This window comes from Chenopodium album, chromosome 13 (genome assembly GCF_948465745.1).
Source record: "Chenopodium album chromosome 13, dcCheAlbu1.1, whole genome shotgun sequence".
In the NCBI taxonomy this organism is placed as follows: Eukaryota; Viridiplantae; Streptophyta; class Magnoliopsida; order Caryophyllales; family Amaranthaceae; genus Chenopodium; species Chenopodium album.
Window position 1 is genome coordinate 50986538 of NC_137846.1, and position 121624 is coordinate 51108161.

A 121624-nucleotide genomic window follows, 5' to 3' on the forward strand; every position below is an offset into this window, starting at 1 on the left:
AAACACTCAAACTCAAAATAAACAAGTATGGATGTCAAATAAACAAGTATGAATGTCGAATTTGGTCTTACCTTTCATTTTTATTTGTCATCTTGAACACTTTTGGACTCAAAATTTTGAATTTCTTGAAATTTTGCTTGAGGTTTGAGGAATTTAAATGGGTTTGAAGTTTTGTTTGGAGAGAGAAAGTGAAATTTTGGTTAAAAAAAATTAAAATAATTTGTAATTAATGTATGGTAAAAAAAAATAATTATTTTACTATTTATCTATTTCATTATACAAAATTTCTTTCAAAAAAAATGTATACATATACAAAATTGTTGCACAAAAATCTGATGTACATTATAATTGAACACTATGTTCTTTTATATGCCCATGTAAATTAGTATATACCTGCATGTTCATTCCGCCTTTTTGTATTTTGGAGCGGATGCACCATGCGGATCGTGCATCCGCCTCCACGAACCAAGCTTTGATGTTTAGTTGACATCATCCTTTGTTAGAGTGATAAAAAGAGCAGGATTGTATATTTGTATAAATGACGCCTCATACTTGTCCTTGTAACCAGTAGCCTCATTTCAGGAGTCTGTAGGAAATGGTAACTTCAACATCCTCCTTCATTATGCTAATTCTTTGGCTCTTAATCAATCCACCATTGAATCCACTTGATATTGGTCGACACCTTAATCTTGATTTGATACAAAAACAAACAAAAAAAAACGAAAGCTTGCCCACTGATGAAGTCACATAACAATTGCATCAATGAGACGAAATTCACCAAAACAATGTGATTCAGAATCTTCTACATCATATTTGGAGCAGATAAAAACGTGGAGTTTGATTTGACCATGATTAATGAAAGAATGAAGTTCAAGTTCAAGAAAATGAAATGTTGAATCTTTCTTCCAAATAAGAAGGAATAGATGACCTTCTATATGAAGAAATTGTACTTTGGACTCAATCAGAGGAGCATACTCTGCACCAATCAAACCCATACTAGCACATGACTTTCTCGAAATTTTCTTAAGAGTCAAGTCAAAAATGCATATACAACCTTTATCCCACCATACAAAACTCTCATCAACTACAAATGCATTTGGTTTCGAACAAATTTGTTTTTCACCTCTATTGAAGAACTCCAACTTTTTTCTTTGAAATCATAGGCAAACATAAAAGTTGAAGACTTATAAGGCACATAAATAAGCTTATTTTTTCCTATGTGTGCTGCACATAAACTAAACTCTATCAAGTTCACACCCGGTGGACAAGGCATAGACTCCCATTCTTGCCAATTCTCCACCGATGCATCCTCAAGAACGTCGCCTAATGGCAAGGAAGAGTAGGGATATGTCATATACATAGGCGAGACAGAACCAACGAAAATTAAACTATTGCCAACAACAAAAGGAAATGGTTTGCATCTTTCTATAGTCAAGTCGGGACAACGTTCCCAATTACTATCTCTTATTCGAGTATTAATCTGCCACACAAGTTTACTCCCACGGGTAGGGGAACCACACAAGTAAATATAGGGTGAAACCGCAGCACATGTCAAACATTGATTAAATAGCATTATAGGATCACCTGGTTTCAATCGTCATCTTTTGTTTCTTATAGTTATCATCACCAGAGGAATTTAACAAAGTGCGATACCAAATGAAATTCTCCTTAACAGGATTATAAACACGTAAAAATATCGCCTTAGATGAAGGAATATTACTAGAAGACGACGCCATATTTGTTATGGAACCTATACGAAGTAGCGCACTGATGCCCTGCCACAACAAAAGTTACTGTATGTTAAGAACCTAATAGAAAAGAAGTTAAATTCTAGATTAACCCGTCATACTGTCAACAATCATCACGAGTAATTAAAAATTGGATTAGAAGATTCTAAAGAGGAGCAGTAGAAACCATAGCATCACTGAAATTTGGCCCCAAAATAAAAAAATTCAAAAAATTGTAAAAATAACTACTAGAGCAATATGGAAAAAAATAAAATTATAAAAATCACCAAGTATCAAGCAATTTGGGGGGAAAAATGCAAAAAGGAAATAATGAGAGAGGAGTCACAAATACACACCAGTCGGCACTTTTGAATGGCAGTAAGTGTCTACCGCAGGATGGAAACAAGAGGAGTCAGTACAAAGACTGAGAGTGGCAGCAGTGGCCAGAATATATTTCTGGGGGTTGAGTAGGGGTATCGGAATATATTTTCGGGGGTTAATTAGGGGTACCGGACTACCGGGGGTTATGAAAGGTGCCAAAATATATTTCCGGGGTTGTACCGAATGAATTAGGGGGTCAATAAAGGGTACCAAGGTGGATCCGCCTAAAATTTTCAGATCTTCCTAGATGGATCCGAAAATTTTAAGTGGATCCTAAATTTTTTAGGAGGATGTATTTTTTTTTTCTTTTTTTTTTTTGTTTTCTAAATTGATTAATTAATCAAACTTATTAGGAAAAAATTGTTAAAAATAATACAAACTTTTAGAGATCCGCTAAAAACAAGTCAAACTTTTGATTGTTTCTAAATAATACAAACTTTGGGAGGTTTCCGCTTTAAACAAGATATTTAACCTGTAACCTTAATGACCGGTTATTTTTTTTTATTTTTTTTAAAAAATTCATTTAATAGTTTAATTAACTATTAATTACAACTTTAATTATGTTTAACAATTAAAGTAATTTCTTTTTTCAATTAAAAAAACCACCCCCTACCCAACTCCCCCACCAGCCACCGCTGCTAGGCCAGCCACCCCCTTCCCCTTCCTCGGCGCCTTGGCAGTAGCCCGCTTGTCTTTCCTCTGGCGTCGGCCGCTTCCGAACACATCGTCTCCTGCCTAGACGCTGACCCCCTCCTCCTCGTCACGCGTACACATTTCCTAGTTCCCCTGAACCAACAATCCGACCCTCTCCCCGAAATCTTCCTCCTTCCCCACGAAACCCCTTAAAAATATCCCCCCACCATTGAAAAACTCTCATCAGACCTTCCCCACCATCTCTAGGGTTCCGATTACAGTTTTCGAAGGTGTGGGAGATGGGTTTTAGGGGGTTCGGAGGAATGGTAGTTTCGTGGAGAGTTGTTGGTTAGGGGGAAGAGGGAAGGGGGGTGACCCACGACAGAGGAGAAAGGGTCAGCGCCAGTGCCGGGGGAGGGTGGATCTAGGCGTGACCGGTGCCGGAGGGCAGGGGAAGGTTGGCAGCGTGGCTGGGTTAGGCGTGAATGGGTTTTTTAAAAAAAATATTATTATTAATAATAATATTTTAAAAATAAAAAACATAAAATAAATAAATTAAAAATCAGATTTAAAGTGCTAAATCAATAAAATTTTGACATGTGTCTCGTATAACCTTCTAATCAAGTCACTAACCAGTTACAACTTGTTTTAGGCGGAAACCTCTCAAAGTATGTATTATTTAGAAATAATCAAAAGTTTAACTTGTTTTTAGCGGACCGCTGAAAGTTTGTATTATTTTTGACAAATTTTACAACTTATTATTGTAGTCTTTGTATTTTATTATGATTATTATTAATTTTGTAATTAATTGAGTAATTAGTATTTTTATTGTTGTTGTATCAATGTTTTGGCTTTTTTTTTTTTTATTATGACTATTATTAATTTTGTGATTAATTGAGTAATTAGTATTAATATTTTTATTGTTGTTGTAATCAATGTTTTGGCTTTTCTTTTTCCTAATTTTACTTAATTTTTTTTTTAAGTTTAGAAAGATGAAATGAGAATGAAGTTACGAGAGAGTTGTGATTTCAGGAATGAGAAATGAGTGTCCTGAGTATTTATTTACGGGGGGTGAATACGGAAGTTTGTATTAAAATGCGAGCGATGCCTTGTAAAATGGGAGCGTTGTTTAGTAACCCCAAATTATTTCAGGAGGTAAAGGGTGTTGGATTTTTTTTGGCTTAACTTATAGTATTATTGTTGCTATTATAATTATTATTATCAAGATGAGACCGAAGAGTTGGATTAATGGGGATATGAAGTGCAGATGAAAAATGGCAGCGTCAACAAATACTGCCATTTTGAACGTTCTTTCTTTGATACAGATCATACTGTGCATAAAAAAATAGAGAAAATGGGCTTAATAAATTAAAAAACGAAATTAGTGTGGGATACTGAGGATTATAAAAAGGGTAATATTGGCCCTGTTTGGGAGAAAGCTGAAAGCTGAAAGCTGAAAGCTGAAAGCTGAAGCTGATTGAGTTAGCTGATTTTGACTAGCTGATTTTATTAACTGATTTGACTAACTTATTGTATTAACTGATTATATAAAAGTGTTTGGTAAATAGCTGATAGCTTAAAGGTGTTAGAGTATATGAAATGACCAATAAGCTAATTGTAGGGTAGGTAGTTTAGATAGGATTTTAAATTAAATGAGGTTATAAGTGTCATTTCACAATAATTAATGAATAAGCTAATTGAAAAAGCTCCTAAAATGAGCTTTTTCAAAAAGAGCTTATTTAGTGGAATAAGCTCTTTCAATAAGCTTACTACCAAACACTTGTATTAGCTTGTTTGACTAGTCAATCAGCTAAAGTTAGTCAAATAAGCTAATATACCCCCAATAAGCTTTTTTCCAAACATGGCCATTGTCTTTTAAACATTTAAGTAAATTCTGCTTTTAGCTTATTTTGTACTGCATTTAGAACTTCTGTATTTTTTATTATAATCCCAAGGATTCTTTTACTTTTACCAACAAAAAAACAAAAAACTGTTTTTTTTTTTTACAAGACAAAAAACTGTTTTTTACCACCAAAACTTTTAAAAGTTTTATTTTACCATCAAAAAAATTTCTAAAAATTGTGTTTTGCCACCCACCGTCAAGAAATCATTAAATCTAACGGTTTAAAATCAAATTCATCGATTTTCGTGCGCAAAACATGTCCTTCACAAGTTAGGGGAGCATCTTGACCCTTTGGATCCAATTTCGGGTTAGAATTGACCAAAAAAATGATCAGAAATACCTCATTTTGCGTGTTTCACGCAAATCGAGGTATTTTTAAGCACGCAGTAAGAAGCTTTTTTCGTCCTTTTTTGTCCATTCTGACCTTAAATTGGTCCCAAAGAATCAAAATGTCCCCCAAATCCCCTAAAGACCATGTGTTTGACACAAAAATTGAAGAATTTAAAAAATTCCGTTAGGTTTTTGACGACAGGTGGTAAAAAACAATTTTGTATTTTTTTTTTGTGGTAAAATAAAACTTTTTAAAGTTTTGGGGTTAAAAAAAGTTTTGGGGTTAAAAAACAATTTTTGATTTTTTTTTTTGGTGGTAAAAGTAAAAAAAATCCTAATCCCAATTACCCGATTGATTAGTTTTAGGGCATTTTCACATTTACTTAATTTCAGTTCAGTTCAGCTCCAATCAGTTCAGTTCAGTTCAGCTCCAATTAGTTCAATTCAGTTCAGTTTAGCTCCAATCAGTTCAGTTCAGTTCAATTCCTAATTTCCCTCTTTAATAAAATATTCATTTCAGCTCAGTTCAGTTCAGTTCAGTTCAATTCAGTTCAGCTCCAATCAATTTAGTTTATTTTGGTTTAGTTCAGTTCAATTCAGCTCAATTCAGTAAATTTGAACATGTCCTTAGTCTATGAAGAAGATAATTAGGAAAATCCATATAATTGTGAAAACAACATAACTTTAATTTAATGTTAACAATTAAGTACCAAAGGTATAATTCCAGAGAATAATAGATCCAGGCTTGCCAAGCTCTCCGTGATGCAAATCACAACCATGAATTTTCGAGGGTGTTATGTTGGAGACATGGTGTAGCTTGCTACTAAATAGTTCATGAAATATATCACCGTGACAATTTACATTTACTTCAACTTCTATTTTACCTTTTAATTAAGCCCATTTTCAAACGCTCACTAACTTTAGACTATAGAGTATGGTATGTATATGTTTTTTTTTCTTTAAAGTTTTTTTTATTAATTTTATACAGGAAGAAAAAGGATTTCAATAAAAAAAAAATAGCCAAAACGACGCTTACAAACAATTCTTAGGAAATCTTAAATTCCAACACAAGAACAAATCACCTTAGAACTAGTTACATCGCATATTCGATCAACGATCGTCTTAATAAAAAACTTCATCCATCTGAAGCAATACAGTCTGTGAGTTAACACTAATTCCGCTTGAGATCCACGGATGAATAGTTATTTGGGTGAAAAAACTCATATGGCCTTCTAGATAGTTCCGAAAATTATGAAACCCTAAATCTTCAATCTTTGGTAGACAAACAAACAAAGAAATTAAACCTAATTGGATAAACACCATCATAAAGATAGGATCCATTTATTAAAAGCAATTAAATTGGGGCTTACCACCGATAAAAACACCGGTGGAAGCCCCTACAAAAATTTACAATTGAGACCAGAAGAAAAAAGATGAAAGAGAGAGAAAGAGGAGAAGAGTGAAGAAAAACCTTCAAAAAGCAGAAAAAATCTAGCAATGGAGGCTAGAATAACCTTCTCAAGGGGAAAACCCTAGAAGGAACCAAAAAACCCTCCCAAGGAGAAAACCTACAGGGAACCAATAATTTTGATGAAGTATATGATACCATGTACGTAAATTGATTCCCGTCAAGAAAAAAAAAGTACGTAAATTGATTGTGTAATAAGTTGCCAATTTGTGTAGGGATGTCAGTGGGGCAGGTCAAGTAGGGTACCCGCCCCATCCCCGTTGGTGGGTGGTAGGGCGGGCATGGGGATAAAAATCATACCCGCCATAGGTACAGTGATGGGGCGGGGTGGGTTTTACATTGTACCTGCCCCATCCCCGCCTGGCTCCATCTGGCCCACTTCGTACCCGCCTCATCCAGTCATCCCCACCTCTCACCCACATCTATATATATATTTTTAAAAACAAAAATATATACTTTTATACTATTTTATACTTCCCTGTTTCTTTTTAGTTGACACATTTCTTTAGTCACGTTTTCCAATGCACAACTTCAACCATTCATATCTTTAGTTATCGATAAGCAAAAATTATGAAAATTTGATATTTTGAAAAAAAATATCATGAAGAATTTAACAAGATCCCACATTACTATATTACTTATAAAGTACAAAATACGGTCAAAGAGGAGTGTTTGAATAGTGCTAAAATCAAAACGTGTCAACTAAAAAAAACGGAGGTAATTTATATATATATATATATATATATATATATATATATATATATATATATATATATATATATATATATATATATATATATATATATATATATATATATATATATATATATAAAAATGAGAAGTTTCTTAAAGTAAGAAGGATATGAAGGATTTAATGTGCATAATTTTTCCACTAAACGTGCATATTTTTTAAATAAAATGTGCAAAAAAATTTTTACCGAAATTCAATATGCATATTTTTTTGTGCATAATGTGCATAAATTTTCGTTTTCCCAGAAACTTGAAAAAAAGTAACAGGTCAAAAGTAAATTATGCACATTTAGGGCCTGTTCACATTTACTTAATTTCAGTTCAGCTCCTAATTTCCCTCTCTCATGAAATATTCATTTCAACTCAGTTCAGTTTAGTTCAGTTCAGCTCCAATCAGTCCAGTCCAGTTCAGTTCAGCTCTAATCAGTACAGTTCAATTCAATTCAGTTCACTTCAGCTCAATTTAGTAAATGTGAACAGGCCCTTATTCATTTGAGTTTCATATGTAGGTTGGGCATGCATATGTTTTTTTTTATCTTTTTAATACTACGTATAATACTTTTATTGTGTAGGCTTTCTTCTATCTTCCCCCTCCAATTCTGTATTTGGGTTTATAATGTTTTTATTGTTCTATTTGACTAGATTTTCTAGTAGATGTTTTTGGATTTCGGACTTTTTTTTTTTTTTTGTGGAATTCGAACTGTTTTTAATTTATTACTTGCTATTTTTTTTTTTTTGTTCTATATTACTAGATTATTTTTTTTGTTCTATAATGTTTTTGGGTTTGGAATGTTAGTTTAATGTGGGTTTTTATTAATTTTGGTGTCCAAATTTGATGCAGGTTTTACACTCCACACAGAGAAAGGATTTAAGATGTTGATTTTGGAGTATAGATTTTGGTGTTTTAATTCGATGTTGCAGTTTTTTTTTTTTTTTTTTTTTTTTGAAATTGTAAAATAATAATTTACTTGATGAATATATATATGTGATTATTGTATACTTGTATTATGTTTTTAATATCATTTGCTGCTAATTTTTAAGTGAAAAAAGACAAAAAAAAATGATTTTCTTAAGCATTTTTGGCACTGGTTAACCGGTGCCAAAAGTAATGAATTATATTTTTTTTGTAAAAATGGGTGCCTATTATTAGCACTGGTTAGCCGGTGCCAATAATAAGTATTCCCACCGATTTTGAACCGGTGCTAATGTTTTAGTTTTTTGGCATCCCTCAAATGAACACAGGTTCAAAACCGGTGCTATAGGGCCATAGGGGGGTTTTGAACCGGTGCCCTTTTATATTTTTCTACTAGTGTCTGTTAGGGAATTTCTTCTTCAACAATATAGAAAGTTGAGAAAAGAAAATTAATCTTCAACTAGTGAATAATTAGCCGATTAGTTTTTATTTTATATTTTTCAATTCCCAACTTTTATGCATCTGAATAATTTGTTCTTCCTTTGATGCAGGGCCGGCCTGGAGGGGTAGGCCTTGAGTGCGACTGCCTAGGGCCCACGCTAAAAATGGGAAAAAAAAACAGTTTGCATAGTTGTAGAATTTTACTCTGTAGTTTTTACTCGTTAGAAAAAAGCTAATTTTTAAAAAGATAATTACTGTATTTATTTAGTGTAGGGAATATTTCAAGCCATCCCACACTTGAGCCTCACTGTGATCATACACTTAAGTATGGTGGCGTCCAAAGGGAAGGAAGCTAGAGCAAAAGAGTCGCCAACAAGTTTTAGGAACTTGTAAACCGTTCACAAGGTGAAGGTTACACCCCTTAACGATCCATGAGATCGTCAACTCCAATAGGTCTGGAACCAAGACTGGAAGTTCGGGGATGAAGGTACAAATCCAAGCTAAAAGAGATTGAACCTGCCCTAATAATAGGCCTCTACTTCATTTTGCTCGTATTCATGTGCGCTTTCTGACTAACATGCAATCATTAGATTAACCCTAAACCTGTTTATCTATGTTGGTTGAATATAATGCACAAATAAAACTGTTATTGGCGATCACTTGAATTATAATCATATTAGCCCTAAACAAGATTATTAATTATCTTATTAAGCGTGATTACAAGTACAAATTCCCTTTAATCCTGCAAGAGAGGGCGTGATCAAGCAACAACAAATAACAATATATATCAAGCAACATAATAACAATCATCATAATAATAATAAAAACAATAATTATAACAATAATAATCATGTTAAAGCATAATATTATTAGTAAGATCCTAGGCATGATACTAACAAGATTAATAACAAATCCTAGCATGTCACTAAACATAAAAATCAAAGCTTTAGCCCTAGCATGATACTAACATAATATTGATATGATATTAGAAAGCATAGAAAGCACCCTAAACATGATTCTAGAAAGCAATAATAACATCCTAACATGATACTAGGAATTAATAAACAATAAACATGCTTTCTACAAGAATAGAGCAATAAGACTACATACTTTGATGCCTCGTGCCTCTTTCTAATAACAAAATACACGCGTTAGTAACTTCAAGGAAAATATAAAATCAAACAATCAAATTAAATAATTGAAATAGAGATTTAGGACCAAACCCTCATAAATATCAAACCTTTCACGTTTAGGGCGAAGGCAACTTCGAACTTGGCTAGGTGTGTCTAGATCTTGTGAATGCGGAATTTTGTTTGAGAAAAGGTTTAGAAAAAGAGAGATTATTGTAGATGAGAATTGATGATTGTAAATTGTAGATGATTGAAAATGGAGGTCTAAGGACCCTATTTATAATGAAAACAGTCCGGATATGATAAAAAAAGGAATTGGAGTTTGAAACGGAATAAAACACGATGATGTCGCCGCAAGAGCCCCTGTCGCCGCGCGACAGAGTCTGTCGCCGAGCGATAGGTGTGTCGCTGTGCGACAGCCTATAGTGCGGCGCTGCAGACAGTTTTTCCACACGTTTCCCTATTTCTAATAAAATTCAGCACACGAGGGATAAAACTGTAATTTTATTTAAAACGCTTCTTTTATTCTAAATAAAACTCATAAAACTCTTTCATCAATGCTAATCACATTAGGATTCAAAAGAACCTTCTAGAAAATTATAAAAGACTATAATCAATCCTAATTGCATTAGGAATCATAAATCATAATGGGCCCTCCTCTAGATCATTGGGCCGCATATAAAAGTCAAATCGGGCCCAGTTTAGTATTTTGGCCATAACTTCCTCATTATTCATCGGAATTGGACTTATAATATGTCGTTGGAAATCTCTTTTTGAGCCCAATCCAACTACACTATTATTGGACCATTACCATGGACCAAACTAAACTGGATTGGCTATTTTCATAAAATAGGTTTTCGAAAACAGAGAGAAAGAAGAGAAATAAAAACTAACCGCAACACTAGACTTTCCAAACTTTTACTTCATTCGATTATGATTCAAAGTGAAAGGTATTCATCACTGAGTTTGGTTTTTGGGAGACACTTTTGGGTGTCTACATTTAGCAATTAACATTAAATTACTTAGATGTCAATTAGGTGGAGATTATTTCTTAGATGTCAATTAGGTGGAGATAACAATGCAATATAACCTCTTCACTTCTTCTTCTAATCTTCCGGATTCTATGAGTATCTGCTCCAAAATATTAATATTTTCAATTACACCGTTTCAAATTTATTCAATTACCGAAACATTATGCAAAGTTATTACTCTATTATTGTGTATGGAGACTTACTATTCAAATAATATAAGTTGTTTCACTGTCTTATATTTAAAGCTATTGCGTATAAAAAAAAATATTGTTTACGTAATTAAGGGACCCTTTTCTTACATTATGCCTAGGGCCCATAAATTTCCAGGAATGGGGCTGCTTTGATGTAGTGTAATTCCTCTTCTTGGGATCGGTTGGCTTCCGTTTGGGGGGCATATACAAATACGAGAGTGACTTTTTCCCTTATTCAATTCATGGATAAGATACCTAAATACAAAAACACAAACCCACCCTTTGAGATTAAAATAATTTTTGAGTAATTCAACTCTTTGGTTCGAGTGCATGAATTACGAGAGCAATTGCGTTAAACTTAGGGGTCATGCATGCGCCACTTAAGATACTTGTACCGATGATACGTACTCCCTCGGTGTTTTTTTTAAGTGTTACAGTTTGACCGCTAAATAGTTTTAGGCAATTTAATTGACTTAAATAAAATAAGAGGTAAGTGGAGTAGTTGGAGTATTAAAAAATTGTAAAAGAAAAATAGTGGGGTTAATAGTTAATTGAAAAGTAATGAATGTGAGAGGAGATATATAATAATAATAATAATAATAATAATAATAATAATAATAATAATAATAATAATAATAATAATAATAATAATAATAATAATAATAATAATAATAATAATAATAATAATAATAATAATAATAATAATAAAAGTAGTAGTGGGTTTGGGTGGGACCATGAGAGGAGAGAGATATAATATTTTAATATAGTTTTTTGCCAAAAAAGGGAGTGTAACACTTATTAAAACACGGCCAAATTTGGTAAGTGTAACACTTAAAAAAACACGGAGGAAGTAGTGTATTTCCTTGGCAGGACGGTAAGTTTAAAAGGTTTGAGATCCACAATTGAGGAAAGTTTTAATCATTTATTTATTATTGATTTCAACAGTTATTTCTATATTTTACCAATAAAATTTGCATGAAAAGTAAACATAAAATTAATATACTACGTCCGATTTTTTTTAGTTGCAACTTTGGGGCATTATTTATGAGATATAAAATATTTCAAAGTTGCAACTAAAAAAAATCAGAGGTAGTATATCATATAACTAATCTATTAACTATTACTAAAACAGAAATCTGCTGACATCATCCTCTCTCTCAAATGTATATGTGTCACTTTCTCATGAAAAATTTTCCCGCCAAATGCACTTATGATGTCATATATATATTTTATTTATTTATTTTTATTTATTTTGAGGAATTGATTATTTATTTTATTTTTAATCATTTTCATTTCAATCTTTTGACTGTGTCAATAAATAAATAAATAAATTTTATTTTTGGTTGGAATGAATAAATTGATATCTAGAAATTGGTTTTATTTTTATATTTTCTTACTCATGTAATTTATGATGATAGCTGCATATCTTTTATGATTTAATTTATAAGTATATACGAGAAAATAAATAATAGAAATAAGTTATTTATTTCAATAATTTTTGTAATTCGTGCATAGCACGGGTCTAATCTTGTATATAAAGCTAAACTTTTAACCAGGTAACGAGGCAGTGACACTTGGCGTTACAACTTTTGCCAAGTGTCGCGCCATGTTGGATAGATTTAATTAGACTTCATAAGATATTAAAAAAAAAAAAAAAAAAGAATTAGTTTAGAATTCTATTTGGATATAATTTTAGGATAAAATTGTTAGTTTAGAGTTTTATTTTCGATAAAATACCAATATTTCAAATGTACAAATTGAATTATAATTTTATTCAAAAAAAATTATTAAATTATAATTATAAAAAATTATCATAAAAATTTATTTTTTTATATCATAATATTTTTTTGAGCGAACGAAGTAGTTTAAAGTGTAAAACATGCATTTATAATATATACTAATCGGTTAAAATAATATACTTCACAATCCAATAGGTAAAAATATTACTTTGTAGACCTGTCAATTAGGGTCGGGTCATGAGTCATCTCGGATTGGGTCACTTTAGGTTATGAGTCAAGAAATGTTCAACCCTTGTCTTAAGTTTTGGGTTCGGGTCAACCCAACGGGTTTTGAACATTTAGTTTATTTAATTTATTTTTGCTAGTTTTTTTTTTTAATATATTAAATTAAATCGAACATTTCCACCAACATTATTATTAGTCATTACATGCCTACTAGATAGAAAATCGTCACAAAAACACATCAATTTCTAACTAACTTTGTATCAATTATATATTTTAAAATTTGACATATAGATTAATAATTTATCTTAAAATTCAATAAACAACCCGAGGCATTGCACGGGCACAAAACTAGTTTTTTTTTATAAGAAACAATAAAAAAGTTGAATAAGGGTGAAAATGCCAATTATATAAAAACTAGGTTAAATCCCGTGCAATGCACGGTTGTTAAATATTTTTGATAATTTTATTATAAAATTTTTAATATAATGACTTGAGTATTTAAAAATATAGAGTATATAAAAAATAAAACCATGCAAGAGAAAATATTTAAAATATTTTATATAAAACAAATTATGTCGTAATTTAGATGTAATTTATTTTTTCCTTAATCAACAATGATGTTTTGAGAAAGTACTTTTGGCGGGAAATTTTTTAATAATATATTGACAAGTGTGTCTATAGATTCGCTTTTAGTAGTATGTAATTTATTTTTTCCTTAATCAACAATGATGTTTTGAGAAAGTACTTTTGGCGGGAAATTTTTTAATAATATATTGACAAGTGTGTCTATAGATTCGCTTTTAGTAGTATGTAATTGATTGCAATTACTATTTCTTCCCGCTTTAGACTTAAGTTTAACTCCCTTATTTACCAAACTACCCTCATCATTGACTTCTAAATCAGCTCCTACCAACAAATTGTACCGATTATTCCTCCATATTGGTTTCTTGTACCTCAAATTTGCTAGCACCTCCACCCTAAGAACCACCGGTGACGACGCCACAGTATCATTTTCCAATTGTACCCCTCCAAAATCAATACTCCCCGTACGGTGAGTACTCCTATAATTACGCAAGTAGAAGGGGCTAAATTTAGCATCTCCAATTTCCATAGGAAAGCTATGGAGGTTGCGTTTGTAAAAGAACGTGACATTAAGGGCATCGTAGTAAATTCCTACGACGCTCGATCTTCTATTTTTCACCTTAAGATCGTAATGGATAGTGTTGTTGTTTTGAAGGGTAGAATTGGTGGTTTTTTCTCGGAGGGCGAAAACCGTAAATTCTTCTATAGAGCATATGGGTGTTTTAGGCCTAATAGCAAGCCAGATGGTTAAAGCTATTATGCCAAGGACGATGAAGCAGCCAATACTTTCTTTAACCCTTGCCATTAATTAGTTTTCAGGTAATTTTTTTTTACCAAGCAAGATTAATTCAACTAATCTTAGCTTGTTTTGATGACAAATAATGTTGACTTGAAAAAAGAAATTTTTCTATGAAAGTTGTTATGTATTTCTAGCGTTTTGTTTTTCTAAATTTATAGTAGACAATTGATACCATCTTCAATTAAATTTATATATATATAATAAAATAAAAAAATTAAAAAAAAAATCTAAATAAATTAAAAACAGCAATATAGGCGTTACCAACTGTATGTGTGAAAATGATTAGATCATTAGATAGTAACATAGAATATAAAAGAAAAAGACTGTTGACGAAACTTCTTGAGTTAGAGAAAGTCTTTTTTTTTTTTTTTTTCAAGAGGCCAAAGAAGAAACTAAAATGATAATGTAAATTGATAATGTAAATGATAATGTACATTGATAATTTAAGAGCCCAATTCAAAGAAGAAACTAAAATGATAATGTGTAAATTGATTATTATTAATTACATTGATTGACATGTCATTTAATCATGCATTTTTAAATTATAATTTTATCAATAAATACTCCATGAGAAGTGTTAGGATTGTATTAAGGAGTTTTATTGGTATATAATTTTATCAATAAGTACTCCGTAGTATATTCACAAAGTATTTAGTTAACTGAACAATAATAGAAGTACGACCAAGTAAACTTGGTGGCTAGTGTTGATGTTGTTTAAACCAATTTTGTCTAAATATAAATCATCGTTACACGCTTACACGTGGTATCGATCAAAGCCCTACAACCATGTACTGGGCATCTTATGTACTACCTCCGTTAACTTTTATTTGCAACTTTGGGGTATTATTTGTGAGATATAAAATATTCCAAAGTTGCAAATAAAAGTTAACGGAGGTAGTATTAGTTTTAAAATGCGCCTAGCGATGAGGGAATTTTTTAGGATTGATTGAAATTTTATTTTGGGTTATAGATTTGGAATCACAAGGTATCAAAAGTAACTAGTTTTTGGACCCGGACGATGTCTCGGATTATTATATGAAACTAACTGATCATTAATATATATATATATATATATATATATATATATATATATATATATATATATATATATATATATATATATATATATATATATATATCTTTTTTATATTTATAACATATTTGATAATTAGTTTAGATGACTAAATAGTTAATTTTGTTGTAAGTGGTTTGGGGTTCAAATCCTCTTATCTTCATATCTTTCTATATTTAGTGATGATAGATGTGGCATGTTGAGATATTGGGTATGTGACGTGGCATCATGAATTGTTAGTGAAGTGACATGTCGTAATTTGGAAGAGCCTACGTGACGCATGGACGTTTTTATAAACGCCTTTTAATATATCAGTATAGATTAGTTAATTTTGTTCATTTAAATTCGACAATTAATTTTAGAACACTTAATTGTCATGACTCATGTGCATGACAACTAAGTTATGTATCTAACAATTAACAACAACTAACATGAGCGACTTCTACTATAACAACAATGTCAACAAACAACTTGCATACATGTCAAATATTATACAGTATTCTTTTTGAAACATTAAATTTCTTTTAACAAATACTTCATACATAAAAACAAATCAAATTTCTTTAAAAAAAAAATTAAAAATAAAAAAATAAAAAAATAAATAAAAATCTAACAAAGGCTCCTTTCATTGAAGCCATGATCATATCATTGAATAAAATGCCGGGCTGGGCCAAAGGTAAAAAAAAAATCGATTTGCTTGGTCAAGCCAAGGTTTGGGTCGGAAATGCATGTTCAAAACCCGTAAAATTGGATCGAACCTGACAATTGGCAAAAATAAAACTAAATGCTTAGATATACATGTCCAAGGTCCATTAGAAAATTTAAAAACTTCGAGGCTAGCCTAACATGATTAGCTCTAGGTACATCCTTCGCACACATCGCTTGTAGCTAATTAGCCTGAATGACTTCTTGATTCATTTGAATAATTTGAAAATTTGAAACTTTTGTGATCCCGCATAATTCTTTACTAATAACGAATCAATTTTAGAACAGAAGATAAATTTATTGATAAACCCTAATAGAAGCTACAATAATTCTGATCCCTATAGGAAACGAACACTTACACCAACTATAGTGTAGATCGAGAGACTAGTGTACATCTACACCGCTCATGTATGTATGTTTATTGAAATAAACAACTAATTTAAAGAAATTCAAAAAGAATGGACCGATCTATAGCTAAAATAGTCTAATTTCTAAAGTAATTATTTAATTATTTAATTATTTCCGACTTAATGGCAAATTAATACCCTAGAGGAGAAGGGGGTAGAGGGAGAAAGCTAAGAGAAAACAACTAGGGTATCAATTAATTATTATCTCTTTTTGAAACATCAATATAATTTATGCATTTTTCACTTTTATGTTTGTCCATTCATAATGTTAACCATTTTCTATAATTAAATTTTCAATAGATAAAAATAATTTTTAAAAAATGATACATTGAATACATAAAAATTGAGGCGAATGTCACAAATATAATAAAATCTCTAGTAAATAAGTTGGTGAGTATAAATCATTAAAAATAATTAAAATAGAATATGTAATTAATGTAAAAATCAACTATTGAATTTATAACACGATAGAAAAAGTAAATTTCAACGACTATTCAAGTGAATATATATTGTGCTTTTACTATAACATTTTTTTTTTTTTTTTCACTCAACTAAGATAAATTCAAAAGATTGTCTTCAAATTTGGTTCTGTAAACATACAAAGTACTTTGTACAATTTAGTATGAAAAATAAACAAACAATAACATTTTTATTTTATTTTTTTTATAACAAACAAAAAAAAAAATGAATAAGGGGAGAAATTGCCAATAAAAAAACATTACAATGGAGTATTATTACAAAGAAAGAATGAATACCAAAATACCCATCAACTCTAGACGAACTTTACCATTCCTTTTAGCGTTTGACTTGAGTTTAACATCCTTATTGATCAAACTACCTTGATCGTTGACTTTAAAGTCAGCACCTACCTTCATACGGTGTCGTTTCCCCTTCCACAACGGTTTCCTATACCTCACGGCCGTTGACAACTCCACCCGAAAAATTACCGGAGTCGCGGTATCATTTTCCAATTTTACCCCTCTAGCATCGAAACTCCCGGCACGGTGTGTACTTCTATACCGACGTATGTAGAACGGGCTAAAAGTAGCATCACCAATTTTAATAGGGAAGCTATTAACGTCTTGTTTGTAATAAAACGTTACATTGAGGGCATCGTAGTAAATTCCCAAATTGTCGTTAGGATGACGATTATTTTTTATCCTTAGATCATAATGAACCGTGTAATTATTGAGGGAGTTTGTAGTTTCTTGGCGGGAAAAAACGGAAAATTGATCAACGTAGAAACTCGGGTAACGATGCTTAACAAGAAGCCAGATTAATACACCGGCTATGGCTAGTACGATTATACAGCCGATGCCGCCACAAACCCGTGATCCAGCCTTACCCATGGCCGTTGCTTGTCTTGCTAGATAATAGTTGCCAAGATTAATAAATCTTGTTTAGAAGAAATATAACGCAATGGTTATTTGCAAGGAAATTTATGTGGAAATGAACGTAATGAATGTATTTAGTCAAGGTGCTTTGTTATCCAAGATTTATACTAGAGTGTAGGTGATGTCATCCTCTTTACAACTTATCAAGGACAAATTAAAACAAATTATAATAGAAAACAAAATAATTAGTAGGTGTTACCAACTGTCTTAAACATTGATTAGGATATAAAAAAGACTTTTTAAGACCAAACTAAAAAAGCTATGTTTGAAACCTAGCTGAAGAAAGAAATATTTTCTTAAAAATAAATTCAGTAAATAAGAAGAAACTAAAAGATTAGGGTCAAGTGGTCAAAGGAGTTTCCACTTGCAGTTTTGAGATTAATTATGGCTAAATTTAATTCCATTAGAGGATCATGAAGATGGAGGGATGGTTAGTCCCTCCACATCCTCCCTAGGAGTGGCGTGGGTTTCATTTCTCATCCCACCTCTTGTGATAGGAGATGCCCCCCCCCCCCCCCATGTCTTACAATTCTTAGGCCCTGTTCTTTTGAGCTTCTGGGCAGAGCAGAGCAGATTAAATTTCAGCAGAGCAGAGCAGATTTCAACATTATTATTAATACTATTATTAATGTTATTATTATTAATGTTGTTGTTGTTGTTGTTATTATTATTATTATTATTATTACTATTATTATTATTAATACTATTATTAATGTTATTATTATTAATGTTGTTATTATTATTATTATTACTATTATTATTAATACTATTATTAATGTTATTATTATTAATGTTGTTGTTATTATTATTACTATTACTATTACTAAGTGCATATACCATTGATTTAGGTGAGTGAAAACATAAATATATGTATACCATATTTAACATATGTTAATAGTAGAAAGATAAAAGACAAAGGTTTACTTATATTTAATTCACAAAAATTTTAAATAAAATGATTTAATGAGTAATAATGATTTTACTTATAAATTTGTCTTAATCATATATTTTATACCCTAAATATAATAATGATATACAAAGTACTACTTGAAAACAACCTCTTTTTTTTTTAATTCTTAAATTGTATGGAAAGATTTGAAAAATAATTCAACTCAATGAACTAACAATCAATACCCACATACATATAATGTTTCTACACATTGTGATTCTAATATCAAATGTTTAAAAAATAAATTGTTATTAATTGTTATTATTATTATTTACTTTTTTGAAAGAATTGTTATAATTATTAGAAATTATTAATTATTAATATTTTTTATTATTAATTCTTAATAGTTTGAATTATTTAATATTAATAATGATAACTATTATTATTAATTATTATTATGATTAATAAATATTAATTATCATTAATATTAATAATTATTAAAATTATTTTATTTATAATTATTATAATTATTCAAAATAATAAATTATTATCATCAATACAATATTAATTATTATTATTATTGTTATTATTAATTATTATTTGAAAATAGAGTAGAGCAGAGTAGATTTGATTTGAGCAGAGCAGATCAGCTCTAAAGAACGTAGCCTTACCTGGTAAAAAAAATAAAAATAATAATTCCATTTTTATAGATTGTGCAGCCAAGAGCACATATTACTATTTAAGATTGTAACACACATGTGAGTCAGAATTAATTGTTTGATTTCACATTGCCAAAAAAAAAAATGTTTATTACTACGACAGCTATTTTAAAAAATATCCCAAATGTGAATTGAGATTAATTATTCTCATCGGAGTTAAAAAAAAAAAAAAGAATTTGATTAACTTAACTCTAATGGGATACAAGTCATACAACTATACAAGTATACAACACACAATCATTTATGGGCTTATGGCTTCACATGTTATCAAGTGTTTATAAGCTGGGTTATCTCGCAAAATTTTAGCTGGTCTCGCGACCAGCCATAACTGGCTGTCTGACTAGTCCCGCACTATAAAAATGAACATTTGCTAGAAACAAAATGAACATTTACTAAAAATGATCATTTACTAAAAAAATGAACATTTATATTAGTAATTGAACATTGCAATATATAAAAATAAATATTTATAATATAAGAATAAAATAAAGAGACTATAAAACTAAAAAAAAAAAAAAAAATTGTACATACATCTAATGTTATATACCTGAACATTTCAGTTATAAATAAAAATTCCCAACAAAAATTAAAGAAAAATGGTCAAACCCCATAAACCAAACAAACCCAGGCTAGAAACCAAAAAAATTGCTTCAATTTCAACAAGAGAAAAGAGGTAAAATCAATAATACCTTCTTCCTAATTCGAACATGGCACGCAGTGCGGTCTTCACGGCGAGTAGGAGCCTTAACTTGAATGATTGGGAGAGTTTTTTAGCAGAATTTGGCGAAATTAAGCGGCTAAAAGAGTTATTGTGAGGAAGAAGAAGAAGCTAAAGTGGAATTGAAGAATGAGAGTGATGATGAGGCAGAGCGACTGAGTGAGGCAACCAAAATAAAAGAAAATTGAACATATCATTTTGTTGCTTATTCATCGACATTTTTGTAGGCTTCAAGTGAAATACCTTGATTTGTTCAATTCATTTAAATGAATATCTTGCAATTTCCTGAACTACATGATTTAATATCAAATAAATAAATCAACAATATGTTTTTTAATAATGAACAAAATGCTAATGTCTAACATTATTAATACTAATGTTAATTGACCATCCTTTACAATACACACGAACATTTTATACAATTGAATAACAAAAAAATTTGAGTTAATTAAAAAAGAAAATGAACATCATACGACATTAAAATGAATATTTATTTTATAAGAATGAATATCATACTACATGAAAATGAACATTTAATTATTGAGATACAAAATCATTGTAAAATATTTTAGTTAGAAAATGTTCATTTTATTATGGTAAATGTTCAATTTTCACTGAGGGACCAGCCAACTCTGGCTGGTGTCGAGACCAACTTATAAAAACTGGGTTATCTTGCAAGAGGATCAAGTCCAATAAGGACATAAATACGTAGCATTGTATTCTTACTTCAAATTTTTTTTGTGCAACTAGTTAGTTCAAAATGATCATGGTCAAATAATGGGCGTACACGGTACATCATGGAATTATTTTAAATCAATAATTGCTATGAGTATTATCTTATGCCAAATCTAACCAGCTTGATAAAAGGTCTTTTTTTTTAAGTTAATATTGGCTAATTCATCTCAATTTTATTTTAAACTTTTTCATTATTAAAGTATGAGTAATAATATTTATCAAAAGGTGATAAGCTATTAGCCATGTAGCCCAGCTTCCAAAATATGGATATAATAAGGAGAATTTGGATTAGCAACCCGTTCATATATCATTTTAAATACAACTAACTAATTATTTATTATAGAAAAATAATCATTAAACAACTAATTTCATAGGACAATATAATTTAACTCTAATCAATGATTGTGCAGTTGTGTTCAACCAAACAAATAATGCAAAAAATCGACTAAAACAACTACGAATTATCTGAATAAGTAAAAATTTAAATTACCCAAAATACAGTACTACTAGAGCTAAAATAAAAAATGCAAATTATCCAAGTATTACAAAGAATGAATGAAAATCAAAATACTCAAAAGGCCCACCACTTGTAAACAGCCCTTGTTATTCTTTTCACCTTTAGAGCTAATAAGTTTAATTCCCTTATTGTCCTTTCCCTTAACTAGATTGCCTTGCTCATTGACTTCCAAGTCAACTCCCATTACCAAATGGTGTCTTTTGGTCTTCCAAAACATGCTCTTGTACCTCAACGCGGTCGCTAGCTCCACCCTAAACACCACGGGCACAGTATCATTTTCCCATCGTACCCCTCTAGGATCAATATCCCCAACACGGTGGGTAGCCTTTCCATGACCTTGGTAGAAAGGGGCAAAAGTGGCATTTCCAATTAAAACGCCGTTAAATTTGGGTTTGTAATAAAAGGCAAGGTCTAGGGCATCGTAATAAATTCCCTTATTGACATTTGAACCCTTGTTTTTGAGCTTCAAGTCGTAGTGAATAGTGTTGTTGTTACGAGTGGTATTATTGGTAACTCCCTCGAGGGCAAAAACGTCAAATCGCTCAATGGATAAAGTGGGGCTTGAGGTTTTAAATTGGATAAGCCAGATTAATACAGCGGTTAAGGCTAATGATATGCAGCTGCAACAGCAACTTTTGCCTTGTTTTTCTGCATTATTGGTTGAAGACATTGGTTTTTAGGCTATGGTTTATGAGAGAGAATGAGGAAAGGAATGGGTTCAATTTTGTTTGGATAATAATTGTATAAAATTGTCATGTGACTTGCTTTAATAAAATCAAAAATCGATAGAAAATGGGGTGAGTGATACCAACCATCGCATCTAGTGCACAATTGCACATGGCCATAATTGTACGAATTAGCATATTTCTATTGACTATTACACATGATTAGGACCCGCCACAATGACCCAAGTTTGAACGACCAAACGCTAAGGTAAACTAACAGTCAGGGCCTGTTCTCATACGTTGAATTTCAGTTCAATTCAGTTCAGTTCAGTGTAGTTTACTTAAATTCAGTTCAGTTCAGTTTATTTTCAGTTCAGTTCAGTTCAGTTTATGTCTAATAATATTGCTAATGATATAAAGCCAAATTTCATTCTTTTAAGCTCTTATTACAACGACGACGACAACAACAACAACAGTAATAATAATAATAATAATAATAATAATAATAATAAATTAATCTTTAACAATAATAATTTCGTTCCAGCTTTTACTTTTTTTTTCTTTTTCTTTCTCTTTTATTTTTTTTATTTTTTTATAATTGTGTTAATTTTTTACAAAGTGTTTTGTGTTTTTTTGTTATAATAATATTTTATTTTTTAATTAAATAGTATATGTTTTTAAAATGTTTTGGGGTTTCATGTTTTTAATATATTTTTCATAAATATTACAATTATATAGTATATTTTTCTTAAATATTTTAATATGTATATTTGTATATACACATATGTATAATAATAAATAATCAAAGATCACTAATCCGTAGTTAAAAATCACTAATTAATAAGTTCAGTTCAGTTCAGTTTATTTTCAGTTCAGTTCAGTTTATTTTCAGTTCAGTTCAACTGAGTTCAGCGTATGAGAACAGGCCCTTAGTTGTACTTTCTCATTACTTGACATGTTTCATTTATCATACTCCCTCTCTTTTTAAATACTTGCTCCATTTTTCCATGTGCGGAGTTTTAGGAGAAATTGGAAAAAATAATAAAATACGGAGGTAGTGGGGCAGGTAGAAGGATAAAAAATTATAAAAAGGAAAAGTAGTGGAGAGAATTGGAGGAGAGAGAATGTCAGATTAATAAAACATGATTCTTGGTAGGTGCACTTGGTGAGAGAAATGAATTAAATATTATAAAATTTCCAAATAAGGAATAAAGCAAGTATTTAAAAACGGCCGAAAAAGAAAATTAAAGCAAGTATTTAAAACGGAGGGAGTATTTGATAGTGCATAACTTTAATCAGGACCAAGTAAGAAGAACGGAGAAAATATATTATGTAAATGACATAATCAATGCTATTATTCTAGAATAATTTTACTGGGAGATGATAGGTATAGTAAATGTAGTCACACAAAATCTTTTAATGTGAAAACAAAGGTACCCTTCAAAGAACAAAATTGTCACTTTATTTTTTTTTTTTTTTTTTTTTTTTGGTATTTATAGAGCCACAAAATGGAGGTGAGAATTAATCCCAAAATCTTCTAAAATCGAGAGAAAAGCTTTAACCATTTGATTCATCCCTCACTCTCATTATCACTTTAGTTCTTTTATTTTTGGTGAAAACGAGGGGCACCCCCCTAAAACAAGAGCAAAACCTAAAGCAAACTAGAAAACAAAAATAGAAGAAAGCAACACACAAACAACAAAATAAAAACTACAGCTACTGGACTACGAAACTAAGGACTAGGTTCCATCATCTGGCACCATCCTCGGCTTGGTTACACCCCCCAAGTCCTCCAATAATCACTTTAGTTCTTGAATCTTGATATCCTTGGCTTTAATTGATTTGCATCTAGATTCTAGACAAGAGTTTTTATGTTGTACTTCGTATTACTTGGCTTATGAAAAAGACGCATGTTACAATCTTGCCTTTATCGTCCGTTTTATTGTCAAGTTAATAAGCCCAGTGATTTACCATATTGCCTCTCAAGTTGTGGGTTTTATATGGTGCAGGTGGTAAGTTGGGCTTGTCTTTAAATTCAATGGATATAAAACATCTGACCCACTTCATAGTTCTGATATGAAATTTTCACATTGTAATATATATTTCTTTTGAAAACAAAAAATAAAATAAAAAAAAAAAAAACATCTGACCTTAGTCAAAGGTTAGAGAGTTGATACAATAAAAAGATTCCTTTTAAATTTCATTGGGTATTAGGAGTGACATTTTAAATTCAAGAGTGAATTATGATATGATTATTGCTTGATTACTTTGACTTGGAGTAATCTAAGGGAGACAAAACCCTAATTAAATAATCAGACTATAATCAGTAATGAGAGTTTGATTAGTTTTTCTATCCAGACTCAAATCAGCTTGGAGAGTTTGAAGAGAAAGGGTAGGGGTGTAAATGAACCAAGTCAATCAATAAACTACTCGGGTACGAGCTCGGTTGAAGCTTGTTCATGTTCGTTTAATTAGTAAATGAGCCGAGTTTGAACAAATTTTGAAGCTAGTTTAATAAATGAGCTTGGACACGAACATAGATATGCTCGTTCGGATATGTTCATGAACAACTCGTTTATTTATTTTCACGAACTACATACTATTTATTTATGTTTATGAATTATTGATTTATTCACATTTGTTAATTTAATTCTTAATTTTATACGGTGTGATTAAGATTTAATTATTATGCTACTTTTTATATTTTCAAATGTCAAAAGTACGAAGCTCATTTATTATAAAAGCTCGTTTATTATTAAAAGCTCGTTTATTATTAAGCTCGTTCATGAATCACTCATTTATCAACTCGTTTAATAAACGAACTATTCGTGAACATACATTACTAAATGAGCCGAGTTTGAACAGATTTTTGAGCTTGCTTGAAAGTTCGGAATCGTGCTCGGACTCGCCTAAGTTAAATGAACTGAACATAAACAAGGTAGTACTTGACTCGACTCATTTACACCCCTAAGAAAGGGCAAAGAGCATTGTATGAGTAAGAAAAAATGGAAAAAAAGGGATGTTATTAGGATGTATGTACTTTATTTTTTTATTTACTTTCACATACATTAGCTAAAAAATCTACACAATTCAAGAAGCTCAATTTCTTTAAACAACCTCATCAAATTATTCCATAAAATTTGTTGAAGACATACATATAAGTATAATACACAATTAAATTAATCATCTCACAAGGACATTATAATGATTAATTTTCTTATACTACAGTATTTAAAATAAAAAACACACAATACACTATCTACTATCATCACACTATGAAATAAAAAAATGATTGTATTGTGGAAATCAACTAATTTAAGTAAGATAGTCTATCGATGACCGGAATCAGATCCCGTCCTCTAGTAGCTACTTATAGCCAAACAAAATGAGAAAATTTAGGGAGGGAAAATCTATCATATGAATATATATGATTGATAAATCCAAAATTCCAAATTACCAAGAATAAATAATAAAAATCAAAATGCCCAAAATACCCACCAGCTCATAACGACCCTTATTCTTTTCAGCCTTTGACCTAAGGACAATTCCTTTATTGCCCTTCCCCTTGATCAAACTACCTTCACTGTTGACTTTCAAGTCAGCTTCTACCACCACTTGATGACGGTGTGTCTTCCAAATTGTGTTCTTGAACCTCACCGCGGTCTTTAACTCCACCATAAATACCACCGGTGTAGTATCATTTTCCCATTTTACCCCTCCTACATCAAACTTCCCATAACGATGAGTACTCTTTAGACGACCTTGGTAGAAGGGCAGGAAAGTGTCATTTCTAATAGAATAATTCTTAGACTTGTAATAAAACGTGACATCAACGGTATCATAGAAAATTCCCTTGTTATGATTTTTATTATTAAGCTTTAGGTCGTAGGAGATAGTAGTAGTGTTGTAGTGGCTAGTGTTGTTGTGACGGGTGACATTATTGGTATTTTTTGTATGGGTAAAAACGTCAAATTCCTCGATGGAACAAACGGGTTTTGAGGTCCTAATTATGAGAAACCAAAATAAGATAGCGCTTAAGGCTACGGTGGTAATTACACCACAACAACCACCTTTACTAAAATTTTTTTGGGCTGCCATTGGTTTTTGGCTAGGCTATCTATCTAGTTTGTGAAGGGGGAGAGGTTTTTTACTCTCTAGGTTTGCTTGAACTATTTTTGGTAAGATGAAATATAATAAGCATAAAAATGTCATATACTTTGCTTTTTTTGTTACATAAAATATTTATTCTTTCGTACAAAGAGGGTGATACCAATCTTGCTAATGTTATAAGAATTCTTAGAAATAAAGAAAGACAAAAGGAAGAAAGTGTAGTTAGTGAATTTTTTAGAAGTCTACGCTTCCAACAACACCAACATGTTACATGTGTACGGAGTTATTTTATTAGAATTTTTTTTATCAAATCCTTAAATTTATATTAGAACATACATCTACTTTAATACGTAAATAAAATAGGAGTATAGATAAAACACTCTAATAATTATACATACATTTTGAACATCCAACTATTATTATGATCTGAGAGTATAATTTTGGAGTTTTTGACGAATAAGTATATGTGATTATTAATTTCATAAAATAAAATGTACTTCATATATCTTACTTACTCCATATAAAATTGTAAATATCATATAGTGAGACACATTTGTTTATTTCTACAAGTTGCACATTTAAATCCCGGACAATGCCCCGAGTATTTTCCATGATAAAAATCTTTATTAAATGGAATGATTAATTGTGTTCGAGCCATACATACATACATACATACATACATACATACATACATACATACATACATACATACATACATACATACATACATACATACATATATATATATATATATATATATATATATATATATATATATACTAGGGTATCCTACGCGCGCGATGCGCGCGGAGGGGCTAGCTCTTGCGGAGAACTTGTATTGGCGTGTATTTACACCTTTGATTAGGGTGGTAGACCTAGTAATTTTAAAACTGACTATTTGATTTATGTGCATATGTGGTGAATTTGTAGAATTATAAGAAAGCCACCAAAATCTTTTAAGAAAATTATTTTTTAAATCCTCAAAAGTTTAATAGTGTTATATCAAAATTATTATTATTATATAATATTTGATTGTTTTCCATCCCTTCATATTTTAAGTGGCCATTGTTAGTTTAGAACTCTTAATTGTTGTGCATGTTTCAATAGTACTTAGTATATTTCTATCGTGTTTTTCTTCAAATGGATTTTTTTGTGAGCTTTGGTCATGTGGAGTAATAATATGTAAACAAGTTCTTTAATGTTCTACGACGACCATCTAATATCTATATCAATACTAAAGCAATAGCCAATTAGTTATATTTTTCATCTTAAATTCTCTTCATAATTAATACCATTTTTTTCTACCACCGATTTCCCTTGATTTTAGGATATTTAGTTCTTTATACCTCTTGATAACATACGACTACTCAAATATCACCAAACTATTTAATATATGAATCCCATTCAAATTCTATGATGGATGTTGTTTATATGTAGACTTAAAAAGCTAATAAACCACATAGTGAGGGATAACTCAAGTGGTTAGAGCTCCCCTCCCGGTCCAAGAGATCTTTGGATCGATTCTCATCATTCGCCCTTGTGGCTCTCTAAACACCAAAACAAAGCTAATAAACCTTAACAATAGTTGCAATTAAAAAACGACAAGATTTTTTTTTTTTTTTTTTTTTGGGGGGGGGGGTGGGGATGATAAGTTAGTAGGATTTTAATCCAAATCAAAGTACGCAAGAGTTAAGAGACTTTGCGGAAATAAGAAGAGCAACTATGAAAAAGTAAAAATAAACAGTCACTTGGTAATAAACCGTTTCATTGTACATACAAATTTTTTCTTTTTAAATAATAATAATAATAATAATATCATATAAGTGTAAAGCATTAGAATTTTTTTATTTTAAAAAAAAATCATTACAAATTATTTGTTAACAAAAACAAAATTAATTGATGATATGTTTAATGATAAAAAAAAACATTAAATATATTAATGATAGTAAACATATTAATGAGGGTATTAAAGTAAATACACATTTTGTACATAACTTTGTACATAGTTTTGAGGGTAAGATTGGTAGTACACTATTCCTAAGAGAATGTTTCTACTTTTTATAAGGTAGGGATATATATACATACATACATATACATATATATATATATATATATATACATATATATATATATATATATATATATATATATATATATATATATATATATATATATATATATATATATATATATATATATATATATATATATATATATATATATATATATATATATATATAAAAGTGGTGTAAATGAGGTTAGTAGGAGTGAGAGAAAAAGATAATAAATAGTAGTTGATCCATACCAAATAATAAAGCGTTGCAATTATTTTGAAATGATTGTAAAAGAAAAGTGTGGCAATTGTTACGAAAGAGAGAAAACCAAGTAATCCACGAGATTAAGCAAAGTGTTGATTGCTGAATGAGATATATGGCATTAGATAGATTCATACATTATTGCAAACTTTCAATATATGAAAATTTCATAATTAATTAATTTTATTAATTACAGAATAAATGATAATTAATAATTTGTAAATGTAAATTATAAAATATGATCTGATATGAATTAATCTGGTTCGATCTATTAATGAATAAAATCACTAAATATTTACTTACAAATAAGCTAAAGACACACCAATAGATAGAGCGGGGTAGAGAGATTCCTTTGTACACCCGAGTAAAAAATTACACCCCGTCACATAAATCCCTTTTTTCTTTTCTTTTCTTTTTTTTTTTTTTAAGAAGTCACATACACCTCTTTAGTTCACCAAAAATAAAATAAAAACAAACTAAACAAGCCCATGAATTGAATGCATCCCGTAAAATTCCTTCCAACTCTAGATCTTAGTTCAGTACTATAACCATATTTCTTCTTAATGAAATTACCTTGATCATTGACTTTGAAGTTAGTTCCCACCTCATATCGCTTCCATTTAGACTTGGTAAAATAAGTTGTATCGTGTCTTGTCCTTGTTACTAACTCGACCCGAAATATTACTGGCGATGCAGTAATATTTTCCCATCTTACCCCTTTAGCCTCAAAGTTACCTTTGAGTGCATCACTGCGTTTCGTCCCTAGATAAAAGCCTTTAAAAGTGACATTTCCAATGAGTTGTTTGTCGATACTATTAGGTTTATAATAGAAAGTAAGGTTGAAAGTATCGTAGTAATAAGCTACGGTCGATATGCTGTTACTAAGCCTTATCTGGAATTGGACGGTATTATTACGAGAGGTAGAATTGGTAGACTTTTCCTTGAGGGCGAAAACGGTAAATTTTTGTAAGGTAATCGTAGGCATCATATAACTAGTTGTTCTTACTGGTGGATGTGATTTTGGGACAAAAGCGTTTGTGGCTGTGGGTTGTAGCAGAAGGCAGACTACGACGATGACGACAGCGGCCATTAAGCCTAACGAGGATACATAGCAGCCGTAACAACCACCTTCTTTAACCTTTGACATTGGTTATTTTGCTAGCTAGCTTAGGCTTGTTTAATTTTATTTTAGGAAAGAAATAAAATGTTGGTATATGCTTGCATATTATTTTTGGTATTTATGCTATGAAAATTTTATTTAATAATAATTCACGATGCATGTTCATTTGCTTTTTGATCTGGAATTTATTATTTAATCGTGAAAATAGTTAGGTGGTCAAACAACCGCACAAATATGATATGATTATATTAATATGATGAATATGATTAGGAAAGAGCAATTTACATTGGAGTTTATGTGAAAACAAATAAGTTAAGCGAGTTGCAAGCCGCCAAGCCTTATTATATAATTATAAGCAGCTAATATTACAGCAACTTAAATTTTAGCCATCATATCCTAGATACATGAATTTGAATAAGAATAAAGTCAAATGTTGGAAGTTTTCATATACCACGTTTTTATATGAATTTATAATGATTTGATAACTTGTCAAGTTTTAGTCCTTTTAGATAGATAACTATTAACTCTCTTCTTAATATTTGCAACAAAAAGTATTATTATGAGGCATAAATATTTCTTTGTTGCAAATAATAAGAACTAGATGAAATCCGTCCGATGAGCGGTTTGTTTGAATTTTTTAAAATAATTTTTTTATATATATATTTATGTGCTAAAATTTGTTATATATTTTGATTAAATTCCTGATATCAAAAGGTAATGTTCAGTTCATTTTTTTTTTATTTAATTTTTAGATTGACAACATTTTGATCTTAATTATACATTAATCCTTATGATTAAAAAGTATTGAATGAGATGTCATTAAATTTGATTCGTGTTATATATTGCATACTCTCAATAAGAGGTGATCATTGGACAGGTCGGGACTGGGCCGAGCCAAGGTAAAAAAAAAAAAAAAAAATCATCCATTCATCAGGTCAAGCCAAACCTCAGGCTGAAAAGTTTGTGCCCAAACCCAGCCAAAATCACTAGGTGAAAAATGAAGATTGGCACCGACCTAAGGCCACCGGTTTTTAAAAACTGGTGGGAAAAATATGGGGAAAATGGGCGGGATTTTTAGGGTGGGGTATTCCCACCGGTTCAAACCGAACCGACGGGGAAAACATTATTCCCACTGGTTTTGAACCGGTGGTGAAGTTAAAAAAAAAAAAAACACGCCTCTCCTCTCTCCTCTCCATCCCTTTATAAACCCTTACCCTAATCTTCTCTCTCCTGCTCTCAGCTCCTTCTCTCTCCTTCGTTCTCCTTCGTTTTCTACTTCATCTTCTTCGATTTTCTTCGTCTTCTTCATCTTCTTCTTCGATTTCCCCAAAATTGAGGCTCAAATCTCGTCGGAAATGCAAGCGATTTTGTTTATTTAATCTCGTCGATCTCCTTCTTTCCCCTCAAATTCCACCGACATCAACATCAATAACAATTTTTGGGTTTAATTATTCGAGGTTAGGGTTAAATTTCTGGGTTTAATTCGATTTTAATCGATTTTGTTGGATTTAATTTTAGTTTTAATTAATCGATTTTGGATTTTAATCGATTTTTCTGGGTTTATTTAATCAATTTTAGGATTTTAATTCGATTTTTCTGGGCTTTTTAATCGAATTTAATCGATTTTGGGTTTTTTATTTAATCGAATTTAATCGATTTTAGGATTTTAATTCGATTTTTCTGGGTTTATGCATGCGATTTTTGGGTTTATTTAATCGAATTTAATCCATTTTAGGATATTAATTCGATTTTTCTTGGTTTATGCGTGCGGTTTTTGGGTTTATTTAATCGAATTTAATCCATTTTAGGATTTTAATTCGATTTTTCTGGGTTTATGCATGCGGTTTTTGGGTCTTTTTTTTATTTTGAGTTTTCTGGTTTTTTTTTCGGGGATTTTGGGTTTATTTTCAATTTTTTTTATTATTTTGAGTTTTTTGGCTTTTTTATTTTTATTTTCAGTTCGTGAGCTCTATTAATTTTTGTGTTTTAATTGAATGCAGGTATCAGTTCGTGGCTTTTTTTTGGTTTTTATGTTGTAATTTTGAGTTCATGAATTTTTTTGGTTTTTATGTTGTAATTTTTTTTTTTTTTGTTATTGTACAATAACAATTAAATGATAATCACATTTCTGAGTATATTATATTAAGGTTGATTATGATATGTTTTTTATTTTGAGTTTTATTAGTATTCGATTATATTTTAAGTGAAAAAAAAATAATAATAATTCATGTATATTGCCACCGGTTAACCGGTGGCATTTTGATTTAATACCCAAAAAAAAATGCGGGAAGGTTTAATTGCCACCGGTTTTGAACCGGTGGCTTTTCCATGGAGAATTGCCAACCCCCAAATGCCCAGCGGTTCAAAACCGGTGGCATAAAGGGGTTTTGAACCGATGGGCATTTTCCTTTTCTACTAGTGAATGTCCGGGCCTAACCAAAAAATAACAATTAAATTTGCTTGCATCGTAGTAAATTAGTACTAGTAAACAGCTACGTTTGATAACCTGTTACTTAGTCTTAGTCCGAAGTGGATAGTGTTATGACAAGAGGAATCGGTAGACTCCTTAAGGGCAAAAACGGTAAATTCTTCCATGGTAGTCGAAGGTAACACAAAATAAGGCGTTTTACTCATGGCCTTTTTTATTTTGAGGACAACCAAAGCGCTTGTGGCTGTGGTTTGTAGGCAGACTACGACAACAGTGGCGATTATGCCTAACGAGGATACATAGCACCCGCAAGCACCACCTTGTTTAAACTTTGTCAATGGGTTTTAGCTAGGCTTGTTTAATTTATGCTATGAAAGAAATTAAATGTATGCATATACTTGCATTGTATATTATTTTTGGTATTTATGCTACGTAAATTCATGTAATACGCGATGCATGTGCATAACTATCTTGCTTTTCGATCTAGAATTTATTATTCTTTCGTGAAGATATTTTAGGTGATCAGACAACCACACAAATATTAAGGAGTATTAAATTTTATTTATATGATTATAATTAATACAGTATGATCAATATGAGTAGGAAAGAACAATTAACATTGGAGTTTATGTGAACAAACTTAAACAAAAAAAACAAGTTGAGTGAGTTGCAAGTCTTATTTTATTATTCCGTATTTATAAGCTACAATCACAGCAACTTAATTAAATCGTAGCCATCATATCCTTGCTAGCTACATGGATTTGAATAAGAATGAACTCCGAATTAAGTCAAATGTAGGACGATGTCATATAAAGGATTGCCAAGGCCGTTTACGAGATTTCGAAGGCCCAACGGCGAAGTAATTACTTTTTCCGTTTTTAATACTTATAAATTATATCACATTTTTTCACGATATTTAAGAAAAATTAGACTTTATATAATTTTTTAATATACTTAAATGGAGATAAGCTGGGAGATTGTTAGGAGACTTAAATTAGGAGTATATGCTTATATTAGGGCCATGAGCCTTTTTTCTTTTTTTTTTTTTTTGGAGAGACAAAGGACCATGAGCTTTATATAAGAATAATAGTACAGTTTTTAGCCCCTAAAAAAATACACTAGTATTTTGACATTTTCATTTTAAGGAATTGTTATTTTTTTTTTTTTTTTTGGTGTTTAGAGAGCCACAAGGACGGGGGTGAAAATCGAATCCAGGATCTCCTGGAACCGAGAAGAAAGCTCTAACCACTTGAGCTATACCTCACTCTCATTTTAAGGAATTGTTACAAGTATTAAAAACAGTTTTATTGTTGGGAGAAATTCTTTTTATTACTTTGAATTAATAAATTATGTAAAATAATCTAAAATGAAAATCAGACTATACACAATTTGAAATTAATACTACTATACCCTTGTTTCTTATTATTTACAATAAAAGGGTATTAATTCTGAGATATATAATATTCATTTATTGCAAAAAATTAATAATATAAAAAACAAATGAGATAGTATATAAAATTAATAATGCTAGATGTGAAATGTTAGGGCGAAGTTTGCGACCAATTCCCTTGAATGTGATTATGAGACTCGTCAACTTTACTGTTTGTTTCATTATGTATAATTATCAAATGATAATGGGCAAACTAAGTAAGTGAATAATATCAAAATTCAAATGACGAATAATTGTAGAAAAGTACCGAATATATATATAGGACGCAAATGTATTGCTTTAAAGAAAGAATACAAAGCAATAATAGAACTAAGTTAATTTACCAAAAATAAAAGACAAACAAAACAAACATGCCAATCAATTGAACACTTCCCATATAATTCCTTCCAACACTAGACGTAAGTTCAATTCCCCACTTAAAGATCGCCCACTTCTTAATCATCAAATCACCTTGATCATTGACTTTGAGGTCAGCTCCTACTTCATAACGCTCACGTTTGGACTTTCTAAAAAACATTTTATCGTACCTTAACATTGTTGCTAACTCCACCCTAAATATTACTGGCGACGCCGTAATACTTTCCCATTTTACCCCTCTTACCTCAAAATCACCCCTACGCCAATCATTTCCATCCGACAGTTGGTAAAAGCTTTTTAAAGTAGCATTTCCAATAGGAATCAAGCTACTAATGTTATCATTAGGCTTATAATAGAAAGTAAGGTTTAAAGCATCGTAGTAAACGCCTTTCTTTCTTTCTCTGTTGTTAAACCATAATTCGAAATGGATAGTGTTGTGACGAGATGAATTGGTAGTAGTGTTTTCCTTAATGGCAAAAACGGTAAATTCTTCCATGTAAGTTGAAGGTACCATAAAAGCGTTTGTGGTCGTGGGTTGTAGGAGAACAAGGCAGACTACGACGATAGTGGCGATTAAGCCTAACGAGGATACATTGCGCCCGTAACAACCACCTTCTAGTTTAACGTTTGATGCCATTGAATTGGTTTGTTTAAACTAGACTTGTTTATTTTGTTCTAGGAAAGAAACACAAATAAAATTTTGTATTTGCTTAGCTTGTATATTATTTTGGTATACCTTTAATGGGGAATGGAAATAACTTTCTTGCTTTTCGATCTAGCATTTATATTAATTCTTGAAGAACACGTAGGTGATCAAACAACTACATGAATATGATATGATTATATTGATATGACGATTATGAGTAGGAAAGAGCAACTTGTGAATAATATTACTATATCTATAATTATAAATTGTTATTATTAAAAGCTACTTAATATTGGAGTTTATGTGAAACCAAATTAAAACAAGATGGTTGTACGAGTAGAATTCCTTATTATAAGCTATGATAATAGCAACTTGAATCGTAGCCATCATATGATTCATATCCAAGCTACATGGAATAGAATAAAGATATAAGTCAAATGTTGAAAGTCTCCTCATATACCATCATGATTATGCTACAAAAAAATATCGTATGCTAGTTTATGGCGCCGCCTTGTTTGGTAATTGGTTGTTAGTTGTTTCTCTTGGCTAGGTTGGCCAGTTGTTTATATGTATTGACTTTTTAAGTTGGTTCTTTAACTATTAACTATTAATAAATATGTTTTGTGAATATGGTTGGTTAGGGATTACTCAGTTAGGGACTCATCAATTAAACGATCAACCAAGGGTTACTCGATCACTCAAAGGCTACTCTGTCGGTTATGAGTTACTCGATCACTCAAGGGTTACTCGGTCGGTCATGAGTTACTCGATTAGGGATTACTCGGTCGGACAGGGATTACTCAATCAGGTGTTACATAGTCAGTGTATTGGTGTGTATATCAGCTGGCCACATGGCATGGTTCATGCTGATAAAAGTTAATAATAATCTTGACCAAAAAAAAAAAAAAGTTAATAATAATTTTATTTTATTGTTGTTGTTATATTCAATTATAAATTTTTAATTATTAGTCATTAACTAATTGTCCATTCCCATTAAAAAAAAAATAAAAAAAAAAACCTAATTGTCCATTCCACACATATCACATTTTACATTCTGATTTTTGTTCTACTACGCAAATGTAAAGCCGGCCTCTTCTGAAATCTGCCAATGCTTATAGCTCCTCTAGTACGGGATGGTGCCGATACCGGTATGTGTTGGATCGGACAAAACTAGGCCAAGTCATCACTTTCCTATCAATTCTCTTATCGGTCTTCTATTTGTAACGGCCTATAACTTCGGCCACCTGGAGAGCTGCTTTTGACCACGTGGACACCATCGTCCACGTGACATACTTGCCACCTAAACTAATATACGTGGCACCGGCTTGATTATCTTTTTATAAATACCCTAGTATAATTCATCTTTGAGGTACGATCCTTTCTCTCTCTAAAGCCGCTCTCTCTCACACGTTTCCTTTCTTACTCATATCATCTAGTTGTTAACTTTAGTAATGGAGCGGTTATTATTCCCAGATAATCTTCCGAGTTAACTAATCCATGTTGACTTTGCAGGTATTCGATTGGACGGTAAACCTTTACTGACCCCATATATAAGCTACCGAAGCTCATCACCCGGAACACATCTTATGCTTATGAAATAGTTTGATCTATTTTAATGATGATCAATATGACATAAATCCACATAATGTAACCGCTTCCAGTGTGGAACCGGAGATCTCAATAAACACTTCACTTTTTTTTTCTTTTTCTTAAACATTCTCCATATGCATTTTATGTAGGGTTAAAGTTCGCAAGTCGCAAGATACTCCATACTCAGTGTCCTTTAGTACATTAACACTTCATCCATTTCTTTATAGTTGGAGCACTTCTCTAAAATGAAAATGTCATAATAATTGCAATACGCTATAAAATAAAAGTTTTAAGATGAAAAATGTACTACTCTCTCCGTTCCTTATTTACATGCCTATTTCTAACATATACTACTCACATAATGAAGAGAAATAGGCATGTAAATAAGAGACAAAAGGAATATTATTTTTATTTAAAGCACATGACCCACTCGATTATGCTCTTGATAACAATTAATTTTAACACCATTTTAAGTGTATTATATCATGTGAGATTCATTTTTCTTAAATATCGTGATAAAGAGTGTGTTACGACTAAAAAAAAAACGGAAGAAGTATGTAGATTGAGTAAATTAAATGTGGAATACAGTTCTCTCCGAATAATTTAAACCGTTGATATAGTTTACTTTGTTTTAAGTTTTTAAAAAAATTTGAATAAAATAAATTTAAATTTTATCACGTTCTTAGTTTTCTACAAAAAAAAAAAAAAAAAATAAAAAAAAAAAAAAATCCCTTTACTTCTTTCAATCTTTCTTGTTTGTTTCCTTTGTTTTGAAATGGATAAATATTGAAAAAAATTCAAGCTACTCTATTGGAATGTCTGATCTATTGCAATAGCTTATTGCAAAAAATTCAAGCAACTCGATCTATTTGAATGTTTGATCTAATAGCATTGTGGCGATTTCGTTATCCCATTGCAAGATTCGCAGCACATACTCCGAAAACGTGAAATTAATTTATAAACTTGAAAAAATGAACTTGATAATTGCCAATCTAATTAGCTGTAATTATTTGATCGAAATCAATTTACGAACTTTTGACTATTTAACCTGAAATAAAGCCATAAAAAGCTAAAGACATAATGGAGTAAACTAAAGGGTGGATTCAAGAAAAAAATACAGTGATCGAAGACAACAATAATGGTTGGATAGCAAATTATCAGTATACATGGATCACGAATAAAAATTGAAGAGATCGAAGTAAAGGGGGAAAATACAGAGTAAATAAAGAAGAAACAAAAACTGAAGAAATTGAACTTGGTTTTTTTTTTTTTTTTTGTTCTTTTTTTGGTCAATTTTTTTTAAAAAATAAAAATAAAAACATAGCATATCAACGGTTTACATTAGTCAATAAAAATAAATAGTTACGATTTAATTTAATACAATGACCATAATTTTATTGTGGCTATTTGAAAACTGTCTTTATATAAAGTAAATCATACTGAACGAATTTACTTCTTTTTCACAAATCACACCCTCATACATATCAAAAGAATCAACAAATTAATTAATGACCTACGTAAAATATACTTTTAAGTGAGCATCAGTAACTATTGATCTACAATGAATGAAAGAAAAACAAGCTGATAAGTAACATGAACATCAACTGAGAACAATTCATATAATTCCTTCCAACTCCGGATGTAAGAGGAATTCCTCTATTGTGCTTCCTCTTAATCAAATTACACTGCCCGTCTACGTTCAAATCGGCTCCCACCACGTAACGTTGCCATTTGGACTTAAAAATTAGACTAAACTTGTACCTTTATCAAAGTTACAAGCTCCACCCTAAACACCACCGGTGGCGCCGTGGTAACATTATTACCAAAGTTACTAGCTCCATCCTCAATAGTCCCAACACGGCATGTAGAGCGCCCCTTGTTACGTAGGTAGAAGGGTTTAAACTTTAAATGTTGCATTTTCAATAGGTAAAATAGTACTCCCTCCATTTCAATATGATAGTCCCATATGGAATCAATCACATAAAATAAAAAAAGAAGAATATTTGGAATTAATATTAAAGTCAAAAACAATTCATAAATAGTTTTGCCTTATTTAATTTTTTTTGATTTTTTTAGGAAACCGTCAACCATAATTGCATAATTCAAGGGAATAATTTCTTTATTTAGAGTCATGTCATCAATTCACAATCAATTAATTTAACCAATTCGAATTTAATATGTATAAAATAAGAAATAAAAACTAAGTTAAAAGTGGAATACATTCAATATGGATAGATCTTTTTAAAACACCTAAAGTATATGGGACTAACAAATTGAAATGGAGGGAATAGCGTTATTAGGTTTGTAATAAAAGGTAAAGTTGAGGGTATTATAGTCAATTGGATAGGGTTCAAAATTTAAAAACTTTATTTCAAAGTTGACGGTGTTTGAGGAATTTGTAACTTCCTTGAGGGTAGTAACGGTGAATTTTTCAATGGTTATTTCGGGTTGAGCGGTTGAGGGCTGGAGGAGAAGGCAGAGGAGGACGGTGGCGAATGAGACTATGCCGCCATAACAACCACCGTGTGTAGGCTTTTCCATTGGTTATTAATATTATTAAGGCTAAAATATGATGATGAAATGGTTGATTGTTGAGCCCATGAGCAAACCCACATGTGAGTGATGTGTTGTTCCACATTAATTAAGTGTATAAGTGAGAGTTTGTATTGACATGTATGTGTATCTCACATTTAAGAAAAAAGATAACTGTGTCTACTTTATAAGGCTAAGGGGCTACTCCCCTCATAGCCATATGATTTTAAGGTGGAACCTCATTGGTCGTATAAAGTGAAAAGTTGTGACGAGTGTGGCCTAGACCCGCTTATCATGGTATTAGAGCCAAGGTTGGGTTGTGTTGTGATCTGGGTAGAATTATGGATAACTCATATGTGAGGAGGAGTGATGAGCCCATGAGCAAACCCACATGTGAGTGATGTATTGTCCCACATTAGTTGAGTGTATAAGTGAGAGTTTGTATTGAGATGTGTATCCTACATTTAAGAAAAAAAGATAATTGTGTCCACTTTATAAGGTTAAGGGGCTACTCCCCTCATAGCCATATGGTTTTGAGGTGAAATCTCATTTGTCGTATAAAGTGGACAGTTGTGACGAGTGTGACCCAGGTCCGTTTATCATTGATGATTATTTTTGTATTTGTGCTGAGTGATAGCAGCTGTGTATTTGAACTTGTTACATTAAACAATGTCAAGTAGCTAGAGCTAATAATCTAGTCAAACTTGGAAATTTGGAATACCAGTGAAATTAAACAAGACTATGTCAAATTGTCAAGTGTTAATCACTTAATCAGTAATTAAAGTTAGGATGGGACACTTAAAACACTTTATAATACTACAATTAGTCATCCAACATGGAACGTATATATAAAACTATAAATAAGGAAAAGTATTTGATTACTACCTTTCACACCGCTAATCAACTTTTTAATGGCAAGTTTTATTTAGGCAACACTAACCTTGAATAAATTTGTAATTTGTGTAATTTAAATATGTTGTTCATTTGGTTAAATATAAATAATGATAGCGGCATTAGGATAAGAATCTAAGACACTAAGTCATGCGGGCAGGGTATGTTACGGCTATCGGCTACTATCACGAAAAAAGCATGACACAATAAAAAAATTTATACATAACTACATACAGGCATGTATAACACGGTGGCACATAAGTTTGGACTATGTGTAGCTGCCCTTATAAAAATTTCATCATGACACAATGCATAGTTTGTGGATTGGGTTATGGGCTGAAATCAACGACCAGCGCCAAATCACGCTGAGTGAACATAAATAATAAGGGATTACTCAGCACAACCTACAATCATCTTTGATAAAAATTGCTAATCCCATGTAATTTCATTTCCTAAGAAGTTGTAGAGGTTAATTACTCATAGTGATAGTATAGTTGATTATGAATGTATGAGAAGATACAATTTTTATAGAAGTTCTAATTCCTTCTACTTATATATGGCAACCTAGTTTAAATGAACAATTTCTTTCAATTTATGAAAAGTAGAATTTTATAAGACATAAAGTTTTATATATGGCTGGCTACACCATAAGGCCGGGTCGTGTGGTCGGGGCCGGGTTACCCGGGCAGGACGGGCAGGGATTACTAGATCGATCAAGGTTTACTCGGTCAGACGGGTTACTCGATCAAGGGTTACTTGGTCGATTAGGGGTTACTCGATCAATTGGTCAGGGGTACTTAGTCGGTTATTAGGTTTACCGATAGGTGTTTAGTGTGTGTCAGTCGGCCATACCTTGGCCAACAACACAAATTCATAAGAACGAGGTTCAAATTCCGACTTATCAATTCACTAATTATTGCAATCTATATTTATAGGTTAATCTTTACAAATTTTGATTGTATTTTTCTTTTAATGCATGTGAAATATTTTATTATGTGTATGTGATCATGTTAGATAGGAGTATGTTTTGATAACTTGTTTTTTTAAGACATCATCATATTTTCATTGTAAATCTTGGAGAATTAAGTACATAATAGTGCTTCAATATAATAATTAAAGAATGAATGAAGTAGCCCTTTTATTTGCCCACCAAATTAAAAAACTCCTCATCCTTCCATTTGCTAGATAGAAATAAACTTTTAATATCTATGTGTATCGATTTCAATCACATACACAAACTTGCACTTAGGGTGTATTGCAGCCTAATGTTTACAGAAGTTAACTTAAGCTAAACTTATTTTTTAAAGTGATGGATCTTATTAAGGTTTACAACAGCTCAACAAGAGACCATATAAATCAAAATACAATATTTATTGTATCACCAACTTAACTTATCTTTTAATGTGATGGATTTTATTCAGGTTTATAGAAAGAGACCATCTGAAATACAATTTTTTAATCCCGTCACCACCTTTTACACTAGGTATTGCAAATTGCATACCTCAAAATAAATACTACGTACACTTATCAAAAGACAGTACAGCTTATTGCATGCATGTATGTATTGGAAAATATAGAAGAATTATGAACAATAATAATACTCTCTTTAGAAAGTTTTGTGAACAGTATATTATTCTCACCAGTTTATGTTTTGAACAAGATTATTGTACTTTCTTCATTAAATTAGTATTGTTAATTACATGTCCTTCTGGCACACATTGACACATACACCTTAACGGGGTCATTAATTAGAGGATGCAAACAAACAATTAATCTCCACCTATCTTGGAACAAACTCTCTAAAGAAATAAACCAAACTCTCAGTCATTTTATTTATTCAATTTGATCACTTGAACAATATTATGTAAAGATTTACATCATTTAAATAATAAATTAACAAACAACAAATAAAAAAATTGACAAACAATAATCATCTCTACCAAGATTGAAAGAGAAACAAAATACACAACAAAATGCCCATGAACTGAAAACGGCCAATAACATTCATTCCAGCTCTAGAGGTAAGCTGAATTCCCTTATTGACCAAATTACCCTCATCATCAACTTTCAAGTCAGCTCCAACCACATTACTAAGCCGTTGGTACAATCTATTTTTTCTAAACTTGTACCTCATCGTTGTTGCTAGCTCCGCCCTTAGTGTCACTGGGGCGGTAGCATTTTCCCAATTTACCCCTCTTGTCTCTATGTTACCAACAAAGTGGTTATCCCTTAAACGACGTTGGTAGAAAGGGATAAAAGTGGTATTTCCAATGATGAAATTTGTTAGGTTATTAGGTTTGTAATAAAATATGAGCTTAAGGGCATCGTAGTAAATTCCATTGGAACCCGAGTTTTTGAGCTTAAGGTCATAGTGGATAGTGTGGTTGTTATGAGAAGAATTGGTTGCATCCTTAAGGGCATAAATGGTAAAGTCTTCGATCGAGCTCACAGGTAAAGCGGTTGAGGGTTGGAGGAGAAGGCAGAGTAAGACCGCGACACTGATGCCTAATGAGTATATACCGTGACAACAACCACCGTGATTAGCCTTTGACATTGAATTGTTTGGATGGTTTAAGAAGGAAAGAAAATGATTAATTTCTAGTTTAGATGAGAATTTATATTGTAGTATACTTTATTGTTCTTTGCTAAGAAAAGTGAAATGTTATGATGAGTGAATATATGTCTTAGTTTTCGTAAATTTATAGTTTCGTAAAGACATCAATATATTAGGTATTCCCTGTCCAAAAAAAATTATATATATATATATATATATATATATATATATATATATATATATATATATATATATATATATATATATATATATATATATATATATATATATATTAGGTATTCAGGTGATATGATACCATGGATTTGAGTAGGAAAGTGCAAATTGTGAATTTGTCAAATTGAAAAGGTCCATGCAATGTAAACAAATTAAATAAATAAATCATTGAGCTCCTACAAAAATAGATTTTACGGAGTAGTTACTATAAATTCATTATTTTATGCAAGGATTATACATAAACTACATATATAAATATTTGAGTGTTGCACATATTAGTTGTCATTTGTCAAATAAACGTGGAGATCGAAATGCGAGCATTCGTCAAACAAATTGATTAAATATGATGTGGAAGTATCTAGGATAGAAAGTTGAGATCGACTGCTTTGCACCCCATCATGAACTAGTCAATTGTGATGGGGCTTATTTTAATTTGTTAGTCCCGCTAATTTTTCAAAATGTTTCTGTTTAACCTGACACATATATGTATGTTAAAGTATGTTAAGGCAGGATTTTGACATATTATAGCTTTAATATTAATGAAAATTAAATAATAAAAAGTTGAAAATTGAAAATTATACATAGACGATTCCAATAAATAGTCACATTACTATAAAATATTTATGTATAAAGCGTATAAAAAAAAAAAAGATAAATGGAAGCTCTTTTAAAAAAATAAAAATTTATTGTTGATGCTTAAATTCAAACAAGGAACTAACAACTAATTAACACCATATTTGTTGGAGACTAGAGTGTCGCAAAGGTATGCCCTTAATACTCCGTATTACCAACTCATAATAGAGGTCACGCACCAATCACCAAACAGCCTATAATTATGAAGATTAATTACAAACACAATAGGAGAATTAAGTCACATAATAACTACTCAACTCAAAAGCAAAAAAAACAAACTAGAATGTACAATAGATAGAAATTACATTCATTACAATCGAAGTGAATTACATATTTACAACAACGATTCTTCAAAGAAATTGTAGAATTGAATTTGCTAAAGTAAACTAGACTAATTAATGTAGACTTTTAAGTCTAAAATCTTCTAAGGGCTGCTATGAAATGGTTATGTGTTTGGGCCTTCTTTGCAATTTTTTGGGCCACCTTTGGCAAACTTTGTAAGATTTTGGGCCCAACCTTTTAGTCCAACGGTGTTACAGTGCATTCTCTGGTGTGTGAAGTACAGTCTAAATAAACTTCAAATCTTGCAAATCTTTTACAATCAACTTTTTTACAGGAATAGACAAGGGATGAAGGGATCCTCATTCTGCAAGAATGTAATTAGGATAATTCAAGCTTTTGTAATATTTTTCTAACAAAGTACATCAAGTCTAACTTGATTAATACTTGTATGTAATACCCTGCTCAAATCTAAGAGTTATACGTTATATAGAGGTGATCAACAACAGCCCGGCCCGCTAGCCTGCCCGGATCTGACTTGAAAATAGGGCGGCTTTGGGAAAACTTAAAAATGCATTTTAAGTTAAAAAAACCCAAATTCAGCCCGAAAAAAGCCTAAAAAGCCTATTTTGGCCCAACAAGCCCACTTTTTTGCGGGTTTAGACATGAGATATCATATTAAGGCCTAACCCGGCCCGATTTTTTGATCACTTCTAACGTCATATCATTTCGTGAAACACCAAAAATGTACTCCATAACAAATAATACTTGTAAAAACCAAGTTACTAAAGTACACCAATACACCATTGAGCTAGGAAAAATAAAACTACAATAAAACAAAAAAAATAATCGATGAATACCATCTACTAAATTCTTAGCTAATTAATAATCTACCACAAAAGAATAAAAGTCAAAATTCCCAAAATACCCAACAAATGAAAGTTGCAACACTTACTATTCCTAGCTCCTGACCTAAACTTAACCCCTTTCTTCTTCCTCTTTATCAAAATCCCTTGTTCATCAACGCGCAAATCAGCAAACAACCCGAAACGACGCCGGCGTTTAGTCTTCCAAAACACGATCTTAAACCGAACCGTTGTATTAAGCTCCACCCTAAAAAAAGACGTTGTCGCGGTAGCATTTTCCCATTTTACCCCTCTAGCATCAATGGTACGAATACGATGAGTATGCTTCCCATGCCCTTGGTAAAAAGGGGTAATAGTGTCATTTCCAAGAAGGGTCTTATTAGCTAAGCTAAGATTAAGGGCATCAAAGTAATAAAATGTAAGATTAAGGGCATCATAGTAAACACCCTTATCTTTATTCTCCTTGTTATTGAGCTTAAAATCATAACGGATTGTGTGGTTGTTTTTGTAGTAAATGGAATTATTAGCAGTTTTGTTGAGGGCAAAAACGTCAAATTTTTCAATGGAGTAGACTGGGTTTGAAGGCTTAAGATTTAGCCATAGAAACAGAGCTGTTAATCCAAGGGTGAATATGAAACTGCAACAACATCGGCAACAGCTGCCTTCGTCGGCCGCCATTAAAGAGTGGTTTTGAGGGGGTTTTGAGTGGTTTTCTGGTGAGTAAAAGATGAGATATAGAAAGAAAAGTGGTATTGGAAGGGCTGAAAAGGGGAGAGTGAAGTTGTGAACAGAGTGTTAGTATATAATTGAGATTGGTGAGTTCGTGTAAATTACAATGAGTCAACGAAGAATGAGACTTTGAATGTAAAATATTAACGCGGTTTAATTTGGTAATTTTTTAGTTTGATGGAGCCTATGTTTGTGTGTGGATCATATAAATTATTATGCCTTTTTGGATATTAAAGTTGACTAGTATGTCCTACACTCCCTAGTTGTGGTATCAATGTTTGTATGTAAAAATGTACATTCCTTATCAATGATGATGAAAGGTATAGTCTTTTCGCTTATTAAGATTGTTTCATTTAAAAATACGAGTACTAAGTTAAAAGAGACAATTTTAAAATAAAGCAATCTTATTAAGATATTGTAATGGCATATTATCAACTAATGTACACAGTATGAAAATTGAAGATTGTTGGGGATTTTGTGTTTACAAGGGTCACAAAGAAATTGCAAATGAAATTAATGGAAAAAATCTTTGAGGCATGAACGGAATCACTTTCCCAAAATTATAATTTTGGCCCTATATTACAACCGGGTATCGCAAAAATTTACTCAGGAGATACAACGAAAAACAATTGCAATCACAAGTAGGATGATTAAAATACAATGTAAATAAGATTTTTTTGATTTGTGATAATGAACAATAACTTGCAAAAGGTTTCAAGAGAATGAGAATAAACTGATTTCTTGAAGTTTCTTTCATCAATATGAACTATCATATTCATATCAAGAGCAATAAGCCAAGCAAAACTGGAAAATAACCGTCAAAATTGCCCCCGTGCCTGTCAGGCGAGAGAAACCAAGTAACCCAGAAAAATTTGGGTGCTCTCGCGTCCTGTCGGGCGGTGAAACGCTTAATTTTTCTTCGCTCTCGCGCCCTACCGGGCAAAGACCCGCCCTACCAGTCGCACCACCAGGTAGACTATAGGGTGAAGGAACACTTCTCTAAACCGAGATACAAATTGCTCTTTTACTTGTTTAATTGACTTGCAACACCCTTAGCCTAAGCAATTTAATCAAACACAAAAATATTTGTCACCAATACTCAATAATTCAACAAAGATTTCAAAGATTATTATTTCCGATTCTGAAAGTAGAGTTAGAGGGTTTTAATGTTGCCAAGTTAATAAGTAAAAGTCCCCTTATTAGCTTTTCTTTCTTTCACGTGCATGACTTATAATTACTTCATCAAAAACTGGGACTCTCACTTCAAAGTATTTAAAACTGAATCCAACCTTACAACGTCAAAGTGAACTCCCAACCAACTATACCAAGCTTTACTTGAGATTTATCCCCCTATATAAAAAGCACAAAATCAAAAAAAAATGGAGATAATTTTTTATGCTATGAAAAAATAGTATAAAAATACATTATCAATAAGTACTTTTATAAAATAAGTGGAGGTAATTTTCTACGTAAAAATGAAATAAAATTCAATATAAAATAGGTAATTTCTTCATACTTTCTATTTTGGGTTAATCATTAATCATATCAACAGGAAAGAATGAAAAGAACTAGCATTCTATGAATTAGCCGATTTCGTGTAGGTTTCTAAGAACATAACCAGAAACAAGACTAAGATGATAGAACCTAGAAACCACTTAGCCGTGTGGGCCTGTGGTTGTTTTGAGATTTGGGTTACGCATCCTATGGTAGCCCTCACAACTCTTATTTGAGTATATTAGCAAACTCGGAATTTACACATGATTGTTCTATATTTATTAGTAGACGTGATGATTGCTAGTTCAAGCCAAGCAAACTGGCCTCTGGGATCGGGGAACCATAGCCTATCTAACCAGGAGTAATTTACCCAACCCACAACAGCAGATATCTGTGAGCATCAGTACACAACAGCAGGACTTACAAATGTCTGCAAATTATTCCTACATATCACCTAAGTTTTCGCCTAAGTTTCTGCAAATTATTCATTACATTAAATCCAATAAACCAGCCAAATCTTGGATATCTAAGTCTTGAAAAGATCAAGCAGGCTCAGTCTCACACTATTAACAGAACAGATATAAAAAAAGACGGCTTCCCCAAATACTCTCAACAATGAACCCATGCATGACACAGAGCAACAACGCGAAGACATAAAAACCCTCAGAACAGTCCAATAATAATACACTGTCAGATAACTTTTTTCAAAATTCAAATAAATTTGCTTTTGATAACCTCAAAGATCACTTAATGTTTACCATCTTATATGGATATAATGGCCTGAAACTTTCAACCAGCCAGAACAATTATAAATCAATTTCAAGGTGATCTACAACATAATTCTAATTACCACAAATTTGATAAGGAAAACAAAAAGAATCAAATTGAATTAATTCTTAAGAAATTGACATAGGTTAGGATAGGATAGTTCACTTGTAAAATAAAAGAATCAACCATAAATAATGCCTACCAAGAGCATAAGAGATAACTACATATACTTCCAAGTATTTAAGCGTAATCATCACTTCATTTTAAACATGGGCAACCATTACCATTATGTCAAGGTCTACATCTAGGGCAAATCAGCCACACATCAACCATTCATCCTTGACACCAAAGCTGACAATTCCAAATTCTCTGTGAAAAACCTTGTAGATTGAAAATAAAGGTCATGATATAGTGCCTAACCATATTGTCCAGGCTTCAGAACATGAACTTATCTGAGCAAAAACTCAAGAGAAAATAACCAATAGTGTGTATCAACAAACTAATTCATCCAAAATATGACATGCAGACTGCTAAAAAAAAATTTTAAAAAAATTTGAAAAAAAAAAAAGGCAAAGTGCATTGACAACAGATGAAAATTCTGCGAAAACCATACATATATGATATATTGGAGAAAGTTATCAAGAATTAACTCGAGGAACAAAGACAACATCCCCAGTAGTTCTGGATCCAGTTGAAACATGCACATTCAATGATAAAACTCTGCTTCAACAGATAAAATCATATAGTACAGGGAAGTTCTCCAATGATGGGGTTCCCATGGAGGTGCAGCAAAGGTTGATCAATGACCAAAAACTCTCTATCCCAGGCACTAAATACACTCCCAGATCAAGAAATGTTACTGTCAAACAGTGAAACAGCTAATATATCATGCAAGAAAATTACCAACACACATCAATGAACACCAAGCAAGCTATAGTGTGTAAAAAAACTCAGATTTATGACATGATACACAGTTACCAAAGAGAAGCATACAACAGCAACAATAACACACTCAACAAAACATCTAGTTCTTGTTCACAAATCCAACACAGGATGATCTAACATTACCAAACAGTATTACCTGCATTCTTGAAATAATTACGCAGGTCCAGTTAGTTTTCACTCCATGGTTGAATAGTCGAGCCTCACACAATTCTGAATATTTATTAAACATAAAGTAACAACCAAAAAAAACAAACCATACTGAACCCCTGAATAACAGCAATTCATATCCAGCAAAAAAATATCATTGACATACATGCAAAGACAACAATGCACAGGCAATCATCAACCCACGCTTACATCTAGGATCCTTGCTGTCAAGCACAGTACTTAGACTAGACAGTCAAAAGAGCTCATCAATTAGATGTTCATTACCACCAACCTAAGGATGAGGAACAAATCTAAGAAGTCCAAAGAAGCAATAGAATAAATGGACCCTTCCAGACTTCCAGTTAAAGAAAGCTCAACCTGTTAAACGTACAGGCTGATACCAGACAACCCACAGACGGTAAGAAACTCAACTAAATACCACACAAACAAACTGCTTTCAGTAGCCTTAAAACTCCAAGATGGAAGTATTGTTTCTTTTTGCTGACAAAGGGAGTAAATCAGACCTCAAAATTTATCAACAATAGTAAAAAATACAATAAAATAAAAACTTTTTATTCATTGGAACTTAATATGCCGACGGATCAGAAAGGGTTTTGTCAAACAGATCAAATTACATGAAGAAATATCAAAACATAATGAACACTGGTCAAACTTGCTTCTAAGTGATTGCAAAGCATACCATATAGACTACACCCAATGAGTACAAGGAAAACCCTAAGCATGGAACAGAGTAACAAAAATGAAATGAGTTGTAAAAAATTTCCTACAATTAATCACATGATCTAGATAACAGAGAGAAAAATAGTATCAAACAGAAGAAAAAAAGCCACAGTTAATGTCTTTGTTTCAAGGCCGTGGCCAAGAGAATTCCTCTTAAGAACCCCAAAAAAAACAGCTAAAAAAAAACCACTTTCCAAATCTGAGCAAGTGAACAGGGCCAATAACATTATCAGACTGAGTATATTATGCAACTGATCACAAAATCAACAAAGATTAGCAGACAGCATACCCGTCAACAAACATCCAAAGCACACAAGCTTCAACTGCACACCCAAAAGACAAACAGGAGGACGGGAATCAAACAACTTCATCTGATTTAATTCAGGATCAACTGTAATAAATTAAAATCCTTTCTATTGCCACACTAATCAACAGCAAAATCAATTATTCAGCTAGGCATATTAGTCTTCCAGGGTTAAAGCCTTAATTCTCTATGACCACTCGGCCTCACTAATTATGCCAACAATTTCGTTGTATATTGAATAACTCCTTCCATTCAAAAGCCTATTCATCATCTCTTTAAAAACAATGGAGATAACAGCCTAGGCCCTCAAAGCTTAAAAGTCCAGTAGTCTATCCATTTATCTCAAACTCAACAACAAAGTTCACTCTGGGAAACATGGCCAATTTAGCAGTCTTCAGCAGAAATCCATAATCACCACCAAAACTAAGTTTCTGCCAGTACTTCTTCCACTATTAATTAAAATAAGTGCTCGGAATTCACATCAATCATCAAGAAGCCGAACCTAAAACAACTAATAACCTATACAAATTCAAATCTAGCATATGAGGGAAATAAATAAACCACAGTCCCTACCAAACAGCCAAAGGCCCAAAAGTGTAGGAGCTTATGCTCCTTAAATGTCTGGTAATGCAAGATAACACCATCTCAATTTCAACAACACTGCCAATGAAAATTAAACCAGTCCCCAGGAGTTCATGCTTCAAAGTACCAAGCAAGCCAAAACACACACACACACACACAATAAAACCATCTCCAGGATTGACACACAAGATTAACAGTCATGCCCACATCAACACTACCAACTAACATTAGTAAAACTAGAAAAATTCATCTTCGCTGCATGGAGACTACCAATTTGCAATTACACACAGACAACAAGAACAAGAGAAAGAAAAATCAACTATAGATATCAAATGAAAAATAGTTTTTTCCCAAATGCTAAAATTATCATATCACAACACCACATTGATATAACCTAGAGAAGCTCAAAAAATAAATCATTCAGAAAATGATAATCGAACTTAATATATGCACATAACACTTCATACCATCCATAAATAGTTGCCATCGATAGTATCTCCAAAGGCAGGCAATAACTACTTTTACACAATCAGCAATACCACATCCACTTTCACATCTCAAAACATTATAAAAAGTCCAACAGGCCCGCAAGATGTACCATACTAAAATGCATAATACTCAAGAAGGAACATGCAAGCAACCTTTGCAGATCAAAGATTAAACTACTAAGCTTAAAATAGCCTTATATAAGAACGACAGTCTACACTCTACAGTCTTCTACTAGTTCCAAAGAATGCGAATTTATTGAACTTAGGACCAATGACATTAGGGCACAGACTTAATCACTTTCCAGTTTGATTAATTTTCATAGCTCCCAAGTCCCAACCTTCAGCAGTATATGCCTAAGGGAATAAGAACAGGGTAACAGAAACAACAAAATGTTATCTTCAACGTATGATTCACAATTGAAACTTTTAGGGTGTTCCAAGTGCTGGCAATTTCACAAAACCCTAAACTAAATCATCACTAGTCAAACACAAATTTCACTCAAGTGATACATAACACAAAACTCCTACAAAACTCAATCATCTTTGCCTACATGGCTACATCCCCAAGTTCAATTAATGGTGATGAATAACTGGAAGCAGCAGCCCAAAGTACCAGTGTACCACACACAGTAGGCAACAATTCTATTCAACCTCAAACATTACTATTGTCACCAACTAACATCAATTCTGCAACAACAAAAAGAAATCACGATGCTGCCCAGATTCATATGAGAAATTACGCTGGTGAAATAGCTTATCAAAAATCCCAATTTCCATATCCAGTGACAAATAACTTGAATAATAAGAAGGTAAACACAAACAGATATTCACAGAACATAATACCTGAGTGAAACAAATTTCCCATCAAACCCCAACCTCATACATCTAATAACCCAATCAAATTCAAATCTAGCAAATGGGGGAAAAATAAAACCACAATCCCTGCCAAAAATTCAGGAGCTGATGCCTCTTAAATGCCTGGTACTGCAAAATAACATTGACACGCTTACGAAATCGACAGTCATGACCACACCATCAATGCCTACTAACATCAGCACAACTAGGAACATTCATCTTAATAGCTGCTAACTCATGGAGACTAGAAATTAGCAAATGAAACGGACAACAAGAAAATGTGTTAAAATCATAAACAAACACATCAACTATAGTCTATAGATATCGAATGAAAGATCACTTAATCATCCAGCAAATGATAAGCCGAAAACACTCCATACTATTCATGAATAGTTGCCCATGGATAGCTTCTACATAGGCAGGCAATAACTAACTTCACACTTATACCATGCTCAAATGCATAATACACAACGAAGACATGCAATCAAAGATTAGAAAACATGCATATCCCGATTACCAGATATGCATTTGTTAGGTCCATGAATATTTGAATATATTCCAAACAAAAATTAAATCGCTTAGTAATCAATTAAACATGGCACAAAGCATTTGCAGCAATAAAGAAACCAGAGCATAACAATTAAAAATAGCAACAAGAGAATGTAGACACAGACAGAAGATATTTTATTCACAGCAGAATAAGAACTTCATTGAGTTCATAAACACTAAGCAGAAACACAATACCAGAGAACTTAATTCATAACAACTAAAATAGAAATTGTTCCAACAAGTACTTAATGCATTCACAAATCATAGAATAGAAACCAAATCGACGACACAAACTTCATGCCAACGACCAGAGAGACACCACCATGAGCTTAGAAACCACCACGGAGACGGAGGACAAGGTGAAGGGTAGACTCCTTCTGAATGTTGTAATCAGCAAGGGTACGCCCATCCTCGAGCTGCTTCCCAGCAAAGATCAACCTCTGCTGGTCTGGGGGGATCCCCTCCTTGTCCTGGATCTTAGCCTTCACATTATCAATTGTGTCCGAGCTCTCAACCTCCAAAGTGATGGTCTTGCCAGTCAAGGTCTTCACAAAAATCTGCATTCCTCCCCTCAATCGGAGCACCAAGTGAAGGGTTGACTCCTTTTGAATATTGTAATCCGCAAGAGTCCTTCCATCTTCCAGCTGCTTGCCGGCAAAAATCAACCTCTGCTGGTCTGGGGGGATGCCTTCCTTGTCCTGAATCTTCGCTTTGACGTTATCGATGGTGTCCGAGCTCTCAACCTCCAGGGTAATGGTCTTTCCGGTCAAGGTCTTGACAAAAATCTGCATTCCTCCCCTCAAACGGAGCACCAGATGGAGAGTGGACTCCTTCTGGATGTTGTAGTCAGCCAAAGTACGGCCATCCTCGAGCTGCTTACCAGCGAAAATCAACCTCTGCTGGTCTGGGGGGATACCTTCCTTGTCCTGGATCTTGGTCTTAACATTGTCAATGGTGTCGGAGCTCTCAACCTCCAAAGTGATGGTCTTCCCGGTAAGAGTCTTGACGAAAATCTGCATACCACCACGAAGACGGAGGACCAAGTGAAGGGTTGACTCCTTCTGGATGTTGTAGTCGGCGAGAGTGCGGCCATCTTCGAGCTGCTTTCCGGCGAAGATCAACCTCTGCTGGTCTGGGGGAATACCCTCCTTGTCTTGAATCTTAGCCTTGACATTGTCAATGGTATCGGAGCTCTCGACTTCAAGGGTGATGGTCTTCCCTGTGAGAGTCTTGACAAAGATTTGCATTCCTCCCCTAAGACGGAGCACAAGATGGAGAGTGGACTCCTTCTGGATGTTGTAGTCGGCGAGGGTTCGGCCATCCTCGAGCTGCTTTCCGGCGAAGATCAGCCTTTGCTGGTCTGGGGGAATTCCTTCCTTGTCTTGAATTTTGGCCTTGACGTTGTCAATGGTGTCGGAGCTTTCAACTTCGAGGGTGATTGTCTTTCCTGTTAGGGTTTTGACAAAGATCTGCATTCCTCCCCTGAGACGGAGCACAAGGTGGAGAGTTGACTCTTTTTGAATGTTGTAGTCAGCTAGGGTTCGGCCGTCCTCTAGCTGTTTTCCGGCGAAGATCAGCCTTTGCTGGTCTGGGGGAATTCCTTCCTTGTCTTGGATCTTAGTCTTGACATTGTCAATGGTGTCAGAACCCTCGACCTCGAGAGTGATGGTCTTTCCAGTAAGGGTCTTAACGAAGATTTGCATCTATATAATCAAAAATTAATTAAGAAAGATCAGTAATTATTCAACCAAATTAATTACAACTAATTACGACCAGATCTCAATCCCTAATTGCAGAGTTATTGATGATTACAACCAGATCTTAATACCTAATTGCAGAAATTTACAGACAATTTCAGATCTAATCGAGCACAAATCAAACCTAATCATGAAAAGCGATCTTAAATTGCAGAATTTTATCATCAAAACTCAGATCTAATCAGACTAAAGGAAAACCGAACCGCAAATTGGAAACTTAAAATTCAACAGAAATTTTCAAAATTAGGCGAAATCTAAAAACCTAATTTGTAAAAAAATTTAAGACGATTAATAACAATAGCAAAATCAATCCACAAATATTTCAAACTTAAACCACAAATTTGGATTCGATTAAAGAAATTGATCGAGAAAGAATTATCTCCGATTAATAAATAGATTGATGTATTTTTATAACAAAAACTCAAATTGATTGCAAAATTCCACAAAATCAGATCTAAAAGAAGAACGAAAGAGAGAAAAAACAATAAAAGGGAAATTACCTTGAAAAAGGTTGAGAATCGAAGAGAGATATTGAATTGATGATTGAATGAGGAAGAAATAATAGGATAAAAGATTATGAGAAGAGGAAGGCTTATTTAAAGAATTAGGAGACCGACTTAATCAAGAAAATACACCTCAACTTTCCCAATGATAGGATGCCACGTGTTAGGGTAATGACGTGTCTTGACCTAGCCCTCACGGCTGCACTACTTTTTCTTTTCTTTAAAAGGCGGTTCAACAATTAACGGAGATTCTCACGTTTCCTACCACTTGACTAATTGGGTTTTAATCCTGTACATGCCGACTTATGGTAATTAGACTGAGGTCTTGGTGGGCCCTTGTTTAACAATAACACGCTTTAGATTATATGGCCTTCGCTTTTTTAATACTCCGTTTCAATTTGTTAGTCTCATATATTATTTTGGACAAAACGTCTATTCATATTGAATGTATTCCACTTTTAACTTATTTTTTATTTTATACATATTAAATTCTGATTGGTTAAATCAATTGATTGTGAGTTAATGACATGACTCTAAATAAAGAAATTACTCCCTCGATTTATGCAATTATGACTAATGATTTCCTAAAAAAATCAAAAAAAAAATTAAATAAGGCAAAAACTATTTACAAATTATTTTTTTATTTTAATGCTAGATTTCAAATATTCTCCTTTTCTTCTTTTATTGATTGATTTCATATGAGACTATCATATTGAAACGGAGGAAGTACTCCGTAAGTGTTTTATTTTAATTTTCTACTTCGTACATTTTATATTTACCATACAATATTCTCATATTCCTTCTATTTTCTGTAATAATCATAAAATTTGAAAAACGAGTACATTATTTAAGAACGGAGATATAAATAAAGGAAAATGATATACATAGGTCTTAGAGGTATATATTAGCATTAAAAAAAAAACTCTTGAAAATTGTTTAAATTTAGAAAACCAGGACGAAAACACACTAATTACACTGATTTACGCGTGTTTTTGTCACGAATTTCTAATTTTATACCATTTTCAAGCCTGTTTTTAATGCTTATATATTGCCCTAAGGGCTATGTATAGCATTACCCATAAAAAAATGGTTCTCAATATCAAATTTTTATATATTCGCATTTCAAATGTAGCAAGTATGGAGTAGCATTTATGACCCATGTTTCATAATATTGACTTGGTTAAAAAATAAAAAATTAAAAATAAATAAAATAAAAAATTTTACGTAATAGTCAATGTATTGGTTTGACTTTGACCTTAAGTATAAATAATTACATGATCCAATTCTAATTTCTATTAGTACTTGTAATATTTTACGGAATTACCTTTCTTTTTATTATAAAGTACTCCATATCTATCTATTAACTATTACTAACAGAAGTTGCTGACATCACCATTGCCCACGTGTTGCTTTTTCAATAAAAAAATTTCCGCCTAAAAGCAATAATGATGTCATCTTTCTTTTTTATTTTATTTATTTTTTTGGAAAGCTATCATATCTTGGAACTTATCGTAGGAAATTGAAACAATTTTAAATAGCACACTAATAAATGATCTCCTTAATTGAACTATGAATTAGACAAAGTTGAACAAATACTATATCATAATATAATACCGATTTATTTTTAAAATGTACAAATTAAAAATAGGCTTTATATAAACCGTGCATCGCACGGCTTCTAACCTTGAGTATAAGGGCCTGTTCACATTTACTTAATTTCAGTTCAGTTCAGTTCAGCTCCAATCAGTTCAGTTCAGTTCAGTTCAGTTCCAATCAGTTCAGTTCAGTTCAGCTCTTAATTTCCCTCTCACATAAAATATTCATTTCAGCTCAATTCAGTTCAGTTCAGTCTCCAATCAGTTCAGTTCAGTTCAGTTCAGCTTCAATCAGTTCAGTTCAGTTCAGTTTAGCTCAGTTCAGTAAATATGAACAGGCCCTAAGTAGTAAAACCACTTAAAATGTACTTTGTACAAATATACAGGTGATATATTAAATAATTAAAGATATTAATAATCAAGTTATACCTCGATAAATGTGACAATCAAGGTGATGACAATATTAAGGTCTAACGTATCTATCAATCAAGCCCTACAAAAGAATCTCAGTTCCAAGATATTTCGATCAAACAGAGATCATGAGGTTGGAGGATCTGACGGTGATTAAAGAGTTGCTTGTTTAGTTGAATTGGTATTGGTAGTATATGATTATTGGTCATATTATAGGTTGCCGTTAGTTGGGCCGTCTGATCAAACAGTAGGTGTGACGATAGTTTGCAAGTTGAGAGATGGCCTGTGGGACCCAGTAATAATAATGCCGTTGCCGTGACTTTCGAGGATTAAAAAAATAAAAATAAAATAGATAATTATTAGCCATCCATTAAAAAAAATTGTGGGATTAGATATAGATTTTCTAAGCTTATATGCTTATCCATATCTCTACATTTCCTTATTTTTCTATAATGAAAAGGAAAGGTCCAAAATAGGAAAAGAATAAAGCTTTGATGAAGAAAGGAGTATTGTTTGGTAACTTCCCAAACCTTCCACGAATTAACATTATATTGTTGGGTCCATTAATTAAGTTGTTTGCCTTCTACTCCTCTTATTATTCGGAAAAAAATCAATAAAAATAGTTGTAAATCGAGTTGGGTTGTGCCTTATATAAAAAAATACACGCACTTTGAGGTTAGCTAAGCTCAATCCAAGAGCTAATTGTTATCCTGAAATTTTTGAAAGGCTGATTCGGATTAGTCTAAGATCGCATGCCATCATGACAGGCTTGCATGTCTAAATCAAGTTTCATTAAGTTTAGTGTACTTTAGAGGAGTTATTAAATCAAAAATTTAAGAATTTGTTTGACATCGCTGTGTTTTTTTGTTTTTTATTTTCAAACTAATATGATATATGTCATATATAAAATAAAAAATAAACAAATTTATTAAAATTATGATAATTTTGAAAACTGACAAGAAAAAAGTGAAAGCACATTTTTCTTGTTTTTTGTTTTTGATTTTTTATTTTAAAAAGAACAGAAAATTAAAAATAAAAAGCAATGTCAAACAAGCCCTAATACCTAAGTTGTTGATTGAGAAGACCTAGAGATATGTTTTATACTCTATTAAATTTTCAAGAATTTAAGTGCATCTTGTTTTCGTACAAATGTATCTAAGCATTTGGTACAAATTTCAAGAATTAAATGTATCTAAGCATTCGGTACAAATTTGATACGCTTATTGACAACCTTCAATGAACACTTTTATGAGCTACCGTAAACAATGTTATCCTTTCAATTTGAGAAGAGAGCTGTTTACAGCCTTACAGGAAAGGAAAATCCTCTTATTGGGCTAGGTCGATTTGTACTGTGATTGGCCATATTGTACGTTACTTGAAAGTCTGAACATGATTTATTTTGATTTTATTATGGAGTGGCCCCAAAATTTTATGACCCAATTTGTATTTGGACACTTCATGTAAGTGGGATTATTTCAGTTTAATGGCCTAATATTAAAACTTGACCCAATTTTTCAAAAAAAAAAAAAAAAAAAAACTTGACCCAAAACATACTATGTGGTTACACAATGTTGATTAGTCTGAAAGGTAATTTTGGTTTAACATGGTTTAGTAGGATGGCATGGGATCTCTAATCTAGAATTCGTGCGGTTGATGAGTTCATGACGTTTGTTCAATATGATTGGATCCACTCATCTAGCCCTTCACGCACTTCTTAAGTTCTTAGAGCTTTTGACAATAACAATTTGGACTTTGGAGGAGACTAGTTTTGGAGATGTTGACCCTTATAGCAATTTTTATTTTCACAATAGATTGATTCATTGATAAAAAATTCTTTCTTGCAAATACATAAAAATTAAATAAAATAAAATTCATATTTATGCAAAAGTTAGGATTATAGTTGCATATTGACTATTTTTCTTACTCTTTTAGCGATTTTAAAAAACTTGTTCGAAACTTAGACAAAATAGAGTACAAGGGTTTAGAGATAAAAACATTTTTATTTTATTTTAGCAATGCAAGTACAACTTCGTGGATACTACAATGAGGTTATATCAAATATGTAGCGTAAAATACATCTCTTTATGATTTTATGTCCTCTTGTCCGGACAATTTTTCAGCATCCACCTTTGTACTCTTCTCATTTTTGACTCCATTTGTTGCATTTGCTTCTGCGTTCTCTGAATTCAATAATCCTGAAATTCTAGCAGCAATACATTGCTTCGCTTCAGGAGAAACACCATGTTTGCCGATGATGGATTCTAATACAGCCTCCGACAAGTTTTTGTTCTCTATCACGGCACTTCCGGCAGTTGGAATGCTATCATGCTTGGAAAACCCTATCTGTTTAACACATGAAATTCAAAGCACGCACCAATTTGAGTTACATATTCATAGAGTAAAACATCGACAATCTTAATATGTACTTGCTTGAACTAAAATTAATTTTATCGAACATAAGATTTGATACTAACCGTAAGAGATCCATGAGGTGATTGTGTAAACAAAATAGAGTGTCCCGGGGGAAATTTCTCATCCTTAAAGGTCTCAAGGAACTTTTCGACGGCCTTGGCTTCTTCATCGGTATAGATACCGATGGCCTTCCAAAACGCAACGCAGTTTTCAGTCACCTTTTCTGAATATTGTTGTCCCGTTAATGGCAAAATCATGGTAACCTGAGTAAATTTCTCAAATGGACCTACAATTTGTTTGCAAGCATCAAGTTAATTAAATTCTACACTATTATTATTAAAGTGTAATAAAATCGCTAACATGTACCAAGGCGAAATGTTTACAAGCGTCAAGTTTACACTTTTAAGGCGTAAGTTTATCACTAACATCAAGGCTAATTGTTTGCAAGCATCTATCTATCTATACTTAGTATTTAAAACCTCAAACCATGGTACATACATGTCTCCATCGTAAATTCTCTTTTTCAATTCAATGTGCCAAGTGTTCATTATTTCAATCCAATGTGTCACATGTTTACTATTCCAATCTAATGTGCCTTGTGTGCACTATTCTCTTTTTAATTCAACATCAAACAAAGGGAAAGTAATTAATTAATTAACAATTAAAAAATTATAATTAAAAATTTATAAAGCTACGTACGTAGTAATTGTATATTATTACACAAAATAAATAATGAATTAATGATCGTTTACAGACTTTTGCATAGTTCATCTTCTATCTCATTGAGGTGATTCTTCTGCTCCCTTTACAACAATTAATTCCTAAATGAATGTTCAATTCAACCTTTAATTTGCAATAATCATTCATTTTTCCTTCAAATTTAATGCCTCAGTCTTTTCCCTTCTTTAGTACGTAGCCTACTAGCTTCCAATTCAATACTCCTCTAAAAATTAAACTTTGTAATCAATATCTTCAGTTACATTTTTCATCCACAATTACTTATTGGGATTTCCTCCCTCATCTTTCTATGAGATTTTGACTCTATAAAATAGAGACCCATCATCATATTCATATGCATGTTTTGATTGGATGAGTTACTTTGATCTTTTTAGTTTGTTTATTTATGTAACGATATTGATAATGATTTTTCTTATCTATCTATGTATATATTGCTTCTTTTTACTTAATTTGAATTCAATCAAGTTTAATTTTGATTTTTCGTAGTGTTATCTTGGTGACTTGGTTGATCAGGTTGTTGAGACTGTTTATACAATTTTGCATGTTTAATATGGATTATTTATTTTTAGATGTTTTACTCGCCTTTATATGTTATTTGGGGCTTTGGGTAGAGTACTCAGTTAGTAAAGCACGATTTTTACTATTGTTTATGAAGTAGATCCCAATTGGAATGGCTCACTTTAGATTTGCAATTGTAATGTAGATTGTTGGAAGTTCTTGATATAAAACAAGAGTGTTGGGAAAAATAAGAGAGAAAGAGAGAGAGAAATAAATGGAAGGGGAAAAGTCCCACATTGATTGGGGAGGAAGGTTTTTCCTTGTTTTTATAATGTATTGCTTTAGCACTACTTAGTTGAGTGAGTTGGAGGTGTGTGTTACTCCACACACACGCGCGCGCGCGCGCGCGCCGGGCCGGGCCGGCTCGGGCTCGGGCCTCGGGCCTCGGGGAATGCGCGGGCGTGGGTCCTTGTTATCTTTTTGGAGAAATTTTATTTCTCTTTTCTTTGTCAAACAGAATATAGGGTTTATTCTTTTCTGACTGTTGTGAGAATTAATCAGCCATTAATTCCTTGATTGTAGCTGACTGATTAATTCCTTGTTTCTTGCCTCAGTTGTTGACTGACCAGATTAATCTGGTCGTTTTCTTGGCCAGATTCTTCCCACCTTTCATGCTTTCCGTTTTTTCTCTTCACACTATAAATATTCGGTGGTTTTCTTAGCCAAAACACACAACACACTCAGTCTTCTCTTTTCTCTAAACTTATCTAAATACATGTTCTTTCTGTTCTGTTTTCTGGGCGAGTATTCTGAGTTCCAGTCGGGTTTGTGAGTGCACATAAACTCCGGCGCCGTGCTTATCCTGGAGGGCGACCGCAATTGTCTACTGCACCGGGAGGTAGCGCGGAATCGTCTTTTAGGTCAGTGGTTCTCCACGACGCGGCTATTGTCAGTTTGGTTCACGCATCAACAGATAAGTTATTTCTGGTTTATTGCTTATTAGTATAACATAGATAATGTAATTTGAGAGGTTTCAAGTTTGGCCCATTAGAATGGACGGCGAATTTGACATAGTTGATCTAAAATTCTAAACTATGAAGTATGCATGAAGAAATGGACAAAGAGACGTTTAGCAGAGAATAAACTAGCCACAAAAAAAAAAAAAAAAAAAAAAAAAAAAAAAAAAAAAAAAAAAATCAATTTCAGCAATCTTATACAAATTTACTCCAGCAGTGTCTTTAACATTAGCTATTTGTTTTATTAGTTTCAATGTTACATTTGCATACTTCATTGTTATAAAATATTTTAGACTTAGATGCCCTCAAAATGATTTTATAACAATCATGTGTTAACATATAGATGTTGCTCACAACCTCAGACTAATTCTCATCTAACAACATCATTTTCAAATGTTGCGTAACCTTGATATCTTAAAGTATGCAAATCTTTATTAATTTTACATATAATAAGCCCGTGCATTGAACGGACCAAAGAACTTGTTTAATATAATTAACTACTCCCTTTGTTATTTTTCTGCCCCATACGCAAAATGTGCTTTATTAAGGATTAAACCAAAGTTTGCAAGTGGATTCGGGGTATTCTTGTCTTTTATAATTTTATGAATGTGTGCGAGTTTGATGGTGGGAACATATTACCAAAATAAGAAAATAAAACAATATTTAAGAAACATCTAAATTTGAAACACGAGGCAAACAAATAAAGACAAAAAAAGTACACTTCTAATGTAAAACGAATAAGAACAAATAAAACCAAGACAACTAAAACATAGAATTTTTAAAAAGTCTAATTCAAATAATATAATCAAGAAAGACATGGAGTGGAGTACAAAATTTTAAAAGCAAATTATTAAATTCCTATAAAACATAATCAATTTTGTTACTCATTGTGAAATATAAAAAGTCAAATCACTAAAAGTGCACCCACTAATTTAAAATAGGATGATTATATTGATTGAAGAGACAAGAAATTAAATCTTTAATTTTTCAATGACTAAAGGTGCAATTTGTTATGGCCTAATTATTGGGTGCATAATTCAAGTTTAAGTGAACTTGGAATAAACTGTGGTTGTCGTGAGCTACAATTCATTGAACTTACCAGTCAAGTAGTCAACCTTAAACAAGGTTGAAGATTCGTAGGACTTGCCTCTTCCGCCAACAACCAATAACAATATACAAACCACCTACTAGTCAATCAATCCTCAAACACGGTAGATAGATCGATAGCACATTTGACATTTTTGATAACCTTAACTTCGTCGCGAGTGAACATTAATTTTATAATTTTGTATCCGAGTGTGAGATTACTATAAATACTACCTCCGTTATATATTTTTTGCAACTTTGGAATATTTTATATCTCATAAATAATACCCCAAAGTTACAAAAAATATGAAATGGAGGTAGTACGTGTTTATTAAAATAAGGACATATTGAACATTAATTTTTAATTACAAAAGGTTTTAAGATGATTAAATTAATATATTTAACAAATTTAATGAATATGTTTGTCTATGGATGATTATTTATACTCCGTAGCATAATTGTGTAGCAAAATTTTCACATAAAATTCAGTAAATAGAGTGAAATATAATTTACCTGTAACAATATCACGGAAAAATTCAACAGATTCGACCAACTCAGTGGAGGTTTTACCCTTCCACTTACTAGCCAAAGCTGAAATTGCAGTCTCCTCCAAGTATACTCCAATTGCTGTGAACTTCACAAAATTCCCTTGTATTTCTAATCCTCTAACCCCTGCACAAGTATATATTAAGTTATTAACCGTGTAAACATCACAGGTTTGTTTAAAAAAAATTACGAGTAATATAATTCCGCACTAGGAAGTAGTTACATGTTGATTCAAACATATTTGTTAGTAACAAAAATAGTTAGTAGTTAAATTTATATACGTAGTAGCTTAGTTATAATGAAATTAAATGTGTCAATTTTTTAGAAATTGAGAGTGTATAAAATATGGACAAAAATGTAATTTTAGCTGTAAATACAAATTCTTTCTTTTAAAAACGATGGTATAAGGAGCTTTTTCTAAATCAGCGGATTGGGCCAAATCACCTCTTTCAAAATTCAAACTACTAAGTGTTAGTTACCAAACACCTCATATTGGTGGGTTGAGTGGTCAAACCTCTAATTTGTCATCAATCCGCTAAACTCTGTCCAACTCGATTGATACCAAACACTATGGTCGATTTTGGGTTGATCAATTATATTTCCGAGTTAAAACTCTTAAAAGTGATGCAATAGGCTTTCTTGACCACACTTCACAATTAACTTATTGGTTTTATTATTGGATCAATAAGTTAGCTTGATATATTTGGTAAAGTGCATTAAGAAGCTTATAGTGCATCCTGTAAGCAACATTTCTCTAGCTTTTAATAAGCTTAAAATCAAATTAAACTCAAAGTATATGCTAGCCATTTTATATAGGGAAATTCCCTGTTTCTCATGGTGAGAAACAAAATTTGTTTCTCATGAGGGCATTTTCGTGAATAAATCAACAACTTTTTCAATATTGTGGGCTCCACAGTTGAATAAAATTGAAAAAGTTGTTGATTTATTCACAAAAATGCCCCCATGAGAAACGAATTCGTTTCTCACGGTGAGAAAGTGGGGCTTCCTCTTTTATATATTAAGCTACATAAATAATTTGACAAAAAGGCAGGATTACAACAAAGTCAAAACTCAAAATCAATATTGATTATATCTCTAACAAAAACTAAATATCGATATTACAGGTGTAGGATAACTAACCTGCACCACCGAGGAAAAACGACTTGTCGGAGCCCGGAGCCTTCACTGTCGGCGGGAAGACGTAATCCTCCACTTTGACTTCGGTGACAGCAGTTGATGTAGCCATTTTTGACAGACCAATGAGATTATTGATATTATCAAGGGTGAGATGAGAGAGATTTGAGATATTTCTAACTTCCTAAGTAGAGCAATATGGAGTAGAACCGCATTTATAGCTAGGAGGCCAAGGAGGGTGGTGCTGGGAAGAAAGTCACAGTCAATGCTATTACGTATTTACTGTCTTTATTATTTCGTCCATATACGACTAGCACTCCATTTTGGAATCTTAAAAAAATAAATTAATTTTTTGTACATGTGTATAAAATAAAGTAAGCAATAAAACATTTCAGTTATAATTATATCTAATCTAATTCTATTTGAGTAATTACTACTCCTTATAAATTAATTTGATGTTCCTTTCATTTCAAATTCTAGATCGTCAACACGAAGGATTTTATACGTTAGTTTAAGTAGATTTTAATGATACACCATCTTTGTATATATGATTAAGAGTCGAGTTTAAATTAATGGTTTGATTCTAATTTTTAGAACTTTTATTGCTATGATCATAAAAATAAAAGTGAAGCAATAAAAGTGTTTAAAAACAAGATTTCCGATTATTTCCTCCTACTTCCTCCGTCCCCAAAATTTCGATCCTTTTGGGTTGATTTTGCGGTTATTAAGAAAGTTAAATAAAAAGAAATAAAAACATATTGAAAAGATAAATTTACATGGGGTTTGTAAAAAAGTAGAGAGATAAAGTATTAAAAATACATGAAAAAATAAAATTTTATATGGGAAAACTAATTTTGCACAAATATTATTGTAAATTGGTGGATATTTTAATGTCAATGGATCGATCATTTTGGGACTAAAATTAGGCCAAAAGGGTCAAAATTTGGAGAAGACTACTATATCTTTGTATAAAATGAGCTTTTCGTGGCCAACAATGTTTTTTTAATAGTTACTGCAATTGTGGTAAAGTTAGCTTTATCATATGCGAAATTTAATGAATTCGTGAATTGATGCTTGGTTTCTTATGCTCCACTCGTTACACAACAACCACTAACCCCATCCACCAAGAAAATCAATAAAATAGGCAAAATAGAACAAATGGCAAAATGCACAACATCCCACAATCATCCGTAATACTACCTCCGTTTTTTTAGTTGACACGTTTTGACTTTACCACTATTTATATACTTCTTTTTTACTGTATTTTGTGTTTTATACGTAATGAAAAATATAGTCATATGAGGTCTTGTTAGATTTGTCATGACATATAATTTTAAAATATCAACTTTTCATAATTTTTACTTATTGGTAGTTAAGGACATAAATGGTTGAAGTTGTGCATTGACAAACGTGACTTAAAAAACGTGTCAACTAAATGAAAGCGGAAGATGTATTACATAATACAATCATATTACATAATACAATTACAAAGGCACAAAATTAAGATTAACTCTTATAGACACGTAAATGTAAATGGTAAATCACAATGTTAACTTGTTTTCATTTTTCAGCTATGCAAAAATTACTACATGAATATGTCACTCTTTACTATATACAGAGTACAATAAACGTACGAAATAATGTGGTATTGGGTACGCTTTATAGTTGGATTTTGATATAGTATTGAGGGTAATTTTAACAAGCGAAACTTATCAACCAAAATACATCTCTTAATCAATCAACATAGATATTTTGTAATTGAAATGAATTCATGGTGCCATTAGTATTTGAATTTCAATAGGTATCTCTAAGTTAGTTGGTGGTAACATGCATTTTGCGTTAAAGCAGTACATAACGCCTATAGCACTCCAAGGCTCTAATTTCAGTTGCGTAAGACACTACTATTATTATGTACAATGTTGTTGCAATAGATATTTAAGGTGGACGAGTGGTTAGCTAGCGGCATATATTATAGTCTTATAGATACATATTGTGTATACACTCATTCACATCAACGTGACATTGTGAGTCCAGCAACGACATATACATTACATACTTCGTATAATCTCCTGAGTACTAAAAGTGTGGGATCATGCATCTTCCAACAATCTTTTGAATCCTTTCAGAGCATGCTATGCTGTAGAGGTGTGGCACTGTAGCCTGTAAGAGTGTGATTGCAAAGGCAATACTGTGATAGGGGCAGCAATTTTTTTGTGAAATTAGCAATACCAATGTCCCCTTGATTTGCTCATTAGAACAAGAGGTGGTCAGGTGGACAAATTTTTAGGCCAATTTAGAGCATGTTCGGCAAAAGTTGTTGTTGTGGTATTATAAAAGAGAATTAGCACCCAAGTTGTCATATAGTTATTGTTAAGTATAAGCGTGTAAAAGTGATAGGTAAGTAGCTGTATTTAAGAGTCTGTTCTCTCTTATTTTCAGTTCAATTCAGCTCAGCTCCAATAAGTTCAATTCAGTTCATTTGTTAATTTCCTTCTCTCATAAAATATTCAATTCAGTTCAGCTCCAATAAGTTAAGTTCAGTTCAGTTAATCAGAACAGGCTCTAAGTAAGTAAAAAATTTGATATGTTTATTTATTTGCGATTACTTTGTAATAAACTACTCAATATTATTATTTAATTGGTTAAAATACAATAGCTACATCTAAAATTTACATTGTGATGCATTTTCTTTTGTAAAAGGATGAAATTTGTACATTACTAGCAATATTCCTAACTAAAAAAATTATGAAGTAATATACTCCAAACTTGACTAAACTGCAAAGAATTTCAGACTTTCAGTGCCCTGCAATGAGCGCAAGCAGAGATCTGGTGCAAACTTCAACTTCAAAAAAAAAAAAAAAAAAAATTCACAACAAAGGCGTAGTACGTAAAATAGTCTTTGAGCATTTGACCTTCTTGTACTCGTGTGTATATCTGATCACTGTAATACGATTATACGAGTAGTCCGTAAACTTTCTTTACCATTTTAACTGATGAGAAGTCTGCTAAGCTGCACTCATTAACAAGTGGACACAAGTAAAATGGACAGCGTCAGGCCTTTAGAACCTTGATAGTTGCTCACAGGATTAACTTGTCGCGGCTTAGCTGTGGATCAGAGAGCCTAACTTATGTTGAAAATGTAGTTTAGTATAGCCAATATGTCTGTGCTCGAGTTTTATGCTTGTCAAATCTTGTTATAATTATACTGCTTGCTGCAATATTGTATCTTCCAGGATTCTAGAAGTTGTGGGAGAGAACCTGAGTTCCATTTTCGTCGCCAATAAAACTAAATCATTTGTGTTTAGCAGATGATATGATCTAATGTTGCAAAGGTGAGTTCAGGTCTGTTAGTCTCATATGAGTGAATTTAAATTGCTTCCTGACAACGCTGGTCCAACCTCAAAAAACTTCCTTTCATTGTTGATAATTTTTGGGAGATTGAAAATTCTCCAGAAACCAAGTTTGCACTCTTCTCATTTTCGACTCCAATCATTGCAGTTGCTTCTGATTTTTCTGGATTCAATAATCCTGAAACTCTAGCAGCAATACTTTGATTTGCTTCAGGAGAAACACCATGTTTACCGATGATGGATTCCAATACAGCCTCTGCCAAGTTTTTGTTCTCTATCACAGCACTTCCAATTGTTGGAATGCTATCATGCTTGGAAAATCCTATCTGCATAACACAAGAAATACAAGATACACACCAATTTGAGTTATAACTTCTTAGACTAAAAATCGATAGTGATATTGATATTTGATTTGCATGAACTTAAATTACTTTTATCGAACATATGATATGTTACTAACCGTTAGTGATCCTAGAGGTGACTGAGTAAACAAAATAGAATGCCCTGGTGGAAACTTCTTGTCCTTAAAGATGTCAAGGAATTTTTCAACTGCCTTTGCTTCTTCATCGGTGTAGATTCCGATGGCCTTCCAGAATGCAATGCAATTTTCTGTCAATTTATCTGAATATTGTTGTCCCGTTAATGGGATGATCATGGTAACCTGAGTAAATTTTTCAAATGGACCTACAAATTGTTTGCAAGCGTCAAGTTAACAACCACAATTGACTATTAAGACGTAATTGAACCGAATTTGAATTCATAAAGTAATTTTAAAGAGTCAAAATTCAAAATACTCTATTGAGTCAGGAAATTTAATTTAAATCTTTTCAATTAAAAGGCAAGAAGATAGTAAAAAATCATGTAATTTTATACTCGAATGTAATATGAACATTAGCATATAAATTACCTGTAATAATATCACGGGAAAATTCAACAGATGCCACCAACTCAGTAGAGGCTTTACCCTTCCACTTACTAGCCAACGCAGAAACTGCACTCTCCTCCAAATACACTCCAATTGCCGTAAACTTTACAAAATCCCCTTGTATCTCTAAACCTCTCACCCCTGCACGAGAACATATTAAGCACATAAACATCACTAAATTGTTCCGAACATAATCAATCGTAAATGTAAAGAAAGAACCTGATATAATCGTCATATCTAAGTTAAATTAAGGAATTTTCCATTGTATATGTTTAAGTATATAGTGTTAATAATCATAGCCTTGTGTTGTTAACAACGAACATAGTAGTGTTTTAAAAGTTTTTTATTCATTCAACAAAATTGTTGAAGAAAGAATCATCCTATATAGAAATCAAACCAAACCAGAGAAATGATGGAAGATGATCAAAAAGTGTGACAACGGTCATTGATTAACCAATTGATTGATCATAAAGTACAAATATATCATAAACTCATAACTAACGTAGGATAACTAACCTGCGCCAGCAAGAAAAAATGACTTATCAGAGCCGGGAGCTTTCACCGTCGCCGGGAACACATAATCCTCCACCTTCACTTCGCTCACAGCCGTTGATGTACCCATTCTTAACAAACCAATAAGACTATTGATATTGATTAATAATGAGATTTTTTTTTCAGATTAGCAGAGAATTGAGATATGTCAGAAAGTCACAATCAAATTTATTTATTTATTTTTTTTTTTGTGAAAAAAGACAATCAATGATATTAATACGTGTTAAATTGTGAAATCTTTGTCGTTGAGTATTTATTCAGTTACGAACTTCAGATGATACTAGTCCTAAACCCAATAAGATTAGGAAATACTAGTATTTACATAAATACAGAAGGCTTTTTATTTTTATTATTTTTACTGAAATACAGAATTTCTTTTTTGACAGGAAAATATTTTTATGTTAGGCGGCCAAATTTTGTGAAAGGTTAAACTGGACTGCTACTCTGTCGCTTCAACAACGATTTTAGATTAGGCAAATCATCTAATTTTTGTGTCTGAAGGTTCAGAAATTTTGATAGAAACAATTAATCGAATTTATTTATAAATCAGAAACCCAATTCAAAACAATAAATTCAGAGCAAAATATTGCAATTTGAGGAATTAGTCAGGGTTCAAAATATTTTTATGATCAACAAAACTACAAAAGATCAAATGTAGCTGAAAAATTCAGAATAGAGGAGGTCAAATCCTAAGAAAGATAATGAAAAATGCAGTGATGCAGGCCCAGAGGATGGAAAATTACTTGGTCATCCGCTAGACTGTCATTAAAAATTTGTACTCCATAGTTTTTTAAAAAAAATCTTAAGCATTAAAAACATCAATGAAATGCATACGATAATGTGAAGAACACCCAAAGGATATATAACTCTCACGTGAAAAAGTTTTCATCATACCTGAACTTTTAGCCTTAAGTCAGTGTTTTCTTGCTTCCTTTATAATACCTGTACTATAAAGTCTGCAACAGTTCCCTTAAGATGTACCAATACTTCTTCAAGAGATTGCAGTCTACAATTCCCTTGAGTATAGTATAGGGGTTGTTTGGCAATCGGCGGTTGACGGTTGGCGGTTGGCTGTTGGTTGTTGGCTTGGCTTGTTTGACTAGGTAGGAGTATTAGCTATATGGGTTGGCTTTTTAAGTTATTGTTTAAGCGGGCTGTTTACAAAAGTGTTTGGTAAAATTATTAATGGTTGTTAGCTGTTTATTAGTGATAAAGTGGGCCAACAAGCCAATAGAAAAAACTACTCTTATTATCTTTTGGCTTTTGGCAGAAAAACTAGCTTAAAAGCCAACAAAAAAAACTAACTACCAAACATATTTTTTGGCTGTTTGACCAAACTAAAAAGCCAAAAGCTAGGCAAAAAGCCAATTGCCAAACACCCCCAAAATCTCTATACAACTGATGAGCAGATAAGTTACAGATGTTGTAGAGAAACCCCGAGTAGCATGAGAAGGGGTCATTGAAAATCTCTCTAGTTATACTGCTATAGTGCTAATGTGCTATATACCATCATATAATCCCTAATTCCCTTTGTAAATAGAGATAAAGGCATTTGCCAATAAGGCTTCATACAGTTAAGCTGAAAATTCCTTGTGTAAATCAATCTGAACTCACTTATCCTTGGGTAAACATACTTTTGATCTTGTTGATAATCTTGATATTAATGATAAATTAACATATTAGCCTTAATCTGACATTGTCTGAACTATTCGCAAGTTTCCATAACTTAAAAGGCTTTAGAAAATTCTGCATACCTGTAAGGGCTATACCTCTAGTTGCACAGCAATTAGAAAGGAATTCACCAAAGACAAATGGATGAAACCAACCGGATTGGAGGTTTGGAGAAATCAGACTATCTAATCCATGTTATGATAAAGATTCAGCTTACTCACTTCCAATGTTGTAACAAGCAAGAGTAACCTTATCAATCTAAGAAAAAGTGCAGTGTTCTATGGGATACAAAAGTACAGTCTTAAAAAACCAGAAGCTCATCAACAAATTTAATCCATCTTGGCCCATTTTTTATGAAAGCAAATTGGTTTGAGAAAGTGGGATGACTTGAAAAGGACTGACAGGAAAAGAAGGTTGTTCTTGTCTTCTTGATATGGAAGACGAAATCAAGCAAAAAGAATAGAACTTCCTAAATCAAACTGACTCATTCTTCATTGAAGCAAATAGGCCCGTGGAGGGTACCTAGTGAAAGGGTTATCAGTTTATCACCAATTCACCATCAAATTATGAGCGCTGCTATGTGCTATCTAGCATGTTCAAATATTAAAAGAAAAAAAAATTCAAGGTATCGATACGTCAGCAACATTCATCCCAAAGCAGAGACACCTTGCAGCACCAAAGTTCTAAACCCCAACAATACGCAGCAGGAATATAAGTTTGAGTTTTCAGATATTGACAATTAGCAGACAATTCATACAGCATTCATCACTTTAGAACAAAAGCATGATCTTAAATGCAAAAAATCTAACTTAAGCCTTAAAATGCTACATTGGACAAAACACCAAGCTGAATCAACATTGGCATGGACAACGTTCATCCTAGAACATAACCTCAAGTCCACAAGAAATGTTGAACAACCCAAGAGATAAAAGTTTTTAACACGATCAGTGAAGCAGATGGTTAATAAGACATACTGTATCGGCATCTTCTTCACCATCAATAATCAAGTATGCAAGCTGATCATTCGCTATCCTCTGGCCAGGACCTCCAATCCTTCATAATGGTATAATCATAATTGCATCTGGCCAGGAAACAAGATGTGTAAGAAAGTTTTAAAATCATGTAAATGAAAATAGATCACCCGACACAGAATTATCTTACTACAAAGTCACGAACCCAAACATTTCAACTCAACTTTTATGTACTTGCTCAAATTACCAGACAGCTTCATAGTCTAAAGACTTGATGCTCTCAAAATCTACGGACGTCAAAAGTTCAGATACACCACGATCCTTGTATCTTTTAACAGAGCAATGCTTTACCATGAATTTCATTGCCCTAAGTCCTGACATTAACAAAAAGCAGCACCTAAAAGAGCCATAGAGGTAAGCAATATACAAACAATACAGTATGTATTTGTTTACTAAAAGCCCCTAACGAAATACGAATAGTTATGTCTCACTTACAAGGTGCAAGTGGGTGCTAGTCAAGTATACTCAAAATTTATACAAACCTTGTCCATAATGGCACAAGAAGTGCCAAGAGCCCAAGAGTACTCTTCATATTCATACTCCTGCAGCTGCCCTTCAAGAGTCCTCTACATATTCTACTTCAATGCAACAAAAGTAAATTAACATTTCACTCGTACTATACCAGTGACATTCTTGCCTAGCAGCTGAAACAAATTTGAAACTATATTCATCAAAGAAATGCTGCTCAAAAATGGCTTCTGTATTATAGATTATCATTTAGACAGGCAAACTGCTAAAAACCCATCAGATGAACATGATATCTTCACCAATTCAAGCTGCACTCAAAAAGGAGATTTGAGTTCCAAACACACATTTCTCTCAGACATGTTTAAGTTGAATTCAGATCAAACATCACCAACACATTCAGCTTGAGATACTCATATTTGTAAGATTTGGATTGCACAAACTTGCAAATTAGAGACAGAAGGATATGAAATTTAGATTATTGTCATTGATACCAACAACATTACAAAGAACAGTGAATCTAATCAAATTATCCTGATTTAATTCACAGATGAAACCCTCAACTACAACCCTCCCATCATCCCATTTTTTCAAATAAAAAAAAAAAAGAAAGAAAACCTAATTAAAAACATCTACTGAAATTACATACAGAGATTCCAGAAAACACAAACTAGAGATGGGAAAGCCCAAACCCACTAAAAATTCTAAGCCTTCTTGGGGGACTTGGTAGCCTTGGGAGATTTCGGCTCCTTTGGAGACTTCTCTGCAGTCTTCTTTGGCAACAATACTGGGTTTATGTTTGGAAGAACTCCTCCATGTGCAATGGTGACTCCGGCAAGAAGCTTTCCAAGCTCATCATCGTTCCTCACAGCAAGTAGAACATGCCTTGGGATGATTCTGTTCTTCTTGTTGTCTCTTGCAGCGTTTCCGGCCAATTCCAACACCTTTACAATTTGAAAAACAAGATATATTTAGCTTTCAAATTTAATTATTCAATTATCCATTCTATATTTTCTAATATTGAACAAAATTGCTATTTATGAAATAACTGAATTGGGGATTTTGTCTGAATTGGCGTAATTGACATGAATAGAGCTCAAATTGTAGCTGAATTTCATAACATGAGATTAATCGAACTAAATCGCAAGGCTAATCAGAGAAAATAATGATATGGATCTAAAATCATGAAACCCTAACACATGCAATCAAATCTCAAAAATGAAAGCAACCATAAAAAACATGTTGATTCCAAAATCAGGTTACACTCATATGAAATTTCAACAAACAAAATCCCAAATTCACAATGTTTATACCACAAAACAAACCCTAACATTAAGCATTCCAGATATCATCGCGCCTAAATCAACAAACCAACTCCCAAATTCAGCCAGCCAAATACAAAATTAACAAACCAAAACCCCCAAATCACAACCTCCAGAATCAACCCCAACCTCATTTCACACCAAATTACAAAAGTCAAATCAAAATGAAATTGGATCCATGATCAAGAAATAAAATGCAAAACCAACAAACAGAACCCCCAAATTATATGATACAATTCAACCCAAATCCTAACATTTCCCATCCCAAATCTCATCACCAAAATCCAACCCCCATCAAAATCAAACAAAACCCAGATAAACAAAATCATCAACCAAAAAAAACCTCCAAATCATCACAACCCCATCACACCAAACCTCCAAAATCCCAAAACAAAAGGTCAAATGAAATGAAATGGTCAAAAGAGAGAGAATTGTATCATACCTCAGCAGCAAGGTACTCAAGAACAGCAGCCAAGTAAACAGGGGCACCGGTACCAACACGTTGAGCATACCTTCCTTTCTTCAAATACCTTCCAATTCTACCAACTGGAAATTGTAACCCAGCTCTAACTGATCTTGTAACTGGCTTCTTCTTCGGCCCACCTCCTTTCCTTCCTCCTGCTCCCTTCTTCGCTTTTCCTCCTGTATCCATTTTCTCTCTCTTACTTTCTCTCTCCTAATTTATGAAGATGAACAAGAAGATTGAAATGAAATGTGTAAGATTTTCGAGAGTGATGGGGTGATTATTTGTGAGATTGTTGTTTTTATAGTGGGCTTTACTTTTTTCAGAGATTTTTAACCGTTAGATTTGGTTGAAATCGACGGATTTGGATGGGTTTATGACAGTTTTGGTAGTGATCCGTGTGCTTTTATTTGGACCAATGAGATGCGAGCTTAGCCGAACCTTTTTTTTATTTTATTTTTTTGGGGGAGAGAATATGTTTTTCTGGGCCTTTTGTGCTGGTCCCTGTAACTCACAAGTCTACGAGCATTTTTATGATTCGTGAATCCCATTATAAAAAAAAAAAAAAAAAACTATTTTTCATTTTTGAAAAATGTTTTACATTTCTTAGAGCTCTTGAAAATTGTTTAAATTTAGAAAATCATGACAAAAATACACTAATTACACTAATCTACGCGCGTTTTTGTCATGAATTTTCAATTTTACACAACTTTCAAGTGCATTTTTAATGCTTATACACAGCCCTTATTACCCTTCATTTTTTATACTCCTATGAAAATCTAGTTTTCGTTAAAAAAAAAATGGATTTTTCACCACATACCCCCGAGATTTTTGTTTATTTATCATATACCCATGAACTTTTTAAAATTCATCATAAACCCTCAAGTTTTTACAAAAATACACCATATACCCTTAATGACTAATGATTGTTAACTTTGTCAATCATTAGGGTTAATTATGACCCAAAACCACCCTAAATATATTCTTTTACCTCTGAAATTACCCACATTTCTTTTTTTCCACCCCAAACCACCCCAAATTTCTTTTTCTCATTCTCAAAATCAATCATACAGATTTGATTATGGAGATTTGGAGTGATTTCAAGTATTGGACAAATAAGATGAGTGGTTTTAAAGATGGAGGGAGAGGTGTTGGGTGGTTTCGATATATAATTAATCAAATTTCACTCATCTTGTTGTCATTAGGGGTATATGGTAAATTTTAGTAACAACTCAGGGGTATATAGTGAATTTGAAATTTTTCATGATGATGAATAAACAAAAAACTCAGGGGTATATGATGAAAAATCCATAAAAAAGACATGTACAAAGTATTTTATTTACGTGATTAACTACCCTTATCAAAACTTATCCGAGTTTATTTTTTCTAAATTTATTTACTGTATCTTATTTAGAGATTAACCCTTATTATAAATTAAGTTTTCCTAAAGAAAGGTGAACAACAAAGGACATAAGGTGAGTTTAATCATCACCTTGGATCTTTTTAATTTGCTTGTAGATTGCTTATAATAATAACTTTCAATTCTTGTTGGCTGCATCAAATTGCATTTATTGGGAAATTCTCATATGTACGTGAGAGGAATATTAGCCCACATCAAAAAGATTGGTAAAATGGTAACAAAAGTATAGGTTTGCGAGTTACTACCAATGTATAAAAAAGCTCAAGGCGAGCTGAAGCAATAAGGGTTATGCAGCGCCTAGGTGCGCCTCTTTGAAGTAAGGCGCACTATATAAACAGTTGAAAAAAATTGGCAGAATTTTTCTTCAGGTGCGCCTCGTTAAAATCGCCTCTCCCATGCCAAAAAAGGTGCTTACCCCCTATCGCCTTGCGCCTCAGAGGTGCGCTTTTTTCAAACACTGGTTACTACTCCAATAATTGTTACTTTTATTTTTGCGATTGAACATTACTTGGCTTGCATTCAAATTGTTTATCATCTTGTGTTGGAGTTATGACAAGTGTAATGCAAATCGAAATAAGTTATTACCGAGCTACCTAGAGAGCTATTGTTCTCTTGGTGACGACACACGAGAACAAGGTCAAGCTATAGCTCGCAGACGAGCGAGCGATAGCTCGGTTGCACACAAAGTTGCGGCAAGGTCGAGTTATAGCTCTTAGGCGAGTGAGCTATAGTTTCAGGTGCATGTGTGTCTGCGTCAGGGTCGATCTATCATGCGAGCGATAGCTCGGCTGCTCGTGTGCGCGTGAAGTATCAGAAAAAATATATATTTCTTTTATTTCCTTTTCTTGTTTACTAATATATATATCCTCTTAACCCCAAATTGAGACATACAATTTTGTTAACTCTGAAACCCTAAACACATAATAAACACAAACCTACCCTTTGAGATCTGAACAATTCTTAAATAATTCCACTCTTCGGGTTAAGGTACATGAATTACGGGGAGAGTTGTGTTAACACTGGGGGCGCGGGCGTCATCTGGAAATCTGTACCGGTGGTGGCAAATTTCACTTCTAATGCGGTAGATTCTGTTCTGCGACACAACTGTATTATTGAGATCTTCAATCAAGTATTTTCCCTCTCATCTTCTTTATTTTGTTATTGGAATCGACAAGTATTTTACCAACATCTTGTAGTGGACTTTAATATAAACCTTAACAATTGGTAACTAAGTCGAGCTACTAATGGATTGACGGAATTATATATACCCAAGACCCAATGTCACAATGGATTGCATGTGATTGGCGGTATCTAACTCATACTCTGCTTTTTTACTCAGGATGCTCGGGAAGGAAAAAAGTTACTGACATCAATCTTAGATAGATGGTGAGTGATATTCATTGAACTAGTAAGACATTTACATGGTGTGGTTTTTACAAGGTTCAAAGGGGACAAATTTACATGGTGTATATCCTTGTTACCACACCCATTTTTCTTCTACTAATTATTTTGCCCTTGTTTAATCCCCTAATTATACTTCTAACTTTCTCGATTTTTAAATTGTTTTTGCTGTGCATTCACCAACCCTAACAAGTGATGTTAGAGCGAGCCAAAATTAATTAGAGTGTTTACACATTAAATATGTTTTCCCTTATTAAGTCTAAGATTTAAATCAAGAACATGTTTAGCATTAGATAAAGTCCTGATCTTACCATCAATGTCTTGATTCGCACTAAGTCGGTGCCATGAATTTTGCGACTAGACCCATTGCTCGTAGAAACATATATGTTCTTTACTAGTAGATTGTCAATAAAGTGATCCTTTTGCGAACAAATATGGTAGACACAACCGGAATCAAGTACCCCGTCAAAAGTCTTACTTCTTCATAGAGAAGTAACCAAAAGAACATCATCAAAAAATGAGAAGAATGCAATTCCTTAGCATTCTTCTCATTTTCTTCTCTTTTGAGCTTTTTCATTAACTTTCGGCAATTAAAAACATTGTGCCCATGCCTCAAATCCTTGGATTTATGCCCATTAGATATGGCCTGATTATTGGTATTAATTTTTTCGTGTAATCTCCCTCTTACATATAACCTCATTTATTTTCATCATAATATACTTCAAGGTCAAATTTTTCTTTAAAACGTGAATTTGATTTAGCAGCCTTAAAAGGAAGAGAATCATTGCTACCATATAACATGATATCCTTGAAGGGCTTTTATGAAGGCGAAAGAGACAATTAATAACACAATACAACCTTATCCTCATCTTCAATCTTAACATCTAGATTTTCTGGACAGTTATAATAGAATTAAATTCTTTGAGATGAGATTGAATAGAAGTACATGTCTTCGCCCATCCAAGTTGTGTAAAGCCTTTCATTGAGACGAAGTTTGTTGGCAAGACTTTTAGTCATGTAGAGAGACTCCTACTTTAACCATAAACCGGCTACCGTCTCTTCGTGAATGATCTCGCGTAAAACCTCCTTCACTAAACATAGTTGGATCGTGGACAATGCCTTTTTATCCAACTATTGACATTGTTTGTTCATCATAGCGTATATGGGTTTTTTAACTTGCCATAAAGTACCCATTTTTATTCGTGCTGTGTGAGAAAGACCTTCTTTTGGACTCTCCAAATGTTGTTGAAACTAATCTTGCATCAAACTTATCAATCTTGAACTTCGTAAGCGAAGACATCTTTAATGTGCAAACACTCAAATCAAGCTTGACTCTAATACCACTTGTTAGGGTTGGCAAGTGCGTAGCGGAAACATATTTAAGGTGTAGAGATTGAGTAGTAGTATATACTATATAAAAAGATAAATGATAAATAGAAATAGAAATAGACGCACAATATTTAACATGGGAAAAATTCTCAACTAAGACAAAAAAAACCCACAAATGACGAGCATCGAAATAATCCACTATATGAAATAAGAGAATATAAGAACCTTGAAAGGGTAAGTAGGATAAGAAAACTCTCACTATATGAACTCATGAGGGAGTAGTACAAAATTAGAAATAGTAGATTTGCAAATAGAAGGTGAATAGTACAAAGAGGTGTAATAGTACAAAGAGGTGTAATAGGTAGGAAGCTAAGGCAAGTAAGTGGCTTCTCTTGTGCGTATCACCAATGAAGTGCCCTAATTGCTTAAGCCCAATTAATTAGGTTTTAAGGACTCAAAAATTTCTCGAAAATTTTAGTTCGTTGAGAAATTGATGGAGAATTGTGGAAGAATCTAGAATTGGTGAATGTTGACATTAGAACGAGTTTCATGGGGATCATTCGAATAGAGGATTCAAATCCATATATGTGTAACAATATTACATTAAAATCTGCGAAAAATGACAACGAAATAAATTTTTTGAAAAAAGAATATACTGTGTAAAATATTTTGCACAAACTAAATGAGAAAAATGTACTTACACATTACATTTGTATATACCAATAATAATTTTTATATAATATTTACATAAGAGTTTTTAACCGGACCGGAATAAAGGCCGAAACTAAGGCACGGTTTTGTTCACCTTATTTTCACTTATTTTAGGAAAAATAAGTTCAGATAAGATAAGATAAATTCAGGATAAATAAGTTTAGATAAGTTGTGATAAGGGTTAATTAGAATTATCTAAGTTAAATTTATAACTAAAATAAGTTTTAATAAGTTCAGATAACTAAAAATCAGATGAATCGCACCATAATTATGTTAATTTCGTTCAATTTTAAAACGCTCATACGGATTACGGAATCCTTAAAATGCATTTTCATTTTGGCGCTCAGAGAAAATATAATTGGCGCTTCTCTCTCTTCTCAACTCTCCTGTTTTTCCACCAGGACTCCATTTCTGCTCTTTCTCACCGCCATCGCCGGCTACTCGTTTCGGCAGATTATCGTCATCTAATGTAGCTCATAAACATCTTCTGGTATGCCGTATGCATTCAATTTATCCTCAAATTATGCATTTTTTTTTGATAATTCGCGGTTTTTTGTTCAAATAATAGTTTTATTATTATTTTTTTTGAAATTTGATTTTGCATAAGTCTGAAAATTTTGCTAGAGTATCATCATTTGGTGTGATTTCTTATGACTGTTCTTTGATTAGGGCTATTAATCCTGACCTTGAAGTTCAGATTAAAGTGCTAGGGTTTTTAAGTTTTAGAATCTGGACTATGATTTTCTGCTCATATGTTCCAATTAGGTTCGAATAAGGTCGGATTTAGTAAATTTGGGTGAAGACTAAAGAGAACACACCCTTAGTCATGTAATTAACGAATTTGTCAATTTGAAGGTTTTAATCAAAGATTTACAATTACAGGCATGATTTCAATATCTTAAGGGGATTGGGGAGTTGCCGGGTTTTAACGATGTAACTGATAACATCCTTTGCTGGCTTGCTATAACTGGCGCAAGTAAAAAAAAATTAATTGTTGCTAGAATTAGAAATGGATAAGCTAAATCGTTTCTAAAATTAGAAATGAATAAGCTATATTGGTTGCTTATACTAATCGGACAATAGTATTAGAAGTAGATTAAGATATATCTGGCGAATACTTTTATCTCAGAAATTAGTTGTGTTACCTAGTTAGTGTTTGATTCTTCAAATCTGAAAACGAACGCTGGACTAGTTGTGTTTCATTGATGTTTTGTTGAAGGAGAGCTATTAGGCGTACACTGTATTATTTTTGCTTATGCCAAGTTGTTGACCCTATTCTAATTCACCTTTTTGAAGCTAATATCGCTTTCTTCATGGTGGGAAACTTTATATTGTCTCAAAATGTTTGGAGTAGCAAGGTCTAAGGTGGATACTGGTGCTGCGGTGATAGTCACTATAGTTTGATTGATGGCATGCTTTCTAAACCTGTGTTGGCCAGCATAATTTCCTTTGAGCTTGAGAATGTTTTTTGTAAGCATTTTCAATTTGTATGAATGCTGTATTTCTAATGATCTCTATACTATCACACAAGCTTCTTGTTAAGTTAATGTTTGTCGGTATGCCTCTTGGTAGATTCATTGCAAATTCTCTCTTATTGCCTCTTGGTATGTCTCTTATTGTGATGTGTGGTATTAGAGTTCAAAATATATAATTGAGGTTCGAGTAGTTTTCTTGATCATTACTACTTCTGTTCTTTAATGTTCTTTATGGTCACTAGTTGCGCACTAAACAATGCAAGAAAAGAAAGGATGAAAAAGTGGGGAAACAAGTGGCTAAAGCATGAAATATGGCCAGTTGATGACTAGTGACTAAGCAAGCGAGTACAGTAGAAGTGTAATTTGTGAAGACAAAAATGAATGGACTTTGGATAATCGGAAAGGGAATTGAGGTATAAGAATCTAAATTAATACTTAAATTTTTTTTTTCAAGATGATTATTCGCATACCTCAATTATTCGCATACCTCAATTCCATTTTCGATTTTCCAAAGTCCATTCATTTTTGCCCAGAATGTACTACTACCATCTATCATGTAGGTGACTACAAACACTATGTAAATACAACAAAGGACCACTCTGTTCAATTTCATTTGGAATTCTGGGTCTGGATTTTTTTTTTCCTGAGACAACTGAAAGGCTTTTATCTGGGTTACACTGACATTATGTTGTTCCCAACTTGAATGCTAACAGAATCTTGCTGAACCTGACTCTTTAGGAAACGACTATGCCTGGAATTTTGTTCAAGAACGTGAGGCGGAGGTGAGAGGCTGCTGATGCACAGACGACCTGCTTTCAAACTAGTAGGGCTACTGACAATTCTGCAACTGAGGCAGCAATGTTCACTGCCGCTGCCAACTATCCCATGCAACCTTTGTCCCTTGTTTTCAGTCCCCTATTTATTATCTGAATGAGATGGATAAGCTTATGGCATCCACTAAAAGATGGACCGACAATTGCATGGGTTGGGTTCCCCCCTACTCACAGATCTATATCTCTGTTCTGTTGTACTTGCAGACCATGCGTGCAATGGAGGCTGCTGGTGTTTGCTCTATAAATTCTGAGTTTCATAGTCTGCTATTGTTTTACCCTATTGAGAGTTTATGGATCCCAGGGCCCTTGGTTCCATTCTTTAAGAATTTGGCTTGTTTTAATCCTACCGTAACTGGTAGATTTGGGAATGTTACCCCTGCTTTACCCTCAACTCCTGGATGGAGTAGAGAGAAAGGGTTTGGTATGAGTCGGACTTTTGCGTCCCACCTTCCTCACATCAGTGTTTTCATCTCTAGGCTTAACTCCATTTGTGAAGTTGCCTCCCAAGCCAATATTGATCAGGCCCAGTTTTCAAGAGATGTTAATGGCCCTATAAACCCAGGGCAGTTATTCCAAGCAAACTGCGACAACAATAAATATGAGCGGCGCATCTTGTCAACCCCTGGTGCTTCTCTAGCTTATGCAGGAGACCTGAGGTTGTGGCAAGAAGCTGCAGATATGCTTGGCTCTATAAACATACCCCCGAACCTTGATCTGACTCAGCAGGATAATGAGGTCCCAAGTTCTTGGACTTCTTTTCTGCGATTTGATCACCGTTCAAACTGGTTTAATACATTAGCAATTATGATGGGCAAGTATTGTCAATTCTGGCATGGTTCTTGCCCGCTTAGTGACTGTTCACCTAAAGGTTCAGCTGCTGGAGCTGTCCGCTTGAATGCTGTTAGAGGGTCAAGCATTTTTAAATGTGCAGAATGGAGTCCCACTCAAGGAGAGTACAATATTCATGAGCATGGGGACACTAACCTGTTTGGACACTATATTTTACGGCGTAATGCTACCCTGAATTTTGATGGTGCTAAAACAATTGACGTCCTTGACCGTCACGCCCAAGCTGCCCAGACTTTCCACTACAACATGCTCTATAAAGAGAGAGATGCTAAGAAACTAAGAAAAGGACCTTTTTGGACTATCCACCCTGACACTCACACTCTATGCAATATGTCAGTGTATCAGGCCATTCCAGTCACCTTGGTTCGTGAGAGTCGCGACTACCCATGCTAGCCACCTAGACAGTGTACATATTATTGAACATGATAAGAACAGGAACAGGTCTGGTGTTTGACATTTGGTGTACATGATTTGTGAATTTGTGTACCAAGTAAACGAGCTCTCTTTATATTAGCAAGTGCATACTATCTTGTTTAGCTGTGTTGCTTGTCTAATCATCTTTATATCTTTACTGCTCTCATATTTTTGTAATACCTGGATTACCTCAAATAGTTGGCTGCTTCTGTTATTAGTCTTATTACCTTTGAAATTGAAATTGTAAAAAGTGTGAGGATGCCTCTAAGCCTCTTTAAAAGGTTTATAAAGGTTCCAAGGGGGCGCAATGAATTACCTAAAAAAAGAAGGTATGCTAAAACTGCTTATAGTGTTTATACTTACTGGACAATTGTTAGTTTATCGTCTTTTTTTTTTGGGAAAATATTGTTGGTTTATCATTGTAGCATGCTGCATGTCTGTCTTTTACTCGTTATGATCAAGTAAAGTAACAATGGCAGCATTTTAGGCCCTGCTTCTAAAGCGGTATGTGAGCTGGGTTATTAGTGTAGTGAGACTTTTATGTTGAAGAGGAACTGAGGAAGGCTTGAAGAAGACTTGTTAACTTGTCACTTGAGCTAAGTGTAAGATGTAAATTGCAGAATTTTTTTTGTAAGTGTTTTTGGCTTCTTTTGACTCGTAGCTGCGTTGCTTTAATAATATGATTCTCCAGCCTTTTAGTGTGTGTTTGTATTCGCTGTTTCTTTGCCATGTTCAGTTTCTGCAACTCCTGGGTCCAATCACTTTGTAGGCTGCTCATTGGTGTCAATGAAATGTTGAATACAAACTGAATCCTTCTACTCGTATTAGTATTTAACTTGAAGATGGACTGACGGAGTAATTCCAAAGTTTCGACCTGCTTTCTTCTTGCATGAAACAGAAACATAAGGTTTAATCTTAACAAAATCTGAGTTGACGCACGAGTAAAAATGATAGTTATTGGTTCTATCTGTTCTCAAGCAAGCATAACAGCCTCAAAGACAGCTTCTATATTTCCATATTGCATCCCCCTCCCCCTCTAATGTTGAACAATCCTGTTTCTGGAAATTTATGGGCCCTAGGCATAATGTAAGAAAAGGGCCACTTAATTACGTAACAAATTTTTTTATACGCAATAGCTTTAAATAAAAGACAATGAAAATAAGTAAATAACTTATATTATTTGAATAGTAAGTCTCCATACACAATACTAGAGTAATAACTTTGCATAATGTTTCGGTAATTGAATAAATATGAAACGGTGTAATTGAAAAGATTAATATTTAGGAACAGATACTCATAGAATCCGGAAGATTAGAAGAAGAAGTGAAGACGTTATATTGCATTGTTATCTCCACCTAATTGACATCTAAGTAATTTAATGTTAATTGCTATTTAAATGTAGTAATTATCTTTTTAAAAAGTAGTTTTTTTTTAACGAGTAAAAACTACAGAGTAAAATTCTACAACTATGTAAACTGGTTTTTTTTTGGGCCCCTTTCTGGTGTGGGCCCTAGGCGCTTGCACTCGAGGCCTACTTCTCCGGGCCGGCCCTGATGTTGAAACTTGAAAGTGTAGGGTATGGTTATCTAAGACTAAAGCTGTGTTTGTTATTACATTTGGTTATCAAGTTGTCTGTTGCAGCTCTTTGTGTCTTTGATATCACTTGCAGCACTCTCATCTTGCGCTGAAGGCTGAACTTTCTTTGAACTTTAGTTTGATCTACTCACATTCGTTGCATCGCAAGTACATACATTTCATAACTGGAGGTCATTTTATTAGTCTCCGCAGGCTTCCTTGTATATACGACAAGGACAAAGCTCTAGTCCCAAAATGATTTGGGCTTCGTTGTATCTGCAGCTTATTTCTTGTTATTGTTAGTCTCACGACTCTCACCATTCTAGTATAACACCTCTGTATTCTATGCTATCTGCAGAATTTTCTTGAAGCAGCATGGCAATGAATATTTCAAGGCCAAGAACTTCAAAGAAGCTATGAATTGCTACAAAGTAATTGAGAAGCATTGCCTCAAACGTCCTAGCCTATGCAGATAGGGCTATGGCATATCTGTAGGTCAATGGATACCGAGGTCTCGAAAGTAGATGGTGATTGGTGAGTACTTCAAAGTATATGGTCACTGAGCAGTAGCCCGAAAGGAATTCAAAAATGTTCTAGCTTATGTTGAGTATGTGGAGTTCACCTTGAAGATGAAGCAGAGACTATGATTGAACCGAAGTCGGGACTATGGCGGAACCATAGTCTGATGGACTAATAGATTTATAACTAAGAGATGTTGCAAATGTATGGATGGTCAAGTGAGGACTTTGATTGGAAAGGTGACGAGATGACTATTGTCCACAACATTCCTCTCCTTGTATTGCTTTGAATCATAGGGTCAATTAGACAGATACTATTGCTATTAAACGAATTGTCATAAAATCTGTGTTTTAACTTTTAATACAACTTAACTTTTACCATTAGGTGATCAATAATGATATATTTACAATTAAACTTTGAATTTGAATATACAGATTATTAGTGAAAAAACAAGTGACAAGAAGAATTTTTGAAGTGAAAGTGTTAAGACATCGTAGAATTATAATATTATTTCCTCTGTTTCATATTGTTCTTTTTATTTTGATCAATGTTGTCTATTGTGTCAAAAAAAAAAAAAAGATCAATGTTGTCTCACAAAAAGATTCAAAATAGGAAAAACTATATAAAATTGAGGAGTATTATACTTGACTGTTCAATGCTAGAAGGTATTACACTATAAATAACTCGTAGAATGTTAAAGATAAAAAAGGAAAAATTGAGTTTATAAATCCTAACTTTAGGCGATTTACTATGAAAAATCCCAACTATGTATTATCCCTTAAAAATCCTAACTTTGATACCCATTTTCTTTTAAAGATCCCAACAGGTCACCAAACCTGTTACTTTAGGTTACAATCCACGTGTCAACACGGGATTGGTCAAAAAACAATTCAAAAAAGAAAACTAAAAAAAAAATTAATTCAAAAAAACAAAAAAAACTAAAAAAACCAAAAAAATTAAAACAGCAGCCCCCACCCCATCCTGGAAAACACCCTACCCGCACCCCACCCCCGATAACCCCTCCCCGTCGTCGGAATCCGACGACCAACCCTCCTCCACCCTCGAAACCCACCCCTTTCCCTCCTCCCACCCTCGCGAAACCCTCCCACTATAAACCGGAAAACACCCCTCCCCTAACCCCCACCTTAAAAAACGCCCCCTTCCCCTTCCCCAACCGTGGGTCGATTTCAGGGGTGGGGGAAGGGAGGGGGCGATTTCGAGGGTGGGGGTTTTGGGAGGGGGTTTTACGGTTTAGGGTGGGAGGGTTTCGCGAGGGTGGGGGGAGGGAAAGGGGTGGGTTTCGAGGGTGAGGGAGGGTTTTTCGCTGGATTCCGGCGACAGGGAGGGGTGGGCGCCGTTTTTCGGCGGCGGGGGAGGGGTTTTCAGGGATGGGGGGCGATTTCCCGGCGGGGTGGGGTGGGGGTGAGGTGTTTTCCGGGATGGGGGTGGGGGCTGGGTTGTTTTTTTTTTAATTTTTTTTTAATTTTTGAATAAATTAGATTTTTAAAAAAAAAACAATTAATTTTATTTTTTGGACCACTAAAATTCTGACAAGTGGAAATTTCTTTTTAAGAAAAAATGAGTTAACCTTCTCTTTAGGTAACCGGTCATCTGGGATCTTTAAAAGAAGATGGGTATCAAAGTTGGGATTTTTGAGGGATAATGCATAGTTGGGATTTTTCATAGTACACCGCCTAAAGTTGGGATTTGTAAACTCAATTTTTCCAATAAAAAATGGATATTGATAATTTTTTGGCTGTCTTTGAGTAATCTCGGGTGTGTCTAGACTCTAAGTCACCGTCGTCACACTCTGAGAAAAGTTATGCACATTAAGGATTTAATCTATGCATATGATTTTATGTCTTTGAACTTTATTACAACTTGTAATTGTAGTCGTAACTTTTTTTTTGAATGGTTTTGTAGTCGTAAATTCATGTAACTCTTATCTAAATTTATTTTTCCAGACCTTATTTAATACTACTAGTAGCTAGTGTGAACTTTTTAACCTTCAAACTTTTTTCCCCTCTTTTATAAAAATCGAAAATAAGGTGAACAAAACGGACTTAAGTCCGATAAAATAGTCATGTTAGCCCATCCAAAGCCCTATGTTTTTAACCTCCTCATCCACTTTGGAACAAAACCCTAGTATATAAACCTTCATTTTCCCTCTCCCTCTCCCAAATCCCAAATTCCACTGTTCGAGTGATTCTTCTATCCAAAATTCAAAAACCCCACCCTGAAAAATGTCGGATCTTTCTGATTCGGGTATATTCCCAGATCAAATAATCTCTGAAATTCTGACCCGTTTACCCGCCAAATCCATCTGCCGTTTCAAATCCGTTTCGAAAGGCTGGTATTCGATGATCTGCAACCCACATTTCATCTCCTTATACATTTCCAAGTCTTCTCTTTCATGGGCAATCTTCGACCGATTCATCCCATTCAACTCCGAGTCAACTGAGTTAGCTGCTTCTGAGTTCACCCTTCAATGGCAGAAACCCCCAAATGTGAGTATTTTCTCTGTTAATCCTCATAAAATAGTTGATAAATCAACCGAGATTCTTATCGAGGGTCATGTATTTCCTGCAACTTTGTTAGATTCTAGTAATGGGTTTCTCCTATTTTCTATCAAGATTGAAAGGGACCCATTTAAGGAAAAAACTGCAACTTCTTTCTCTTGGATTAATGAAGAAGATAGTTTGTTTGTGGTTAATCCGATTACTCGTGAATGGGTTTCGATTCCGAAACCGCCTCATTTCATAAACAGGCAGTCTTCTGTTGGGTTTATTACACAGGTTAATTTATCTGGGGTTTTAGAGAGGTTTATAATTGCTGAGTATCAGCCAATTATTGGGTCTAAGATTGCTAGTATAATGTGTTTTTCGTCTGAAACTGGTAAATGGGAACAAATTTCTGCTAATTATATGCTTGGTATGCATATGTGGAGGGGTTTTGGAGCAGTTGAGTATGATGGGCATTTAGTTTGGGTTGATCCGAGTCGTGGGATCATAGTTTGGGATGAACCATTCAGTGGACAGAAGGAGTGTCGATTTATCGCCTTTCCTAGAGAGTCTCGAGGTTCGGAGGGTGATGACCGGTTTGTCGATGTTGGTGGTGGGCATATTCAATTTATAGAGTTATCGAAGAAGAAAAAGAAAGAGCTTAGTTTGTGGAGGTTACAGGACTATGAAGGTGGAGAATGGAGTTTGGTGCATAAACTCTCTTTAATGGATGTTTGGTCAGATGAGAGTTATTTGGCTTATGGACTTGAAAAAGTAGTGCCAATCCCCTATCTGATGCACCCTTTTGAGGCTGATATTGCTTACTTCATGGTGGGAGATCGTCTTTTTTCCTTGAATTTTGGTACCAAGAAGTTGGAGAGTTGTAATGGTGGTTACTCTGGCTTGAGTGAATACATCTATTTTATCATAGTTAAGCTGCCGAGTTTTCCATTATCGTTTTCTCCGAGCTTGAGTAAGTTATTTAACCATCAACTACATGTATGGTTACAATGTTATCATAATTATAAGCTGCTGTAATGTTCATAGGCATGCCATTTGATTCATTTTGATTTGTCTATGTTATATCTGATATGGATTATCTGTGGTAATGTTATGTTGTTTGGAAATAATTAGGGTATAAGTATAACTACTCATAGCTTGATTCAATTACTTGAGTTTTATACCATCTATGCCATTGAGTTAGCCAATATCATTTTGTCTTAGCCTTAGTACACTGCAGAGCCATTCTACAATTGTATGATTGGATGTGATCAAGTCTATGCTTAATTAAATGGTTAATGTGTTACACATGTAAATTTTTGGTTCTGGGAAAACGTTGTCATACTCTCTAATATAGATAAAGGTTTTAATTGGCTTTCATTATATCCTTGCTAAGATTGAGTTGAGTGTGAAAGTCCAACTATCATATAGGATCTTGGTATTACATGCTTAACTATGGCCTATGGGAGAGGGACGATCTGAGTATATTAATGTGACATGTGTGGCGCTAGAGTTTAAAGTTCATGTGCTGATTGGTTGTACTAGGAATAACTAGGCTCTTAGAAAATTTTACTCAAAATGCTATGCAGAACTAAAAGCCAGTTCATTGAGCCATTTTTAATAGTAGCTGCATTTACTTAACAACAGAATTTTCCAAAACTGAGTGCTGCTGTTTAATAGCTTCATTTTTTGGAGGTGTTGTTTATGGTTATCTAAGACAGTAGCTGGCACTTTTTTCTTCCTAGTTTCCTAGCTGTAACTAGAGTTGGTTATGATGTTTCCTGAAGCAGCAGTTCAAACAACAGAGTTGTGGTAACTTATATATATGTAAGGGTTAGAGTTCATTCTCAGATTTGAAATACTGCATTTCAGGAAGTTTGGATGATTGCATCAAGAGATAATCTTATACTGTTTGAAGTCAAGATTCTAAAATCTTTAATCTCTCCTTTTGAAGCTTTTTAGTTCTGTTATTCTCACCTATGCGAGTTCAATAATACAAGTATACGTTTGAAGCAGTTTCTTGTTGGTGTGGTAACTTCCATTGGAGCATTAAGAATTTTTTTGTTTATGGTCAAATAAACGTGATTAAACACTCCTCATCATGCATATATTGCAGCTCTTTTTAGCTATTCATATGTTATGACTGCTTGGGTTTATAATTAGTATCCATCAAGGCAACCCTTCCAAATCCAAATATAACCCCTTTTGATTGTGCTAGTTTATTTTGTTTTTGCTTTGATCAATAGATTTTTGTAGCATTGGTTTTTAGATAATGTTGTCTCTCATTAGAATTTGATTTTAATTACATGTTTCCCCCTTATGTGTATCTCTTCCACTCATGTTTTATGGTTTAGTACATGATGCTATGTAATAAGAGGGGTAAAATGCTCAAGTTTGTACGAATTGGAACTGATAGGATCAGCCTCTTTAATTGATATCTCTTACACCACTCTCATCTTACGAAGAATTGTGCATACTTGAGATTTATCCAACTCACATCTGTTGCACCATGCATGTGTTTAATCATTTCAATATACGAGGCTCTTCTGTTGCTTTTTTCTTGCTCTTGGTTACCCCTCCTGCCCTCCATTTTTAGAGTGAAACCTTTGTGTACCACACTTTCTCTGCAGAGGCTACTTTTCTGAAAGAGCAGGGCAATAAATATTTTAAGGCCAAGAACTTCAATGAAGCTATAAATTGTTATACAAGAAGCATTGCTCTGGCAGAAAACGTTCTTGCCTATGCAAATAGGGCTATGGCTAATATCAAGGTTCATAGATACCATGAAGCAGAAGTTGATTGTACTGAGGCCTTGAAGCTAAATGGCGAGTACTTCAAAGCATATGGACGGCGAGCAGTAGCCAGAAAAGAACTTGGTGATCTTATAGGTTATGTCGAAGATTTGGAATTTGCCTTGAAGTTAAAGCCTAATGACCAAGAAATGAAGAAACTGTATGCTGAAGTGAAGACGTTGATTGAGAAGGTGACAACCATAGTTCAAAACATTTATCGTGTTTTACTGCTTTTAAATCAGAATTGTTATTGCTTTAAACCATAAATCATTTATGAAATTTATAACTGTTGATGTGAAGAAATAATTTGGTAGATTTTCTCTCGATTTGGATAATATTTACAGGTCAAAACAACCACAACTGCACCTGTGCCAACAGATCCACATGCTCAGAATGATTCATCTACTGCGCAGGTATTACCTACAAAAGTAACTAGCTCTGGCTGATTTAAAAGTTGTTCCATAAGCAATAGTATACAGAAAAATTACTGATTGAGAAAGTCAATAATTCCTTAAAGATATAGAGATGTTCTTATTAAATAATATTAATAAGAGTAAGTTATGGTGCTTGACATATACACAATACTTAGTCATGAATATAAAATGGATTCAAAGAAGAAAATTGATTGACTTTGTTCATTGAGCAAAAGCTATATTGTTGAATCACTATCACTAATTTACTCTTTGTTACCACCAATTATGTTTGATATAATCCTTTGTTTGACAATAATGTCATAAGGGTGTGAAAAGTTTATCGAGACATCCTAATTTGCTATGTGTTCTATTCTTGTATAACACCAGGAAAATGGCTCGGAAAGTGTATTTGTTCATGAAGGTTCGGCAGAGGATGTGTAAGGATGGCACAGATGGAATTTGTAATCGAAGTAGTTGAACGTGTTGGGGCTTTTGTTATCTCCTGTAAGACATTCCATGAAAACTAAACCTGAAGAAGATAAACTAGTACGTATTTCTAGATAATTAAATGTTGTGTAAAGTGTAAACTGTGAAGTTCCTTCTTAGAAGGTTGACAATGTTCTGAGGGTGCGGTGAAACACCTTGACAGAGAATATCCTGTGCTAAATCTATACATGAATGCCTTTTACTTTAATATATTACGTACAGGAACTATGAAGGTGTTTTGTTTAACTAAATTATGCATTTGTCCAAAAAACAAACTAAGTTATGCTATCTTACTAGTATAGTGCCCGTCTCATATACGGTTTACAAATCATTTGTAATAAAATTTCAGTTTTGAAATACGAAAAAAAAAACTTATACTAACAATAGTATATCAAAATAACAATTTGTATAAGAGTAACATATTCAAACATTTCACCGTAACCACAATAGCGGTCTAGTGAGTCTTTTTTTTTTTTTTTTTTTTTTTTTTTTCATACAAGTAGTTGCTCAAGTAGGTATAAATTCTAATAATAATTTATAGTGTGCGGCATTAACAAAACTATAAAACGAGTTTATTCTATTTCTAATATGATGAGGGGTGCGTGATACATAGGGGTGCGTGATACGTAGCCTCATGTAACCAATAAATTAAGGTCCTATTCACTTGACTTCTAAAACCCTAAATCCCCATTTTAATGAAAAAAAATAGGAATATGTATGGTCAGTAGTATTATGTATAGTCTTTTTATAAAAGAGAACGTAAAAAAAAAAATGCTCAAAATAGAATATGAAAAGGGAACGAAAAATATTATAGTATAGTAAAAAAATAGGTCATTATAAATATAACATAACCACTAATCCAACTAGTGTTTTTTGTTATTATTTGTACAACAAATTGTATATATACTAATTTTTAGGGCACTTGTTTTTGGGGGCCCTGAGCTGTCGCCCAGCCCTGCCACTGTGTTTAATATTCCTTTTTTTTAACTAAAATTGTACTTTTAATGATTGAATTTATGTCAATTTACCTCAATTTTACACATTTTATAATAACCATATATAATTCTAAACGTTATGAACAAAAGGAAATGAAGGGAGTATTTTAAATCAGAATTGGTAACCATAGAGTATATTTTTTGACAAACCATAGATTATATTAGACTTCTTTTTATCTACTTAATGGAATATTATTGAATGAACTGGGCCTAAGGTTAGGGGGTTGTTATTTGTCGCTCCCATTTTACCGGGTAACGCTCCCCTTTTTTCTTGAAATTCCAATTTTACCCCTAATATATAAATACGGTTTTTCCTTCCCGACCAACATTTCTCACTTCTTTACTTCTCTCTCTAACTCTCTTACTCTCAAACTCTCAAACTCTCTTACTCTCTAACTCTCTAAAACAATTTTTTTTTAAAAAAAAAAAATTCCAAAATTGTTCTTCAATTTTTAAAAAAACAACAATCATCATAAACACAAAAGAAAATGGGTGATTCGAGGCGGATTAGGCTGAGATTCGGAGGGAGGACCTTCGGCGGCGCTGGTGGCAGGGGCGTAGGCGGCGATGGTGGAGACGAGGTATTTGTTTTTTTTTTTTATTTTCGGATCCAGGAACTTCCGCCCAAAAATTCCGGAAGTTCCATGGAGGATCCGCCTGGAATTTCCGGATCCTCCATGGAACATCCGGAAATTCTGGGCGGAAGTGTGACATCCGCCCAGAATTTCCGGATGTTCCATGGAGGATCCGGAAATTCCAGGCGGATCCTCCATGGAACTTCCGGAATTTTTGGGCGGAAGTTCCTATTTTTTTTTTTTTTTTTTTTTTTGGCCCGTTAATAAAATTGTTGATTTTTTTTTTCGGATTTTGGTTTTTTTTTTTGTTTTTGGTTGATATTATTATTATTATTATTATTATTGTTGATATTATTATTATTGTTGTTGTTATTATTGTGCTTATTATATTTTAAAAAATATGATAATTTTTATTATTTTGTTGATATTAGGTTTTTATTATTAATGTTAAGGTTATTGTTGTTGTTGTTAATTTGTTTTTTTTTTTTTTTGGATTTTGTTATTTTGAAGTGTTATGGTTAGTATTATTATTATTGTTGATATTATTATTATTATTATTATTGTTATTATTATTATTATCATTATTATTATTATTATAATTATTATTAGTGTTATTATTTTTAAAAATATGATTAGTATTATTATTAAACTAATTTGATATTAGGGTTTTCATGGTTATTGTTGTTGTTTAATTTTTTTTTTTTGTTGTTGTTGTTGTTATAATAATATTATTATTAGTGTTATTAGTAGTACTATTATTAATATTTTTAATTATGATTAGTATTATAGTTGTTGATATTAGTGTTATTATTATTGTTATTATGGTTATTGTTGTTGTTAATTTGTATTTGTTGTTGTTGTTGTTGTTAGTTATTGCTGTTGTTAAGGTTATATTTGTTGTTGTTAATTTGTATTTATTGTTGTTTTTGTTGTTGTTATTATTGTTGTTGTTATTATTATTGTGGTTATTATGGTTATTGTTATTACTAAAATCGGATTATATTTTAATTTTATGTAGATCGAGGGTTCTGGTGCTCGACATGCAATATCACGACGTCTGAATGCGTCTGTTAGGAGACAGACATCTCGATCTTCACCGGTTCATCCCGAGCAGCAGCAATACAGGTCTACTAGTGGTTGGTCGATAGACCAACAGTCTGGTAGTAGTCGGCCCTTGTACTCTGCAAGTGGAGCACCCATATCTGACGAGGAAGACGAATGTTCGGGTAGTCATGCTGGTGACCGGGATGAAGAACAGGACCCTCATGATTTCCATATGGTATATAGGGGTCAGTTTGGGAGATTTGTTGGTAGTGGGTCGAGTCAGCCTACTTCCAGCTCTGCAGAGGCATGGTTAGTGCAGGAACCGATGCCGGGTGGGCCTGAGGATGGGTCAGTTATCCCTAGTTTTGGCGGTCACGTGGCACGGTATATCTGGATGGAGCAGGAGCGTAGTGTTTTGCGCTGTTTGAGTAGGACAAAGTTATGTTCTGACTTGTGTACTTGGCGAGGCCGTCAATCTGTGGAGGCCATTGCGGAGATTGATGCTAGTTGGTTGTCTCACTTGCCCGGCCTGATGTTTAAGAGACTTGATTGGCCGTTGATTTCTGCTTTTGTTGAGAGGTGGCAGCCAGATACGAACACCTTTCACATGCCATTTGGGGAGATTACGATCTTGCTGCACGACGTGTACAACATACTTGGGTTACGGGTTGCAGGCAATATGGTGTCCACTACTCCTAGCACGGACGTGTTACGGGACGAGTGCTCGGTCACCATGGATATGACTCCAGATGATCTGTCTGAGGTTTGCGGCACAAAGACCATTTGGCAGGGTAATGGGGTGTTGACTGATAAGATTTTTGAGTCGACGTTGGCGGTCGACCGGGATTTTAGTGAGCAGCTTGATGCATACTTGTGGTTAGTGCTTGGAGGTACACTGTTTGTAGACAAGAGTGGTAACCGTACGCATCCTTCCTTCCTCCACGAGCTATGTCACACGGATGTCCCTATTAACGAGTATGCTTGGGGAACAGCTGCACTGGCCTACTTGTATCGGCAACTGGGCACGGCATCACGGAAAGGTGCTGATTCGATTGCTGGTTGTCTCACGCTTCTGCAAGCGTGGATTTACGAGTACTTTCCGTGCTTTCGGCCACAGCAGGGTACCTTGACCCGGGACCTTCAAATGCCTCGTGCGTCTGCTTGGGATGTAGGAGCGGGATGTCCTAGCAAGAACCTGGAGCGCCTGTTAGCTTTTCGTACTAGGATTGATGCGCTTACCGACCGTGAGGTGAACTGGCTACCGTACGGAGCTGATCCTGCATTACGAGTGCCCCCCACTTTATTCATTGGCTGCATCCAGTACCGTAACATCATTGAGCCGTACATGCCTGATAGAGTGGTCCGCCAGCTTGGTTTCGTGCAAGGCATTCCCCGCGAGATCATCAGGCCAGAGAAGGCCAAGAGGCCGACTAACTTGAAGATGTATCGGGTAGAGTTCCCGACTGAGATGACAGCTGTGATGTGGAACAGGTTTGTCCCTGGGGTATCTCAGAGTGTTGTTTTAGGTGCCCTACCCAGGCTTAGTGCTGCAGCTCCTTCGGTTGCGCCCGGTTACATGCAGTGGCTGTACAGGTTTTCTCACCCGCGGGTATCTCCAGGTCCAGGAGTTACAAGCAACCTGCCTGAGCGGACTAACACTGATTACGTAAGTATTAATGCTTAATATTATATTAACAATGACTTCTATTAATTTTTGTGTTATAATATGTTATTGTTTTATTTGCAGTGGATGGGTCGGTCCATGGAGATTCACCAAAGAGCACTAGCTGAGTATCCTGAAATGTCGAGTGAGACTCGAACAATGACTGAGCAACTTGTATTTGATTGGAAGTCAAAAATGGGACTTTAGATTATTTTGATTAGATGTTCTGTTAGTGATGGTTTTAATTATGTTATGAACTTATTTGTATTTTATTTTTAAAAATGTAATGTATAAACTGGACACTTATTTTATTTTATATTTGATGTTTTGTACAAATATCATGTTAGATTAAAAGCAAATACATATAAAATTAATTTCATAAATCTAATTTTCGTACAAATGTTCAAAGTTAGTGAATGTACATTACAAACTACCTAACTAATGCATCCCACATGTCCCTTCTCAATTGATATGCTTGATCCCATCCGTTGACACTATCCTCGTGGTGTTCCGTCCACCAACCGGCGATTGGCGGGAGTGGTGAATCAGGTACAAGGTCAAGACGGATAAAATGTGATCCACCAACTGTAGCAATCACAAACTCTCGAGTCGGTGACCGAACCCCGTTGCGTGCCCTAAGCGGTAATACTGTGATGCATGGGTAGTAGCAAGTTGGTACTAGGCCTACTCCGAGACAAATCACCCTTGCGTTGAACCACGTAGCAATAGGAAATAAATCTTGAATTGTAACCATCCAATGCCGCTCCCCGACAGCCCCACCATCCCATCGAATACGCTCCACGTTCATCCAAAGTCGCCCAAGCCCGTAAATCCGTTCGTACAAATCAGGATGACCAGCGACCTCGTTCGCTATTGTTTCCCGAGCGTCATACCACTTATTTTGATCGCCAAAGAAGAAGTCGGCGACACAACGAAAGCCACAGTTCCCATCACCAATGACATCCTTCCAAGACGAAATGTACGGCAACATTGGGGCTGGAAGCAAGTTCAAATACCTGCATTTACTAATGTCACTTGGATCTACAACACAAAATTAAAAGATAAATTATTAGTAAAGCTACAAGTATTAATTTTACATATTTTTATATTAAATATAGAATTTTAGTATTACCTGGTTCTTGGTCACCACCACGTTGAGTGTGTTGACGGTTCACATGCTCGAATTTTATGGAAACACCTTCAGCCCATGTAACAGCATCGTCAAATGTAGGAAAAAACGTATCGGTGACAAAATTCCCACTATAATTCACACCGTCACCGCCTTCCTCAGATTCCATATCCTATACAAATTAAACAAAACATGCTTTATGTCAAAATAATAATAATAAAAACAATAATAAAAATAATTATTATAATTAAAATAATAAAAACAATACTAATAATAATAATAATAATAATAACAATACTAATAACAATACTAATAATAATAACAACAAATACAAAACAATAACAATATTAATAATATTAATATTAATATTAAAATTATATTTCTACTAATTAATAATAAAAATATCAACAACAACAACAACAATAAAAATAACAGCAACAACAACAATAATAATATCAACTACAACAACAACAATAATATCAACATATAGTAATAATAATAATAATAATAATAATAATAATGAAACAAAAAATAAACATATTACTAATAATCATATTAATACAACAAAATTACATTAATTATCAAATACTAAATCACAACAATAATCACAAGACCACGAAAAAAAAATACATAAAAAAAAAAACTTAATAAACGTACTTAAAAAAAAAAAAAAAAAAAATTATAGGGACATCCGCCTAAAATTTCCGGATGTCCCTAGGTACATCCGCTTGAAATTTCCGGATGTTCCTTGGTACATCCGGAAATTTTAGGCGGATGTCCTAATTACCGAAAATTAAAAAAAAAAAAAAAACTTACAGAATGATCCGACGCATTCTCCGGCGTACGTATGTTCCACTCGCCGTCCATGACCCAAGACCCGTCGGCAAATTTAACGTTTTTTGAAAATAGAAAATTTAGGTGGTCGTGGGGACCGATTTGGTTGCAAGGTCGTGGGGACCGATTTTGGGAAGCTCGGGACAACAATGTCGTCAAGTAAGGGGACCGTTTCATGCATTGTGTCCAAATGGGGAACAAGGTCCTTTTTATAAGCCAAATTGCATAAAGGGCATAGTGGTCCATTCAAGTCAAAAAGGGAGCGTTACCTGGTAAAATGGGAGCGACAAATAGCAGTTGAGTAAGGTTATTATAAAATCCTGTCAAGAAAAAAAAAAAAAAAAAGTCATTATAAAACGGCTTCCTTTGTTTGTTTCTAGGTTTCGACACCAAAACAATCAAAATGTCAGCCATGACTACGCTTGGTCGTAGTTCGAGCTTCCAAAAGCTCCGAACAGAGATGAAGAATGACCCAGAAAGTTATGAAGTTGAATTACAATTATTATACCGAAATTTCAAGGACAGCATTCAACCTTTTGAGCAACAATCCGATTTCGGTTTCACCGGCGTCTCCGACGATTCCACCGCCAACAAAGAACTCGCCGATAAAGCCTTCTTCCTTGCTCAATTGTGTCCTGCTTATCCTCGACATCTCTATGATTTTCCCGACCGCCTCGTTTATCTTCTTCATCGTGTTGTTACTCCTGTTATCCTGTCGCCTTCTTTGAGATCACTTCGTTTCAAACTCACTCAATTACTAATTCTTCTCATTAATAAAAACGTACAGTAATTCACTTTGGATTTTATTGAGATTGGAAATTTGGTAATTTTTGATGCAGAAATTTGAGTTCGATGTAATTAATGGTTTTGCAGGTTGTGTCGATTAATAAGGAGTTCGAAATCTGTAACTTGAAGACAAAGACGACGTTGTTAGCATTGTTTATGAAACTTCAGACGCTTAACGATAGGAATTTGAAGAAATTGGCGTATTCTCATGTCATTCTTTCGATTAAGAAGCATAAGAATAATCATGCTAGGAATACGACTTTGCAGAATGTCGTTCTTCATATGCTTCAGGTCTGTAACTCTTCTCTGTTTAATATTATCATACTTGGACCTCGACCTGTTTTGTTCGGAGTTAAGAATTTCATTGACTGTACATGTAAAAAACTGACTTGGCCGGTCTCACCCTAAACCGACCTCAAAATAATAAAGTTCTGATTTCGAGACAGAATAATTTAGAAATAGCATGATTCAAATTTAAAATAGACCTGACCGGAATTAACACCTCTAAATGTACATAGAAAAGTGTCGATATTAACTAACTTAAGCGTTACCAGAGTGGGGAGGAGGCATTAGCTAGAAGGTCTCTTGTCGTGCTATGCAATCTACACCGGATGAATGTATGGTCTGATGAATTAATTTCAAACGCAATTTGCCGTGCTTGTCATCATCCTACATTACGGTATCTACAACACTTACCTCGATCACCTTAAAGTATAGATAAATCATAAATGGACTAACTGATGACTGAATTTTGTTTTTGATAATTCTGGATTCAGGCAAGCTGTTCTTTCCTTTCTTTTTAGTTATCAGATGATTGAAGATGATGACGACGACACTGATGCTTCAAGCAATGAAGATGAGGGCTGTGCTCGACAAACACGAGTTGTTCTCAATAGAGAACAAGTGTATAAGGTCTATTCAATTTCTACATTTGGCTATACTCGAAATGTTAATATTAGACTAAGTTGGTATATGCAGATGAAATAATCTAAAAGCTTAAATTTTCTGATTGTTTGATTTCTAGTTTGAATATGATTGATAACGTAATACATTGTTATAACTTTAGGCTCACCATAAGGGCACAACATCAAGCAAAAAGAAAAAAAAGGCTAAGTTGAAACGTGAGATTCGTAGCATGAAAAGGCAGCAGCGCTTGAGTTCAGAGAAAACTGGTTCAAATCACTATTCGCCACTTTCAGACTTACACGATGCAGATGTACCTATGCTGCTGCTTTCTTTTTGATTTGATATATATGTCATTTATGCTATATGGCTGTTTAGTTATTAATGATTTTTTTGCGATTTTTTTTTTTTCAAAGGCATTTGTGGATGAGCTGTATTCTTACCTTCATAGAGATAATAGAAGAGTTCAACTTTCTGAGGTGAGTGATTTGCCTTTCATCTGATGAGAATCATTAATTGATTCAACTCAACAAAAATCCCTCCACACTGCTTCATTGTTAGGAGCTTGGCTTTTATGGATAAAACTGATTATTTAATCATTCAGGGGTTACTCTTGGGAAATTATGTGTTTTATAAGTACTGAGATAACCTTGATTAACGAGCTATTGTGGGATGCAGGTTAACATGATGACGATAATAGTGATTGCTCGGACAATTGGACTTCACCGATTGATCAAGCCAAAGTTTTATTGTTTCCTTGGAAAGTATATGATGGTTTGTGTTCCATCTCATTGTTGCCTTTCATAATTTTTCAATAATAGTAATCTAAATTGCAGCTTCTCCCTGCTGTCATGCAGCCCCATGTGAAGGAGATTACTAAACTACTTGCTGCTGCTGTTGAAGTCTTCCATGCTGATGTCAGTTTGCGGTGTCTTGATTGCATTGTCTTTTTAGTTATTTTCTTTACTGGAGCAACTTTTTACAGTATATTTACTTCCCTTGGTCATTTACTATATTCCTATTGATTTGGGTTTGTTGATTTTTTTTTTTGGCTGTATTAGGTTCCAGATGATGATGTCAAACCCCTATTTCTTCAGATTGTAAATAACTTTGTACACAATAAATCGCAACCAGAGGTATTGATTGTATGATAAATATTACTGTAAATCTAGAAAGTCTAGGAACTCCAAGCAATGGAGAAATGTTGTGTAAATATTACTGTAAATCTAGAAAGTCTATGTTCTGAGAACTGATTTGTGCAGTCAATTTATTACTCTTGGGATGTTGATATTTGCCTCTAATGTCGTTCTATCTTCAGTTTCTTGTTTATTTGTTTAATTTGGTGAAATATTTATAGTGTTGCTTATTGGAACTGGACAGGCATTTGCTGTAGGATTGAATGCGGTCAGAGAGATATGTTTACGAATGCCTTGGGTACTCAATCTCTCTTCTGATTTCAAGCCTTTGTTGAGAAGCCAATTTCAATTTTTGAAATGTACAATTGCAACTTGTTTGTATACGTGTGTGGTTGGTTAATGGGTGGAGTGGAATTGATTCTTGCATCCTCTATTGATCTTTGTATCATATGTTTGTTCAGTATGTAGTTTCCTAAGTTGTTACATAGTCACATAAAAAGATGAATTTTCTCTCTCAGTTGCTTTTATAAGTCTATCTTTTAACAACATTTTCTTACTTTGTGTGTTCTAGTTGATGAATGATGATTTGCTACAAGAACTTGTGTTATATGAAAAAGAAAAAGTAAAGGCAATTTCACTTGCTGCCCACTCCCTTCACAAATTGTTCAAAGAGGTAAAACACTGCCTTATATCCTCTATCTATGAGCATATTTTTCCGCCCCTGACATCACTTTGTATATCAATGTTGTCTTACCTAGGTTAATCCCTCACTACTTGCCAAAAAACACCGTAGACGGTTTCCTACAAATGCTAAACCTAAACAGTATGGAGAGGCGAGTGTTGCAACCGATGTCCCTGGAGCTGATTTGTTGCGGCTAGGTAAAAAATATGATGATCAAGATTATGACAGTATCGAAGTTGAGAATGATGATGATGCAGAGGATGATGATGATGGCAGTGAGGATGCAGAGGGTGATGCTAGTGATGAGGATGCAGAGGATGATGCTGGTGATGAGGATGCAGCGGATGGTGATGATGATGTAACGTCTTTTAAGTGCTTAGGGGATAGTGCAGTGAATGAATGTTGTGCTGAAGTTGAGTCCAAGGTAGAGGATGATGACAGTATTACCGCTGGTGAGGAGGTTCAGGAAGATGATGTGGAAATGGAAGGCGAATCTAGTAGTTTAATTGAATCTAACGGTAGTCATGTGCAGAATTCTGGAGAAAGGAAGAGAAAATATGCTGATTTTGACCAGCAACTAGATACTGCTGAGTCTGATTTCAGAGCTCTGAAGAAATTGACAGTGCGTAAGTCGGAGCACTTGTCCGAAGCAGATGATCACTTCTATTCTAACGAAGAATTCCAAAAAATTAAAAAATTGCTGGTAAGGTTCATGTTCTGTACATTCTCCACCAAATATCAAGTTTTAATTATGTTAAAAAATGACCTTTCAGTTCAATAGTAGTTTCATTGCATTGATCATTGTGGTGCAAATGATGTGCTTTGATACAGGCTACACAGCCTGAATTGCGAAAGTCTTCAGACCAATTAAGTCTCAAGCCAGTTAATCCTGCTAAACTTGAAGTAAGTTATCTCAAACTATACATTAAACTTTGTTGCATTCTGTGGGACTTTTCATACATGCCCATGTTGTGTTGTGTCTCTGTTTGAGGATGTTCGAGTTCGACACTCTTAGTTTGAAAACGTTGAGTTAAATGCTCTATTGTCTGGTAGATTAATATACTACTTCTGTACAATATCTGCACTATTTCCATGGCAGAATGTAGCTGCTGTTCTTAAGCTTAAGTTGTCTTGGGCTAATGTAGAAGTTATTACTTCAGGAATGATTTAAGTTCTCTAGTTAATTTGTTTGTGACTTTCAAATTCTCATTGCTTAATAATCTCTAATTATCAAGATAAATTTGACATGTTGACATGCTGTGGACTTATATTTCCGCGTAAAAAGTATTATCAGAGTAAGCAGAACCAAGTCAAAATAATATGAATCTACCAAATTTTGAAACAAAGACATTGCACTTTAAAAAAAGAAACTGTGCTGTTTCCTTCCACAAATACTTCGTGTTCATAATTTTTTTAGTTTTTGCATCTTTCTTAGCGCATCCAATCACTTCATATGTGATGAATTTCTGTGGGGAAAAAGTGATAGCAACAAATTTTTTTGAGATGGAAAGGACAAAGGGATTTATAGATTATGTTCACCTCTTCCATCCTCCCCTCTTCTCTTAATTTCACGTAGTGATGTGGCAAAATAAAAGGCTTGTTATCTGACTTTACGGTGAATATCTTGTGTTGTGTTATGTGGTTACAGGCAAATATCAGAAGAAAGATGACCAAGGAGGAAAAAGAGAAAAGAATGAAGGAAGGAAGAGAGGACAGGAAAGAATACAAATCACGAGCTGCTGTAAAACAAAATAAGGTTTGTTTATCTAGTCCATCCTCCTTTTCATATCCATGAGGTGAAAGACGTTGCTCACCCTTTTTGCATTCTATAGCATTTATAAGCCAATTATATATGTGTACTGGAGTATGCTATCATTGCTATGATATGATTCCAGTCATTGCTTTTGCTTAATCTTCACTCTTCAGTGCTGTTATTTTTTTTTTTTTTTTTTTTTTTTTTTGGCCTGCTACGTATATAGTTGAACACACAGGTAATGGATCTACTCGAGTTCAATGTCATAGGCAGTGCTAGTTTAATCGTTTTGCTGATATAAAAACATAGTACTCTGTCCCTCTTGTATGCACCGTGGTTTGGCTCAGTCTAATTTTTAGTTTTGGATTTGACTGGAGAGAAAAGTTATGAGACCATTTATTATTTATTAGAGGATTAAGAGAGGGGAGGGAAAAGGGAGGGGGGGTGGGGGGAGAGGAGGTATACATTTGGAGACATTTTTTAAAAAGCTGGTATTTCTTTTTTTCATATATCTATTTGTTTTTTTGACATCGTTTTCTTACGGGTTAATAGAAGGGTGGTTCAAGCAACCGGCAGAAGGATCATAAGAAGATTATGCCTATTGCTGCAAAGAGAGGCAAGATTGCAAGATCCAAACAAGAGAAAAAGAGAAAACAGATATCTTCTGGTAAACAGTTTCGAGGGAAGAAGGCATGGAAGTGATTCATATCAGTTAATATATGTGATACCTAACTTGAATGTCTCTTTGGTCCAGGAATCAATGACGCATTACAGTACTTTATTTATAAGCCATTGTTATCTAAGCCAGGTTATGGAAACATTCTATATATTGTACACATATGCTTTAGCTTTGATTCATTTAACCCGTATGAGGTTCGTAATTTAACTAATCATTTTTTTTTTTTTTTGAAACCATTTAACTAATCATTTTATCATCCTTCATCGAGTTGATCATTTAACCATGTTCAACACTACATGTCTACATGAACCAAAGTCGACAGGCTTTCAAGGGCAATGATACCTCAGAGTTTAAGTGCACTTTTTGCTGCCATTGTGTCGAAACTTGCCATTTTCAGACTATAGACAACTTAGTGAAGTCTAGGACTTGAAGATGAACTTGTATTTACCCTGAATAAAGACCAATAGAATGATAAATTTTCCCATCTCATTAGCAATGAGCCAGTGACCTGAGTTTTTAGCAAATCTGTACATTTGCCTAGCATATTGAGCAGAGCTAAAACTGCTAAAAAAAAATACTACGATTAACTTGATTACGGTTTGGTGTGGTTACCAGGTTTGTCCAACTTCATATAGACTATTTAGGCATCCATAATTCTTGCAGGTTTAGTAGCAGCTATCATAAGACATAAACCAGAGGTCCAAATCATCATTACACTGGCAAATTTTAAGTTTTTGACAAGACTACGTCGTTGTGGTTATAGTAATCTGTATCATCATCTCTTAAACACGACATTTGCCTTACAAAAAGAACAAATGCAATTAACAAACTCTTTGAAGTTAGTGACATCAACATGTTTCATTGCAAAGTCCATCAGCAAGACAGCAAGCTCATTTTCTACCCTTTCATGATCAAACTTCTGAGGCCAGTTGCCTAGTCCCCTACAAGAATACAAAGAGCATTAGAATACCTGAGTTCAAGATAATACATGGTGCGGTTGAACAAGCTGGGGGAAAAAACATGCTGCGGATGAATACGATATGCTTTACATAGATTCAAGTCTAACAATGATAATTAACTGAAGGTCTAAACATAGCAGAAACATTTTCTCAATATTGTCAAACGCCACAAACTATTATCATCGCCAATGGAAGCAAGTCAAATCCGAAGTAAGGGAGAAAAAGAAAGATCTCATTAACTTGATCATATATTCACACAATCATCAAACACCCAAGTACCCAACACGATCATTCTAAAATGTTTACAGCTACTCAATTCAAAATGTGTAGTCACTATTCACTACCCCGGTCCAAACAAAAGTATTAAACTCTGAACAGTCTGAAGAGGTGCAATCCATCACCCATCGTTAAATTAGTCTAACTTGCTACATTAGCATAAAAATTAGCACAACAGAGCCTGTAATGAAATATAAAGAAAGAGATAATGTGTTGTAGGGGACTGCACTAAGGTCAGAGTCAATAACACAAAAACAAGGGCGGCATCAATAATGCGACACAAAAGTAATAGCTTCTACATACACATAACAATAACAAAACAAAACTGAGCCATAATATAAAGCTTGAAGATTTCAAAACGAGGAATTTGGAATAAGAACTAAGTATAGCTGTTCTAACCTTCTCAACCTAGGACTTAAGTTCAGCATATAACTGCTTCATGTCTTGATCATCTGGTTCCAACTTCAAGGCAAACTCTACATCATACATGGATCCTTCGACATTACCAAGTTCCTTTCTGGCTAATGCTCTGCGACAATAAGCTTTAAAGTACAGAGAATCCAAGTTCAAGGCTTTTGTACAATCATTCTCGGCCTCATGGAATCTGCTGACCATGATATATGCCATCGCCCTATTAGCATAAGCTTCAGCACTTCGCGAGATAGCAATGCTTCTGGTATAGCAGCTTATAGCTTCATTGAATTTACAGGCCATGAAATTGTTATTGCCCTGTTCTTTTGCATAAGTGGCAGCTGTGAAAGTAAAAGAGGAGTAAATAACTTGGTTTCCTAAACAGAATAGAAAAAACACTCAAAAGGAAAACAGTATAAAGCATTAGAATAGGAAGGAAAGGAGTTTCATCTTCAAAAAAAGCACAAACTCACAGTTATTAGTTATTACTGTCATTCAACCAACAAATTTACAGGGATGCAGTGGTTTTTAGATAAAGGATCCTATGCATTCATCAGCTAACATTAAAACGTGTGAGATTTAATCAAATATCAGGGAAAAATAAGACTCATCAACCAATTAATATCTACTAAAAATATGCAACCCTAACATAGGTGGTTCAGGAAAGCTAGAAAGAATTGTAGTCTGGGATTAATCCATCAAGTCATTGGCCTAGGGAAAAGGAAAATGCAACTCATCAAGTCATCATTGCCTTAAGACCCTTAAGGAGGAAAATGAATACGAAAAAGAAAGTGTTTTTTTTTTTTTTTTTTTTTTTTTTTTTTTTTTTTTTTTTTTTCCCCTACATCAACCCACAAATTACTACAGCAACAAGAAGAGTATGGAAAGAAAATTTAAGCTTACATACGAAATTTATATGATGGGAACAAGACAATATATAATGCTGCACGAGCAAGACAAATGAACACATTATATACTTCATATTAACATTGCTTTAAACACTTCAACATGATAAGTTCAAATTAGTACTCCTTTTCAATTAGAGATCTACTTGAAACTCGACTAAGGTATGGTTCTGAAGTCTATAGTCTAAGGAGCACCTGTAAAGCCCATAAATTGAGTTGAACCAACGATTGTAAGATAGTAATCTAAATTAAAATTCAAGGAAACTGCCTATACAACTTTTACAAGCATCATTAGAAAAATCAGAAAGGGCAACACAATTATCACCCACAGTGTATTTTAATTGCAGACACTTACCCAATGTAATCAATGAACCCGAATTATGAGAAAGCTTTTAATTAGTTAAGCACAATCCAATATATAACTAGCAAGAGTAGTAACAATAAGATTACAAAATAAGATTTCAACAGCTTACTCAAACATGGAGGGAGTGAAGTTGGCCAACTTGGCAGCATATATGGCATAACAAACACATGTTCAATGATGCTCAAGTAACCATCACCACAACTCTCCACCCTTTTAGTCCGAAAATTCAACGAAAAAATTTGGCCTTGAATATGAAAGAAGACAACATCAGCTTCCAAGGGATGGATAAAGCAACATGTTGGAGTTATTTTATCCAACCCACAAGATAAATAGCTCTCATCAGACCAGATATCCAAAATTGACACTTTATGCACCAAACTCCACTCTCCTTCACCTTGATGATCCTTCAACCTCCACAGAACATAATCATCCCTTTTCATCTGCAAACATTGAATTAAACCTCCACCCACAAAGACCCTCATGGCAGAAGGCAATGGTGGTTTTGCAATGAACCGGCATTTAACTTTGCCCTTCCTGTCCAAGCTACCAAAGGGGTCATCCCACACAATTAGCCCACAATCTCTATCAAACCAAAACAGCTTACCATCAAACTCCAAAGCTCCATCCTGCTCCCATTGATGCATAGACAGCATATAATTTGCAGATTTCGTCACCCACTTCCCAATTTCCGAAGAAAAACACATCAAAGTAGCAAGATTAGACCCAATAAGTGGCTGATATTCAACAACCAAAAACCTCTCTAAAACCCCAACTGAGTTAGCCTGAGAGATAAACCCGACAGTACCCCCATGGAGAATGGGATAAGGAGACTTCGGAATTGGAAACCACTCACCAGTAAGAGGGTTGGCCACAAACAAAGCATCCTCCTCAAATCTTTTATCAAAATAAAACTGTCCATTAAGCGTTAAAGGCTTATGTTGATAAGGGTTTCTCTTGATTCTGAATTGAAAAAGGAAAACACCATTACTACAATACATAATACTTGGGTTATTTCCATCAATGGACTCCAGAAATGGTTCATCAGCCATCTGAAAAGGAGCAATTTGAAGAGAACTCACTTCCGGGGGATATTGGAGATCAAATTGCATCACCTTTGCATTAGATTTGGTATCAACTCGAACCATTCGATCCAAAATTACCCAAGAGGGACCATGTAAAGAGATATATGAAGATGTGAAATGGGCATTGTTGATGATGTAATTCCAGCGTTTCGAAACACATTTGAAACGATGAATTGATTTAGCAGGTAATCTGATCAAAATCTGAGATACTATTTCATCAGGAAACTGTTCCATTACTCCATCTGTCACCTTTTTGTCATCCATCTTCTAAACAACACAATAATCACACATGAGTTTTACATCCAAAGCAAAAACACAAGAGATGAACACATCAAAAAGAAAAATGGCAAACGAGCAACAGCTTTCCCCCTTTTACAATACCCAGTTCGAACTCGGATTATTCGGAGTTTAATAGGCTTCGAATCACCGGGTAACTTTTACACATACCAAAAGAATAGTAAATTGAACAATGACACTAGAAAAGTAGAAATGAGATTATTATTCAAATTTATTTCAAGAATCAAACAACCCAACACAAGAACTTTTACACATACCAAAAGATGAGTAAATTGAACAATGACACTAGAAATGAGATTATTTATTCAAATTTATAACAAGAATCAAATAACCTAACACAAGAACAACAAAATAAATCCATATTCAACATCGAAAATTATCAGATTATCAAACTACATTACTGATTTTTTTTTTCAATCAAACACAAGAAATGCGTCAAACCATCATCAATTTCAGCTTTTTCAGGAAATTGCGTTTCATACTGGAAGAATGAAGTTAAAGATTGAGCTAACCTGTAGAAAGGGAACGATTTGTGGTGCGGCGTCGACGGAAACAGCAGCTGGGTGAGTGGGAAATTGAATGACGTACTATTTTTGTGTTGTGAAAGGGATGTAATTGGAAGATTTGGAACTTTGAAGAGGATTTTGAAAAGGAAAAATATAATTTAATAATGTCAATTATTGTCAATTTACTTTTAATAATCCCAATTAAGGTTTATTTTTTAACAATCCTAACTATGTCCTGAGTTTGCCTTTAATAGACCCAAAAACCGATTACCTGCTGTAATTTTTTTTTAAACGCCACATGTCAACACATGATTGGCCTATAATATTAAAAGAAATGAAAGAAAAAAAGAAACAAAAACCAACCCAGCCACCTTCTTCTCCCCTCACCCACCGACAAACCCTAAGCCAACCCCTAAAACCATCAGCCACTGGCCGGCCACCTCCCTAACCCCCCGAAAATGGCCAACCGGCCCTCCCAGCCCCCCAAATAACACACAGTCGATCCACCTAAAGTCCTAAACCCCCTAACACTCTCCTCCCTTCGCTCCCCTTAGCCGGAAAACAAAAAAAAAAAAAAAAAAATTCAGTGATGCGTGCTCCTCCTCCCTTCCCATACCCTCGAAATCGCCCAAGGGGACAAATTCGGGGTTGGGGAAAGGAGGAGGGTTGTTTTCGATGGTGGAAAAGTTGTCCTCGACGGCCGAATACGGTGGTTTTGGAGTAGGAGTTTTTGACGGTCGAATTCGGTGGTTTGGGGGTGGGAATGGGCTGGCTAAGGTGGTTTTTTTGGTTGGGAAGGGCCGGTTGGCCATTTCAAAGGGTTAGGGGAGGCGGTCGGCCATTTTCCGACGGGATGGGGGTTGGCCCTAGTGTTTTGCTGTGGTGTAAGGGGAGGGATGGTGGCTGTGAGGGTTTTTTCTTTTTTTAATTTAGATCAATCACGTGCTGACACGTGTATTGGTTACCTGTTACAGCAAGTCATTGACTTGGAGTTGATCGGATGGGTCTATTGGAAGCAAACTCATAGCATAGTTAGAACTATTAAAAAATAAACCTTAGTTGGGATTATTAGAAGTAAATCGGCAATAGTTGGGATTTAAAGTGTATTTTTCCTTTTGAAAATGGTTTCCAATACTAAAACAAAATGAAAATTGGGAAGGGATCCTAAAATAAAATAGGAAATTTGCCAATTACGGTCGGTAAATTATTCATTTCGTGGGTTATAACCATTTAAATTTATTTTTGCAAATTAATTTAAAAAAAAAAATGGCACCTGGTATTTTAATTACAACCAAAATTAGATCTTCGACCAGTTTCACTAAAAATTGTTATATATACTTAGGTGTAAGGTGCATTCAAATGTATTATGCTCATTTGATATATATTTTTTTATTCTCATTTTAAAATCTAAAATGAGCAAAAAAAAATAAAAAAAAATAAAATACTTTTGAATATACCTACCTCTAAAGGTTCTCCACTTTCACAAAAATATGTCGTCATATTATCAATAATTAGTTTACATTGGGTCGATAGACTCAACACTATCTTTCTTTCACAAAGAATCCCTACAGGCTACAGTCATTCCTTCAAAACATAAACATAATTATAATAAAAATTGTTTTATTTCAGTTGGTATGTAAGAGCTAGTTTAGCTCATATATGTATTCAGTTTAACAACTTTTAGCTTGTAATACTAATAATAATACTAGTAGTTGATTAAGCATATGTCCAAGGAAAAAAAGAAATATGAATATCTTTACGGTTGTACCTCGTGGCATTGTGGCAATAACACCCCATAACAAGTCACAAATAATGTCATACGGATTTTTATGGAATATTTGTTCCGTACGTACGTGTCCCAACTCACAAGTTTTTGAAACAATTTTCATTAAGAGCGAGAATTAAGCTAGATAAAATTAAAACCTTGATTTTTTGTACTCCCTATATTTATAGTTCATTGTTAATGATCTGAACACCATAATACTAGGGATCGAGAAAAGCACACGATAATGTACTTTTTATTACTTGACAAACTAATCTAATTGTTGCACTAATACACGTGTAACATACACGTACGTGTTAGGATGATATCGGGCATGATACATGTTCACTAAACTAGCTATTAAAGTAGATTTTAGTACGTGGTGGTGGTATCAACACTAGCTTCACACCTTGTACTAATTCCACACCTTCCAGGGAGCTGCATGGCCTTCCTAAGCACCACCTTTCCCATTAGCCGCCCCTCTCGGCTCCTCATCATCCTCTCCTTCTCCTCCTCAGCCACGCTTTCGAGCGCCTCACACACACAATCCTCGTCCATCTCTTGGAGCATCTCGCAACACTCCCTAAGACAACATGCTTGATTCCCCGAATTTGGGTACATTAACACGTCCATTTCGCTCCTCATGTACTGCCTGCAATGATCCATTTTCTCCCATCGCATTTGTCGCTCGCATTGTGAGCTTAGCCGTGCCTCGTTCGCTATGGTGGCGCCGGTTGTTTCGAAGGTGGAGATGACTACGAGGGTTGTAGCTATGGTTGCTAGGAGAAGTGAGAATGTTTTTGCCATTGGCTCTTTTTCTTAGATGGTTTGATATTTGGATGGTTAAGTTGATGTGGGATGTTATTTAGGCTAGTTGATTTGTTATTATATAGAGGATTTTGATGAGATTCTTAATTTGCATGTTAAGTACGTGGCTTTTGAACTTTATAATGTTTGATGTTGTGGTGTGGATGTGCATGTTGTGATAGTTTACACGTTGTGGTGTTGTACATTTCGTGTCTTAGACCTCTTAGTATATGTTTGTACTTGAATTTTTTTTGAAATCTTTAACTTGTGGGAACTTTGATTTCTAGCTAACAAGTCTATTACGATGTACTTACATACCACTTTGTCTGAATTCAATCTCAACTTTATACTTTTTGTGTACAATTGTACATGGTCTTCGATATAATCAAGACATTTTCGGTTTTTTCTATAAAAGACACACCTGCGATTAATAATATTTTCCATTACGTACTATAAATGATAGAGTATAAAACATATTCCTGGGCCTCAACCATTAGTTTAAGCTTTTGGTTGAGATGGTCCACTAATATGGTATCTCATCTACCCCCCACTTTCAAGTGGAATATTAGGTGATGGATATGAGGAGGGTCCATGCTGCATCCTCACTTCTAGTCCAAACGAGATCTCGTGAGAGGGGGCGTGATAGAGTATAAAACATATTCCTGGACCTCAACTATCAATAAATTATGTATCAACTAAGGGTCCCTATAACATATGGTACCAGTAACCATATTGTTACTAGTTGATTGAATGTTGCATGTTAAATGGGGACAAAAGAGTGCAATCGGGTCGTATGATAGATCATCCCTCAAACTTTTCATTCCTATATATATATATATATATATATATATATATATATTAACGGAGATTGTTTTATAGTTAGAATTGAAGGATAGATTTATATACAAAATGCATCTCCATCTAATACTAATGGAATACTTGAATTGATATAAACATTTAATTTTGTGACAAATTAAACAATATGCCCAACAACTTTAATTTCTCATTTTTTTAAAAAAAAAAATAAAGAAAGGTAAACAAAAGCTAAGATTGTCTTCTCTTGAAATTAATTTAAATCCCAACTTATCAAAATCAAGGGGTACTATCTAAAAACGGGTCTATAGACTATAGTATACGAAGTACTTGTATATCTTTTCTCATTTATGCTTGCCTTGATTATAAATGGCTATCACATAAACGTTTTTTTTTTTTTTTTTTTTTTTTTTTTTTCAGGTAACAAGCAAGAGTATTGTACACATTTATTACATGGTACACTTAGTTTCCATGGTGCCACACCTCAAGGGTAGCTCCATTGCCTTATCCAATTTCTGACCTGGCCCAATCTTTAACTTTTCCACCATCATTTTCATGGCCTCACATTGGCATACCGGATCCATCATAACTCTCAACTCACTGCAACACGTATCGAACGGGCGCTCCTCTTGAATCCCTACAACGTTTTTCACATTAACATTATCCCAATACCTCGTAACACCACTATGTGATACAAACTGTTCACAGTGGTCTGGCCAACTAGTCGATAGATAGTGGCGGCACTCCCGAATTACGTCATAATTATTCCCCTTATCCGGGATGGTAACACCGTCCTCGATCTCAATCTTGGTGGTTCTAGGAGTGGCAGTGTGAGTCAGTGCCACCAAGATCACAATGGAGGTTGCAAGAATCACAAGTTTGTAATCCATCAAATTATCAGTTGGGTTTTGCTATCTTTAATTTGAGGAGATTGGAAATTAATAAAAGTTGGAGACTATGAGAGGTTGTTAAGAGTTATTTATTAGGAATTAGTGAATAACAAACGTATAAATGCATGTTAATAACGTGGCTCATAAAGATGATTATAGGGAAATGTCACATATGGTTTGAATTTGAAGATGCATGCCGGATGCCCGGATTTATGATATGATTTTGCGTATAACATACAAATGACTTCTCATAGAAAATAACAATATTGCATGGAAATGTCGTACAAATTACAGAAATCAATTTTTTTTTTTTTTTTTTTTTTTTTTTTTTTAATACTTAAGGTAAAAAAAATACTCTCTTTGATTCTCTAATTAAATTCATTCCTTCAGTTTCTTATATGCCACAAAATATATTACATATAGTAAAGAATGACATACCTTGGAACAAAAAGCAGAGGGGGCGCACCACCAAAGTTCAACCTTCAACCTCTAGTTAAATAATGCAGTAAAAAAAAAAAAAGTTGTTTCCTTAAGTTCTTTGAGTTCCTTAAATTATATTACCTCCGTTTTTTTTTAGTTGACACGTATTCCTTTTTAGGAAGTTTTTTTTAGTTGACACGTTTTCTTTTGGGGTAAATTTTTTACCTTACATTTACAAACTACTTTCAATCTCTCTCACTCTCTCTCCTCTCCTTAATATATGTGTCTAAATCAAACGCGTCAACTAAATAGAAACGGAGGAAGTATGCCACAGTAACACATTTGAAAGAATGGCGGATCTTAGAACAAAAAATAGAGGGGTGCAAAGTTTGACCTTTAAATTAAACTCTAGTTGATACTTAACTATTGTGACAACTTTTAAAATTTATAAAATTTATATTCAAAGCAATAAATTCTTTATATTTAATGAGTCCAGACCCGTATGAACCTCAATGAAAATTCTTTCATGGAAAAGATGGATTGCAAGATATGGTTTGATAAACAAAAAAAAATGAGAGAATTAACTAATAATAGCTGGTCATAGTATCACATACAATAATTTCTTGTTTTTTGTGTATTGTTTTTATTATTTTTTATAGGATTATTTGTTAGAAACTATCTAATAACACCCAAATTTTATAAAAAAAAATTACCAAAAAAAATATTATACAAAACTCTCCAACGTTATAGTAATAAAATAATTTCTATCTTCAATCCTCAATTTGATAAAAGGGACTCCTTGAGTCCTTTCCATATGTATACCCAAACAAATAATGGTAAACCTCTATTTTAATATAATTTATAGTTTATTATCCTTGTTATTAGTTTCCCTTTCATTTTCTTTATAATATTCATATCAAATCCCCTCCAAAAATAAAATAAAAAAATTCATATCAAATATGCACTAAAACACTCTATTTTGGACCTAAATTAGTTGAAGGAGTTTTATAGTAGGCATGTTTACAATTTTTCGGCTTAAGATTTTAGTTTTCTCCAATAAAAGCTAGGGTGCATATAGTAGAATATATCAACACACATGAAAGATTATTAAAGCTAATGGTAAGAAATTTAAACTTAGAAATAGGAATATCATAGCCAAATATAATTATGGACAAACTAATAATTTGGAACGATAAAAAAGAAGAGTGAGCGATCTAAATAAGAACAGATGGAGTAAAACTTATATACGAGATAGCATAGTGATCAAGACCGAATGAGCTAATTAACTTTTATTTATTGTGCATAGCTCAAAGGCAACAACCAAAAGCAAGTACAAAACCCAAAATAAAACATCAAGGTACACGACGATGTACCCTAAGACTATCCCTATAACACTCTCTTAAGCAAATTAGACTTAACTAATTAACTAAGAGATTTAAATTAAAAGACAGTGATAATAACCATCCACCATACATGATGATGACCATCCCTTAGCACGCATGCATACATGCATGCATGCACATCATGTAGCTAGTACGTCTTACTCCATGTAAGACATGCGGCACTTGCGTTGCATGGTACCACACATCCTAGGAATATTCATTGCTTTTTCCATCATTCTTTGTTGATGCATCATCCCCTTTTCTTCCACCATCATCTTCATGGCTTCACATTGACATTGTGGCCTCATCATCTTCAAGTCATCACAACACTTCTCTAAGTATTGCTGCCTTCCTTGGTTATCATCCTCCTCATCACGACCCATGTACCTCCTCATGCCTTGCATCATGTACTGCTCGCAGTGGTTCGGCCACTGCGACCTTAGCTGCCGGCGACACTGGCTGGATGAGCCCCTCCCTTGCTCAAAGTCGTCTTCGATCTCGACTTCGGTGGTTATGATGGTGGCATGACTCATTACCACCAAGGCTGCCATTACGGCAGCTAGTATCACAAACTTGGTCATTGCCATTTGATTAAAACTAATAAGTTGTATTTCTTTGTTTGGATTTGGTTGTTTGTTGTGGGAATGTTGGTTTTGAGAATAAGAATATTGGATTATTTATAGATGATTAAGGATAGTTATTGCATGCAATGGAGATAACGTGGTTGGTGAAGATAGTAAGTGACAGCCACCAAAGCTTTGTTTCTTGGCTTTTATGTGGATTTATACGACATATGGTGTTATTTTGCATGGAGAATTTATGCAAGGTCCGGTGTTCGCCATTTGTAATTGCTTTAATAAAATAATTGAAAAAAATATACATGCTTTAAGTTAGATTCAAACCCATAATCTCCAACACATAATGGTCATACATTTACCATCTCAACCAACTTTTATTAGTATTTTAAATTACACATTATTAATATTATATATTTCTTTCATTTATTAAGTAATTAGAGGTTTTTTTTAATTTATTTATTTTTCACAAGATTAGAAAATAAATGCGTATGAGGTAGTATAAAAAAAAAGGGTTACATTCGAGGTAACGGCCGGACACACATAAGTATATAAAAAATCGAACATAATTATCAAATTAAAGAAGTACAATCTAGTAATTCAGAGCACCGCCCAAACCACACCCTAGTTTACATTTGAAAAAAAACTTAGGGTCATTCGATCATGTCTACATGTCATTACCATTTTACCAAGCCCCGACATGAACTGGACCAAAGCACAACCAAACCCGAATTTACGTGTTGGGCCGAGTGCCGTGCTCAGGCTACCAAATCTTAGCTTGGCTGAAGCAAGTGTGCCAAAGCATGAAATTTGGCCCAAAGAGTAACGTATGCCAGTACAAGATACCACTTGTCAAGTTTTCCGGCTAACACAAGGTCTGGCTGTCACAACATGTTAAATCATCATCATCATAATTAAAAAATTGTACATAAAAAACCGTAAAGGTTAAAGTATGGCTATAGTCTTTCTTCTTACCTTAAAATTAAAAAAAAAAAAATTAAAAATTATACATGTATCTCCGTTATGTGTGAGTGTGTGACACTTGTTTTAATCCCTTTTTTTAAGTGTTGCGTCTTTTGAGTTTTTTTTAAGTGTCTCATTCTAACTTATGTATTATTCACGTGCATTATTTTGAACAATGTTTATAGAATAATTGAACATTATAACTCTCCCTGATTAGATAATGACAAGGATATATCCTTGATATTTCTTGTTTGTTAGGTATATTACCACACGTGCATGAATTAAGCCTGACATGAAAATGGTCTAGCATGGCCTAACGTCCTTAAACATATCTTGTTCGAGTGTTCGGATGTGCTTATGTGAGATGAAATAATATGTAATGTGTATAGGAGAATTGGAGAAATCTTCGTAAGTATACAATTGATGTTGTACACATACGAGCAATCTTCATAAGTGCACAATTGATTTTGTAAAAAAGAGGATTGCCAACACGTTCAACACGATCACTTTCATCACTTGTCTCGTAAACACTAGTTAACTTAACCAAAGCATAGATCATGACCGATTGCTCGGCTTTAAATAGTAAAGTGAACCAAAAACTACCATTTATGAAATAACCGAAAGGTTCTACAGGAAGTTGCATGTACAACACACCCAAATTTTGACCAAACACACAAAATGACCAAAGGGGTTGAGTTAGAGCTCTTGGCTCACACCACCTATATTATTACACAGGCTTAATTTCACCCTCTCATAACATTAGGCATAATATGGGCCGGAATGGGCTGGGCTTTAAGATTTTTAAGCATCAACAACATCAGAAGATTCAACAGAAGCCAATGTGAATTCGGGCTCTAGCTTCTCGGACTTCTTGGTTGCTGGCCCATCAAGAGCGTTGTCTAGGCCCAATGCTCTTAGTGCTAAGTGGGCCGCCTTTTGTCCTGATATCATCATAGCCCCAAAAGTTGGACCCTGCAAAATATTGTTTGGTATGTCAATATTTTTTTGAGATTATTATTGTGAATTTTGTTTTTCAAGTAAAATGTACTTAATCAATTTCGTAATTGGTAAAAACTTTAAAAAATACTCTGTAATATAAAACAAATTAAAAAGATTTGGCACTCATGTGATCATGACACCAAAAGTTGTGTTGTCACACTATAAGAGAGTGCCAAAATCATTTTCCCAAACAAGCAATATATATGAGTGTCCATTCATGCGAAAAGTAGATATTTTTTAGAACTAAGATTTTCTACCTCACATTTTACTTTTGTGGGGGATCTCTTTAAAGATACTACAAAATGAGGATTAATCTCATCCATATTTCATAGTTTCAAAAATAAAAATAAAAAGGGGTGATTTTCATCCATATTCGCATATACCCTACAATTATACTCTAGCAAAGTAATGGTTATAGTGATTATCATCATATCTCTTTCACAATCATCTTTTTGTAAGGACATTTCACGATTATCTTTTGTGATTATTGGTATCTCTTATTTATTGCAATAAATGAAATGGATGGTAATCACTAAAATCGTATCACACTAACATATGTTAAAAAAATAGCAAATCTTCATGTCTTTGGAAGCATCTAGATTCAACCCTATATCCTTCATTTGTTTATAATAATTTGTTGATTTTTCTTCATTTTATATAGATAGAAAAAAGAATTGCCATTATTTGTATGTAAGATAAGTAACGAATTAAATTACATGCATAACTCTTCACAATTTCATAAACTTTATGTGAATGAGGGACCAAAAAACTAGACAAGAACTCTATTCCCAACTTCTAGATAAAACAAATTGCATTGAAAAAAAAGGCTATTGTATTTACACAGAACAACCCATCACAAACTAAATAAAATTTATTCGTTTTTAAAAAAAAATTAATAAATACAATTCGTGATATACTCTCCATATTTTTTTTTTTTTTTTTTTTTTTTTTTTTTTTTTTTTATGGACATCATGATAATACTCTCCTTGATATACATTATTTAGGAATTAATTTGTTGATGATATTGTAGAAAAGTTCAAATTTAAGTCCTACATTTTAGAAATCAGCCGATAACGAGTATACTCTCCAAAAAAATGTGGCAGTTTTATCTATTGTACATCTAGATAAAACAGAACACATGTCATTTACAAAAGATAACCTCAAATTAAATAAGAATTCCCTTAATAAGTTCAAATAATTTTTCCTTGGTCTATTAATTATTTAGATTGCATCTTTAATATGTTCCTATTTGTTGGATTTTGTTATAAAAAAAGTTCAGATTTAAGTCCCTTATATTAAACATCAACCACATAAAACATGTTGGATAAGATAAGTAAGGAATGTGGCATATAATTTAGAGACGACACGAATAAGATGAAAGGGCGTTACCATTCGAGGAGCACCATCAATCTCAGCAACCTCCATACCAGTAACAATCATACCAGGAACAACTTCCCTAGTCAATCTCACAATAGCATCCTCAGCCGAGTTCATGTCCAAGGCACTCATCCCAGGAACAGTCTTGATCATACCAATGTCTTGTAACCTTTTCACACCCGTAGCACCGAACGGACCGTCGTGACCACATGAGCTAACCACAATTTTAGCCTCCATGACATTCGGGTCCATACAACTCTGGGTGTTGTGGTTCATGGACACCAAGGCCCAGTTAGTAACAACACCCGCGACACGGCCCGATTTCACGATCAAGTCCTCGGCCGCCACGGCATTGAAGAGCTTGACATTGGGTCTAGCCAAGAGCTTAGACATGATGGTGGAAGTGAATAGAGCAGCGTGTTTGATGACAACGTAGTTGTCCTGCTCATCGTATTCGATACCGAGCTCATCGAGGAATCGATGAGCCGGTTTACGGACAACCATGGCGGAGAAGAGTTGGCCACCGAGCCATGCTCCTCCGCCAGGGCTAACTGATTGTTCGATAAGGGCTACGTTGATGTCCGGGTTCTTGCTGAGCTCGTAAGCACAGCTGAGCCCGGCTGACCCGGCCCCGATCACGACCACGTCGGTATCGGCGTACGTGATCATGTCGGTCATGTAACGACGGGTCATTTCTCGAGACACGATCGACTCACGGATCGGGTCGAATTTGTAGTTGTTAAGGTCGTACGGGGGAGGGGCCGGGGCGGCCGACATCGAGATGGAAGACTTGGATGGTTGTTGCTTGTATGAGATGGACTTGTTGATGGGTGTGGTTAAGGGGGTGCCATAGATGGGTGAGTCTAAGAAAGCTGGCTTGTTTAGCTTGGAAGAAAGGGCAGCTGATGCCATTGAAGCCATTTTTTAGGGCTACAAAAGAGAGAAAGGGTTGTTATAATTTGGGTGTAAAATTTTAGTAGTGAGTGAGTGTGAATGTGAGGGAGTGATGGATTTTATAGAAATGTAAAGTTGTTATTAGGAAAAATATCTTCTTTGATGTTGTGTCATATGTGACTGTGATTACCCAAAAAAATCTTAACTGATTTTTAAATTTTTTTTTTTCTAGTTTAATTTGTTAATTAAAAATCAATGGACCAATTTTAACCACTTAAAAATTTGTGGTGTGAGGATGAGGATATAAAGGTTTTCTTCCATCCCTTATCGAATTAATTATTACATCAAACATAGTTTTAAGACAATTACATTATGTCGAATATAAAAAATATTTCTTTTAATTATTATTGGTACTCCCTCTGTTTCGCAATATCAGTCCCATATGCTATTTTACAAGTTTTTGTATGTGGCTGGCCACATGGTGTGGAAGGGGTTACTTGTAGGGTGTTACTTGTATTTTGGTAATACTTGTAGGGTGTTACTTATAGGGTGTTACTGGTTTTGGTAGGGTGTTACTTGTATTCTTGGGTTAGTTGTATGGTCTTACTAGTTATGGTCGGGTGTTACCAGTTTGGTATGAGGGTTTGGTCTGGGATTACTTGTAGGGGTTACTCAGAATACAAGTAAAACCTACAAGTAACCCATACAAGTAACCCCAAAATACAAGTAACACATGGTGCGGCACGGGTTACTTGTATTCTGGGGTTACGTGTAGGGTGTTACTGGTTCTGGTTAGGGTGTTACTTGTATAGTGTATTATGGGATTACTTGTATGGTCTTACTGGTTTTGGTCACGTGTTACTGGTTTGGTATGTGGGTTTGGTCAGGGGTTACTTATAGGGGTTACTCTGAATACAAGTAACACCTACAAGTAACCCAAAATACAAGTAACCTTTGACAAAACCAGTAACACCCTACAAGTAACCTTTGCCGCACCATATGGCTTGCCACACTGAAAAACCTCTGATACTATTTTAGGCGTATTAAAAAAAATCTACCCATATTGAATATGTTCTATTTTAAACTTAATTTTTTTGGAATTAATTGGTTGTGAATTGATGACGTAGCTCTAAGTAAGGAAATCTCTACCTTGAATTATGCATTATGACTTATGCTTTTCCAAAATAAAAATAAAAAAACTTAAATAAGTTAAACTAATCGTGAATTATTTTGTACATTAATGTTAGATTCCAAATGTTTTTTTTTTTTTTTTTTTTTGTTTTCTAATTTCATGTGATTGATTCTATATGGGACTTACATTATGAAACGGAGGGGTTTTATTTTTTGAATAGTGAATATGGAAACTAGTTTATTTTCCGGTTTTTTTTAAATTTTAAATTTACTTTAAAATTTTTAATTATTTCACCGTATTTTCGAATGTTAATATCTAAAAGAAAATATTACGCTTTATTATTTAATCTATTAAATTAAAGGGTTTTAAAAAAATTAATCTATTAAAGTACTGAATATATCATTATGCATGTATTTTGAAAAAAAAAATACATATATCAACTTATTTTTTAAATCAATAAATAAGAAAAATTGAAACGTAAATAAAATAAAATACTTGAATCTCAATTTAATTTTCTACATAATTGTCAATAATTCATTAAACTTAATTTTTTGTTATATACTCGAGATCATACTATTGTAATATGGTATAATGCAGGTTTTGATTTACTTCCTAAATTTCTGCAATTTGACATGAGAGATCGAATATTTGAATTCCGATATTCAGAGTTTTATTTCGCGTTGTGTTCTTAGACAATTTTGGTTCACACTATTAATTTTGAACCGTTTTAATGATAATATTAATGTGTAAATTAGGGTTTCCTTTAATTTGTGATCATCTAATTCACTATGATATAATTTTGCAAAAACGTACCCATTTTTTAAAAAATAGGTTACCCTGAACTTGTTTAACAAGTGTTATTATTCTAAAAAAAAAAAAACAAGTGTTATTATTGTCAACCTAATTATCATAATTATTATACATTCAATTAAGTTGTAAGAGGCATTATGTAAATTTAAAAAATTAAACGGAATATTCACCATTAGTTTGTTGCCATTAACAATGAAGGAGGGAAACTCCAATCTTTTAGGGGTTAATCATACCCTTACTTTCTCTATTTTCTTAGAGCTCTCATTTAATTAAATTCTGTGGTAAAGTCGTCGAAAATTAAATGGTTGTGTTTGAGACTACCACCTTGTTGTTTGAGTATAGAGGCGGGTTGAACTTGTGGGTCTAATGGTGGAGGTTAATGAGACACGGGAGATAGAATGCTTGTGAAGTGGAGTTAATGGAGTTGAGGTGGTGGTTGCAAAATTTTCTTTTTTTGGCTTCGTTCCTCCATTGACAAAGAGAGAGATGAGTCTTCTCATTCTCTCTTTTCTTTGAAAGAAGAAGCTAGACAGGAAAATTAACGGACATTAAAAACAAGTCCTCGAGGATAACCAGCAAAAAGAAGAAATATTATTGTATGTACTACACACAGCACGAAATTCAAGGCAAGATATTTACTTAAGTGTCATTTGATTAACAAAATACGACGTTTATCATTGTTAGAAACTTGTCAACCTAGGCTCCTTAGTCTCTCATAAAATAAAATAAGTAGAAGTGAGTATTCCATAAATATAATAAAAACAAAACTAAGAGAAAACGTTTTTAAAAAAATTGTACTAGTACTCAACTTAACAAAACGATTGATTAATAAATTGATAACAGTAGACATCTATTTTTGGCCTCCTTTCCCGACCGAAAGTGATATGACGATAAATAAAACCGTCTTTGTGTTGGATCAACGTTAAAAATGCTTATAGACTACCGATTAAGTCACAAGAATGCAAAACAGCTAGCCTGGCAAAATAAACAAAAGTCCAATTAACTAAGCCAAATTAATAATTAGGCTTAAACCCGAAATATAAACCTAATTTTGATGGACTTAGGGGCGCCTAGGTTAAAAACAAAAGCTGTCGCAGGAAAATCAGCGTGAATCTCAATGAGTCGCGCTGTTATGGCGCGCACAACTCACAAGGTTGCGCGTGACACCCAGCGCAGCCTCCAGTGATGCGCTCACGAAAGATTCAGAATTTTGTGAAAATGCTGAATAGAATCTTACCATAATACCGCGTGCATGAAAAAGAGTTGCGCTGCCCCTGGCAGCGCATCTCAATCACTTGCGCGCAGCAGGCCCGTGAGACCCTTCAAGATGCGCGCGTCACCTGCTGCGGCAGAATGCTCAAAACCTTAAACGCACTTATTCCCTATAAATAAGGGATTACTCTGAAGCTTAAACAGACAAAAATTAACCCGAAACACTGGCAGAAACTTTGTGAACTTGTGTACTATCAACCCTCTTGTCCTAAACACTCACCCATCTTATTACTCGTCCCTACGGTGGAGGTTCCCGAACAAGAAGGAGTCCATAAGTGTTCTAAACGAAGATCTAACAAAGAAAAGTGGTTAATTAGTTTCCCGAGCACTTAGATAAATCACCTTCTTTTTATTGTTTAAAACAACTTTAATTAATTAATTAGTGTTGTTTAATCACTTTAAATAAACTTTTATTTAATCGATTTCACATAGCATTCTTGCGTTAATCAAAGATTAGAATTGGAATAATTAATTGTTGTTTTATCACCTAAGCCAAGGCAAATCTTGTTTATTGTTCCTTTTCACGAATTTGAATTATAAAGAATAACCACTTTGCAATGTAATTCCTACGTGATTAATGCTTGTAAATAAAATAAACTAACTTAGTTCTAGGTATCACGTTGCATATATTGTTTGGTGATGAAATTGAAAAGAAGAGGTTATTTTAGTACCCTCGCTCCCAAAC

General features: G+C 33.6%; 14 protein-coding genes across 14 annotated transcripts; 1 reads left to right on the top strand and 13 right to left on the bottom strand.

Annotated features, from left to right (window-relative positions):
• Positions 1-17161: 17161 nt before the first annotated feature.
• Positions 17162-17776, bottom strand: LOC145575675 (protein NDR1-like). Its single transcript, XM_081633497.1, has one exon. It carries the CDS (start codon positions 17774-17776, stop codon positions 17162-17164), a length of 615 nt encoding a protein of 204 aa, XP_081489623.1.
• Positions 17777-21424: 3648 nt separating this feature from the next.
• On the bottom strand, positions 21425-22069 carry LOC145575677 (protein NDR1-like). The gene has a single exon (XM_081633498.1). It carries the CDS (start codon positions 22067-22069, stop codon positions 21425-21427), a length of 645 nt encoding a protein of 214 aa, XP_081489624.1.
• Positions 22070-33806: 11737 nt separating this feature from the next.
• On the bottom strand, positions 33807-34481 carry LOC145575678 (protein NDR1-like). Its single transcript, XM_081633499.1, has one exon. It carries the CDS (start codon positions 34479-34481, stop codon positions 33807-33809), a length of 675 nt encoding a protein of 224 aa, XP_081489625.1.
• Positions 34482-41439: 6958 nt separating this feature from the next.
• Positions 41440-42057, bottom strand: LOC145575679 (uncharacterized). The gene has a single exon (XM_081633500.1). It carries the CDS (start codon positions 42055-42057, stop codon positions 41440-41442), a length of 618 nt encoding a protein of 205 aa, XP_081489626.1.
• A 1819-nt stretch (positions 42058-43876) lies between these two features.
• LOC145576842 (protein NDR1-like) lies at positions 43877-44947 on the bottom strand. Its single transcript, XM_081634547.1, has one exon. It carries the CDS (start codon positions 44745-44747, stop codon positions 44094-44096), a length of 654 nt encoding a protein of 217 aa, XP_081490673.1. The 5' UTR covers positions 44748-44947; the 3' UTR covers positions 43877-44093.
• A 6838-nt stretch (positions 44948-51785) lies between these two features.
• On the bottom strand, positions 51786-54055 carry LOC145574912 (polyubiquitin-like). Its single transcript, XM_081632795.1, has 2 exons — positions 53929-54055; positions 51786-53374 (listed from the first exon to the last, which is right to left on the bottom strand). Exon 2 carries the CDS (start codon positions 53372-53374, stop codon positions 52001-52003), a length of 1374 nt encoding a protein of 457 aa, XP_081488921.1. The 5' UTR covers positions 53929-54055; the 3' UTR covers positions 51786-52000.
• A 3862-nt stretch (positions 54056-57917) lies between these two features.
• LOC145576843 (chalcone--flavanone isomerase-like) lies at positions 57918-63564 on the bottom strand. The gene is made up of 4 exons (XM_081634548.1): positions 63374-63564; positions 62201-62359; positions 58412-58635; positions 57918-58280 (listed from the first exon to the last, which is right to left on the bottom strand). Exons 1-4 carry the CDS (start codon positions 63477-63479, stop codon positions 58020-58022), a joined length of 750 nt encoding a protein of 249 aa, XP_081490674.1. The 5' UTR covers positions 63480-63564; the 3' UTR covers positions 57918-58019.
• A 2502-nt stretch (positions 63565-66066) lies between these two features.
• LOC145576844 (chalcone--flavanone isomerase-like) lies at positions 66067-68319 on the bottom strand. The gene is made up of 4 exons (XM_081634549.1): positions 68159-68319; positions 67625-67783; positions 67178-67401; positions 66067-67043 (listed from the first exon to the last, which is right to left on the bottom strand). The coding sequence occupies exons 1-4, from the start codon at positions 68262-68264 to the stop codon at positions 66735-66737; spliced, it is 798 nt and encodes a 265-aa protein (XP_081490675.1). The 5' UTR covers positions 68265-68319; the 3' UTR covers positions 66067-66734.
• A 3507-nt stretch (positions 68320-71826) lies between these two features.
• On the bottom strand, positions 71827-73434 carry LOC145574913 (putative histone H2A.3). The gene is made up of 2 exons (XM_081632796.1): positions 73126-73434; positions 71827-72305 (listed from the first exon to the last, which is right to left on the bottom strand). The coding sequence occupies exons 1-2, from the start codon at positions 73333-73335 to the stop codon at positions 72066-72068; spliced, it is 450 nt and encodes a 149-aa protein (XP_081488922.1). The 5' UTR covers positions 73336-73434; the 3' UTR covers positions 71827-72065.
• A 23082-nt stretch (positions 73435-96516) lies between these two features.
• LOC145575680 (uncharacterized) lies at positions 96517-102066 on the top strand. The gene is made up of 15 exons (XM_081633502.1): positions 96517-96885; positions 96978-97181; positions 97445-97569; positions 97667-97802; positions 97957-98106; positions 98210-98272; positions 98472-98567; positions 98651-98710; positions 98855-98929; positions 99174-99227; positions 99501-99602; positions 99688-100383; positions 100443-100514; positions 101260-101367; positions 101917-102066. Exons 1-15 carry the CDS (start codon positions 96517-96519, stop codon positions 102064-102066), a joined length of 2460 nt encoding a protein of 819 aa, XP_081489628.1.
• Positions 102067-102656: 590 nt separating this feature from the next.
• LOC145576845 (F-box protein At1g49990-like) lies at positions 102657-106938 on the bottom strand. Its single transcript, XM_081634550.1, has 4 exons — positions 106850-106938; positions 105068-106307; positions 103678-104030; positions 102657-102984 (listed from the first exon to the last, which is right to left on the bottom strand). Exons 2-3 carry the CDS (start codon positions 106302-106304, stop codon positions 103687-103689), a joined length of 1581 nt encoding a protein of 526 aa, XP_081490676.1. The 5' UTR covers positions 106305-106307; positions 106850-106938; the 3' UTR covers positions 102657-102984; positions 103678-103686.
• Positions 106939-108977: 2039 nt separating this feature from the next.
• Positions 108978-109412, bottom strand: LOC145575681 (2S sulfur-rich seed storage protein 2-like). Its single transcript, XM_081633503.1, has one exon. It carries the CDS (start codon positions 109410-109412, stop codon positions 108978-108980), a length of 435 nt encoding a protein of 144 aa, XP_081489629.1.
• A 3663-nt stretch (positions 109413-113075) lies between these two features.
• LOC145575682 (2S sulfur-rich seed storage protein 2-like) lies at positions 113076-113504 on the bottom strand. The gene has a single exon (XM_081633504.1). It carries the CDS (start codon positions 113502-113504, stop codon positions 113076-113078), a length of 429 nt encoding a protein of 142 aa, XP_081489630.1.
• A 1531-nt stretch (positions 113505-115035) lies between these two features.
• Positions 115036-117829, bottom strand: LOC145574914 (thiamine thiazole synthase 2, chloroplastic-like). Its single transcript, XM_081632797.1, has 2 exons — positions 116844-117829; positions 115036-115427 (listed from the first exon to the last, which is right to left on the bottom strand). The coding sequence occupies exons 1-2, from the start codon at positions 117750-117752 to the stop codon at positions 115257-115259; spliced, it is 1080 nt and encodes a 359-aa protein (XP_081488923.1). The 5' UTR covers positions 117753-117829; the 3' UTR covers positions 115036-115256.
• Between the last annotated feature and the right edge of the window lie 3795 nt (positions 117830-121624).

Excerpts from the sequence above, each read along its gene's own strand:
- LOC145575678 (XM_081633499.1), bottom strand. The coding sequence starts at position 34,481 with ATGGCATCAAACGTTAAACTAGAAGGTGGTTGTTACGGGCGCAATGTA.
- LOC145576845 (XM_081634550.1), bottom strand. The coding sequence starts at position 106,304 with ATGGATGACAAAAAGGTGACAGATGGAGTAATGGAACAGTTTCCTGAT. Across the intron at positions 104,031-105,067 it reads TTCACTCCCTCCATGTTTGA|CTGCCACTTATGCAAAAGAA; the intron begins GTAAGCTGTTGA and ends TTACTTTCACAG.
- LOC145574914 (XM_081632797.1), bottom strand. The coding sequence starts at position 117,752 with ATGGCTTCAATGGCATCAGCTGCCCTTTCTTCCAAGCTAAACAAGCCA. Across the intron at positions 115,428-116,843 it reads TTGATGGTGCTCCTCGAATG|GGTCCAACTTTTGGGGCTAT; the intron begins GTAACGCCCTTT and ends AATATTTTGCAG.
- LOC145575682 (XM_081633504.1), bottom strand. The coding sequence starts at position 113,504 with ATGGCAATGACCAAGTTTGTGATACTAGCTGCCGTAATGGCAGCCTTG.
- LOC145574913 (XM_081632796.1), bottom strand. The coding sequence starts at position 73,335 with ATGGATACAGGAGGAAAAGCGAAGAAGGGAGCAGGAGGAAGGAAAGGA. Across the intron at positions 72,306-73,125 it reads TTGAGTACCTTGCTGCTGAG|GTGTTGGAATTGGCCGGAAA; the intron begins GTATGATACAAT and ends CAAATTGTAAAG.
- LOC145574912 (XM_081632795.1), bottom strand. The coding sequence starts at position 53,374 with ATGCAAATCTTCGTTAAGACCCTTACTGGAAAGACCATCACTCTCGAG.
- LOC145575679 (XM_081633500.1), bottom strand. The coding sequence starts at position 42,057 with ATGTCAAAGGCTAATCACGGTGGTTGTTGTCACGGTATATACTCATTA.
- LOC145576843 (XM_081634548.1), bottom strand. The coding sequence starts at position 63,479 with ATGGCTACATCAACTGCTGTCACCGAAGTCAAAGTGGAGGATTACGTC. Across the intron at positions 58,636-62,200 it reads TTTCCGTGATATTGTTACAG|GTCCATTTGAGAAATTTACT; the intron begins GTAAATTATATT and ends AACAAATTGTAG. Across the intron at positions 58,281-58,411 it reads CACCTCATGGATCTCTTACG|ATAGGGTTTTCCAAGCATGA; the intron begins GTTAGTATCAAA and ends TGTGTTAAACAG.
- LOC145575675 (XM_081633497.1), bottom strand. The coding sequence starts at position 17,776 with ATGGGTAAGGCTGGATCACGGGTTTGTGGCGGCATCGGCTGTATAATC.
- LOC145576844 (XM_081634549.1), bottom strand. The coding sequence starts at position 68,264 with ATGGGTACATCAACGGCTGTGAGCGAAGTGAAGGTGGAGGATTATGTG. Across the intron at positions 67,784-68,158 it reads ATTTTTTCTTGCTGGCGCAG|GGGTGAGAGGTTTAGAGATA; the intron begins GTTAGTTATCCT and ends GTTCTCGTGCAG. Across the intron at positions 67,044-67,177 it reads CACCTCTAGGATCACTAACG|ATAGGATTTTCCAAGCATGA; the intron begins GTTAGTAACATA and ends TGTGTTATGCAG.
- LOC145575681 (XM_081633503.1), bottom strand. The coding sequence starts at position 109,412 with ATGGCAAAAACATTCTCACTTCTCCTAGCAACCATAGCTACAACCCTC.
- LOC145575677 (XM_081633498.1), bottom strand. The coding sequence starts at position 22,069 with ATGTCTTCAACCAATAATGCAGAAAAACAAGGCAAAAGTTGCTGTTGC.
- LOC145576842 (XM_081634547.1), bottom strand. The coding sequence starts at position 44,747 with ATGGCGGCCGACGAAGGCAGCTGTTGCCGATGTTGTTGCAGTTTCATA.
- LOC145575680 (XM_081633502.1), top strand. The coding sequence starts at position 96,517 with ATGACTACGCTTGGTCGTAGTTCGAGCTTCCAAAAGCTCCGAACAGAG. Across the intron at positions 97,803-97,956 it reads ATAGAGAACAAGTGTATAAG|GCTCACCATAAGGGCACAAC; the intron begins GTCTATTCAATT and ends TTATAACTTTAG. Across the intron at positions 98,930-99,173 it reads ACAATAAATCGCAACCAGAG|GCATTTGCTGTAGGATTGAA; the intron begins GTATTGATTGTA and ends GGAACTGGACAG.